At 43.9% G+C, this 121,896-nt stretch overlaps 1 protein-coding gene across 1 annotated transcript; it reads right to left on the minus strand.

Moving 5' to 3' along the window:
• Positions 1-23,639: 23,639 nt before the first annotated feature.
• On the minus strand, positions 23,640-120,187 carry LOC116743185 (protein transport protein Sec16B-like). The gene is made up of 26 exons (XM_032611505.1): positions 120,078-120,187; positions 60,899-61,252; positions 59,486-59,598; positions 58,317-58,437; positions 57,449-57,557; positions 56,090-56,234; positions 55,283-55,434; positions 54,797-54,858; positions 53,253-53,388; positions 52,533-52,763; positions 47,170-47,267; positions 44,979-45,060; positions 40,882-40,999; positions 39,538-39,649; positions 37,815-37,920; positions 35,761-35,901; positions 34,450-34,572; positions 33,596-33,668; positions 31,748-32,047; positions 30,839-30,906; positions 28,200-28,355; positions 27,929-28,027; positions 27,461-27,572; positions 27,248-27,327; positions 25,589-25,687; positions 23,640-24,940 (listed from the first exon to the last, which is right to left on the minus strand). The coding sequence occupies exons 2-26, from the start codon at positions 61,192-61,194 to the stop codon at positions 24,872-24,874; spliced, it is 3,201 nt and encodes a 1,066-aa protein (XP_032467396.1). The 5' UTR covers positions 61,195-61,252; positions 120,078-120,187; the 3' UTR covers positions 23,640-24,871.
• Positions 120,188-121,896: the final 1,709 nt, after the last annotated feature.

Consider the following 121,896-nt stretch of genomic DNA (forward strand, 5'->3'; position numbering starts at 1 on the left):
CACAATGATCCATGCCCTTGTCATCACAATGATCCATGGCCCTTCTCATCACAATGCTCCATGACTCCTGTCATCACAATGACCCATGCCCCGTGTCATCACAATGTTCCATTCCCCTTGTCATCACAATGCTGCATGACACTTCTCATCTCAATGCTCCATGACCCCTGTCATTACAATGCTGCATGCTCCATGTCATCAAAATTCTCCATGTCACTTTTCATCACAATGCTCCATGACCCTTGTCATCACAATGCTCCATGCCCTTTTCATCACAATGCTCCATCACCCTTGTCATCACAATGATCCATGAACTATTTCATCACAATGATCCATGCCCTTCTCATCTCAATGCTCCATGACCCCTGTCATCACAATGATCCATGCCCCGTGTCATCACAATGTTCCATGACACTTGTCAGCACAAGCTCCATGCCCTTGTCATCACAATATTCCATGCCCCATGTCATCACAATGCTCCATGTCACTTGTCATCACAATATCCCATAACCCCTGTCATCACAATGCTCCATGCCCTTTTATCACAATTCTCCATGACACTTCTCATCACAAGGCTCCCTGCCCTTGGCATCACAATGCTCCATGACTTTTGTCATGAAAATGCTCCATGCCCTTGACATCACAATGCTCCATGGTGCTTATCATCAAAATGCTCCATGCCCTTGTCATCACCATGCTCCATAACCCTTGTCATCACCATGCTCAATGTCCTTGTCATCACAATGCTCCATGACCCTTGTCATAACAATGCTGGCTGCCCTTTGCATCACAATGCTCCTTGACTTTTGTTATGAGAATGCTCCATGCCCTTGTCATCACAATGCTCCATAACCCTTCTCATCTCAATGCTCCATGCCCCGTGACATCACAATGTTCCATGACGCTTGTCATTACAATGCTCCATGCCCTTGTAATCACAATGATCCAACCATTGTCATCACAAAGATCCATGCCCCTTGTCATCACAATGTTCCATGCCCTTGTAATCACAGTGCTCCATACCCTTGTCATCACAATGCTCCATGCCCCTTGTCATCACAATGCTACATGACACTTCTAAATTCAATGCTCCATGCCCAATGTCATCACAATACTCCATGTCACTTGTCATAACAATGCTCCATAACCCGTGTCATCACAATGCTCCATGACATTTTTCATTACAATGCTCCATGCCATTGTCATCACAGTGCTCCATGGCACTTATCACCACAATGCTCCATGCCCTTGTCATCACAAAGCTCTATGACCCTTGTCATCACCATGCTCGATGTCCTTGTCATCACAATGCTCCATGACACTTTTCATCACAAGGCTCCCTACCCTTGGCATCACAATGCTCCATGACTTTTGTCATGCCAATGCTCCATGCCCTTGGCATCACAATGCGCCATGATGCTTGTCATCACAAAGCTCCATGACCATTGTCACAACAATGTTACATGACCCTTGTCATCACAATGCTCCATGAGGCTTGTCATCACAATGCTCCATGACGCTTGTCATCACACTGCTCCATGCCCCATGTCATCACAATGCTCCATAACGCTTGTCATCACAAAGCTTCATTACCCTTGTCATCATAATGCTCCATTCCCCTTTTCATCACAATGTTCCATGCCCTTGTCATCACAATGCTCCATAACGCTTGTCATCACAAAGCTTCATTACCCTTGTCATCATAATGCTCCATTCCCCTTTTAATCACAATGCTCCATGCCCTTGTCATCACAATGCTCCATTCCCCTGGTCATTACAATTCTCCATTCTCCTTGTCATCACAATGCTCCATGACACTTGTCATCACAATGCTCCATGACCCTTCTCTCATAATGCTTCATGAACCTTGTCATCACAAGGCTACATGCCCTTGTCATCACAATGCTCCATGACGCTTGTCATCATAATGCTCCATGACCTCTGGCATCACAATGCTCCATGACCTTTTTCATCACAATAATCCATGCCCTTGTCATCACAATGCTCCATGGCCCTTCTCATCACAATGCTCCATGACCCTTCTCATCTCAATGCTCCATGACCCCTGTCATTACAATGCTGCATGCTCCATGTCATCAAAATGCTCCATGTCACTTTTCATCACAACACTCCAAAACCCCTGTCATCATAATGCCCCATGCCCTTTTCATCACAATGCTCCATCACCCTTGTCATCACAATGCTCCATGCCCTTTTCATCACAATGCTCCATCACCCTTGTCATCACAATGATCCATGAACTATTTCATCACAATGATCCATGCCCTTCTCATCACAATGCTCCATAACCCTTCTCATCTCAATGCTCCATGACCCCTGTCATCACAATGATCCATGCCCCGTGTCATCACAATGTTCCATGACACTTGTCAGCACAAGCTCCATGCCCTTGTCATCACAATATTCCATGCCCCATGTCATCACAATGCTCCATGTCACTTGTCATCACAATATCCCATAACCCCTGTCATCACAATGCTCCATGCCCTTTTATCACAATTCTCCATGACACTTCTCATCACAAGGCTCCCTGCCCTTGGCATCACAATGCTCCATGACTTTTGTCATGAAAATGCTCCATGCCCTTGACATCACAATGCTCCATGACCCTTCTCATCTCAATGCTCCATGCCCCGTGACATCACAATGCTCCATAACCCTTGTCATCACCATGCTCAATGTCCTTGTCATCACAATGCTCCATGACCCTTGTCATAACAATGCTGGCTGCCCTTTGCATCACAATGCTCCTTGAGTTTTGTCATGAGAATGCTCCATGCCCTTGTCATCACAATGCTCCATGACCCTTCTCATCTCAATGCTCCATGACCCTTGTCATCACAATGATCCATGCCCCATGTCATCACAATGTTCCATGATGCTTGTCATTACAATGCTCCATGCCCTTGTAATCACAATGATCCATACCCTTGTCATCACCATGATCCATGTCCTTGTCATCACAATGCTCCATTACCCTTGTCATTCCAAAGCTGCATGCCACTTCTCATCTCAATGCTCAATGACCCCTGTCCTCACAATGCTCCATGTCACTTGTCATCACAATGGTCCATAACGCTTGTCATCATAATGCTCCATGACCCCGTCATCACAATGCTCCATGAAGTTTTTCATAACAATGCTCGATGCCCTTATCATCACAATCCTCCATGGCCTTTATCATCACAATGCTCTATGCGCTTGTCATCACAATGCTTCATGCCCTTTTCATCACAATGATCCATGACCCTCATCATCGCAATGCTCCATGCCCTTTTCATCACAATGCTCCATCGCCCTTGTCATCACAATCGTCTATGACCCTTCTCATCATAATGTTCCATGAACATTGTCATCACAATGCTACATGCACTTGTCATCACAATGCTCCATGACACTTGTCATCATAATGCTCCATGACCCCTGGCATCACAATGCTCCATGACCTTTTTCATCACAATGATCCATGCCCTTGTCATCACAATGATCCATGGCCCTTCTCATCACAATGCTCCATGACTCCTGTCATCACAATGACCCATGCCCCATGTCATCACAATGTTCCATTCCCCTTGTCATCACAATGCTGCATGACACTTCTCATCTCAATGCTCCATGACCCCTGTCATTACAATGCTGCATGCTCCATGTCATCAAAATTCTCCATGTCACTTTTCATCACAACACTCCATAACCCCTGTCATCATAATGCCCCATGCCCTTTTCATCACAATGCTCCATCACCCTTGTCATCACAATGCTCCATGCCCTTTTCATCACAATGCTCCATCACCCTTGTCATCACAATGATCCATGAACTATTTCATCACAGTGATCCATGCCCTTCTCATCACAATGCTCCATAACCCTTCTCATCTCAATGCTCCATGACCCCTGTCATCACAATGATCCATGCCCCGTGTCATCACAATGTTCCATGACACTTGTCAGCACAAGCTCCATGCCCTTGTCATCACAATATTCCATGCCCCATGTCATCACAATGCTCCATGTCACTTGTCATCACAATATCCCATAACCCGTCATCACAATGCTCCATGCCCTTTTATCACAATTCTCCATGACACTTCTCATCACAAGGCTCCCTGCCCTTGGCATCACAATGCTCCATGACTTTTGTCATGAAAATGCTCCATGCCCTTGACATCACAATGCTCCATGGTGCTTATCATCAAAATGCTCCATGCCCTTGTCATCACCATGCTCCATAACCCTTGTCATCACCATGCTCAATGTCCTTGTCATCACAATGCTCCATGACCCTTGTCATAACAATGCTGGCTGCCCTTTGCATCACAATGCTCCTTGACTTTTGTCATGAGAATGCTCCATGCCCTTGTCATCACAATGCTCCATAACCCTTCTCATCTCAATGCTCCATGCCCCGTGACATCACAATGTTCCATGACGCTTGTCATTACAATGCTCCATGCCCTTGTAATCACAATGATCCAACCCTTGTCATCACAAAGATCCATGCCCCTTGTCATCACAATGCTACATGCCCTTGTCATCACAATGCTGCATGACACTTCTCATCTCAATGCTCCATGACCCTTGTCATCACAATGCTCCATGTCCTTGTCATCACAATGCTCCATGATGCTTTTCATCACAATGCTCCCTGCCCTTGGCATCACAATTCTCCTTGACTTTTGTCATGCCAATGCCCCATGCACTTGTCATCACAATGCTCCTTGATGCTTGTCATCACAAAGCTCCATTACCCTTTTCATGACAATACTCCATTCCCCTTGTCATCACAATGCTCCATGCACTTGTCACCACAATGCTCCATTCCCTTTGTCATCACAATGCTCCATTCCTCTTGTCATCACAATGCTCCATGCCCTTTTCATCACAAAGCTCCATGACCCTCATCATCACAATGCTCCATCCCCTTTTCATCACAATGCTCCATGCCCTTGTCATCACAATGCTCCATGACGTTTGTCATCATAATGCTCCATGATCCCTGTCATCACAATGGCTCCATGACCTTTTTTATCACAATAATCAATGCCCTTGTCACCACAATGCTCCATGGCCCTTCTCATCACAATGCTCCATGACCCGTCTCATCACAACGCTCCATGACCTCTGTCATCACAATGATCCATGCCCCATGTTATCACAATGTTCCATGACACTTGTCAGCACAAGCTCCATGCCCTTGTCATCACAATATTCCATGCCCCATGTCATCACAATGCTCCATGCACTTGTCACCACAATGCTCCATTCCCTTTGTCATCACAATGCTCCATTCCCCTTGTCATCACCATGCTCCTTGCCCCTTTGCATCACAATGCTACATGCCCCTTGGCATCACAATGCTGCATGACACTTCTCATCTCAATGCTCCCTGACCCCTGTCATCACAATACTCCATGCCCTATGTCATCACAATGATCCATGCCTTTGTCATCACAATGCTCCATGGCCCTTCTCATCACAATGCTCCATGACCCTTCTCATCTCAATGCTCCATGACCCCTGTCATCACGATGATCCATGCCCTGTATCACCAAAATGTCCCATAACACTTGGCATCACAATGATCTATGCCCTTGTCATCACAATGCTCCATTTCCCTTGTCATAACAATGCTACATGCCCCTTGTCATCACAATGCTGCATGACACTTCTCATCTCAATGCTCCATGACCCTTGTCATAATAATGCTACATGCCCCGTGTCATCACAATGCTCCATGTCACTTGTCATCACAATACTCCATAACCACTGTCATCACAATGCTCCATGCCCTTCTCATCACAATGCTCCATGGCCCTTATCATCACAATGCTCCATGTCCTTGTCATTACAATGCTCCATGACAGTTTTCATCACAATGCTCCCTAACCTTGGCAACACAATGCTCCATGACTTTTGTCATGCCAATGCTCCATGCCCTTGACATCACAATGCTCCATGACATTTCTCATCTCAATGCTCCAGGACCCCTTTCGTCACACTGCTCCATGCCCCATATCATCACAATGCTCCATGTCCCCTGTCATCACAATGCTCCATGAGGCTTGTCATCCCAAAGCTCCATTACCCTTGTCATCACAATGCTCCATTCCCCTTATCATCACAGTGCTCCATGCCCTTGTCATCACAATGCCCCATGACACTACTCATCTCAATGCTCCATGAGCCCTGTCATCACACTGCTCCATGCCCCATGTCATCACAATGCTCCATGCCCCCTGTCATCACAATGCAACATGACACTTCTCATTTCAATGCTCCATGCCCCCTGTCATCACACTGCTCCATGCTCTTGTCATCACAATACTCCATGACACTTGTCATCACAAAGCTCCATTACCCTTGTCATCACAATGCTCCATAACCCCTGTCATCACCATGCTCCATGACCTTTTTCACAACAATGTTCCATGCCCTTGTCATCAAAATGCTCCATGACCTTTGTCATCAGCAAGCTACATGTCCTTGTCAACACAATGCTCCATGACCCTTGTCATCACAATGCTCCCTGCCCTTGGCATCACAATGCTCCATAACCCGTGTCATCACAATGCTCCATGACCTTTTTCATTACAATGCTCCATGCCCTTGTCATCACAATGCTCTATGACCCTTGTCATCACCATGCTCGATGTCCTCGTCATCACAATGCTCCATGATGCTTTTCATCACAATGCTCCCTGACCTTGGCATCACAATACCCCTTGACTTTTGTCATGCCAATACTCCATGCCCTTGGCATCACAATGCTCCATGGCCCTTATCATCACAATACCCCATGCCCTTGTCATCACCATGCTCGATGTCCTTGTTATCACAATGCTCCATGACACTTTTCATCACAAGGCTCCCTACGCTTGGCATCACAATGCTCCATGACTTTTGTCATGCCAATGTTCCATGCCCTTGACATCACAATGCGCCATGATGCTTGTCATCACAAAGCTCCATGACCCTTGTCACAACAATGCTACATGACCCTTGTCATCACAATGCTCCATGAGGCTTGTCATCACAATGCTCCATGACGCTTGTCATCACAATGCTCCATGCCCCTTGTCATCACAATGCTACATTCCACTTGTCATCACAATGCTCCATGACATATCTCATCTCAATGCTCCATGACCCCCGTCATCACACTGCTCCATGCCCCATGTCATCACAATGCTCCATGCCCCCTGTCAAAACAATGCTCCATGAAACTTCTCTTCTCAATGCTCCATGACCCCTGTCATCACACTGCTCCATGCCCTTGTCATCTCAATGCTCCATAACGCTTGTCATCAAAAAGCTTCATTACCCTTGTCATCAAAATGCTCCATTCCCCTTGTCATCACAATGCTCCATTCCCTTGCCATCACAATGCTCCATTCCTCTGGTCATCACAATTCTCCATTCTCTTTGTCATCACAATGCTCCATGACCCTCCTCATCATAATGCTTCATGAACCTTGTCATCACAATGCTACATGCCCTTGTTATCATAATGCTCCATGAACCCTGGTGTCACAATGCTCCATGACTTTTGTCATCACAATAATTCATGCCCTTGTCATCACAATGCTCCGTGGCTCTTCTCATCACAATGCTCCATGTAACTTTTCATCACAATACTCCATAACCCCTGTCATCAAAATGCGCCATAGCCTTTTCATCAAAATGCTCCTTGACCCTCGTCATCACAATGTTCCATGCCCTTTTCATCACAATGCTCCATGAACTATTTCATCAAATTGATCCATGCCCTTGTCATCACAATGCTCCATGGCCCTTCTCATCACAATGCTCCATGACCCTTCTCATCTCAATGCTCCATGACTTCTGTCATCACAATGATCCATGCCCCATGTCGTCATAATGCTCCATGTCACTTGTCATCACAATGGTCCATGTCACTTGTCATCACAATACTCCATAAACCCTGTCATCACAATGCTCCATGACCTTGTCATCACAATGCTCCATGACCTTTTTCATGACAATGCTCCATGTACTTTTCATCACAATGCTCCATGACCCTTGTCATCACAATGCTCCATGACCCTTGTCATCACAATGCTCCATAAACCATGTCAACACAATACTCCATGCCTTTTGCATCACAATACTCCATGACCCTTGTCATCACAATGTTCCATGACCTTTGACATCACAATGCTCCATGACGCTTTTCATCACAAAGCTCGATGACACTTGTCATCACAATGCTCCATGAACTTTTTCATAACAACGCTCCAGGACACTTGTGATCACAATGCTTCATAACCCTTGTCATCACAATGCTCCATGACCCTTCTCATCACAATGCTACACGCCCCTTGTCATCACAATGCTCCATGACACTTCTCATCTCAATGCTCCATGACCCCTGTCATCACACTGCTCCATGCCCCATGTCATCACAATGCTCCATGCCTCATGTCATCACAATGCTCCATGACACTTGTCATCACAATGCTACATAACCCCTGTCATCACAGTACTCCATGACCTTTTTCATAATAATGCTCCATGCCCTTATCATCACAATGCTCCATGCCCTTATCATCACAATGCTCCATGACGCTTGTCATCACAATGCTACATGCCCCTTGTCATCACAATGCTACATGCCCCTTGTCATCACAATGCTCCATGACATATCTCATCTCAATGCTCCATGACCCCCGTCATCACACTACTCCATGCCCCATGTCATCACAATGCTCCATGAACCTTCTCTTTTCAATGCTCCATGACCCCTGTCATCACAATGCTCCATGCCCCCTGTCAACACAATGCTCCATGAACCTTCTCTTCTCAATGCTCCATGACCCCTGTCAGCACAATGATCCATGCCCCATGTCATCACAATGTTCCATGATGCTTGTCATTACTATGCTCCATGCCCTTGTAATCAAAATGATCCATACTCTTGTCATCACAATGATCCATGCCCTTGTCATCACAATGCTCCATTCCCCTTGTCGTCACAAAGCTGCATGACATTTCTCATCTCAATGCTCCGTGACCCCTGTCATCACAATGCTCCATGCCCGATGTCATCACAATGCTCCATGCCTCATGTCCTCACAATGCTCCATGTCACTTGTCATCACAATGCTCCATAACCCCTGTCATCACAGTGCTCCATGGCACTTATCATCACAATGCTCCATGCCCTTGTCATCACAATGGTCCATAACGCTTGTCATCATAATGCTCCATGACCCCTGTCATCACAATGCTCCATGAAGTTTTTCATAACAATGCTCGATGCCCTTATCATCACAATCCTCCATGGCCCTTATCATCACAATGCTCCATGCGCTTGTCATCACAATGCTTCATGCCCTTTTCATCACAATGATCCACGACCCTCATCATCACAATGCTCCATGCCCTTTTCATCACAATGCTCCATCGCCCTTGTCATCACAATCCTCCACGACCCTTCTCATCATAATGCTCCATGAACATTGTCATCACAATGCTACATGCACTTGTCATCACAATGCTCCATGACACTTGTCATCATAATGCTCCATGACCCCTGGCATCACAATGCTCCATGACCTTTTTCATCACAATGATCCATGCCCTTGTCATCACAATGATCCATGGCCCTTCTCATCACAATGCTCCATGACTCCTGTCATCACAATGACCCATGCCCCGTGTCATCACAATGTTCCATTCCCCTTGTCATCACAATGCTGCATGACACTTCTCATCTCAATGCTCCATGACCCCTGTCATTACAATGCTGCATGCTCCATGTCATCAAAATTCTCCATGTCACTTTTCATCACAATGCTCCATGACCCTTGTCATCACAATGCTCCATGCCCTTTTCATCACAATGCTCCATCACCCTTGTCATCACAATGATCCATGAACTATTTCATCACAATGATCCATGCCCTTCTCATCACAATGCTCCATAACCCTTCTCATCTCAATGCTCCATGACCCCTGTCATCACAATGATCCATGCCCCGTGTCATCACAATGTTCCATGACACTTGTCAGCACAAGCTCCATGCCCTTGTCATCACAATACTCCATGCCCCATGTCATCACAATGCTCCATGTCACTTGTCATCACAATATCCCATAACCCCTGTCATCACAATGCTCCATGCCCTTTTATCACAATTCTCCATGACACTTCTCATCACAAGGCTCCCTGCCCTTGGCATCACAATGCTCCATGACTTTTGTCATGAAAATGCTCCATGCCCTTGACATCACAATGCTCCATGGTGCTTATCATCAAAATGCTCCATGCCCTTGTCATCACCATGCTCCATAACCCTTGTCATCACCATGCTCAATGTCCTTGTCATCACAATGCTCCATGACCCTTGTCATAACAATGCTGGCTGCCCTTTGCATCACAATGCTCCTTGACTTTTGTTATGAGAATGCTCCATGCCCTTGTCATCACAATGCTCCATAACCCTTCTCATCTCAATGCTCCATGCCCCGTGACATCACAATGTTCCATGACGCTTGTCATTACAATGCTCCATGCCCTTGTAATCACAATGATCCAACCCTTGTCATCACAAAGATCCATGCCCCTTGTCATCACAATGTTCCATGCCCTTGTAATCACAGTGCTCCATACCCTTGTCATCACAATGCTCCATGCCCCTTGTCATCACAATGCTACATGACACTTCTAAATTCAATGCTCCATGCCCAATGTCATCACAATACTCCATGTCACTTGTCATAACAATGCTCCATAACCCGTGTCATCACAATGCTCCATGACATTTTTCATTACAATGCTCCATGCCATTGTCATCACCATGCTCGATGCCCTTGTCATCACAATGCTCCATGACACTTTTCATCACAAGGCTCCCTACCCTTGGCATCACAATGCTCCATGACTTTTGTCATGCCAATGCTCCATGCCCCATGTCATCACAATGCTCCATAACGCTTGTCATCACAAAGCTTCATTACCCTTGTCATCATAATGCTCCATTCCCCTTTTCATCACAATGCTCCATGCCCTTGTCATCACAATGCTCCATAACGCTTGTCATCACAAAGCTTCATTACCCTTGTCATCATAATGCTCCATTCCCCTTTTCATCACAATGCTCCATGCCCTTGTCATCACAATGCTCCATTCCCCTGGTCATTACAATTCTCCATTCTCCTTGTCATCACAATGCTCCATGACACTTGTCATCACAATGCTCCATGACCCTTCTCTCAAAATGCTTCATGAACCTTGTCATCACAAGGCTACATGCCCTTGTCATCACAATGCTCCATGACGCTTGTCATCATAATGCTCCATGACCTCTGGCATCACAATGCTCCATGACCTTTTTCATCACAATAATCCATGCCCTTGTCATCACAATGCTCCATGGCCCTTCTCATCACAATGCTCCATGACCCTTCTCATCTCAATGCTCCATGACCCCTGTCATTACAATGCTGCATGCTCCATGTCATCAAAATGCTCCATGTCACTTTTCATCACAACACTCCAAAACCCCTGTCATCATAATGCCCCATGCCCTTTTCATCACAATGCTCCATCACCCTTGTCATCACAATGCTCCATGCCCTTTTCATCACAATGCTCCATCACCCTTGTCATCACAATGATCCATGAACTATTTCATCACAATGATCCATGCCCTTCTCATCACAATGCTCCATAACCCTTCTCATCTCAATGCTCCATGACCCCTGTCATCACAATGATCCATGCCCCGTGTCATCACAATGTTCCATGACACTTGTCAGCACAAGCTCCATGCCCTTGTCATCACAATATTCCATGCCCCATGTCATCACAATGCTCCATGTCACTTGTCATCACAATATCCCATAACCCCTGTCATCACAATGCTCCATGCCCTTTTATCACAATTCTCCATGACACTTCTCATCACAAGGCTCCCTGCCCTTGGCATCACAATGCTCCATGACTTTTGTCATGAAAATGCTCCATGCCCTTGACATCACAATGCTCCATGACCCTTCTCATCTCAATGCTCCATGCCCCGTGACATCACAATGCTCCATAACCCTTGTCATCACCATGCTCAATGTCCTTGTCATCACAATGCTCCATGACCCTTGTCATAACAATGCTGGCTGCCCTTTGCATCACAATGCTCCTTGAGTTTTGTCATGAGAATGCTCCATGCCCTTGTCATCACAATGCTCCATGACCCTTCTCATCTCAATGCTCCATGACCCCTGTCATCACAATGATCCATGCCCCATGTCATCACAATGTTCCATGATGCTTGTCATTACAATGCTCCATGCCCTTGTAATCACAATGATCCATACCCTTGTCATCACCATGATCCATGTCCTTGTCATCACAATGCTCCATTACCCTTGTCATTCCAAAGCTGCATGCCACTTCTCATCTCAATGCTCAATGACCCCTGTCCTCACAATGCTCCATGTCACTTGTCATCACAATGGTCCATAACGCTTGTCATCATAATGCTCCATGACCCCGTCATCACAATGCTCCATGAAGTTTTTCATAACAATGCTCAATGCCCTTATCATCACAATCCTCCATGGCCTTTATCATCACAATGCTCTATGCGCTTGTCATCACAATGCTTCATGCCCTTTTCATCACAATGATCCATGACCCTCATCATCGCAATGCTCCATGCCCTTTTCATCACAATGCTCCATCGCCATTGTCATCACAATCGTCCATGACCCTTCTCATCATAATGTTCCATGAACATTGTCATCACAATGCTACATGCACTTGTCATCACAATGCTCCATGACACTTGTCATCATAATGCTCCATGACCCCTGGCATCACAATGCTCCATGACCTTTTTCATCACAATGATCCATGCCCTTGTCATCACAATGATCCATGGCCCTTCTCATCACAATGCTCCATGACTCCTGTCATCACAATGACCCATGCCCCATGTCATCACAATGTCCCATTCCCCTTGTCATCACAATGCTGCATGACACTTCTCATCTCAATGCTCCATGACCCCTGTCATTACAATGCTGCATGCTCCATGTCATCAAAATGCTCCATGTCACTTTTCATCACAACACTCCATAACCCCTGTCATCATAATGCCCCATGCCCTTTTCATCACAATGCTCCATCACCCTTGTCATCACAATGCTCCATGCCCTTTTCATCACAATGCTCCATCACCCTTGTCATCACAATGATCCGTGAACTATTTCATCACAGTGATCCATGCCCTTCTCATCACAATGCTCCATAACCCTTCTCATCTCAATGCTCCATGACCCCTGTCATCACAATGATCCATGCCCCGTGTCATCACAATGTTCCATGACACTTGTCAGCACAAGCTCCATGCCCTTGTCATCACAATATTCCATGCCCCATGTCATCACAATGCTCCATGTCACTTGTCATCACAATATCCCATAACCCGTCATCACAATGCTCCATGCCCTTTTATCACAATTCTCCATGACACTTCTCATCACAAGGCTCCCTGCCCTTGGCATCACAATGCTCCATGACTTTTGTCATGAAAATGCTCCATGCCCTTGACATCACAATGCTCCATGGTGCTTATCATCAAAATGCTCCATGCCCTTGTCATCACCATGCTCCATAACCCTTGTCATCACCATGCTCAATGTCCTTGTCATCACAATGCTCCATGACCCTTGTCATAACAATGCTGGCTGCCCTTTGCATCACAATGCTCCTTGACTTTTGTCATGAGAATGCTCCATGCCCTTGTCATCACAATGCTCCATAACCCTTCTCATCTCAATGCTCCATGCCCCGTGACATCACAATGTTCCATGACGCTTGTCATTACAATGCTCCATGCCCTTGTAATCACAATGATCCAACCCTTGTCATCACAAAGATCCATGCCCCTTGTCATCACAATGCTACATGCCCTTATCACAATGCTGCATGACACTTCTCATCTCAATGCTCCATGACCCTTGTCATCACAATGCTCCATGTCCTTGTCATCACAATGCTCCATGATGCTTTTCATCACAATGCTCCCTGCCCTTGGCATCACAATTCTCCTTGACTTTTGTCATGCCAATGCCCCATGCACTTGTCATCACAATGCTCCTTGATGCTTGTCATCACAAAGCTCCATTACCCTTTTCATGACAATACTCCATTCCCCTTGTCATCACAATGCTCCATGCACTTGTCACCACAATGCTCCATTCCCTTTGTCATCACAATGCTCCATTCCTCTTGTCATCACAATGCTCCATGCCCTTTTCATCACAAAGCTCCATGACCCTCATCATCACAATGCTCCATCCCCTTTTCATCACAATGCTCCATGCCCTTGTCATCACAATGCTCCATGACGTTTGTCATCATAATGCTCCATGATCCCTGTCATCACAATGGCTCCATGACCTTTTTTATCACAATAATCAATGCCCTTGTCACCACAATGCTCCATGGCCCTTCTCATCACAATGCTCCATGACCCGTCTCATCACAACGCTCCATGACCTCTGTCATCACAATGATCCATGCCCCATGTTATCACAATGTTCCATGACACTTGTCAGCACAAGCTCCATGCCCTTGTCATCACAATATTCCATGCCCCATGTCATCACAATGCTCCATGCACTTGTCACCACAATGCTCCATTCCCTTTGTCATCACAATGCTCCATTCCCCTTGTCATCACCATGCTCCTTGCCCCTTTGCATCACAATGCTACATGCCCCTTGGCATCACAATGCTGCATGACACTTCTCATCTCAATGCTCCCTGACCCCTGTCATCACAATACTCCATGCCCTATGTCATCACAATGATCCATGCCTTTGTCATCACAATGCTCCATGGCCCTTCTCATCACAATGCTCCATGACCCTTCTCATCTCAATGCTCCATGACCCCTGTCATCACGATGATCCATGCCCTGTATCACCAAAATGTTCCATAACACTTGGCATCACAATGATCTATGCCCTTGTCATCACAATGCTCCATTTCCCTTGTCATAACAATGCTACATGCCCCTTGTCATCACAATGCTGCATGACACTTCTCATCTCAATGCTCCATGACCCTTGTCATAATAATGCTACATGCCCCGTGTCATCACAATGCTCCATGTCACTTGTCATCACAATACTCCATAACCACTGTCATCACAATGCTCCATGCCCTTCTCATCACAATGCTCCATGGCCCTTATCATCACAATGCTCCATGTCCTTGTCATTACAATGCTCCATGACAGTTTTCATCACAATGCTCCCTAACCTTGGCAACACAATGCTCCATGACTTTTGTCATGCCAATGCTCCATGCCCTTGACATCACAATGCTCCATGACATTTCTCATCTCAATGCTCCAGGACCCCTTTCGTCACACTGCTCCATGCCCCATATCATCACAATGCTCCATGTCCCCTGTCATCACAATGCTCCATGAGGCTTGTCATCCCAAAGCTCCATTACCCTTGTCATCACAATGCTCCATTCCCCTTATCATCACAGTGCTCCATGCCCTTGTCATCACAATGCTCCATGACACTACTCATCTCAATGCTCCATGAGCCCTGTCATCACACTGCTCCATGCCCCATGTCATCACAATGCTCCATGCCCCCTGTCATCACAATGCAACATGACACTTCTCATTTCAATGCTCCATGCCCCCTGTCATCACACTGCTCCATGCTCTTGTCATCACAATACTCCATGACACTTGTCATCACAAAGCTCCATTACCCTTGTCATCACAATGCTCCATAACCCCTGTCATCACCATGCTCCATGACCTTTTTCACAACAATGTTCCATGCCCTTGTCATCAAAATGCTCCATGACCTTTGTCATCAGCAAGCTACATGTCCTTGTCAACACAATGCTCCATGACCCTTGTCGTCACAATGCTCCCTGCCCTTGGCATCACAAGGCTCCATAACCCGTGTCATCACAATGCTGCATGATCCTTGTCATCACAATGAGCCATGACCCTTTTCATCACAGTTCTCCATGATCCTTGTCATCACAATGCTCCGTGACCTTTTTCATCACAATGCTCCATGCCCTTATCATCACAATGCTCCATGGCCCTTGGCACCACAGTGCTCCATGACCCTTGTCGTCACAATGCTCCATGACCATTGTCATCACAATGCTCCATGACCATTGTTACCACAATGCTCCATGCCCTTTTCATCACAATGCTGCATGACACTTGTCATCACAATGCTGCATGACACTTGTCATCACAATGCTCCTTGACCCTTGTCATCACAGTGCTCCATGACACCTGTCATCACAACACTCCATGACCTTTTTCATCACAATGCTCCATGACCCTTGTCATCACAATGTTCCATGACCCTTTTCATCACAATGCTCCATGGCCCTTGTCATCACAATGCTCCATGGCCCTTGTTATCACAATGTTCCATGACACCTGTCATCATAATGCTCCAAGACCCTTGTCATCACAAGCCTCCATGACCCTTGTCATCACAATGTTCCATGACCCTTTTCATCACAATGCTCCATGGCCCTTGTCATCACAATGCTCCATGGCCCTTGTCATCACAATGTTCCATGACACCTGTCATCATAATGCTCCAAGACCCTTGTCATCACAAGGCTCCATGACCCTTGTCATCACAATGTTCCATGACCCTTTTCATCACAATGCTCCATGGCCCTTGTCATCACAATGCTCCATGGCCCTTGTCATCACAATGTTCCATGACACCTGTCATCACAGTGCTCCAAGACCCTTGTCATCACAAGGCTCCATGGCCCTTGTCATCACAATGTTCCATGACACCTGTCATCATAATGCTCCAAGACCCTTGTCATCACAAGGCTCCATGACCCTTGTCATCACAATGTTCCATGACCCTTTTCATCACAATGCTCCATGGCCCTTGTTATCACAATGCTCCATGGCCCTTGTCATCACAATGTTCCATGACACCTGTCATCATAATGCTCCAAGACCCTTGTCATCACAAGGCTCCATGACCCTTGTCATCACAATGTTCCATGACCCTTTTCATCACAATGCTCCATGACGCTTTTCGTCACAATGCTCCATGGCCCTTGTCCTCACAATGCTCCATGACCCTTGTCGTCACAATGCTCCATGACCCTTGTCGTCAAAATGCTCCATGCCCCTTGGCATCACAATGCTCTATTACCCTTGTCGTCACAATGCTCCATGACCCTTGTCGTCACAATGCTCTATGACCCTTGTCATCACAATGCTCCATGACCCCTGTCATCACAATGGTCCATTCCCTTGTCATCACAATGCTCCATGACCCTTGTCATCACAGTGCTCCATGACCCTTTTTCCTTCAGGCTTCATGCTCACCCTCCACAGCTTAATGCCTCTTTAAACTTTGGTTCGAATGTTTAAATTTGCTTTCCTACCCACTAGCAACAAACTTCACCTTGATTGTAACCAGCAGTATGTGGTATAATTTGAACATATTATATATTAGCCCGCAAATTATATAAATATATGACATCCCTGCACTATGAAGGATATCATGGTAACTAAGTTCTTTGAATATGTTTTTAAGTACAACAGCTCTCACATTAGGCAGTAATTTCTGTGTTTATTTGTCTGTCTCCCTTACTAGACTTTGAGTGTTTTAAGTGTGAAGACCACCTTGTTGAGAAAGTTGTGCAATGCCTGACACATCATTCAATTAATATTTGATGAATTAGTGAATAAATAAATGTACATACGTCCAGGGACAATGTAGGTGAAAGCGGAGATTCTGAGACCAGACTACCTGGATTCTAATCCCAGCTCCATCCTTACGAGCTGTGTGACCTTGCACAAATTGTTTAATCTATCTCTTGAATTTTCAGATTCCTCATCTATAAACATTGCAAGACGACTATATACTTCATAGAATGTATATCACAGCACCTGACACAAAGTAAGTGTTATCAAACGCAAGTCCATGTGCCGGACGCACAGTGAGGCCAAACAATACCAAAACGTCAGAGTTTGGAGCAGAGAAAGGTTTATTGCAGGGCCATGCAAGGAGACAGGTGACTCATGCATTAAAAACCCTGAACTCCCCAAAAGCTTTCAGCAAGCCCTTTATAGGAAAGGTGAGAGTGGCATGATTAGTTGTTGCAGACTTCTTGGTGTCAGATTCTTTGTTCTTGAGGTCAGGTCATGGTCAGGTCACCATGTTCCTGTAAACCTCCACCAAAATAAACATTATTCTTTTTTCTGACAAGAAAGGACAAGGTCCCAAGGCTCAACTCTCCCCCGTCCGAGGTCCAGGCCTGGCTAAGAGGAGGGGTCCCTGCACAGGCCGATTACCCTCCTGGGGAGCATTCATCCAGCACCCAGTCTGGGTCCTCCTGTCAGTGCCCAGCCCCAGCTGAGGAGGCAGATCTCAGCTGGTGGCACCCTCAGGGCCAGACCCTGCCCAGCCATCATCACTGAGGAAGCCAGGCTCCCAGGACCCAGCTGGCCCTCAGGCTTTTCTTTCTTTTTTTTAAAAAAAATATTTATGTATTTATTTAGGCTGCGCTTGGTCTTAGTTGCGGCACGCAGGATCCTCGTTGTGGCACGCGGACTCAGCTGCGGCATGCATGAGGGATCTAGTTCCCCGATCAGGGATCGAACCCAGGCCCCCTGCACTGGGAGCACAGAGTCTTACCCACTGGACCACCAGGGAAGTCCCTCAGGCTTTTCATTTAAACTGGAAAGAATCATTTGTTTAGGATCAATAGGAATACGTGTAGCAAATACCAGTCAGGTTAACTCCCAGCTCACAATTTCCCCTCTTTGGGAATAGCGCCAACCAGAGAGGTGGACCCAAAGTAATAATGTGCAATGTCCTTGCAACTTAGCCCTGACCTCTAGCCACCTCCTAGGGGTAGACAAGTGATCTCAGCTGGACCAATTTTTGAAACTTGAACAGAGAGACTGAAGCTGGTTGAAGCTGTTACCTTAGTGGCAGTGTCCATATATTCCAGTTGCTGAAGCCTCCACGGACTGTGACCCATGGAGATGCCACCATTAGGTCACAGAGGTGGGGATGTGGGAGAGGTTCGCTGTTGCTTCCAGGCCTGGGCCTGGCCAGTGCGCGGCCGTGGAGAGGGCTGTAGAGCTCTGCGGGACACAGCCCTCAGCCTGTCCCCGGGCCTCCCATTTCACCCGCCAGGCCCGAAGCCAGAGGTCCTGGAGGGCCCGAGGGAGAATGACGCGATCCGCCTCTCACCGCACCCTCTGCCTGGAGGACCACTGCGAGGCTGACTGCCGGCTGCGCTCAGGGTCTCGCGATAACTGTCTGGCTCTAACATCCGCGCTCGCACGGCCCCTATCACTTAAGTACTCAATAAATATATTTCTATTGTTACTGCAATTCACAATGTCTGGTCACCATAGCTACCAAAAGATTCCAAGCATTTAGCTGGTTTAATCCCCAACTTTAGTCAAGAAAACCCCATTTTGTAAGCCTTCATTTCACAACCTGAGACATGATTTAATGGGCTTACAGAACGTTGGAAGAGTTCCAGGCACAGGTGGTGGGGAGCTGCTGTTTTCTGTCTCTGCTGAGGACCAGCTGAGAGTCGTAAAGAGCCACTTGAGTAATTTGGGTGGAAAGTACTAGGAATAGCTTCCTAATAATGTGTGAGAGTGTGAAACCCTAGCCTGAAACCTCAGGGGAATCCATGGAATCCTTCTCTCTTGAGATTCTTTAAAAATGGGATGCTTAATCGGCTCTAAGTTGGATAAACACCAGGAAAGCATCTCACATTAAAATAACAACACTTGCATGGGTCAGTCAAGTCTGAGTTGCACTGCTGTTGACCTAGTTCCTGCAAAGTACCATTACCTGGAGATACATATAAAAAGGAAGAGAGTATGGGAAGCAGATTCCTCTACTTAGTGAGATTGCAATGAAAACAGTTTAATATGCTCTAAATCCTTATTCAAAATAACTTTAAATCTCATTAAGAAACCATTTCTGAAGGATCTGAATGAATGGTGCCTGGTATAAGTACTTCATTGAGAGCAGGCAGTGTTGAAGGCCATGTTTGAGGCAAACCCAGGTAAGTACCTAATACCCTATTACGTGCAGATCATGCCATATGCAATTTCCAGTTTAAGATGACAAAAACAAGAGGGGAAAAGGCACTTCCATGCCACTCTCTTGGTGGGGGAAGTGTCAGAGAAACCTCTGTGAGTGGAGAGACCCAAATTACACACCTATTATTCTTTTCACGTGCGAGAGTGCTTTGCATATTTCCTGTGGGAAGAAAATATTCTGATTTTAGTGAAGAGGTGGATGCAGTCTCCTGCCCTTCTTGGTTGCTCAGAGGAAGAAACCAAAGAGAAAGGAGATTTCTAGGGTAAAGAGAAAAGCTAGCAGAGACTTTGATCCTGAGCAACCTGAAGCTTGAGTTAGGGCTGAAAGAGGAGTATGTATAGGTGACTGAGGAAGCAGGCTTGTTTGCAGTTTTATAGCCATATAAGGGGATTAGACAGAAGGCAGGAATGGTGATATGTGATAAAGACACTTACATGGAATTTAACGGTTTATTCTCTTCCAAATTACTGAACATTAGGTTTAAGTGTTTCCATATAAATATTAAATTATATGTATATAGCAGGAGCGCAAATTTGCACATTACCACTCAGTTTTTTAAGAAAAATGTAGCTTCTTTATTTCCTATAACTATTCTTCCTCCAAACTCATACCCCATTGAGGAGTAGGGGCAAAAACAAACTTGCCAATTAACTATATATCAGTTTCTTCCCTTTTAAGCAGTGTCTTTGGGTAATTCCTTTTTTAAAAGAGAGAGAATTCTGTTTATCGCCTCTCCCTAAAATGGCCTATGGTGATGGGAAAGAAGGCCTATGGCTGACATGGTCAGCCTTACGCCTTGCAGGTAGCTGCTCTGGCCCGGCGCTGACCTGGCATCTGCAGGGGACAACTGGTCCCTTGTGGCCTTTTGGGACACTGTGCAATCATTGCCTGCAAGAGTCCACGTACACCAGACTGCAGGGAGCTGGAGGCTCTGCCTCAGACCATGGTCAAACCCAAGGCCAAGATGCTATGGCTCCCAAGCCAAAGCCAGCTTCTCCTTGGCCTGCAAAGGCTTGCAGCCTCTCGGGAGCTATAGATGAGGAAAGGCCCCAGTGCTCTCAGGCTCCCTGTTCCCAGCAGCATATTTCTAGCACAACCTGTTCTACTCCCCAAGCTTCCACCTTGTAAAGGAGGAACAAAGTATTTTCTTCTTACAGCTGCATTTGCTTTGTTTCACCACAACTGGTTGTAACCCCTAAAGCTCTAAAACAGTCATGACCTTTAGCAAACTCACCACCATCACGACCACTAAAAAAAGCTGATAAACAACTAAGAACTCTGAGAGACCCCAGTTCATCATACCCTTACTAGGCCCAACTGAGGGCTCTTTCCTGAGCCCTCAGGAAATGAACGACATGACTTGTTTTAACCAACCATGCTCCATGTTAATGGATGCATTCTGACTTTGCCAGAGTACAAGCTTCCAATCATGAATTAGCATAAGTACCATGGCCTCCTCCCTTTCAAGTGCATAAAACCCCCTGATTTTCCCCTCATAAAATGTGTCCACTGCTGCACATATTACTTCCGGTGCCTGGGAAGTAACTAATCTCAGTACCTGCTTTGTTGACACTGTAGTCACTCGTTTTCCATGAATAATCCCAACAGGAGGCAGAAGTGAGGACACAGGCATCCGATGTCTTTACCTTCCTCTTTGGTCCTCACTCTCCTCCTCTAAAGTGCTTCTTTTTATGGGGTAGGACTTCCCCTATGTCATTGTTCCTGGGGGCACTAAGCCACACGACCTAACATTGGTGGCAGGTGGGATTCAGGGAGAGAAACTGGCTTAGTCATAAGAACACCTATTGAGAAGTAATTTTAAATTATTCTTCCCATTACACACCTGTATCAAGAAAGAAAAAATCTCATACAGATGGCCAACAGGCACATGAAAAGATGCTCAACATCGCTAATTATTAGAGAAATGCAAATCAAAACTACAATGAGGTACCACCTCACACTGGTCAGAATGCTCAACATTAAAATGTCTACAAATAACAAATGCTGGAGAGGGTGTGGAGAAAAAGGAACCCTGCTACACTGTTGGTGAGACTGTAAATTGGTACAGCCGCTATGGAGAACAGCACGGAGGTTCCTCAAAAAACTAAAAATAGAGTTGTGATTCCTGCAATCCTACTCCTGGGCATATATCCAGAGAAAACCATAATTTGAAAAGATAAATGCACCCCAATATTCAGAGCAGCACTATTTACAATAGTCAAGACATAGAAGCAACCTACATGTCCATCAACAGATGAACGGATAAAGAAGATGTGGTACATATATACAATGGAATACTACTCACCCATAAAAAAGAATGAAATAATGCCATTTGCAGCAACATGGATGGGCCTAGAGGTTACCATACTATGTGAAATAATTCAGAAAGAGAAAGACAAATACCATATATCACGTATACGTGGAATCTAAAATATGACGCAAATGAACTTATTTACAAAACAGAAACAGACTCACAGACACAGAAAACAGACTTGTGGTTGCCAAGGCAGAGGGGGAGTGGGGGAGGCATGGGTTGGGAATTTGGGATTAGCAGATGCAAACTATTATATACAGAATGGATAAACAACAAGGTCCTACTGTATAGCACAGGGAACTATATTCAATAGCCTGTGATAAACCATAATGGAAGAGAATATTAAAAAAGAATGTATATATGTATAACTGAATCACTTTGCTGTGCAATAGGAATTAATCAACTAACTATACTTCAAAAATATAATTTAAAAAAAAAGAATGAAAAATCCACAGTTTAATATCACAGGCAACAAGATAAGGCAATTTTACTTATTAGATTATATACTAATAATTTTTTTAAAACACACACATAAAATGCTTAGCATGTACTAAGTACTTTTTTAAGAGCTTGACTCCTTTAATTCTTGCACTGTCCCTATATGGTAGGTACTATTGTAATTATCATCCTCATTTTATAGATAAGGGAACTGAAGCACAGGACAGTTAGATAACCCTGTCCAAGACTACAAGATGAACTGTGGATGAGCCAGGATTCAAGTCTAAACAATTTGGTGCCTATGAAACTCACAAACTACTGACATGGTACCGCCACTGGGTGTCAGCGTATCAAACTGAAGGGGCTGCAGTCTTTTTTAGGGAAAAAGGGAACAGCACTTACTGAGGGCCTTCTAGATGCAAAACACTGGTGCACACATTTCCCAATTTAATCTGAGAGATGAATAAACTTTTTAGAGAACAGAATATGCAATATTTAGTTAACAGAGTAACCAATTTGCATCAGAGGAGCTTTTGTCCATATTTTTTTAACTGAAAAAATAGCGGTAGACTTAGAAGTTAAGAGGATTATTCCCTAGATTCTTCATTAACAAAGGGCTTTTACCAGCTGTTCGCACCTATCACACAATGAAACCATTATTAGAAAGACTTCAGGGAAGAGACCACTGAGTGTGCTCTCTCCCTCTGCAAAAGCCAGCCGGAGACAAGCATCTGCTATAAAATTATCTGGTTTAATCGCTATCAACATCAGAACCATATTACGTTAAAGTACAAAACCTGTATGTACAATTACACATACAAAGAATGTTCTTTGTGAGGAACAATTTTCAACAAATCTGACAAACAGCAAGAGTTACTCCTATTGTGGGTTTGAAAGGAGAAATGGAAATTTCCAAGATGTCCCCCTCCTCCCTCCGGCTCCTCTGACCCTCCGAACATCCATTTGCAAAGGCCCAAGGGAGGAAGGGAGGTATTAACAAACTCAGGCACTCATTCCTCCTCTCTTATGGAAGGAGTGAATTTTTAGGGAACATTTTCCATCCTTTATTACACTGATGTTCCATCCATCTGCATCATTAGGTTCAGTAGTTACCATGACAATATGATGCCTACAGCAATCTAACTTGATAGCCAGATGCCAGAATGTGGAAAAATAGGACCAGCTAAGAAAGTGAGAGAAATATAATTAATCTGAACCACATAAAAAATGTGCACAAAACTAAAACCAAGAGGGAAACTGCCAAAATGTCACCCAAGAGGGAATGATGACGGGAAACAATGATAAGTTTCCGAGATTCAAAACCCTTTTGCTAACTACAGCCATGAATTGGTCTGTAACTAAGGCTGAGGAAGAAGTCAAAGTTAGTCTAGGGCTCCCCTGGTGGCGCAGCGGTTGAGAGTCCGCCTGCCGATGCAGGGGATACGGGTTCGTGCCCCGGTCTGGGAAGATCCCACATGCTGCAGAGCGGCTGGGCCCGTGAGCCATGGCCGCTGAGCCTGTGTGTCCGGAGTCTGTGCAAGTTAGTCTAGAATACTGCCCTGAGTGCCTCTCCCCCAGTCATTTCCTGCTGCTGAGCCCAGTGGTGTCACCACTGATTCCAGCAGTGGGATTCTTAGGCCCTGAATCTCCCGAGGATCTCAAGCCACATTCTAAGTGCTGCTGCCACAGCATTCTGCTCACCTCCAGTCTGCTGTTATGCCCAGTTTTTCCATCCGATGAAGCCATCTGCACCATCATTCTGAAGCTAATCTTAAAACACTGAACTGAGCTATGTCCTGGGAGACCCTGTCCCCTTGCGTTCTCTATGCCCCATGGAGGCAACAGGCTAGCACAACCCTCTTGGGGGTCCTGATGTGGCAGAGGGGCTGGGGGATTAAGAAACGAGAACAACATAAAAGCTGTGCTTCAGGGAGACCAGCCTGGGATGAGTGGTCCTTCTCGTCACTGCTGGGTTGGATAGCGGCGCTGAGCTAGGCGATTTGGCCGGTTCAGGCTGGTAGCCATGGAGAGCTGGAAAAGAACAAGTGTGGTACTAGATTATAGCCCCAAGCATGACTCTGACCAGGGCTGACTGGCTGGATTGAGCTTGGGCATCCTGAGGGTCTAGAAACCCTTCTGCTGTATTTGGCTTCCCATGGTGGTGTTCTCAGTATTTGCTTTCACCCAACACCTTCACCTCTTAAATAAGGAGAAAGAAATTCAACTTTATATAGAAGGGAGGCCAGTAATGCATCAGACCAAGCAGTCTGCCTCAGATCATACAGAAGCAGGGAGTTTAGCTTCAATCAAACTTTGCAATGATCCCCTCGCCCCCAGGACACAGCCCTGGTGCAACCACACCATTGACACCAACACCAATTGTCTCTCCTGAGTCTCAAGACTTACGAAAGGTCAAGTGCAATATTAATAATAGTGACATTGACTGAGCATTTTCTGAGTGCCAGGCCCTTCACATACATGCTCCAGTTTAATCCTCACAACTACCCGCTGAGGTAGCTACTACTAACCCCATTTTACAGATGTAGAAACTGAGGCTTAGAGAGGTTAGTCATTGCTCAAGAACTCAGGCACAGTAATTTGTTATAAGTAAGATATAAACCTGGGTCTCCTTAATCCAGAACCCATGCTCCTAACCCCTCTCCCTCAGGGCCTCCTTACCTGGGGGACCTGGGATGGATTGTAGAGAGGGACAGCCCCTTTCAAGGTGGGTGGGGGAAGCAGAACACCAGGGTTGAAGTAGAGCCCAGAGGAAACACCCTGTGATGGAAAATAATGGAAAATTCTCTTAGTCACCACTCCCCAGATTCCAGAACATCAAGGGCTTCCCTGAGCATCAACTTTGGTCAAGAGATGCAGATGTGATAGAGCTCAGGGAATCTTGAACAAACAAACATGGTTCAAGTGGGCACAGCCAACCCCTGGGTCAAGGGTGGCATTGCAGAGCCTTGGTGCTGTTGCATGAGAAGAAAAGGCCATAATAAATGTATTAATAGCATCATAATAAGTAACCTCATATTCTTTGAAAGACCTGGAATACTACAAGAGTGCTGTAACCAGGCCACAAGAAATAAACACGTTTTCCTAGCAGTTGGCATGAAATCCATACTGGTGTGGACAATTCATCAAGAGTTTATCACAGCCCTTGCCAAGGATACTGGTGAACTCTGGCTCCTACTGGGACAGGGAAAGAGGCTGTTCTCTTTTTTTTTGGCCATGCCACGCAGGATCTTAGTTTCCCAACCAGGGATTGAACCCACGACCCCTGCAGTGGAAGCGCATAGTCTTAACCACTGGACCGCCAGGGAAGTCCCAAGGCTGTTCTCTAGACATCACCTAAGGAAGCAGTTATGGGCTAACTCCTGTTCCCCCCAAACTTCATATGTTGAAGTCCTAACCCCAGCACCTCAGAATGTATTTGGAGACAGGGTCTTTACAGAGGTGATTAAGGGCTTCCCTGGTGGCGCAGTGTTTGAGAGTCCACCTGCTGATGCAGGGGACACGGGTTCGTGCCCCAGTCCGGGAAGATCCCACACGCTGCCGAGCGGCTGGGCCCGTGAGCCATGGCCGCTGAGCCTGCGCGTCCGGAGCCTGTGTGCCGCAGCGGGAGAGGCCACAGCGGTGAGAAGCCCACGTACCGCAAAAAAATAAATAATAATAAATAAATAAATTTTTTAAATAAATAAATAAATTTTTAAAAAGAGGTGATTAAGGGGGCTTCCCTGGTGGCACAGTGGTTTAGAGTCTGCCTGCCTATGCAGGGGACACGGGTTCGTGCCCTGGTCCGGGAAGATCCCACATGCCGCGGAGCGGCTGGGCCCGTGAGCCATGGCCGCTGAGCCTGCGCGTCTGGAGCCTGTGCTCCGCAACGGGAGAGGCCACGGCGGTGAGAGGCCCGCGTACCGCAAAAAAAAAAAAAAAGTTAAAGAGGTGATTAAGGTAACATGAAGCCATTAGAGAGGCCCTAACCCATTATGATTGGTGTTCTTATAAGAAGAGAAAATTTGGACATAGACACACACTGAGGTAAGACCATGTAAAGACTCAGGGAGAAGATGGCCAGCTGCAAGCCAAGGAGAGAAGCTGCGGGGGAAACCCAAACGGCCGGCACCTTCATCTCAGATCTCCAGCCTCCAGAACCGGGAGGAAGTAAGTTTCTGGTGTTTAAATGGCACAGTCTCTGATACCTCGTTCTGGCAGCCCTAGCAAACTAATACAGAAGCTTTCTCCATATCCTCCACGAGTCAGGCCCTCACAGGGCGGCACCTGCAGCCCACGTGAAAGTTCAGCCCGCACAGTGGCGGCTGGTGGGCTGCTCACCTGAGGTCCCAACAAGCCTCCATTCCCCGTGCCCTCGGCTCTCCCTGCCCCGGACGCTGATCCTCGGGCTTCACTGCCACCTAGGAAGCAATGAGTCAGGGGTGCTCCCGCTGCTCGGGACAGAGGAGTCCCCACTCCCAGAAGGCACCCCCACGCCCCCGGGGAGTGCAGAGAGGACCACAGACAGCCCAGAGGACATGAGGTTGGCGGTACCTGTGTCCCTGGAGAAGGCGCCGGCGTCCGGCAGAGACTGGGGAGCTGGGGGCGGCGTCGGGGAGAGGCCCGGGCTGGGCCCGGGAGGAGCAGATGCTCCGGGGGCTTCCTGCTTAGTGCAGAAAGGAAGGTGTCGCTGACAGTAAATAAACCGGTGCTGCCTGTTTGTACTCCTGCAGGGCCCACACGGCGGCCAGATGCTGGCCTTCTCTCCCCCAAGTTCCATTTTCTTTATGCCGGTCCTCTGCTCAATGATCCAAGTTAACTCCTGGCCCTCGAAAGTTAAAATTCTTCATCCTGACTTCTAAGGCCTTTCGTCATCTGCCTTTCCCCTCACTGGACGAATTTGTTTCCCACAATCTTCCATCACTAAACCTGTTTCACCTGGCCCAGGGTAGCGATGCCAGCTCCAGACCCTCCTAGGGCCCCTGGAAGGGGGAACTTCCGCGCCCTCCCTGCCCAGGTTACCTCAGAGTCAGGACTGTCAGGTGCGTCCTCATCTCCAGAGGGGGGCGCGTCGCCGGCGGGCTTCGGGCGAAACCAGCTGAGCCAGCCAAACCCCGAGCCCTGGAGGGAGGAGGGCGAGTTCTGTGGCCTGCAGGGTTGCTTCTCCCTCTGAATATGAGATTAGCCAGCCTCCCCCACCTGTGATGCTGGTGAGACAGGAGGGGCAGGGGCACCACCAAAGCCCAGATTCCCAGCTCTGCTCCGCCATCTGGGAACAGAAGAATCCCTCCACCTTTGTATTCTCCTTCGCGTCTCCGAGCTTTCCTCTCTGGGCGGTGTTTTCGGAAGACTTTTTCTTCTCTGCCTCATCGGAGGACTCCCCGTCATCCTCCTTGACTGATACAGTGGAACTCTCAGAAATATTTCGTGCTCTGGGAATCAGTGGCACCTGGGATTAAAGAAAACAGAAGTAGCTTTTTTTTTTTTTTTTTTGCGGTACACCGGCCTCTCACTGTTGTGGCCTCTCCCATTGCAGAGCACAGGCTCCGGACATGCAGGCTCAGCGGCCATGGCTCACGGGCACAGCTGCTCTGCGGCATGTGGGATCTTCCCGGACCGGGGCACGAACCCATGTCCCCTGCATCGGCAGGCGGACTCTCAACCACTGCGCCACCAGGGAAGCCCAGAAGTAGCATTTTTATAGCCCTTGACAGGTTGCAAAGGCACATTTACACGTACCCCCTCACCTGACCTGCTCAGTAAAGCAGTGGGGAGAGCCCGTGCTCCGCAACAAGAGAAGCCACCGCTCGAAGCAACCAGAGAAAGCCCAAGTGCAGCAACGAAGACCCAACGCAGCCAAAAATAAATAAATTTATAAAAAAAAGAAAGGTTAAGCAACCTAAGGTCACATAACTAGTAAACGGCAGAGCAAGGATTTAAACTTAAGCAGTCTGACTCTCCTTCTAGGAATTTCTCCTATTTGAATAAATTTGAGGAATAGACAAGGGCTTATATACTAGAATGTCCATCATTGTGTTTTACATATGAGGGCAAGAGAAGGGAGGAGTAGCGAGAAAGAGTAGGAAAGAAAAGAGACACACTTGAAGTGTTTTAACGATGGGGGAAAGATGAATTAAAATCTGAGCTCCTTCCAGGGCCTACCAGGCCCTCCATGACCCAGTCTCTCTCTGCCTCTCTGGTCGGTCTTGCTTCTTAGCCCTCTCCCCTGTTGCTCCCCACTTTCTAGATACAGTGACTCCATGCTCTTCCTCGATTGCACCAAGTCAGTCCCATTATAGGCCCTTTGCTCTCCCTATTCCCTCTGCCTGGAACACTTGTTCCCTGAATACTCACCTGGCTTCCGTCCACCCTCCATGCTGACCTCAGAGATGCCTTCCCTTCCACTCCGTGTAAAGTAACATCCCTCATGCACACAGTGGTTTATTTGCAGTCACCTCCACGGAACAGAAGCCCCATGAGGGCAGGCTTTGTCTGCTTCCCTGTGTACCCCCAGCCCCTGTAACAGTGCCAGGTATGTTGTAGGAGCTCAGTATTTGTGAATGGATAAATGCATGAGTGATGCTATTTCCATACAATGGATTTTATCACACCAATATTAAAAATCCTATTTAGGAATGACATGGAAAATCTCAATTTTATAGTATTAAATAAATAGAAAATAAAGTTTCACCTACATATGTTCTTAACCATTTAAAAACACATGTGTGTATATATACACATTTATATACACACATATATACACAGACAGGTCTCCCCCACTTTTTGAAAGTTTGCATTATGCCACTTTGCTTTCACCAAAGACCTACATTAGTACCTGTTTTCCCTAACCAAAAAAAAGTCCAAAGAGGATTTTCGCTTTTACAAAAAAAAGGCAGAAAGTGAAAAAACCGTTCAGCGTTTGTTTTGTAGGAGCCGTTATAGAGGCAGAGCGTACCCCAAGCAGTGAGAGTGGCCTGCCGAGCTCCTTCCCAGAAACTACGCTCAGTATCTCCGCATCAAGATGCCATAGCTTTGAACTGTATCTGTGAGCACCTGTACTTCCTTTTGATTTATTTTGTGCATTGTTGGCAAGATGTGTACTGAGGTAACTGCTTCTTCCCTTCATGCCATTTAGACTTACGAAAGGTTTAATGGAAAGGCTCTACATTCGGATAGCAGGAGAAACCCGTACATAGAAAAAATTTTAGAAGGAAATAACGAAAATATTTGACTATGGGCTTCTGAGTGATGTCTGTTTGACTCTTTATATGACACTTTTTCTTCATTTTTCAAGTTTTCTATAACAATAACGTACTAATTTTTCAGTTAGGAAAAAAAAAAAAAGTAAAGCATAAAAGTGTTTTAAGCCTTGCAGCCCGGTTACAACTTGAGGAAGTTCGCCTCCAGCCAGGCAGGTTTGGGACCAGCAATGCCTGCTGTTGGAGGGAAGGGATTCATTCATTCAACAGCTAGCTGGATGATTACTTAGACGTGGTTCCCTCCAAGACTTGACGGCACACCTGGGCAGAAGAGATACAACTGCGGTAGGTCCTTCTTGGGAATAAAGCAAGGTAAAAATTAAAAGGAAGAAAGAAATATCAAGAGGCTTCCATGGTGGGGCAGAGCACAGCAAGTGTTCGGTGCAACAGTAAGAAGAGGGCAACAGAGGGAGCAGATGTGTGAGTTCAAAGCTACACCCAGCCCTGCCGGCCCTGCCCCCGTGGATACAGGTTGGCAGGACTGAACATGAACCGGAACAAGCCTCCTCTCCACCTCGCAGGATCTGGTGTAGAAAGAAACAAGGTGAAACATGGAAGAGAGGGCTGGTGCAAGGCACAGGAAGGCATCTGTGAGTGGCAGAGAAACCGTGGCAACTGAAGGAAGCCCACAGCTCAGAGTGGGCACCGCATCTGCCGGGCTCTGTCCTCTCACCTGCGGTTTGGAAACAACCTTCTGCCTGTCAGGTTGCTGGAAGGTTTCTGGAGACACTGTGTTCTCTCCTATGGCACAAAACACAACAGAAATCATGATGCGAAGTGGGGCCTTTCCCATCTATCCTGAAGAAGGGTAACGGGGACACATTAGGAAAGTTGGCTTTCCTAATTGCAAAGCAGCTGGAGCTCTAAGCCCATAGCTCCAAGTGCATCACAGTAAATGCAAAGTCCATTTGCACAAGCCTCTGAATTCCAGCCACCCCAGGATATGCTGCTCACCCAACCTTCACCCTGAACCAAGGTCATTCCTCAGGAACCCCGGAAATCAGGGCCACATCAAGCTGGATCGCAGGGATCCTCCCTGACCTTCCCCTCCACGTGAGTCTCCCATCTTGGACGGGACCTTGTCTTAGAAGCTCTAAGATCTGATCCTTCTGCGTGGTTTCCCACACTTCCCTGGCATCACTCAGCAATGCTCACCCATACTCGGCCCCTGTTGTCCAAGGCCTGATGGGAGAAGACAGAAGCACGAGCCTCTGCCCGCGGTCCCTAACACTGACGACTTCAGAAAGAGGACTTGGCCTAAACTACAGCTCCAGGCACAGGTGGCATTTCCTTGCCTTCTCCAGCCGAGATCCTAGAAACTACAGAATCCAAGGGGATGGCAAGAGTGGCTGCGGTTGGCTGGGCTATGCTTGTCCCAGTAGACACGTGGGCTGGAATGGGAGAGAGCCGTCTCCCTCAGAAGAACGTGAAGTACCAGGCCCTCAGTCATGTGCACACCCACCACTCAGGGCTTTACCAGCTCCCACCCCACACCCTGCACTGGTCCCTGCACCTCCCTCTTCTGCTTGCTCCCCTAGACACCTCGTCACCCAAGGTTCGCTGCCTCGCTGGCAGGTCTTACCGGGGGGCGGGTGCATCTGCTGGGCTTCCTCCCAGGCCCTTCCTCCAGGAGTCCCTGTCACTGCCACACTGCCACCGGTCCCTGGCAGATGGGCCTCAGGAACTGAGTAAAGAGGCACCGGGACCCCCGTCTGCCCGGAACCTCCTCCTGCTGGGTAGGAGCTGGGCTGGAGGGGAAAGGGCTGCTGTGGGCTGGGCTGGGCCGGGCCCATCGGCTCCAGTGTTGGCCACAGGGCTGAGCAGTCCCCAAGGGCTTCTGAGTTGCCTTGATGTCCAGAAAGATCCTGGTAGAAAGTGTCGTCTAAGGACATAGGGCAAAGAGGAGGAAGTGAGACCTGTAATGTGGCACTTGTGTGGACTAATCACACCAGGAACAATCCTACCCTTTGGAAAGCAGTGACAAGGGCAGGCCACTTAGTGTGGCTGCCATCGATGTGATGACAAGTACAACACAGCAGTAATTGTAACACCTCTCACCGCTGATGACTCAGAGTTTACAAAACCATTTCCCTCAGTACCTTGTATGATCTCTGAGCCTTAAGCCAGCAGGTTGGGAGGGCAGAAATTACCATCTCATTTAACTCCACAATTTTTTGCATTTGGATAAACATTCTCTTTTAAGGATCTCCTAAGGGACTTGGGTACTTGAAACTTAGAACGTTGCCAGTTAAAACCCAAATCAGACTACAGAAATGATGGCTTTGCGTTTAAAGAACCAGAACCTTGGCCCAGGAAGGGACCTTGGTGGTATTCATTCTGGCTCCGCCATGTTGCTGAAGAGACAGACCAAGGTGTGGACGGGGACAATGGCTGCCCCAAGGTTATGGAACTGGTGTGGTCATCTGACCCACCTGCTCCATTGGGTGACAGGAGACACAGCTGCTTCCCAGCGGAAGTGGCCACTCAGAAACACCCAGCCTGCTCTCTTGCAGCCCTTCACCCTCCCAGATTCTGGGATTGCAGCAGCAAAGCTGGGAAACAGAAACCAAGGCCTGCCCTTCCTTGCTGCCCCCTTGCTTATCCCTGAAGGAAGCGAAAAAGGCTGGGAAACAGCCAGAAGTAAAAAGATGAGGCCCCGTCCTGACCCCACCAGGGAGTGCTGTTTGGGGAAAGGGCACAGAATTAACTGGGGTAACAACGTCTGCCCAACCCAACACTCAGAGGCATCCTGAAGGGAAAGGAGGGGTCTGTTGAAAACACTTTGAAACCTATTTCACGCCTGCAGCAACTGATGCTCAAACACCATAGGCGCTTCCTATGTCCCCACCGCTAACGTGAAATACAGATAACCCACCACCTCTGGCCTCAAGGAATGTATTCAGCTAGGGAGACAGTACTGACACAAGTGAAGCAATTAGATAACAACACAACATAACAAGATTAAAACCTGAATGTGAAGCAAAAACTCTAATAATGCAGAAACAGAAGTGTCAGGGACGGGGGCTTCCCTGGAGGCACAGTGGTTGAGAATCTGCCTGCCAACGCAGGGGACACGGGTTCGAGCCCTGGTCTGGGAAGATCCCACGTGCTGCGGAGCAACTAAGCCCGTGCGCCACAACTACGGAGCCCACGTGCCACAACTACTGAAGCCCGCGTGCAACAACAAAGACCCAACGCAGTCAAAAATAAATCAATTAATTAATTTAAAAAAGGAAAAAAAAAAGTGTCAGGGATGCCTGTGGTCAGCAGAGCTGTGTGGAGAGGGGGGGCCCAGACCACTGAGTCAGATTGACACAGGCAAGGAAGGCACTCCAGGAAGGGAAGGGGGAGAGTCTTTTAGGTTGCGTTATCTCGTCTAATCAGATCCTGAGAGTCAGCTATTACACATTCAGTTCATTGGTTTGGGTACCTGTTGTTTTTCTGGCTCCCAAAATATCCGAGTGAGCAGAGCAAGGATCCCCAATGTCTCCTGCTACCTTTTGCTATTAAGATAAAGTAAACACCTCTTAAGCAACACAAAGAAAAACAGAAACACTGAACCACGGTTTAAAATTAAGTCAGAAAAGAAACTTCAGGAGTGATAAGGTAAGGGAGTCGCAGGTGAATGCAGGGGCTGGAGGGGGAGGGGGAGGGGCAGCCTCAGCCCTTCCTACCTCCCAGCTCTGCCCAGAGCAGGCAGGGACCAGGGCAGCATCCTCTCCCAGAGGAAGGGGCAAGAGGAGGGAATGAAACCGTGGGCCCCAGAGCCCACAGCACATGCAGGAAGCAAGGGCCGTGTGTGCCTAAAAAAATCCCCCTGCCCTTTCTCAGCGACAGAGGGAGAAACAACATGGAGGAGGCCCTGTTCCAATTACTGTATAACAGTTACTACCAGCCGCTTTTGCAATTGTCAGAACAAAAAAAGGAAAGGCCCGGAAGTCTTTTAAGCAATTGCCCTACATTACATGAAAGTGACAAGGGCCACTGTGAGCCATTGTTCCTCACAGAGAGATGGAAGCTTTGATGGTCAGAAAATGTATTTTCTGGGACCACAGAGAAGGGTGGCTGGGTGCTTTGGAAGAGGGCCCCACTGTCTCACACCAAACACAGGAAAATGTTTCCACATGGGCGCAGCAGGGAAGCTGAGTGCCACCCCTTTCCCGATCAGGCTGTGCCTCATGGGTGACAGGAGACCCCCCAGAGCCCTCCATGCCTACCTACTCTGGGTCTAGGGCAGACAAGAGGGAAACAGAGGCCCACCCCGCTGACCTGTCCCCCACTTACCTGCAGCTCCTTGTGATGCCCCCGAAGGTGTACCAGCCAGTCCGGCTCCAGGTCCCTGTCTCCTCGGTGACGGCGGTGGCGTTCTAAAACCAGAGGATCTGACAGCTTCAGTCTCTCTGCAAGCTGTGCCAGGTTTCCAGACGGTAAGAGAGGGAAAAGGAGAGAGAGAAGTAAGTGAAATGGACAGACCACGGGGAGAGGCAGTAAGAAAAAAGAAGGGAGCCTTGACTCATAAACCAGATTACAAAGAATTGCCAAACAGAAAATTCAGCAGATATCTTCCCCGAATTGCAACATAAACAAACAGTTAACCCATCCTGTTGCTAGACACTAAATAAACTAGCAACAGGGGAGGAGGAGAGCAGCAGAGAAGAAACTGTTACTCTGCTTTGTGTCTCTGCAAGGCTGCCCTCAGGAGCAGCGCTTCTCAAGCTTCAAGCCCGGTAGGAACCACCCGGGACTTTTGCTAAAATGCTGGTTCTGATCCCAGAAATCTGTGGGACCTGAGATTCCGCATTTCTAACAAGCTCCCTACAAGGAGACGCCTGTGCTGCTGGTCGAGGGACTGCCTGTATCGTAAGGCTATTCCATCATTAAGTTCCCAGACTTCCCTACTCCTCCATTCTGGGTCCTGAGCTGCCTACAACCATCATCCTGTTGGCAGAAATTTGCCATCAAGGGGGCTCAGTCCCGCAGATTTTATTGATTACAGAATCTAACACTGGGCCTCCTCTAAAGCGAAAAAAAATTGACGGTGGGCTGCCTTTTTACTCTCAGCTAATGGATTTTTCTTCAATTAATTGGAACAATTATTTGCCTGATTGTTTTCTTTCTCAGGAACTAAAAGTTGATATGTTTTTGTTTTCTCTTTTCGAATGTATCTCACACGTGATAAAATATTCCATGCATTTAAAAGCATTTTAATAAGGATCATTTCCTGTTTTAACCCCTAAAATATATTTTCTAAGCCCAGCTTTTATCATTAGAACAGTTCACCGTAACAGGCAGTTTTACTGTGCCAAAAAAGCAGATGCAAGAATGAATTTCCTGCATAGCACATGCCTGGTTTTCAGTCCCCCAGTTTCACTGCGTCCCTCCCCGCCGCCATCCCTGCCCATAGCATCCTTCTTTGTGCAGTGTCAGGCCTCTGCTTATCACATCTGGACATGCGTACGTGGTCAAAGACAGCCACGGGCTCCAACTTTACAGCATGTGCAAAGAAGATGAAATGGGGTGTCTGAGCCGCTTTACAATAGCTTCCTCTGAACGCTGAAGATAACACACCTGCAGAGAACCCTCTGAGAAGCTCACCTTGATGAGTTCCACTAGTAGCACAGGGTGACTGTTCTCTCCCTGGCTCAAGAGGGCTGTGCCAATGGCTTCGCAGTAATGCAAGGCCTGGGACGCAAGGCCGTAATCTGCCAGACGGGAAGCATAAAGGAGCTTATACACCTGTGAAGAGGAGCAGGGCCAGCGATGAGCCCATCCAGGCAGGGACAGAAGGAGAGAAGTGGAGATAAGACTTCTTGGAAGTCAGCTGACTGCCAACTTCCTCTAGCTCTGGATCCAAATATTAAAGAGGGCCTTGTGCCATTTGGGGCGTTCTATCTGTGTATGGGCACAATTCCAAATCCAGCCTGCAGTTCCGTCCTCATAGAGGAAGGGCTGGAAGGCACATCAGCTGAATCTCCCTAGGCTCTGGTCAACATGGAAATGCACTGGACTCTTACCAGGCAGCCCACATCTCTGGGAAGCCTGGTGTGTGTGGGGCACAGGACCAGGCACCAGGAGGACGGATAAAAGAAGAAAAAATGACTGAGGTGCAAGGGACTTCAAGCCCAAGGGAGTGTACAGACAGAGACAGGTAAGGGTTCAGAGAAGCATGAGTGACAGAACTAAATGGAGCTTGAGGGCTGGAAATCAGATAGACCCAAGTTCAAATCCCAACTCCATGCTGGGTGTGGCACATTGAGCTAGTTACCCCACCTCGTCTCTGTGCCTTGGTTTCCTCACTATAATATGGGGATGATAATACGATCTACCCCTTGGCTGTTGTAAAGATTCAGTGAGATAATCCATGTAAAGTCCTTAGAACAAATGGTACCCAAGAGATGTGACCCAATAGCATGTAACTCCTTGGAACCTGTTTTGTAAAAGGGGGGTAATCATGCCCGGATTACCACAGGATTAGAAATCATACAGTCAAAGCACCATAACACAGTTCCAGGCGTGTAGAACTCAATCCCTAAAAACAGCTCTAATCTCACTGCTATCAGCCCAAAGACAGCTGAGAGGTGGGATGACTACAGAACAGAAAGAAAGAGACTGAAGACCTGCATGGACCCAAAGGAGCTGTTCAGGCAGGGCTCTGCTGGAGAAGGTGGGTCTTTGGTAAAACTCTTAAAAAAGATACTAACTGGGTCATTGCCCTCTAGGCAGTAATTCATTCATTTCCAAGCCTTTGTTTTGTGTTTGGTGGTGGTGGTGTGCATGTGTGTGTGTGTTGCTGCCACCGAGAGCACTCTCAATACAGGCACAGAAGGAGTCATTATGGATTTAAGGGGACAACAGGGCATCCAGTAGAGAGGTTGAGAAGAGAGGTTAGAACCTGCGTGGACACCACCTGCACAGCTGCAGCCCTAGGGGGAAGAAAGGAGGATGGGGGCCAAGGACAGAGCAGGGAGGAATTTCCAGAGTTAAAAACAGAGTCATCCAGGGCTTCCCTGGTGGCGCAGTGGTTGAGAGTCCACCTGCCGATGCAGGGGACATGGGTTCGTGCCCCGGTCCGGGAAGATCCCACATACCGCGGAGCGGCTGGGCCCGTGAGCCATGGCCACTGAGCCTGCGTGTCCGGAGCCTGTGCTCCACAATGGGAGAGGCCACAACAGTGAGAGGCCCGCGTACCGCAAAAAACAAAACAAAACAGAGTCATCCAAAAGAGATGGGAGCGGCAGGTCAGAGGAGAGGAGGAAGGGTGAAGAGCCCCCAGTCGGGTCTTCTTGCTCCCGCTCCCAGCAGGATGACCGTGGGGCTGAGGAGAAGTGGAGCCATCTGGAGACAGAAGAACAGAAGGAGCTACAGACAGCGGGGGAGCCCCAGGGCTGCTGGCACGATTCTCATTGTCAGCAGTGAGGCAGGAGCCCCCAGCACAGAGGCTGCTGCAGCGTTTTGCTTTCCTATCTTAAAATGCAAACCTTTAGGGGACCTAGAAAGACATCCTAACCCTTCCCACATTCCAGCTAATGAGGAAAAGTCCAGTGGATGACTTAGCCCAGCCACTACGTGCCAGATAGCAAGGCAGAAAACCCGGTGGCCCACAGCCACGTGACACAGCTAAGGTGGTGGCCTCGTGAGGGTTCAGTTACCTGGAAAGAAGGGATGAAGGATTTGGGGCGGCCCAGCATCTGACAGTACTCGAAGATTTCCGTCCTCTGGATAGCCTCAGTTGTTGCAAATTTCAAAAACTCTTGACTAAAAACCAGGGAATAAGAATAAAACAGATTGAGGTGGGGACAGATTTAAATCCTAGTAGATGGCCAAACACCAGCTGCATCCATTCATGGTAGAGTCTCTGTCCTGGGCTGATCCTTGGGGCAGCTCCAAGAATGGAAAGAGAATCTGCACCTCCAGAGGCTCTGGGGGAAGGCGAGGGGGAGAGACTGGGGCGAGGGGGAGATCGCTGCCATCTTTACTGGAGGGTCACGTAAGGCAAGCTGCTCTCACACCCAGCTCAGCGGGGCACTGGGTCCTCCCCGTAAGCACGCTGAGAGCCAGCCTTAGTGCCCTGAGAACCCAGAGCGGGCGTCTGTGAGAGGCCGCCATAGCCTGAGCCGAAGAGCAGAAAAGAGGGAGTGATGTGATGTTCGGGAGCACTGAAGAAAGAAGGCCCGGCAGAGAGAGGGTAGCACTGTGGAGCCCCAAATCAGAAGACGGTCCCTGTGCTGGAGGTGCATTCCAGTGAGGAAGCAGGCTGGGTGAACGTGATCTGAGGGGCCCTCAGAGTCCTCACGGGTCCCAAAACAGCTGCTGTGAGGTTTGAAATCATAATCTGAGGGGCTATGCCTGGGGTCAGGACTGTATCTCCAGAAACATCCTCGTACAATATAAACATAGGAGGGGGGACACATTAAACCGTTTCACTTACTGTCCCATTTGGCCCAGACAGGCCTCTTTGACAAGCCAACTAGGTGCTATCAGAGACCGTGACCTTGACAGACAGGCTATGAGAGGATGCGTTTCTACAAAGAAAAGCCTGACAGTCTGGATTCCAAGTCCAACCTGACCCCACACTAGCTGTACCATCTTAGACAAGTTACTTAACCTCTCTGTGCCTTGGTTTCCCTCCTCTATAAAGTGAAGATTAAAAGCGTACCTTCTTCACAGGGTAAATATGTAATGATTAAAGGAAATAGTGCAAATAAAACGGCTGGCACAATGTAAGAGCTTAGGAAATCTTAACTATTACAGGGAAAGAGAAAGAGAGATCTAGAAGGTGGAGGGCAGCTAGAGAGCAAGCCGGTCTTTTTGTCCGTTTATTCATTGTCTAGGGGATTATTAAGGTCCTTCTGTGTGAAAAGCCTAATACTACGGCCAGCAGGGAATAAGTGACAGGCGGGACTCTGAGTAGCTTGTGCCCCAAGTCAGTGTAGGGTGTGGTGGCTAGACAAACGTCTTCCACTTTCGGGTTTTGCCCAAGGCGGGCTCTGAGAATTGGTCCAGAGCTGCCTGACGCAGAGGCTCAAGCCGCCGCGCTCCCGCTAAGCATTTTCTAAAGAGTCACTCTCTGATCACGGAGCCAGGGCGCCACCGAGTGGCCATAGGGGTACAAATGCAACCCACAGGCACCAGTTCACAGCTTCCCCGGAGCAGGGCCTGGACCTGAGGCCCCCTGGCGGTGTGATGCGGCACCCACCCGGCATCTCCTCCGCCAGAGCCTACCTGTGCGGAAAACCATCCCAGAGGAGGGGACCAGCAGTGGCCGAAATTCACACAAGACTATGGAAAATGGAGCCATGTAGCCCAGCAAGGGCTAAACCAATCACCTGGAAGATGTCCTTCCCACTCCCTTTCCCCCAGAAGATCGCATACCTGTGGCTACTGCCCAGCAAGGCCAGGTGGTCTGTCTTCACGGTATAGGAGCCGAAGGGCACGTGAGCCATGAGGTAGCAGAAGTGAGCTGCTTCCACCAGCCCCTTCCCAGCTGCAGGAGGAGAACAAGCCCCGGTCACGGAACACGCCCACGTGAGGACCCACCATCTGGGGGGGATGGGAGAGGGCTGGAGGGAGGGCTGGAGAGGAGCTTGGGGGTCGGAGCGGAGAGCCTCATGGGGATAAAGGAACGAGCTTTTCACACTACGAGTCACAGACCCCAAACCCCACTTCCTCTCCTACCGCATTTTTGGCCTCCGACATTATTTCACTTCTCTTCAGCCAGAATAAGGCACTATTTCACGTTCCCCCTAATGGATTTTCAATGAGGACGTTTCTAAGCATTTTAGTCCTTCTGGAGAGGGAGAAATGGGTAGAAATGCCTACCTCTGAGCAGAGAAGCTGGCCGTTGGGAGTAGCAGTTTTTAAACTAGGCTTCTTGGGGCACTAATGCCTCCCCTGCTAAAGTCAAACAACAGAAGACCTTTCCCAGTGATCATAAAAATTACATTCATTACCAAATTGTTCCCAGTTTTAAAATGTTCTCCCATGCATTTTCCATTACCTCAACATTGAATTAATTCAAATAGGTAAGGTAACTAGCACGGGGCCCGGCACCCAAGAAGGTTCGGCAAAAGTTAGTTCTCTTTCTACCCAGGTGCTGAACAACCTGCCATTTGACTGGGCACAATCTGACGCGTAGCTATTTTAAGTTTAGCAGAGCAGTATTTCACGAAGTGCCACAAAGCTATGATTTCTAGACGTTCTGGCCCTTGACCAAATCTGAGAACCACTGATCTGGAACATTTAACAGCCCCTAAGTGTTTATGAGGCCACATTCACAGAGAGGTGATAGAAATAAAGATTATACGATTACCCAGGGTAGTTCAGGCAAAAATAGAATTTCCTATCTGGTTGAGCTGGGTCACCACGGGACTAACAACAACAGTAGGCGAGATGCCCCCGTGTGTTAACTCCATCTGCACGGGAATCTGACCCAGGCATAGGAATCACCTACTCAGGGGAGCCTCCTACAGTGGCAGACCCCAGAGTCTCAGGGGCCTGGCCTGCACTGGCTCGCAGCGGAAAACTGGGAAACAGAAAGGCAAGAAGGACACCCCTCTCCCTGGAGTTTCTGTCCCCAAAACACTGAGGCTCCTGGGTCAAAGCAAAGCCTGAGGCATAGACTCGGGCCCAACACAGAACCTAAGAATCTAAGCACAGAGTGGTTAAAGCTGGCCTGGAAATAGAGGAGAGGAGGGGATGGAACTGGTGTCTGCTTACCCAGGGTGTCCCCCATGGTGACAATCGTGCGCTGATACAGCTCCGGGTCCCCACCTTGATTCGACAGAATCACAGCCAAGTGCGGTCTCCAGTCTCCCCACTGCTCGTCCCCACAACACTGAAAAGCAGCAGAAAAATTGAAAATTGACTGAGTAATGTAGCCCCGACCAGAATATAGGTAAGTAAGGAAGGTTGTTGTCTATTTCCTGGTTTTCCGGGAACTCCCATTATGCTGCCGGCAATGTGGCCACTCATTGATTTTGCGTCTCTTTTTAAAAAAGCAAAACTCTTAGAAGGATGAATAGGCAGGCAGACAGACACATATACATACATACATACATACATACACACACACAGAGGGATGTTGGGAGATGGATAAATGGAATGACACTCTTGGTCAATAATTTTCAGATTTCCTCCTGGTGCCCCTAACCCCAATAGCTAGGGACAAAATCAAAAAAAAAACAACTGATGTTTCAGTGGGAGGCAGAGGATCAAATACCCTTGGTTCATGGGAAGAGTTAGAAGCCAGTTAGAAGACAGGGGAACACTGGGCTCCTTGATACCTATTACCAAATGGCTAATGTTTTCTGGTTTTACAAAGCCAAAGCCCTCTCTCACACATCACCTTCTTTAATCTTCACAACAACCCTGTGAACTCTAATTCCTATCGCCTCTTGAGGAGTGAGGAAACCAGGCCAAGTGGCCCAGCCAGCACTGTGTCCCCTTCCTCTGGTGACCATGCAGAGGCAGCAGAGCTCCACGAGGGGACGGTAGAGTATAATCAGAGAAGTGGGAGCAGGCAGAAGTCCCTCACGAATGATGGGCCGCCCTTCTCCTGAATGAAGGGGAATTTCAGGACAGGGAATATCAATAAGGAAACAACACAATGTCAGAGAAACGACACAGGCCCTGGATTCACCTGGGGTCCTGCCTCTTGGGCAAGTTTCTTTATGTCTTTGAACCTTTGTTTCTTTATCTCTTAAACGGAGATCATGATGTCTACCTGCCAGGATTTTTTTTTTTTTTACATCTTTAATGGAGTGTAATTGCTTTACAATGTTGTGTTACTTTCTGCTGTATAACAAAGTGAGTCAGCTATATGTATACATATATCCCCATATCCCCTCCCTCTTGCGTCTCCCTCCCACCCTCCCTATCCCATCCCTCTAGGTGGTCACAAAGCACCGAGCTGATCTCCCTGTGCTATGCAGCTGCTTCCCACTAGCCATCCATTTTACATTTGGTAGTGTATATATGTCAATGCTACTCTCTCACTTCACCCCAGGATAACTGTTGATAATAATATAGTTAGATGAAGCCCATAGCATAGTGCCTTACACTTGGTTTGCACATTATAAATTACATATATAAATACACACACACACACACACACACACACACACACACACAGAAGCACAGCAAAGGAAAGAGGTGATTTGCAGACCAGTCTCTCCTCCAATTTGTTATACTGAAAAGATAGAGCAGGAGATTGACAGTAATACCTAAGATCTGGAGGTCAAAACAATTCACAGTTATTTGGTATTGTATTTGTAATTATCCCATAGAACAAAAGATGCTTTACCCAACTCCATTTTATAGTGACTCTGTTTATCTGGGCAATGCAGTGTGAATGAGGAGGATGATGACAATAAATCACAATAATAACAGCAGTTCTCACTTACTGCACCCTGACCCTGGGCCACAGCCTATGCTAATAAGCATTTCTCCTAAGAACAATCACGTGCGTTAGGTACTATTATTATCCCCATTTTAACATGTGAGCCAGGCTCTTTCTTGCTGAAACTTTTCTTTCTAGCAAAAGAAAAGCCCTTGCTAAAAGAACAAAAACTTAGAAGTAATTCTTCTGTCACCTCCCCCAGGCGATTTGGAAAAAAAAAATCACTGTAAAGCAGGTCTATGGAGGGAGAAGAGAGAGAGATAACGCTTATTAACTAACTTCAGTGGGCCAAGCATGGTGGTTGATATGTTCAGATATTCTCTCCCCTTTAATTTTTACAGTAGCTCTGCTAGGCATCAAAATGCCCACAAAGAAGAAAAACTGAGGCTCTGAGATTAAGTAGCAGGGCCCAGTTCCCACAACAGTGAGGAGTAGAGTCTAGGTTAAGCCTGTGACAGAAGCCCACGTCTGTGTTTTCCAGCTGCCATGCTTTTTCCACTACTCCTCTTATTATAAGTACCAAAGTCTAGCCTTTTACAGGATGCTACGATGCTAGGAAACTCTCAAAACACTAGGGTCAAATACTGCAAATATCACCTCTGGCTCCTCGGTTTTCTCACCCAAGAGTAGGGAACATTTAGCAAACTCTACCAGTGCAATGAGACCCAATGGACTGTATGCTGATTACATATTTTCCTGCGTTTAGTGCTTTGTGACATGGTGCAATTTCATTGCAGAGCACAGGCCCTCAGCAGAATTGTGAGGTGCACCCCATGTTCCAGTATAGCCAGCTGGTTTGACGAGGGGGCATGAAAGTCATCATTTCTCTTTTCTTTTCTTGAAATTGTCCACAGCAATAAGAGAGACAAAAAAGCAAAAGCGTGAAGTACATTTTCATTGAAACTAGGTGTCAGCAAAAATCCAAGCCTCTAAACACAAGAAAAGGCTTCCAAAAGTAATGGAGATTGAACAGAGGTGGGTTTAAGAGGCAGAGAGAGAGAATACCAGAGGGAGGGGATCCCACAGCCATCTCCACTGGCTGGGGAGAAGCAAAGATGCTCACAGAAAACACCAGGTCATGCGGAAATGCCAGCTTTCCTGGAATATGGCCCTGGCACCTCCCCAGCTCAAACCTCCCATAAATAACCCATCCAGGGAAGACCTGAAGCCTATGAAGGAACAAGTACAGAATCGCTACAAATATACCATCAAGATAAAAGGAGGGGGGAAGGCAGAGAGAACATTCACCAGAAAAATGTTTCCACAAAACAAAGAATTGTCACCAAACATTTCATCATGAATTTAAGTAAAATAATGAAACAATTTGTTCTAGGAAGCAAGGGTCTAAAGCTAAGTTACAGGAGCAGAGGAAAGAGATGGTGGAGAACAGGAGGAGGTAAATGTGACCTGCAGAGCTCAGGAGAGAAGTGGGAGAAAAATCAAAGAAATAAAGACAAAAATGGAAAAAGCACAGAAGCCAAGAGACACTGATGAAAACACAGTAAGGGACACACAGGATGGACACACAGCAACAAAGAAGAAAGAAAGAATTGAAACAAAAAAAAAATTTTTTTAATTAAAGAGAAAATTATATATATAATTCACATGTATATATGTATACAGTTCATATATATATATATATATATATGAACTATATATATTTTGTGTATAGAGGGTGTTCCTGAAAAGAAAACCAAAATAAGAGAACAAAATAAAAACTGAAGGATATAGTTCAAGAAATTTCTCTGGAACTGTAAGATATGGATGCACATATTAAAAGAGCGTGCTGTATCCCCGAATAACTGACACAGACAGTCAACAACAAGATATATCTCAGTAGTTATTGGACTTCGAGGATAGGGAAGGAATACCTTGGGACAAAAAGATCAACGCTCTTATAATGGGAAAACTATCAAGCTGGCTTCAGGGTTCTCCTGAGCCACATCCCACACTGATGACGTAGAATCTAACATGTCCAGCTTTGAAGGTTCACGTGCAGTGGTGGGGAAGAAAGAAAGCCTGGTTGTGGGAAGCGTGGAGAGCAGCCTCGGGTTCTCTTGCTATTTGCCACACAGCGGGTAGCTGTGGATTGTGGAAAGGGCACAGTCTTTGGAATCAGACAGACCTGGGCCCATCCTGACTCCACTACTCCTAGCTCTGTGATCTTGGTCATTTTACACCTTTGCGACTCAGTCCTCACGTCTGCAAAACAGGGATAATCATTCCTACCTCCGTGCGTTAAACGAAATAACATGCATCACAGCGCTTAGCACAGGGCCAGGCACATGGGAGGTGATTAACCAACAGTAATTACTTATTTTTCATCTCTAAAGCCATCACCTCATTCCCGAGCAGTCCCTACCCCCTAAACCCTTAGGGTGCTGGGGTGTTGAGGGGGTCCTGTCACAGAGGGTACCGTGGCTGCCTGTGGGATCCTTCCGGACATGAGCTGGAAGAGGGTCTGCAGTGGGTCGTTGAGCGCCAGCGTGCTGGTGAAGCTGCAGAGAGAGGAGACTGCCCGTCAGTGGGAATCCAGCCAAGAGAGCCTCTAACCCATTGCCTGTGAGGCACAAGGCCTCATCTACTTGTATTTGATTGAGCAGCTTCTTTTGGAACTTGAGTCTCTCTTTTCAGTTGTGCCTCTGCTCCATCCCACCACACACGCCAAATAGACCTCATTACTGGGGAAGATCTTCGGCATTTTAGCACTGACTCCCTAACTCTTGAGTAACTATTTTATAGGCCTCCGTCCATCACGGAGGTGAGCCACAAATACTTCAAAGACCCCTGAGAGCCCAACGGTGGGCACCTCCTCCCCAGGCACCCTCCACGCCCACCGCCCCACAGCAGCCCTCCTCCCCAAGCCCACAGCTCTCAGTGCTGTTTTCCGGGCTCATCGCTAGCCTGGGTCTCTACTGCTTTTGCTCACAAGCACTACATAGTCATTTTCAGTAACCAAAGAGGCGTAGAGCAGGGACCAGAAATGATCATGCTGATGACAAACCATGGGATCTGCTTAACAAGGATATAATAAGCTCTATGGCTGATTTGAGATTTAAGCATACTCAGTAAGAGAGATTTTGCATGATTCACTGGGCCCCATCAGATAGCAATGGCCCAAGGCAAAAATCTGTAGCCGAGATATATGCTACAGTGTGGAGTTGTGGGATGTTCGTTTCCAAAACCCAAAGGAAACTCATCCCTCGGAACACCATCTTTTTTTTTTTTTTTTTTTTTTTGCGGTACACGGGCCTCTCACCCCTGTGGCCTCTCCCGCTGCGGAGCACAGGCTCCGGACACGCAGGCTCAGCGGCCATGGCTCACGGGCCCAGCCGCTCCGCGGCATGTGGGATCTTCCCGGACCGGGGCACGAACGCGTGTCCCCCACATCGGCAGGTGGACTCCCAACCACTGCGCCACCAGGGAAGTCCAACACCATCTTTTTTTTAACAGCACCTTTCCCCCGGAGCTCAGAGTGCTTCTCCTAACAGAAGTTCAGAGCTTCTCACCATTCCGGTCTCTGAACATAACGAAGTACGTGGTGGTGTCACTAGTCCCCGGGAAAACCGAGGGTCAGAGTAATAAAGAGATTTCATGGAAGCCATGGTGAAGAATGGGCTCCCAGGTAGTGACAGACGTTAGCCCCACAGACTGAACTTAAAGTGTGGGTGTCCATCTTCTCATCCAACTCTCTGCCCAACGGAATGTACGGGGGATTGAAATATAAGATAAGCAGAGACGGTAGCTTCACGGCTTTAACCAACGTGAGAAGACAAATTTTGAGGTACCATCCTTTTCTCTGTCTAACCCAAGGCTGCTCCTTATAGGAGGGCTCCCACCCCTGCCACACATCTGTCCCCAACAATCCATGGATACTAACTGCAGCTTGAAGGGCTGACCCCTTACAGCACCCCATATACCTCCACCTCCATTTGGTTCTGAGTCTCTTCAGCTGTTTCATTGCCCTTGTTCTAAATTCCTGGCTAGGTACTCACACCTCCATTCCTATTCCGTCCTGGTTTGGGTATTATTTCCGGTACCCCCGGCACCCGGGTCCTGGTGGCCCAGTGTAACCTGAAGGGATGCCTTCAGTCTTGACATCTCCCAGTAGATGAAGACTGCTGGATCTAATCCCCAGTCCTATAAACCCCTTTCTACCACAGCTTGCAGTCCTGCTACCCTATATCCCTTCCTACTTCCCAGCACCCACACCCGTGCTGCAGGACGAAGCAGTAAGTTACTCTCAGGCTTCAGGCTCTGTCAGTTTCCCTTAAGTGATCTACCCCCTCACTGATGGAAGTCTCCAGAGCAGACCCTCCCAAAGAGAGAAGGCTACTGCAATGTAGAAACCGACTTAATTTTTGGAAACTTTGACCCTGGGAAACATTAGTAAAATGTTTTTTTCAATTTACCAGCTAGAAAGAATGTGTCTGTGTCTAGTTTATTAGGATCTGGAGAAGAGAAATGCTACGTCCAACTCAGAACTGGAAAGATGCTTGGAGGGTGGGGCCTTTCAGTGCATCTTGCATTTCTCCCCACCCTCACCTCCACCTTTGGAGGGGATGCCGCTCTGCTCCATTGGTCTTCTTGGCACATCCCCAACTCACCCACTCATGACCCAGCTGTAGGTCCTTGGGTCCATCTTGCTGGCAAGGAACAAAGCATGACCCCACAAATGGTTCTTCATGGCCCACTCCAAGGCTTCCTGAAAACACACACATCACCTTCAGTACCACCTTGCTCACCTGCCTCTAAGAGTGACAGCAAATGACTGTGCTTGGGGACTGCCCCACCTCCACCCCCTCTGCAGCAGAGGCCGGGCTTCCAAGAAGGCTCTCAGAGCCTCCCCTGGGAACGTGAGAAAGGAACGGTAGAGAAATGGCTTTAACTGGCAGGTACTTCTCTCTAAGCTGCCCCTTTCTCCAGGCTTCACCTTATCAAACCCCTTATGTGATTGCATTAGCTCCCCCTCAGACATAGTTTCCAGTTAGCTTTATCTCTTTAGCCAAAGTCACACAACACTTTTATGAACCTAAGCACCAAAAAATGAGAGAAGCATCTCACCCCCAGCACTGGGTCTCAAAAGAGGAGTTGCAAGATGGTGTTCGTGGGGGCGTGGTAGAGGAACCATTTCTTTCTTTCTTTCTTTTAATTAGTTTTTATTGGAGTATGGTTGCTTTACAATGTTGTGTTAGCCTCCACTGCACAACCAAATGAATAAGCCATACACATACAGATACCCCCTCTTGAGGAACCATTTCTTTTTTTTTTTTTTTTTTTTTGCGGTACGCGGGCCTCTCACTGTTGTGGCCTCTCCCGTTGCGGAGCACAGGCTCCGGACACGCAGGCTCAGCGGCCATGGCTCACGGGCCCAGCCGCTCCGCAGCATGTAGGATCTTCCCGGACCAGGGCACGAACCCGTGTCCCCTGCATCGGCAGGTGGACTCTTAACCACTGCGCCACCAGGGAAGCCCCAAGGAACCATTTCTTTATTAACAACTGTGGCAGAGACTGCTAGCTCCTCACCCAAATCCAAGTTCCCCTTCCTAGGCCAAGAGCCGGACTGCATTTCCCACCTCCCTGGCACTGAGGTGTGGCACTGAGATGGGAAGGGAAGCGATGTGTGAAGCTTCCAGGTCTGGCCCATAGAACCCCTCCCCGTGCTCAACCCTCCATGGCCTCTTCCCCATCGGGCTGGAATGAAGATGACTCCCAGAAACTTTAGAGACTCTGTGTTGAAGATGGTGGAGCCTCGTACAGCTGAGTCCCTGGGTGAGTACATGGAGGAGGCCTGCCCCATCTTCTGTTCACCTGCCCAGTACTCTCGCATGAAAAGAAAGAGGCTGCTATTATGGTTTGGTGGGGTGGAGGGTTGTTGGTTTGTTCGTTTGGTTTTGGCTGCACCATGCGGCATGCAGGATCTTAGTTTCCTGACCAGGGATCAAACCCATGCCCCCTGCTTTGGAAGCGTGGAGTCCTAAGGACCACTGGACCGCCAGGGAAATCCCGAGGCTGCTGTTATGTTTAAGCCAGTATACATAGTAGTTAACCTACCCCCAGCTAACACTATAACTAACTGCTTACTATCAAGTGCTTGTTAACTATCAACTTCATACATCAAATTAATGACACTGTTAACTTGGTGACATGGGTTTGAAGCTGCAAATTTTAAAACATACACACACACATATTTACCTCTTCATTTAATTTTCAAAACTATTTAGTAAGAGCTTAGTTTATATGTGAGGTTGACCTGGTATTAATAATTTCCTTAGTGCCCCCCAAATAATGTGATTTTTGGACAGGAGGTCACTAATGAGGTATTTCTACCTCCAAATGAAAATTTATTTGATTATCCCAACATCTCCCATGTTATCTTCTTTGAAGAGGGAATAAATTTAAACAATCACAGTTAAGAAATTCAGCCTCATATCCAGTGGAAGTAAAAATGACATTAAGATTGCTCTTTTTGAAACAACAAGGTCCTACTGTATAACACAGAGGACTATATTCAATATTCTGTGATAAACCATAATGGAAAAGAATATTTAGAAAAAGAACGCATATATATGTATAACTGAATCACTTCGCTGTACAGCAGAAATTAATGTAACATTGTAAATCAACTATACTTAAATTTTTAAAAAAAGAAAAACAGGTGAAATCTTTTAAAAAATGCTCTTTTTGTATGTTAAACTATTTCATAATAGTATTTTTCAAAGGAGTTACTAATGATTGGTTGAGAATTACTAGTTTACTCAAAAATCTACATCTCCAAAAATATAATTTAAGAATAAGTGAAGAAATTGAGAACTTATATCAAGGATGTCAATCTCACACAATGCCAGAAATAAGACCCCAGTCAAGTGTTAAAGGTTTTAGATATTGTGGTGTCCAGCTCCTCATAGATCACCGTGAACTCCCATAGTGCTCTACCTACCCACCGCTTACCTATGGGTCAGTGTATGACAGGAGATGTGGTTGTTGATTACAAGCCCAAGCTCAGGCACCAGGCTGCCTAAATCTAAACCCTGGCTTTATTATTTACTAACTTTCCTCCTTGGTAAATACATAAAACAAGAATAGGACCTACTACGAAGATAAATGAGATAATGCATGTAAGGTGTTAAGTGAGTATCTGGCACATAGAAAGTATTTTTCAAATATTCACTTTATTGCTGTTGTTATAGTCATTATTTATCATTCTTAAGGAAAGAGATTATCACTGATTTATTTCTGTATCCCCCGACTGGGTTCAATGTCTTAGAAGTAGTGGCTGCTTAATAAATGTTTATTGAATAAATGAATCACTGGTGAAATAGCAAGTCCCTACTATATAATGAATACACACACACACACACACAAACACACACACACACACACACACATACATACATATATATACATACATATAGATCCTATAAGTTGATCCCATTAATTTTCACTGAGTATATCTTGCACTCATTTAAAAGATAACATCACATACAAATACATACAATTAAAGATTTAAATGTAAAGGTGAAGTCACAAAAGTACTTCAACTTTATTTTCATAAATCAATTTTGAAGCAGGAAAAACCTTTCTAAATATGACCCCAAAAAAGTGATTTTGGACAGAAAATCCTTAAAAAGTAAAGTGCTCCTACAAATCAATAAGTGGGGATCAAAATTCCAACAGGAAAATGTGGAAAATCCATGTCAAAAAATAATCACAGATTAAAGGATATTCAACTTCATTTATAATGAGAAATGCAAATAACTACTATACTTTTTTTCACCTCTCAGATTGGCACATATCCGAAAGTTTGGAAACACACTGGGCTGGTGACAGTGTGGGGAGACAGACACTCTCATACATTGCTGATAGAGTAATCGGTACCTCTAAAACAGCAATTTGTCGATATCTATCAAAATTACAAACCATATACCCTTTGACCCAAAGCTTCCACTTCCACAAACTTTCATTACATATATTCTCTCCACATGGCAAAATGACAATGTTATTCATTGCAGCATTATTTGTAGCAGCAAAAGACTAGAAATAATCTAAATGTCAATCTATAGAGGTTTAGTTGAATCAATTATAATTTATCTATAGAAACCTATGCAGCCGTAAGAAATAATGAGGAAGGTATTTATATACTATAAGGAACAGGAGACAGCAAAACGTGGCCTGAAGACCAAATTCAGCCCACTGCCTGTTTTGGTACAGCCCACAAGCTAAGAATAGTTTTTACATTTTTAAATTACTGGAAAAAATCAAAAGAAGAATAATATTTCATCACATGAAAGTGATATATATTTCAAATTTCTATGTCGATAAATGAAGTTTTATTGAAACACAGCCACACCTATTTATTTACAGATTGTCTGTGGCTGCTTTCAGGGGACAACAGCACAGTTGAGTAGAGACCCCATGGCCTGCAAAGCCTAAAATATTTACTGTCTGTCCCTTTACAGAAAAAAAATGCCAACCCCAACATAGAGTGTTTCCTAAAGTAGTTTGCTAAATGACAAAAGGAAGGTAAAGAAATGGTACATAGTATGCTATAAGGGAACAAAGGAGAAAATAATTATATATGCAGAAAATATCTTTGGATATTTCAATGAGAGAAATTGCATGGCGAGGAGGTGGGGGACAGCATCATTTCTCCCATTATATCCCTTTCATCTTTTGATTTTTTAAATTAGATTGATTCAAATTGATTCCAGTCATATATTCAAATATTTAAGACTTTTGTAAAATGTAAGTTCAACTTCAAAATTAAACAAGGCATAAAATAATAGGGAAACACGTGAGGTGATGGATGTGTTAATTATCTAAATGGGAGGAATCCTTTCACAATGTATATGTATATCAAACCATCACACTGTACACTTTAAATATCTTACAATTTTGTCAAATATACCTCAATTTTAAAATTTTAATTAATAAATTCTAATTTACATATCAAAAAAAACAAGGCATCACTTCATCAGTGGAATTAAATTATTTAGTATTGATAGGTATATTTTAGATATAACTGATGGGGTTATCATTTGTAAACAAACTTTCTGGAAACTGATTTAGTGTATATGTGAAGAACCTTTTAAAAGTGCATAGCCTTGGGACTTCTCTGGTGGCACAGTGGTTAAGAACCCACCTGCCAATGCAGGGGACATGAGTTCGAGCCCTGGCCTGGGAAGATCCCACATGCCGCGGAGCAACTAAGCCCGTGCGCCACAACTACTGAGCCCACGCTCTAGAGCCTGCAAGCCACAACTACTGAAGCCTGTATGCCTAGAGCCACAACTACTGAAGCCCATGAGCCTAGAGCCCGTGCTCCACAACAAGAGAAGCCACCGCAATGAGAAGCCCGCGCACCACAACAAAGAGTAGCCCCCGTTCGCCACAACTAGAGAAAGCCCGCACGCAGCAACGAAGACCCAACGCAGCCAGAAGTAAATAAAATTAAAAAAAAAAAAAAAGGTGCATAGCCTTTAACTCAGTAATTCTTCTAGGAATGTATCTTAAAAAATCAGCCAAAGGTTTATACAACAAGATGTTCGAATGGTATAATTTATAATGGGTGACAAATCTGTACATAGCCTATATATTCAACAACAGTGAACTGGTTAAATAAAATGTGATACATTCATATAATAGAATATAGTCCAGTTTTAAAATGGTACATTTTAATGCTATGAGAGTATTTCACCATATACTCTTAAGGGGAAAAGAAAGAAGTAATTGTATATGTAATTTAATTTGATTTTTAATATATACGCATTGAAAATGCTAGAAATAAATATATTAAAATGTTAACAGGCATTATCTTTTAGTGAAAGGATTATGGGTATTCTTCTTTTTCTTTGTACCTTTCTGAACTTAAGTGCTATAAAATGAGTATATGTCACTCATACAATTGGGAGGGGTGAGTGGTTTGGGGATGCCGGTTACTTTTTTAAGCAGAAGCGGGCACAGCACTTGCCTTTTTCCTTCCGTAGTAGAGCAACTTAGTGAATTTCTCCACGATCTGCGCAGGCGTCTCCACGCTGGGGGGAACCTCCCCAGTGAGCAGGTTCCGGGTCCCTAAGCTCAGTACTGGCCAGTCCTCATCCGTCAGGTTGATGAGGTTGGCCACAGGCGGCTGCCGCTTGTACTTCTCCAGCTTCTTGCAGTCCTGCACCAGCAGCTCCGCGATGTCAGACCCCACCACGGACTGCAAGGGAAAGAGGGCCATCCTGGGAGAGAATCCTATTCATCCTCATGCCGGCAGCCCAGGCTGAAGAAGGAAGGCACCAGAGCACCTGCCCTCTTCAGGAGAAGGCTGACATGCAAACACAAGACAGCCCCTTCTTAGATTGTTGTAATTCAAACTCCAGCTTCACTCTCATGCTTGCTTTCTGCCTGTCAGGAGCCACAACGATGACCAGAAATATGCACACTCTCCCAGGTGTATCATCTGCTTAGCGCAGTAACCCAAGAGCTGGGCGATAACCCCAGGTTAGTGGAGAAGGGCAGGGGAAAGGTTAGCATTAGCAAACTGGCATTGACATCTGAGCAGTTTTTCCCCTTGAGGCCATTTGTTGCTTCTTTAATGTTACCTTTTATAATCAATCATGCCACAAGCCAAATCTTCTCTCTCCCAGGAAGACTTCAATTCCAACCCAGCCTGCACCTGCCCACCTCCCAGAGCGGTGATACTGACCCCGTTCTGCCGACAAAGGAGAACCAACAGTTGCCACAGTAGAGCCGAGTCTCTGCTCCCTGGTGTCTCAGATTTGCGACTCTGCGCTGCTTTCTGCTGGCAAAACGTCACGATGTCCACCTTGTGTACATCTTCCCTATGGAGAGATTTCAGGGAGCAAAGAGTGAGGGACAGATTCCTCCCCTGGGTAGGACCACAGTCCCCTCTTACAGTGTGAGGGTGTTGCTGGGGCTGGAGATGGGATAGAAGCCTGACAATCCAGGATGGGGGTAGTGAGTCTATAGCTACAGAATAGTTGTTTCCTTATAGAACAGGAAGGGACCTCAGAGATTCTCTCGTCCACCCTCTCCATTTTACAGAGGAGGAAACTGAGGCCCAGAGACCTGAAATGACTGTTTGGTATCAAGGAAGAGCACAGACTTTGGGCTCAGACAACCCTGCGTTTAAATCTAGCGAGCCACTTCTCAGCTTACACAAGTTTCTTATCTCCTCTGAGCCTCTGCTCTTTTCGCTAAAATAGGAATAGTTAAAAAGTCTACCTCCAACTCAGTATCTTGTAATAACCTATAACGGAAAAGAATTGGAAAAAGAATATATATATATACCTATGTATATATATCTATATGAATTACTCTGCTGTACACCTGAAACTAACACAACATTGTAAATCAACTATATTTCAAACTAAAAATTTTTTTAAAGTCTACCTCCGTACAAAAAGGAATTAGCCAATTGTGTAGTGTATGTAAGTGCTCAATAAACAGGAATTATTATTTGCTTGAGATCATTCAATGAAATCAATCAAACTTGGACCAGTACCCTAGTGTCCAAATACCCAGCTCGGTGCTCTACCCCACACCTGTACACCCGTGTGTAAGAAATGGAGACAACACTCATTTTTACTTGAAGGAACTGTCAAAATACTATGGGGATTTTCTTGGAGGGGGAAGCTTCAGGATAAGAACACATTTACACAGTAGTGATGATATTTTAAGGGCTTTGGGGTGCATTATCTCACTTCTGACACCAGCCAGGACTCCTCTCTCCACGACAAAGAGCATCCTGAATATTTATCAGTAACATGACTAGCAATGTAAAAGCAGTTCTAGCTCAATCCTGCAGAGGGCAGACTTGCACACTGTCCAATAACTCAAATGCTGGCCATGTTACTTATCTCTCCAGAAAAAATTTTTCCATATGATCCACTTGCCTATGATTTCCCAGGCTGTGTTCCACTCTTCTACCAGTTTAAGTACTATTAAGTACACAGAACGCTAAAACCCCTTACCATGTAGGCTTTGTAAAAATAGAACTGATTTCAGATTTTTAAACTTTTAAGTTAATTTTTCTTTCAACACTCAAATTGCTTGTCAAAATGGCTCAGGCCACATTTGGCTCCAACTTGTAGCACGGAGATTCCACTCCAACGGGGAGAGACATTTTCTTTCAAGAAAGTCAAGAACAAATCCCCAAAATGCTGATCTGGGCAGGAAGATTTTATAGGTTTCAAAAGCCCTTATTTTGCAGCTCTCATGGTAATTTACCTAATCAGGGGTCCTGAGAAAGTCCTCATCTTTTCTTGTTCCTCAGAATCATTAAGAATAACCTGGAACAAAAAATCAAGTTTGGTCTTTAAGACTATGTCCCCCCAGTGCCCCATTGCTCAGTTAAGTCCAGCATCAGAACCCAGAGCCATGATCCTAGGATGTGGCTCAGTGCCTCATGGAGAAAGCAGAGGACAGAAATGAGCTCTCTAGTTGCTGGATATGACCCAATAGCATCTCATGAAAAACAGAAGTCTAGCATTACTTCTCTCACAGAAGAGCCCCAGCCATTCCTTCATACACACACACGTGCATGTGCACGCACACACACACACACACACACACACACACACACACACACCAATCCATAGGGTGCCTGGCCCAGTCTCCTCCAAGAGCACCCTATTCCTGGAGATGCCCAGGGCTCAGGCAAAGGGAATCAGGGAGCAGGGTGCTGACATTCCGAGGACACAGAATCTTGTCTACCTCCATGCTGTGCAGTTCAACAAGGGCCGTCTGTCCATCACTGAGAGATCTGGGACCCACACACACCAGCTGACCTCCTGGCCCAAAACTCACAGGCACGTGAGGGATGTAGAACTTCATGGGTGTCTTGGGACCAGCTGCCGAGATGTCCTCTGACCAACAGACACAGATGGACACTGTTAGCATTACTGCCACTGCTTTGCTTTACTTTAGAAATACTCCACAGACACACTTCTTTCCAAATTCCACCTGGGACCAAGATAAGATTCTGGATGGGCTACATAACTAGAAGAAGCCCATGCTCCAATAAGAGCTGAACCTCTGAGAATATGTCAGAATATAATGCAAGGAGTTGATGGTTTGGTGCAAATGATAATGTACCAGGGCCAGACTCCCAGCAATGGTGACACGCTGGGAACTCTGGTTCTCATAGCCCCAGTACTCAGGGCAAGTCTCCTACATCCAGACCTTTCTGACCTGCCTTCACTTTCCCAAACTGACTCTGGTCTTTACTTTCTTCACCTATTACCTAACAGTACCTCTGAGTGCCTCCTCTCCCAGCCTGATGATGGCTAGGGGCAGTGTTCCCTTCCAAGAAGCAGCTATGATGCAATCTCCAGTACCAGAGAAAAGGGGGGAAATGGAACCAAAGTTGGCCACTCTGCTCAGGAGACCTACTTACAAAAATGAGGCAGACAAATGGTCTGCTCTTGGAAATACAGGGCAAAGGTGACTTTCCAAGACATGTGCCACCCAGCCCTCTTCTCAACAGACTCAGCCAACTCCTTTGATCACTTCAGTACCCACCAGCCTGAACTGGACTCCAACCCGCTGCAGCCATGGGGTCGTACAGCTCAGAGGCGTCTGTCATGTACTGACTGAGCTCATAGCTGCTGGAGGTGAGACCAGACTCGTGCTGCCGGAGAAGGTTGGATTCCTCGGTCAGTGATGGCTGGAAATTAAAAACAGCAAAACACATGGGAAGAATCAGAAGCACTTTCAGAGAGACGGTCCTCCCAAGTGTTTCTTCAAAGCAACAAAATTCAAACTTTCAAATAAATATAATGAATGTGGACGTGCTGAAAGGAAAAGAAGGGATCATTCAATTGACAGGTGTTTACTAAAGGATTCACTGTGGCCTAGTGGGAAGCATGCAGGTCCTGGGGTCAGGGAGGCTGAATTCAATCCCAGCTTTGTCAATACCAAGTACTGTGAACTTGAACAAGTGACTTAGACTCGCTGAGCTCAGGACCTTTATCTGCAAAGTAGATAATCATACCTACCCTATAGTTCAGGTACTTACTCTTGCATTCATTCACCAACTGTTTAATGAGCACTTACTATGCTCCAGGTGCTATGCTTTCCCTAAGGATACAGGTGTACAAGAAATTCACAGAACTTACATCCCGAGGACTGTAAAACAATGGATGCACACAATGGATACAAAAGCTCTTTGTCCACATTGTAAAGTGCTGTACGTGTGTATGGCTGCTGTTACTGTGTTGTTGTTAGTGTTAGTCATAACAGGTGCCCCGCCCTGTGAAGCATCAGGTGTACAGAAGAAACTGTCCCCACAAATCATACAAATCTCATCAGGGATACAAAATTAATACATGACTCAAAAATGAAGAGCTTGTCTCTGTAGTCTGTTTGTAACTTTTCCATAAATCTAAAATTATTCCAAAATTTAAAGTTTATTGTAAAAAAAATTCAAGAGCTCCATTTTGTAACCCAGCTGGTACACACAATAAGATTTTAGAAAAGAGAGATGGAAGAGTCAAGAAAAGTTCTGCTTTTCAGACCTGAATTAAAAGATTTTAACAACTTCCCACTTCCTGGGTAAACCGAATTGCTAATCCACTGGGATACCGGTGACAGCCTCTTCTCTTTCCTACCTTGGAGTGACTTGGGTGACATTTCCTGATCCAGCCAACTTGGCAAAAAAAATGCAAAAAGGCCAGATCAGGGCCCCAGATCCAGAAGACTGAAACAGGGAGCAGGGAAAGGAAGAGGTGGGTAGAGGCTCTGCCAATTGGGGAGGAATGGGACCCCTCAGACTGCTGGCCACTGGGGACCCCGCCCCACGGGGCCCTGCTCCGCCCCTGCTGACGAGGGCAGGTGTGATGCACTGTCACAGACCACCAGCCCCATGTCACTTCAGGTTACCTTGTTTTTCTGGGCCCCAGTTAGCGGACTCTCCACAAATAAGTCCCCAGGCCTCTCCTGTCCAGAGTTAGAAGCGGGACTGTCTTTATAAGGGTTCCAACGCTTAGATCTGCGGCAAAATGACAGGAGCAGGTGAGAGAGGGTCCAGGGCAGGCCAGCAAGGCTGAGCTGCTCTCTGCTGGAGGCTGTTCTGCTGCAAAGCGTGGGCAGGTGTCGGGTTGGCCCGTGTGTCGCAGGGAAAAGCCTTGTCCTCCATTTCTCCACCTCAGTCTATTGGACCAGAAAAACAGGAGCTCCTGGGGTTCATAGTACAGTTACTAGAAGTGGCCCCAAACCCTGCAGAGGAGGCTCAGTCTCTGTCGCCTGACGTCCTGGAATAAGTTAAATCAGAGCAGCTGGGCTGGTGAGTTCCAGGCAGGGTTAAGGCACCAGGTCTAAGGACACCAGACAGGTGCTTGAACAAAATGCTGTTCCCTGCTCACCTTATCCCACGGGAGAGCCTATTCTCAGGGCACAGGAGGGGGCAGAGGAGAAGCACCCCAGCCCCAGGCAGGACCCAATCAGGAGGACTTCTGCAAGGCCACATCTGTTCCGAGGCCAACATAGAATTAAGGCCCTCCTCTAAGACGGACCTCAAGTAATCTCACAGGTTTTGGGAACCACCTCTCAGAATTAAGAATCCCTCCTCCTAGTGTCCATGGGAACAGCTGGTCCCAGCCAACCCAGGCTACTCTCACACCCCTGTGGCCAGAACAAAAGCAGACGGGCTTCTGAAGATGAGGGACCAGCACCAGATGACATAAGGTTTGCCTAACATAGCCTGCGTTTGGCTGAATCGTGTTGAACCGGCCTCTCCTTTCACACTTACTGGAACTGGGTCTCACTATTTGTTCCAAACGGACTATTCTGGTTTTCATGTTGGTGTTCATTCAGGTACTTTTGATCTCGATAATCTTCATGCCAGGTATAAGGACTCCCTTGCCTTGGCACTGCACCCTCAGAAAAAAACAAAATAAAGACAGGTCACTTTCTATTCCTAAAAGTTCAGAAAGACACTAGCAAGCCATGAAGCTGAGTTACTGGAGCACAGCAGGTATAAAAACATACAATCATCCCTCCGTATCCATGGGGGGCATTGGTTTCAGGACCTGGGGAAGTTCAAGTCCCTTATATAAAATGGTGTAGTGTTTGCATATAGCCTATGCACATCCCCCATATACTTTAAATCATCTCTAGATGAATTATAATGCCTAATACAATGTAAATGCTATGTAAATAGTTGCAAATACAATGTAGGTGCTCATGCAAATTCAAGTTTTGCTTTTTGGAATTTTCTTTTCTTCTAATATTTTCAATCATCCGTTGGTGGCAGACCCGCAGATTTGGAGGGCTGACCGTATCTGCCAAATTGAGTAAAGTACAGTTGATAAGTAAAAGCCAACAGTGAAAGTCCGTAAGACGCATCTCTCTGAACCAATGAGCACGGCTCTATACAATGGGGATCCAATGTGTGTGCACAGATGTTTGTGTTTTCAACGTTGAAACAGGTTTCTCTTTGCTAGCAGGTCAGAAGATGCCTTTAGTACCTACCTAAAGCCTTACTATTGGTGTAAGGTTTAAATCCTTTTTTGTACATATCTGCCTCCCTCAGGGTAAATGATGGTCAGACTCATTACAGCCCAGCCACATACTTGATGACTTCACTGTTAAGAACTGGCTTCACTGTTACTTGTTACTTAGAAGAAAAATATGGATGAAGTACAAACTATCCACAATACTAGTAATGTAGTAACAGTGTCAGTGCCATCATCTACACGTACAAAGAAAAGTGACTCTTTTCTATCTCTTCTTCTCAAGACATTTAGCAGTAGTGTCATTGCTGCGGCCTCATCTGGCCAAGCAAGAAGCAGGTGAGGCTGGGGCTCTACCTCAGCCCAGCAGGAGGCCCAGGGTGAGGCTCCGAGCACGGCCCCTTTGCCCTCTGCCCTATCCGACCAGCTGCACCATCCCAAAGGCTTCTTGGAGATTATTCCGTACCTCCTTCTTCCCGCAGCTGCTGCGGGTGTCCATGGTAGTAATAACTTCCATAAGCATATTCTTCCCTTAGGGCTGGAGAGTGATAGCTTTGATAGAGATCCTCAATGCCCGGCCTAAAGAATCACAAAGACAACCAGTCATTCAAGGATGAGCATGGTAAAGAGAAAAACCAGCGGAGGACTTGACAAACGAAACAACTTCAGAGGACAGAATTGTGACCCCCGTCTAGAATCTGCTCTAAAGCCACGGTTCATTCTGGATCCCATAACCAAAAAATCCAGAATCAGAGCAGGAGTAGGACCGTTGTGTCAGAACAAGGCTGCAATTTTTATAGCAAAACCATAGCCAAGGGTCTCATTCTCCCTCCCCATGGTCCCTCTTACTCCTCCAATACACACACAGCCAACAACACAAAATATTATCTGAGAAAACCCTGCTCTGACATCACCTTAGGAAACCCCTTCCCAAGAAGACTGTGTAAGTGCCTCATATACCACTGCAATTCCCATGCATATTATGGATGGCAATGAGATGAAAAAGTCAAGTTGGACCATCTTAAATCTGATTGCTTTTATTGCCTCTGTCCTTAACATACCTTCCTTCGAGAATTCAACAAAGGAATGTCATGTTGTTAGTATCTTTATCAATTAATAATTCTTTACTATTTCATAGGGGCAGAATTCTTTACAGTAATTGTCATAATTTCAACCCTAAATCTGGAGGCAGGAAAACATCACCCCACCTGAGAAAGTGAAAGTAGAAAATAGATGGCTTGCAACATTCCATAAAATATGAAGTCCAGGAGGAGGAACTCCAGATTCTCCTAGAATTACCTCACTGAGACCTCTTCAGTCTGAATTTGGAGCCTACAAGCTTGTATCTGCTTTCTCTGATTTTTTTTTAAGTTCCCATTCATTCACTCAATACATAGTTTTTTTCTGTACCCATCACACTCCAGGTGATGTTCTAGGCACTAGGGCTCTTCTTGGTCTAGTGGGTCAGTGCTAACCCTGGGTCAGAGTCTTCCAAAGAGGATAAGGAACTTTTTATAGAGCTCCATAGGAAAAGCTTTTCCAGAGTCTACAAACATTGCCTTTTGTGATCCCAGAGTAAGACGGTCTCATCTGCTGTCTTGAATTTCATCATTCTTTCTACCCTCTCCCCCCATCACCCAATCACATTGTGATGGCTTCTTTAAGAAGCTCCCCTAGGGGATAAAGAAAGGAAAATATTATATTTTCAGTCACCAAAATCCAATTTGGGAGAGGAAAGGGTATAGCTAAGTCAGTATAGTAGGGTGGAGAAGGAAAAAAAAGAAAAAGAGGAGAAATAAAAGGAAAAAGAACAAGGAAAAGAGCAATCTGTTTGTAAGCATTTAGGAGAGCTGGGTCAATTCCAGCTCTAAACCCATACCTTGAATACAACTGACTGGGATAACCACCTTTATAATAGTCAACCCTGGACACAGGCGGATGCCATTCCCCAGGCCTGGACGCGTAGTGAGGCTGCTGGTGGTCTTCCCCAGGGTCCTGCTGTGGTTGGGGGCTCCTGCCCATGTCTTGTTCTTGTTGGACCCTCTCTCCATTGTGCCAAGAGTGACGAATAGGCCGATAGTATCTATCTCTCTGAAGCCCTCGGTCTGGATCCCTTGATGTTGATGGGGGCCTCCCCGCTGGCTGAGGCGGCCACTGGGGAACCCAAGGCTTCATCCCTGACCTTCTGAATTTCTCTCGTGTTTTGAGTCAGTTGTGTAGTTATTTTATCTTCCTACAGACAAAACAGAAAGAAAAAAATTATCATCATTTTAGGCCTATATCCAAACATGAAGGTTAATTAGGTTTTGTGAAAGAAGTACCTATGGTCCTCAAAATCTTCTATCTAAAACAAACCACACAGGCACTGATACAGAGATATCTGAAAAGAATCTTAAGGAGATATTTGAAATAAATAACAGGCTAGACAACTATACTGATGTTGCTATAAAAATTAAAAAGTATATTTGGAGCAACAATAGATGTGGGAGGCATGGGAGAGAGAACAGTAATAGATGAAGCTCCAAAACACTATCAAAATATCCCAATTAAATACATGTGTGCTGGACTTCCCTGGTGGCACAGTGGTTAAGAATCTGTCTGCCAAGGCAGGGGACATGTGTTCGATCCCTGGTCCGGGAAGATCCCACATGCCATGGAGCAACTAAGCCCGTGCACCACAACTGCTGAGCCCGCATGCTGCAACTACTGAAGCCCGTGCACCTAAAGACGGTACTCTGCAACAAGAGAAGCCACCGTAATGAGAAGCCCACACACCACAACGAAGAGTAGCCCCTGATCGCCACAACTAGAGAAAGCCCGCGCGCAGCAACGAAGACCCAACACAGCCAAAAATAAAATAAAAATAAAATAAAAATTTAAAAATACATGTGTGTTCACATATTCCACCAGTAAATGTTTATTCAACATTTACTATGGAGGCCCTATGCTGTCATAGAAATAGAATGGGCCTTAGACAGAGCTAGACCACAGCTCAAATCCTAACTCTGCCACTTATTAGCTAGTTAAATTTTTCAAGCCTTAATTTCCTTACCCATAAAATGAGGACCATAATGAGCTGACAGGGTCACCTGTCAGAGTCAGAGATCCTTACACTCTGGCTGGTATACAGTAATTGTTCAATAAATAACAGCGTTATCAGAGATAAAGATTAGGGTAGTGTGAGCAGCTGAAGACATTTCCTAAATAAAAAGGAGTTTAAAGTGACCTCAAGAGACATCTTTTCTGAATCCTTGAAGTCTTAGAAGAACTAGGCCCTATAATCTGGCCATTCCTGCCCCTGCTCCAGGGGAGGCGATGAGACGCAAGTTTGGGATTGCTTCCCTGACAAACTAGAGAGCCGTGTCTGGAGATTTTAAAACCTGGAAGTCTCCCCAGCATCAAACTGATTTTCCCCATTTATGCTTCAAAATGGGAAATAGCTCCAGAGGACAAGATACCTTCCAAGCTTCTCTGCTTGTATCACAGAGCAGCACCCACGTCCAGCTGCCCCCAAAGAAAAAGCACACATCACACCTTACTGCTGCTCAGGAGTCTCTCGTGTCAGAATACACAGCTCAGTCACACCCCATGTTTCTTCTCCCTTGGGAACTATTTTACGTTGAAAAGTTCTGATCGGATCCAGTCAACTTGCTCCCACTCCTGAAACTCCCAGCCCAATATAAAAATGAATATCAGAACAAAAGTTCAAAGGGTGTGTGTTGAAATCAAGACGTCACACTGCTCGAATGCGGTGGAGCCAGGGTCCACAGCTATGAGCCGAGAGCTGTAAGCAGAACATACCAGAAAAACAAAGCACAGAAGTGCCTTCCACCTCGAGAGCAATCCAGCTCAGGAAAACCTGCACCTTCCTTCCCGTGTCAGCCCACTTACTTGAAAAAGTCAGGTGCGATGAGAGCCTTTTCCAGCAAATCCCAGCAGAGGCCAAATGCCCCGGACACAGTGAAAGGCTAAATGGGTTTTTCCTGAAGGCCCACGGAACTTGATAGCATTTGGACACAAGGAATTTCAACAAGAAGAAAGCTTCTTCCACCTTGTTCCCAGATATTTTCACTAGACAGCCCTCCTCCGACTGCAAAGGCGCAATACCCAGTCCCTTTGCCAAAGTCAACTACAATTGATTTTCGTTGCCAAGATATCAACTCCAGCAGGTTAGACCTCAGGTTACAATTAAGGACCCCAAATGAAAAGCACCTAAGAGTCTCCAAATGAAGGCATTACACCTACAGTGACAAGTCATCCTCACACATCACGTAAATGACCTTCCCTGGTCCCACTAAGGTCAGTATTGCCTTTCCTAATTTGACAGCACAGCAAGTACAGCCAAGACAAAGCAAGCAAGGGCGCTAGCATTCCCACACACCTGCTCTGACGGCTCTCCACCACCTTCCCTCAGCGCAGCTCCAGGAGTGTCTGCTCTCCTCCTGGACACTGTCAAAGTCCAGGTGCCACATCTACCAAGACTTACCTGGCCCTCAGATCTACAGCCTGTCAGCTACCTTTGCCACGGCCTCCATGGAGCCGATTCATGAGGGCAAAGTACAGCGCAGCTCCCCTAGTCGGCCAGACCCGGCTTGGAGTATTTGCTCACAACCCTGTCAGAGGCTGCTGCTTCTGTTTGCCTGGTCGCGGGCTGAGCCAGGTTCACTCACATGTGACATGTGACAAAGCATCCAGACCCCCACAGCAAACAAGGAGCAGAGACCTGAGGGAGAGGAAGTGCAGAAAGCCTTGAGGCAGCCTGACCCGGGGAGAAGAGCGTGGCTTATGGGCTGTGAACTCCCGGCTCGGCCACGAGTGGCTTTATCGCTCAGCCTCTCAGCTTCTTCTCTAAAAGGGGAATAACAGTAGTTAGCTTATGAGGGTCATCGTGAGGAGTACAGGCAGACCTCAGAGATATTGCCAGTTCAGTTCCGGACCACAGCAACAAAGCGAGTCACACGAATGTGCTGGTTTCCCGGGGCGTATAAAAGTTACGTCTACACTGTACTGTAGTCTATTAAGTGTGCAACAGCATTATGTCTAAAAAACAATGTACCTTAACGTTAAAACATTTTGTTGCCAAAAAAAATGCCAAAACAATTACAATAATAACATCAAAGATCACTGATCACAGATCACCAAAACAAATGTAATAATAATGAAAACGTTTTAACTATTGTAATAAATACCAAAATGTGACACAGAGACACAAAGCAAGCGTTATTGGAAAAACGGCACCGACAGACTTGTTTGACGCAGGGTTGCCACAAACCTTCAGTTTGTAAAAAACACAGTAAAGCGAAGCGATATAAAACGAGGTATGCCTGTAAATGTTGGCAAGGTGGCACATGATATATAATTATGTATGCTCTTTAAATAAGTATTATCTGTTCCTTTCTAAAGAGATGAGCTAATTCTACTGGTTGAGGCAGGCAGAGGACTCACTGGTGGGTAGTAAATGCCCGGTTTGGGTTTCTCTCATTCATGTTTCTCCTCATTGGATTCTGGTTGTGCATCAGTTGTGTTATCTAGATGGAAGGCAAATTTAAATTCCCAATATTGAACTGAAGGCACTGAGAAGTTTTCTATTACAAGAAAGTAATTTCTTTGTTTGAAAAATACATTTCTTTAGGTAAGTACAGAGTAGCTCATGTCCACTTTTGAATTAATATTTTAAAAGTCAGCAAATCATCATGCTGTATACCTTAAACTTATATGTTATATGTCAATTATATCTAAATAATGCTGGGGGTAAATATAAATAAAACTCAGAATTTGCTCTAAAAAGGCTCAAATCGTTTATTCTTTCTTTCAACAAACACTAAGTCCTTGTTATGTATCAGGATTTGACACACATAGACATGAAGGACACAGCCCTTGGTTCTGAAAAGCTTCGAGCAAATTAACTTCTCATGTTGTTATTAGTCCAGGGAAGACCGCCACGGTTGGTCTCATGGTCAGATAGGGTAAGGTACCGAAGCTATAAGACTTTGTCACGGCCCTACAACTGACTCCTAGGACCTGACAACTGAGTGTAGAATTCTCTGACTCTGGGTCATGGTTTCTTACCCCACTGGTGAGGTGTGACTCACTAATGGCTGCACTGCCATTTTTAATCCTCCTGGGAAGAGGTACTGGAGAAGGACACACACATTGACAGCAGGAGTCAGAACATGGTTGATTATGACACAGACTCAGATATCAAATTATCTGTCCCAATAACTCACAATAACATTCAGAAAAATCTGATGTAACTCTTTTGGCTTATATCATGACGTTAGTCCTGCCCTATAACACCAGCTACATTACTGAAATGTTGACTTTGGAAGATACCTTACAGGTTATTTTAGCAACTTCACTTCGTTGGTAATAAAACTAAGATCCAGAGAGATTAAGTGATTTACCCAAGGTCACAAAGCTAACTAGAAACTCAGTTAAGATTATATTGATGTACTGGACCTGTCTTGCATTGGGCTTACAAGAGCTGATTATTAAATATTCAGGAATTGTGTGAGCCAGTAGTTAGACCATTGATCATTTGAAATCCACCACAGTGAGAGTATTTACACCACAGAAATTGGCAAGTGCTACAAAGCCAGGTTGTTGTTGTTTTTCAATAATCAGCTTATCGGCATGATTACAACTCCAAACTCCTAACTCCTATTCCAGTGTTCTTTCAACCACAGAATTGTCATTCTTTTACAAGCCTTCATTGCACATCTCTGGTTTAAACATCTAGCTCAGTTATTCCAAATGCTCCTTTTGTGACATCCCAAAGCGTCCCTAATTATCTCAAGTGTTATTATGAAACTCTTCAAACACTCACCAACCAAAATTAATTTTAATTGGTTTTAATTATTTTATATAGACATATGGCATACAACAGTTATATGGGTCATGGAATGAAATAGATCGCGTGGGATCTCACCACTCCAAAAGTTTGGGATTTATCAGTCCCTGCCTTCCCCAGCCCCATATATCAACAGTTACTAAGTCTTTCAACCTGGCAACTCAAGTCTTCCTGATTCCTAACAAAATTCACTCAGTTTGAGAATACATTAGCAGCTCATCCCCAACAGGAGTTGGGCTAAAATTGGTCTTGTCACCTCAAGTCCTGGCTGCAGTGCCCTGGCATGATCCCACAGGCTCCCACATGCTAGAACAGTTATAGTCTTCACATTATCTCTTCCCCAAGTGTCCTGTCCTCTTGCCTGATTCCTGCTCTGCATTCCAACTATCCACTGGAATTGGAGCCCTGGCCAGTTGCTAATTGTTGTGAATTTCCTTTCCCAGTCCCTGCCACCCTTTCCAAATGTCAGACCACTAAGAGGATCTTGCTTCAACCAGGAATAACTACCCTAGTTTGACATCTATCTAACGAAGGCATCATCACTGCTAATGATGCTGCTAATCTCTTCCCACCAGAATAGTGCTGATAGATGTGAACACCCACCTAGATCTAGGTCAGGTTTGCCATGAAACCGTGAGCACTATGATTTAATGACTGTTGACTCTTGCAAGGGACAGCTCAGCAGCTGAGACATGCCCCAGGCTTGACCCCATTTCTTTACTAAAAGTAAAAATTTAGGAAACAAACTGAGAGGCCCTATGTCAACAGATGAACAGTAATTATCTGTCTGGGTAATGGGATTGCAGGTGATTTTATTTTTCTCTTCTTGTTTGTCCATATTTTCTAACTTTTCTACAATAAACTTACATTATTTTAAAAGACAAAATCAACTAGCATTATTTTTGATTAATACTATATCGAAGGCAAGATTCCTAGGTCAGAGGTTATATTTTTGTTAATTTTTATAAATTTCTTTCTAAGACTATTATAGCAATTTACACCCACACCAGCAACACATGAGAATACCTTTCTTTTTTTTAAGTTATTTTTTTTAACATCTTTATTGGAGTCGAATTGTTTTACAATGCTGTGTTAGTTTCTGCTGTATAACAAAGTGAATCAGCTATATGTATCCATAAATCCCCATATCCCCTCCCTCTTGAGTCTCCCTCCCGCCCTCCTTTTCCCACTCCTCTAGGTGGTCACAAAGCACCAAGCTGATCTCCCTGTGCTATGTGGCTGCTTCCCACTAGCTATCTATTTTACATTTGGTAGAGTATATATGTCAATGCTACTCTCTCACTTCATCCCAGCTTACCCTTCCCCCTCCCCATGTCGTCAACTCTATTCTCTACGTGAGAAGAATTTTCTGAACATTCTTATCCACACTGGATATTCTTTTTAATATTTCCCAATTAAAGGATGAAAAATAGCAACAACAAAAAATACTATATCCAGGGCTTCCCTGGTGGCACAGTGGTTGAGAGTCCGCCTGCCGATGCAGGGGACGCGGGTTCGTGCCCCGGTCCAGGAAGATCCCACATGCCGCGGAGCGGCTGGGCGTCCGGAGCCTGTGCTCCGCAATGGGAAAGGCCACAACAGTGAGAGGCCCGCGTACCGCAAAAAAAAAAAAAAAATACTATATCCAAATGTGGTGCTGTCATATCAGTAACTAATTATGCACTCATGTTGCTAAAATGGAGCAGTGACTCCCCAAAGCATCCAAGATTGATCGATTGTGCTCAGTCTGCTCTTCTGGAAAGACGACTCTGGAAGTCATTTATTCACTAAGCAAATGTTTTTTGAACACCCATTATATGCCCAGCATTGTCACTTGCACTGGGGATACTGAGATAAATGGCATATAATCCTTGCCCTAGCTTTCAGTCTGGTGGAGCAGTAGAAATTCAAATATGCAATCAATATGCAACGCAATCATTATGCTAATGGGTATAATCACTACTTTTTCAAATAGGAGGAAGCACGGGGGCATGTGCAAAACTAGAAACAGGGAGATGTGCTGTTCAAGGTTACCCCACAAACAGGCAAGACCAATGAATACCTCAACTAGAGCAACTGCAAAGAGGTTGGAAGAGAAGGAACAGATATATGAATATAAAGTAGAATCAACATGAATTGACACTCTGTGGAATGTAGAAAATGAAGGAGAAGGAAAAGTCAAGGACAATCTCAAGTTTTCAGGCTATAAAGACAGGACCACACTGCCCCTTTTTGGGATAATAATCTTGGAAGAGGAGCCAGTTTGGTGGGAGAAGATGACAACTTCAGCTCTGAACATGCTAATTGTGAGGGGCCTGTGGACAGAGGTAAGTGTGGTCAGTGAGAAGTCAGTTGTAAGAGTGTAGAGCTTAAGAAAGGGGTCTAAGGAGAGAGACGTGGTGATTGAAGCCACAGGTATGGGTAGTATTGCCTAGGAAAAGCTTGAAGTTAGAAGAGAAGTCCTAGGGAGAAGTTCTGAGGAAGAGCAACATTGAAGAGCTGGACACAGAAAGAGGAGCCTGTGAAAGACAACAGTGAAGTGCCAGAAGGTGGGCAGAAAGCCAGGAGAGGATGGTATCCTAGAAGGCAGGGGAGGTGATGGCTTCAGAAATGGGAGCGTGGTCAACAATACTGACAATAGGAGAAATACTGAGAGAGGCAACAGTGAAAGTGTTCACACACTGGGTTAACCACCGAGGAGGTTTGATGATCATAACATGAACAATCTCAGTAGAACTATGATCAAGGGAGTGAGGAATTAGACACAGAAATCACTTATACACCGAATGGAAAGTAAGGAAAAGGAGAAAGCGAGTAGAATTACTTTTTTTGAGAAGCCTGGATGTGATGAAAAGGGGACGATAGCCGGTACTACTATGAGGCACTTGGGATTGAAGAATTGGTTTAGGGTGGACAAGATGAAAGGGAGTTACATGCTGATTCATAAGGCGATTGGAGATACAGAAAGCAAATACAATTACTGGAGGAATAAATCTCAAAAGAGGCTGATCACATTGGATCCAGAGCACAGGAGCAAAAGTTAAGCCTAGCTAAGAGGAAGGGCATCTCTTCCTCTGAGAAAAAGATAAAGGGGGTGAAGACGGGCATGGATGGAGGCAAGTTTGTACAAAAAGGGACTGGATACTGAGACCTCTCTGTGGAGTAGACTGCTAGAGATCAGGGTGAGCATTTAGAGAGAGACCTGAGAAACGTGATGAATGCTTGGATTGGCCCGTGTGGAAACTGGGAGTGGGCTTTAACCAGGAACACGTCCTCAGAGGAACAAGTAGGCAGGAAGTGCAGCTGTTATTGGACCCTTAGACAGATTTGAAACTCCATGGGGACATCGAGTATCTGTGTTTGGTCCAGGCTATGACCACAGTGCCTAGACGGTGCCCAGTGTGTGATAAGAGCGCAATAAAGATTTTATTTATAAATGAATGGACATCTGAAATTTATAGCAGCAACAGCCTTACTGCAGATCGTATCCAGTAGTTTTTACAGCCTGAGTATAGAATTAAACTCTAACAGGGAGTTCCTAGAGAAAGTAAAAGGGAATGTTGAGGCAGTGAGTTAAGAGGACTGACCAGAGAGTGGTTAAAGGTATGCCATGTGGGTCATAAATGAGACAGAAACACAAATTCTCTGCACACCTTGTGAAACTGAGGTCCCTAGAAATACTTAAGAGGCCCTCTCTAATAGGACAGTGAAAGAAAAACATTCCATCACAATTCAAACTAAAAAACCTTAGTTGAAGTGAGACTGACAGGATAATGCCTATACCCGCCTTTCCAAAAATATCTGATACACTGAGATGCTTTTTAGTCAGCCAGCATCTCATAGCTGTGACTCCAGGAAGGAGACCTGGGGAAGGTTTAGTGTCGAGCAGCCTCTTGACTCCAGCAAAGCCAGACCCTGAAGCCAGCCTTGGAGATCTGGAGCTCATGGCCTTGGCCAGGGATTGGCCACCAAGGCTTCAACCCCTTCCTTCCGGTAAGCTGGGTGGCAGGCGAAAGGCAGAGCAGCATGTGCCTGTCAGCAGTTCCATTATCAGGAAGGACGAGTGCCAGGAAAACATGGTCTAAGGGCCAGAGACAATTAGCCTGGCACAGGCATCACGAGCTACTCATGCCAATCCTGGGACTGTTGCTCTCACCACAGTCCTAGAAGTGAAGGTTTGGTTACTTTATTGGTTTCCTACAGGACCAAGGAACTCTGTTATGTGAGCCCTGACAAAAGGGGTCCTTTAAATGCCACCCCTGTGGCTGCCTGCACACCTGACCCCCCCGATTCCGCCTCTGCTGCCAGGTACTAGAGAAGGAGGGTACCACTCATGAAGACAAAGGCCTCCATTCTTCCTTATCAGCCCTGGGCTGGCAGAAGGGGCCTCACTTTCTCCGCTCTTTGCCCCTCCCATTTAATTGATGCCCCCTGAACCAGGATGAGTGGGGTGGCACTTGGATGCTGCTGTGACTTTTAACCCCACATCAAGCTCCATCAGGCAAAGGTGACTCATGCACCTGCTAAATGAAATAAAAGGCTATAAATGCTGGGAGTGTCCTCCGAGCCCCCAAAGCCAATAGGAAGTAAGCAGAATAAGGCTACCTGAGTGTGAATCTCAGCCCCACTATCTGCTGGCTGCAAGAAGTTGACCAAGTTATTCTGTATCTCCTTTTCTTCCTCTATAAAATGGGGATGACAATAATAGAACTTTTCTCAGAGAGTTATTGTTTAAGAGTAAAATTAGGTTAAAAAACTACAAACTACCTGACATATAGTAAATGCTCAATAAATGTTAACTGTTACCATTTCCCTGAAAATGCTATAAAGTGCTTGGGAAGCGTTCTGTACAAGTCATCAGTCAGGAATTAATTGATTATCCATTACTGCTCTGAAATCCCCAACTCCTCCTTCACATTTAACCCAGTGTCCCCACTGAACCATGAGATCAAGGGAAAATTGAGAAACTATGTCTCATAACTACATATGACAAAAAAGAATGGGTTAACGTAAAAACATCAGAATTAGAAACTTCACGAAAATGCAGTCCTATGCTTCTCACTCTGGACTACTTGTAGCCCCAGGGACAGTGCAGGATGCCACAGGATCAGCACTAATTTTATTTTTTAAGCTATTTAAAATATTATTTTAATTTTTAACAAACACAAATATTGTACTATTGAATATTATGGAATAAAATTCAAATTTGTATTAATTTTTACAACGATGAGAAACTTCAAAAAATTTTTGTACTTGCAACAGACAGGTACACACCACGCACACACACACACACACACACACACATTCACATATACATCCCCTGCACCCCCAGGAATCACTCCCTGCCATTTGATGGAAATGTTTGAGAGACACATTCCGAACAAGAGCAGACATTCAGACATGTAACTGATGACCTGGAAAAAAATCTCTGGAAGGAATCCATCCCTGCAGGTGAAGCAGTGTCTAAGCCAGGGAAACTCAGGCCAAGGCATACAGCTCTTTGATTTACAGACCTGTAAGCTCTCCACTGCTGGATAAAAATCCTCTATTATATAAGATTCTACAGGGTACCCAGGAGGCCAGTGACTCTCCCAGTTTAGCTGGGACAGGAAGCGTTTGGTCTCCAGTTAAGGTACATTATCAGACTCCTAATAGAAACACACCCCAATATTTTAGAGTCAAGATACTCTTCCTTGATGGTAACACACATGCATGACTCAGACCCATTTAAACTCTTTGAATAGGGGAAAACGTCATGCCACTCAGCCTCCTTCTCCTCTCCAGGTTACATAGTCCCAATTCCGTTTATGTTTCCTTGTACAACTTCCTTTCCTCAATCATTTTGAAGAGTAGCAAAGGCCCAGGGGAAAGGAAACAGGAACTGAAACCTGGATTTAGTTTTAACACCACCATTTCCCAGCCATGTGCCTTTGTAAAACCATCATTCAGTCTCTATGAGCCCCAGCCTCCTCCTCTTTAAGATGCAGTCTAAAAAGTACGCCACAGGGCTGTGATGTGGATGAAATGAAATGTTACATGGCAAAACACCAAAGTGCCTGTTAAATAGAGGTTTGCAATAAATCTCTTTGCCTCTTCCTCTTCTGGGTTCCTTACCTGCTGTTAAAGGGGTAACAATCTAAACTGTATGTAAAGCTCATGAGTGTGGTACAGTATAAGGGTTAGGAGCTCAGGCTTTGCAGTCCAAATTGGATGAGTCCCAGAGCCTCCCCTGACTAGCTGTGAGACTTCAAGCAGGTTACTTAACCTCTCAGGCTAAGTGTTCTTATTTGTTAAGTGATTGTATAATAATGGATATCTTCAGAAGGTTGTTGTGGGATAAATGAGACAAAGCACTGTTCACGGCATGTAGGAGGCGTGCAATGAATATTTGATTCTAGATGAATGCACGAGCTAGGAAAAGCACGTGGCACAGCGCCTGCACATAGGAAGTGTTCACCAAGCGCTTGTCGCCAGTGTTGTTGTGTAAAAGAACATAGCAGGAGAGCTCCCTTCTGGGCTGTTCAGGGTATATGTTCTTATGTTCTTTTATCATAGCTGTTCATATTTAATTTTTATCTTAGCTATTCTGTATTACTGACTTAGAATCTAATCTTAGGTTATTGTTTTCAATTTTTCTCCTGGCTTCTCTCTCATCATCATAACCCACTGCATTCATAGCTTGTCTTCCCCAGTGGTGGGCATCCTTGGCGCTTTATTTCCATTACCCAGTGGTATCAACAGAGTTTGTCCATTTAGAGGGCAATGAAAGTGAGACCAGAAAGGGTAAGGGCTTTCACTAAACTCACGCAGTGTCAGTATCAGTCATCAGTTGGAGGAAAATCAATTACAGGACTTCTAGTCAAAGCTTTGTTCAGAAAAACCTACTGGTTAGTAATAGCCATGTGATATATTTAATACAAAAATGCAATTATTTAAAAATCTATTCCAAAATCTTCAAAGCTATCAGTCACTGTAAATAGGTTCATTCAATTTGACATATAAATAGGAATATATATATTCATAAAAACAGAAACTCAAAGCTTAATTTCTGTATTTCCTCCTTGTCCCATCTGTCAGTCAGTAAAGGCGCATATCACTTAGCTGGTTCTACTCCTCTGCCTGATATTCCACGTACAGAAATAGCCCGTGTGTGCACAGCGTGAGTGCATACACGTATTTTAGTGGCACTCACATTCTTGTTCTCTCAGCCTGGAATAAGTGGCTGCAGATATAGCCAAGATCCCCAGGAGTGCTGCTCTATTGCTGAATTTAGCACATCAGGGCAATTTCCATAGGAGCCACTTACGATGCCAAAAAACAAAGCTCAAACTTCAGTTTCTGGAGGACACTGAAGGGCACGACAAGCTGATGGAGAAGTTTCTTTTCTAAGCATAAATGTCTGCAGTCATCACAAGGGAGATGGCCAAAGTTCATTATTTTCTGGGAGCAGCCCACAAATGAATATTATAGAGTCTCTCAATGCTGAGTAAATACTTACTGCCTTTCCCAACATTGTCTCTGTGACATTTCTGTACAAGCTTCCTAAGAATACTTCCTTTTTCACTAAAGATGCGATACTTTCTATGCTCCACGACATCGTGACACTGTGACACCATGTCTTAGTGCTGGTCCAAACGTCGTTCATTGGATGGATGAGGTCACTGAATGAATTTGACTGGGGTATATAGCCTTGCCCCTGGGAGAATTTTTCAAATTATTTCCTTCATTCAATAAATAATATTTTGGACAAATATTAATTTATTATTTATTGTAATAAGAATATTTTCTCCTGTATGAGCTGGCTCTCCACAGTCTCCCTAAAAAAGCTGCTAAGGGAACTTCCCTGGTGGTGCAGTGGTTAAGACTCCATGCTCTCAATGCAGGGGGACCAGGTTTGATCCCTGGTCAGGGAACTAGATCCCACATGCATGCCACAACTAAGGAGCCGGCAAGCCGCAACTGAGGAGCCCTCCTGAAACAACTAAGACCCAGCACAACCAAATAGAGATTAATTAATTAATTAATTAATTATTTTTTTAAAAAAAGAAATACTACAAGACTCACTCTTCTTTGAAGAAAAAAAAAAAAAAAAAAGCTGCTAAGCCCCAGGACTATGTAGAAGGAAACCAAAAGAATCCTGGTTCCTATTTAATAACCAAGAAATGGGTGAGAAACTGAGTACTTCACTCATCATGTATTTATTGAGTGCCTACTATGTGCCAAGCATTGTCTTAGGTGTTAAGTGCAGGCCACAGGAAGTGACCAAGGTGAGATTGTTCCTTATCCTCTTGGAGTTAGTTTACTGTAGACAAAGTAACAGGCAACACCAATGATCAGTGCTAAGAGGATGGCAGTAAGAAACAGATGAAACACACAGCAGAGTTGCCAAACCTAGTCAGAGAAGGCTTTCCAGCAAGGAAAGATGTCTCAAAGGAGACCTGAAGGATATGAGTTCATTAGCCTGGAAGGAGGGAAGGGAGAGCAAGAGAGAAGGTGATCCCAGCAAGAGGATGGATATGATAAGGGCTCAGAGGTGAAGGAGGGCCTGTGCACTCAGCACATCATCAGTGAGTTTTATATTCAGTGTAGTTGGAGCCTAGAATGCAAAAAAAAATTACTATAGACTGAATATTTGTGTCCTCCCAAAATTTGTATGCTGAAACCTAATCCCCAATCTGATGGCATTTGTGGAGACTTTGGGGGGTGATTAGGTCATGAGGGCAGAATCCTCATGAATGGGATTAGTGCCCTTATAAAAGAGACCCCAGAGAAATCCCGTGCCCTTCCTTCCATGTGAGGACACAGTGAGAAGATGGTCGTCTATGAACCAGGAAGCAGGCCCTCACCAGACACCCAGTCTGCCAGCACCTTGATCTTAGACTTGCCAGTCTCCAAAACTGTGAGAAACAAATTTCTGTTGTTTATAAGCCAGCCAGTCTATGGTACCACGTCACAGCAGCTTGAATGGATAAAGACAGACGTGATGAGGGCTGAGACTGAAGAGACTGTCCTAGCTGCCTCCGCCAGCAAGTAGAGCAGAGTGTAGCCCCAGCTGTCCCCAGTACCCAGACTGTTTGCACACAGTGTGGCAAACATGCGCTATTTCTGCCTGCCCTGCATCCTATCCTCCAGCTTCTGGTAATAAATCATTAGTTTTCCTTTGATGAGCTTCCCTGCCCCCTCTCAGTTTATACAGCATGTATGCGACTGACCCCATCCCTTGTTCTATGAATGGACACAAAATTCATACCTGACAGTAAGAGTCCTGCAGCTCCCTGGCCAAAGTGATTAATTTGGCAGTTAGCAAGTGTCCAGGGACATGTCCAAGAAGCATGCTCCCAGAACTTATACTTGAACTACTGGGAAAGAAGTGTGCTTCCCATTGGGTTGACTGAGGTGATACAATATCAACCTGGAGCTGCAGGCAGCCATCTGTCCCCCATTCATTCACCCAGTAATAGTTTCTTGAATAAATACTATGTGCCTCATGCTGTTGTAGACATTAGGAACACAGAAATAAAGGACATAATTCTGTTGTTTAGGTTTTCACCATCAACTGGAAAGGCAAATAAATTATCACTAAAAGTGATAAATGTTACATAGAGTATTATATGATCACAGAAGGGCAGCCAACTCAAGCAAATCCTCCTAGGGGGGAAAACGCTCATTAAACCTTGTTAGATAATTAGGACTTAGTCAAGTGAACTGAGGCATGGGGGTAGTTCCAGAAGAGCAATCAGTAAGTTAAAAGGCATGGAGGGGAGGCCCAGCTGGACAAGCTCCGATGACCCACCATATTCAACCAGTCTGGAAGATAATGCCCTTTCAGGGGAGCGGGAGAAAGGAGGCCAGATGGCCAAACTGGCACTGAATGGTGAAGGCCTTGGATTTTTGCTGAAGACTTCAAGGGGCTTCTAAAAGACCCAAAGCAGAAGTGACATCATCAAGTTGGTATTTTAGAAAACCAGACAAGTCACAATGTAGAGAACAACTTGGGGAGTGCCAGACTGCAGGCAGGGTGAGCCTTAAGAGGCAGTCACCACCATCCTCCGTTTTAAAGTCAATGCAAAGCAAACTAAAGCACTGGTGGAAGGGGAAAAGTGAGCAGGAGGTAGGTGTCAGATTCAAGAGAAAACAAGGAAGCAGAATAAATGGGATCTAGAGGATCACTGTATTTACGCAGCTCTGGCCTTGTGATGGTAGATGGCGATGTCCCTGATCAAGATTGAAGTGCATTTTACTGGAAGAAGCAGATATTCTGAGGAAAGGTAAGTTCTGGTTGGACCATAGCAAGTTGAACTGCTGTCCGCAGGACAATATACTTAAGGGTGTCTCAGGCAGTGAATATGAGTCAGGAGCTCCTGACAAAAGTCTGCAGGGACATTCAATGTGGTGGGTGGTGTTCATTTGTTTATACGTTGCTTCTTTCCTGAAGATTTGTATGTGCTTTGATTTACATGTTATCAGCACACAAGTCATAATTAAAATCATGGATATGAATGAGATTGGTAAGGGATAGCACAGGCTTCAAAATTTTTAAAAACTAATAATAATTAAGGCTAAAATGCAGAGAATGAGAAGTTCATGAAGACTAAGAAGGCAGAGTCATAACAGCATCAAGGAAGCCAAGGGGTCAAGACAGAGGAAGAGTAAAGAGAACAAAAACAGTAAGAGATCAAGTTACATAAGAACTTGACAGTAGGGAGGGACCATGAGTGGTTGTTCACTGGCTGGTTGGTTGGTTGGTTGGTATAAAATGGGAGACACTCGAACATGTTTTTACCTATGGTGGAAAGACAGTGTAGAGGAGAAACTAAAGAGAGACAGTGTAGAGGAGAAACTAAAGAGATGGGAGAATAAGAGAAATGAGTAATGGATGTGGTGGGCGGGGACTTCCCTTGTGGTCCAGTGGTTAAGACTCCACGCTTCCACTGCAAGGGGCACAAGTTTGATACCTGGTCAGGGGAACTAAGATCCCACATGCCATGCCCTGTGATGTGGCCAAAAAAATAAACAAATTTAAAAAACAATTTTTTTAATGCACACACACACGAAACAGAGAGAAGGCCAAGGGGGATGGAGCTCATAGCCCAAGAGAAGAGATTACTCAGGGGTCAAAAAGTACACTTCTGCCATTGAGAAGGGAGGGAGGCAGCAAGGAATGTATGAATGCCCATGTGGATAATTTTGTGAGCTAGGCTAGGCAAGGCTGATAGAAAAAATATACATACTAATTATGCTAAAGAAATTGACTTTTCCTTCATTCTATTAAAACATGTTAATGAGACACCCACAGTTTCCAAAGCTAAAATTGACTGAGCTGATTTTGCTGGGTTTCAGGAAGCTGAGGATGTATCACACAGTCCCCAGTGGTGGGTATTTTCTATTATTTTTCTTTTCTTTTTTTTTTTGTATTTTCTATTCTATTGGAAACCACAGTCTGGCTTATTTTTGACTCAGTTTAATTCCTCTGAAGCTGTAGCCTGTGGGTCACACTTATTTTAAGAAATTTCATTTTCCTTAGTGTCGGGCTCTTGTGTCTTTGCTCCTCAAAAATCAGCAGCAGTTGGAAAAGTACCTGATCCGATCCATAACCATTTGAAAATAGATATTTAAGGTGAGTCTGTGTGAAATCACTACCTTTAAGACATCTTTCTCAGATACAATCTTTCCTCCTTTTAATATCATATCATATGTGGGCCCATCCAGGAAGGATCCTTCAAGTTTCTGTTATAGAAAAATCACCATTTGATAGAGCCTGGTGGGTGACATGTGAGATCTATTTTATAAATAAAACACCCGTTCCCAAATTGGATGTGGAGCAAATTCAGTGCTATGTAAAAAGCTGTTCAGCAAGGGAAAAACTCACACTAGATGAGGAATCAATTACTGATGGGGTTATCCTTCCCACCCATTCATTTTATAGCACATCAACTGAAGCCCAGAGTGCCATATGGTTAATGGGATCAATGCCAGGACCCAAATCCAGGTCTCCTGACTCCCCATCCACTGTTCATCCCTCCTCTCATAATATCTGTTTTTCTTGTTGGGCAGCAAATTCCACTGGGCCAGGGACCCCTTCCATCTTGTTCACTTAGGTGTCCCCAGCATAGAGGTAACAATCAAAAATATCTGTTAGTAAGTTAACCACACTTAGGGTGGACCACTGTTGGTCTTTGTGAGGTTTTATGAAGAGCTGAGCATCAGAGTAAAAGGTCTCAACAGAAAGAAGAAAAAAAAAATCACCAACCCCTAAACACATGGTTTAGAAACTCTGAAAATACCAGACACTGAAGACATGATTTCCAGGGTGGGAGCCTTGGGAACAGCAGCTCAACCTAAGGATCCGTGCCAGGACTTCATTTGTCATTGGGTTGGCAGGCACCATGCCCCTAGTCATCTATATACCTCGAGAACAGAAGTTTCCACCATTGCCTCTAAGTCAGCTTTAACCAGCTTGAATCCACCTTAAAATATTTAACAGGCTCTCTCCTCTCCCCCAAACCCTGTAACTGCTAAGCCTCCCTTCATCTTCCTATAACCAAACCTGCCTAAAATGTTTATATAAGTTGAAATCACATGTCCTTTTGCACATTAGCAATGCACTCTATCCCACAGGGGACAGCCCCTGCCAGAGTATGCAGGTACTTCAAGGACTTAGGACTTGAAAGTGGCATTAGCCACAGTTGAAGTTTGTTTGTTTTTTCAAGCAAGACCCTGTGAGTTTCTTCCTTTTGCCGAAAACCATGTGCTGGCTTGAAACTTTCTACTCTGGTTAAGACGAAATGTTTCTCAAATGAATCTGGTAGAAGGGTCTCTAGTGGGAATTGTATTCCCTCAGCATTCTTCAGTTTGAGTTTGGTTTAGGTTAATTGGTTAATGGTGAAAATAAGTACTTACATCTTTTGCCCCTAAATCAGGAGTTGCTGCTGCTGCTTCGGCTATATCCCAACATGACAGCCTGCTGTTACTCACAACTGGCAGACACTGTAAAGCATGATGCCACGTCAGCTGCCCAGAAGCTTTCTGCTTCAGCAACAGTTTCCCAACGGAATGATTTGTGTGTAGATCCTGAGGCTGGAAACATGATCTGACCACCATATTGAGAAGGTCTCAGTAAAAGAGCTCACTTTTACAGAATTACAGAAAGAAGGCACATAGCCCTTCATGTACCTAATGAGAATTCCAAAAGGAGCCTAAATATCATGTTGACTTTCTAAACAATCATGACAGCAAGTTGATAACTGACCAAAATAAAATCAGGATTAGAAAGTGAAAAAGTAAAATTTAGAGACTTGTAGTCAGCATTACAGATTTTAGTTCATTAAAAAATTATGAGCTTGAGCTGAAACAAAATTATGAGCTTGGAGTGGCAGAAAACTGAAAGTGAATTCTCATGAACAGGAATATTTTTTAATAGATTATGAGACATTTATGTTGTGGAATATTCAGATATCTAATGACAAATAATGAATTAGAGCTATATCAGTTAACTTGAAGGGGTTTCTATGGAACATTAATGAGCCAAAAAAGGTATAATATTATTCTGTTTGTGGTTTCTATGACATATTATTGAGTGAAAAAGTATAATATTGTCCCACATGCTATTATATATGCATAGATATATATGATTATATGTGGTTATATATGACTATGTATCTATATAGATAAAAGTATACAAAAGATATGTACCTGGCAGTTAATAATACTTCCTTTATTTGAGGGGGAGGATGTATAAGGGCAATGACTAGGGATGGAAGTAACTTTTTTAAAGCCTTCACAATAAACAGCATTTATTACAGCCCATTCCTATAAAATTATCTGCATGTGAATGGCATGTATAAAGAGAAGTATGTGTAAGTTTACAAAAGTGTTAATTAGATATCTTGTGGTGGGCTTCCACATGATTTTTATTTTATTCTCTGTAATTTTATGTGTTTCAATCTTTTTCAAAGAAAAAGTTTTATTTATATAATCAGAACAAACAATAAAGCTGTTTCTATTATGTAAAAAGTATTGACAAGTGGTAACTTGCCTGAGCTCTTATGCTTCTGAGGCCCTCTGCTGAATCTTAAACAGATTTGGGTTTTTTCCTTTGTGTTCCAAATACACTCCAGAATTCTGAAGATGTTCTTGTGCTTATCTGGAACAGACAAGCCATGCCAAAGCAAAATGTGAAACACTCTTCTAGCCCAGACCTCACACGGCTCTCCTCTCCTTTGAGATCGATGGCAGAGGTGCGTCACATCTTCACACCTTCCCGTGATGTGTGGTGCAGAGGGAGGGCCCCATGGCACCTGCACACACAGAGAAGTTGTGATGGGGCTGTAATCCATACTGCCTCAGATTATGCCTCTAGAGGTGACTCAGGAATCATTTGGGAAAATGCCAATTGAGGAAAAGGGAGCTGGAATTGACCAGTCAATCCTGCTTTCGGCAACAGAGCCAGAAATTGGGAAATAAGCTCTTATTGATCAATGACCAAATAACCAACACATCTTACATAATTAAAATATGGGCAAGGTCACTATGTATTCACTGGCCACATTTTCTGAATTAAAATGAAGTGAGGTATATGAATGTACTTGGATGTAAAATTATTTATATGGAAACACCACAGAGTTTTTTTAAATTGGGGCAATCATAGAAAATTCAAGATGTCCCATCACCATAAAGACTGTGAATTAAGTAGATATTTGTATAAACCAGAAGGCATATATCATATGTATATATTCATTACCCAGGAATGGGTGAAGGTCTCAATTTTAAACTTAAATGAGAAGAAGACCTGATTTAGATAAAATTTCTAAATTATAGAACTGTTTTAGAAATAACCTTTTAAAAATAAATGTTGTTCTTTTACTTTAAACTACAAAAATAATTCAAAGTAAAGGCAAAAATTTTTTATCCTAAAAGGATCTTGAATTCAACCCATCATTTTAGATAGAAATAATTAGAGATTCAGAGAGGTTAAATAACTTGCCCAAGGTCACACAGTAGAACTTAGGGCTCTGGCTCTCAGAGATCATCTCACAACATTGTGCTGTAAGTATTAAGAATAGATCCTACCTAACCTGACTTATCATAACTAGAGAAGGCACTTATAATTATCATATTCTTGCTTTATATGCAAAAAGCACCTCCTTAGCTTTATGCAAAGAATATTTAAATATGACCTGCATTTACCATCTTGTCTTATGATTAGTCTAGTCTCCATTACCTTGTTAATAATCACTCAACTAGATGAAATGAAGAATACAAATAGAAATCCATAAAAAGCAGAATGTAAATAAATGCCAAGTGTGTGATGTCAGCTACGAGAAATCAGGAGAGGAAGATAAACTTAAGGTAATTTCAAGGGTGGTGAGAAAAGGAATCAATGCAAAAAAAGATAGGAAAGAATATTCAAAATACAACGTTTCTTCTTCGAGAACACTTCTACTGCTCAGGCTATTATTGACCATACTGGGCCTTAGTTTACATGAGACTTATGACCCTGATCCAAAGACCATCTAGCGGTCTCATTTTCCACACATTTCCCTCACTTAAAAAGAGACACATTAGGAAAATGTGTCTCTTTCTGCAATTTCCTTGGCTCAGACATCTCAGGTAAATTGAGAAAGTTATAGACCTGTCTGTATGTAACTAAACAATTAAATAAAAAGCAGAAAATGCAATGACTGCTATGCTCCCAAGTACATACCTTTTGGGTCACATAGGCACATACTTTGCAGTATCATCAGCAGATTCAAGAAATTAGCTCAGACTTTGCTAAACCAAAACCACAGCAGGAAACAACAAGCACAAATGTTGCTTCTTGAAAGAATTTTAAGCTCCAACCCTTAAACTAAATTACTTATAATAACAAACCAAAAATCTCATGTTTACCCACCACAAGACTAAGTCAAAAGACAGGAAGACATCTTGAACTCTCCAGGAGAGATTACACAAAAGGTTTTTGAGCAGAGGAAGTATACAACAATGGTTATGTGTGTGGGCTCTGAAGCCACACGGTCAGGCTGAGGTCCTGGCTCATCTGCCACTCTCTAGCCCCATTGATGTCAGTTAAGTAATTGAATCTCTCTGGGCCTCAGTTTTCTTATCTGTAAAATGAGGTTAAAGAAGAGAAATTGAATTGTTACAGAAAAAAGCGCTTATATTAATTTTATGTAATCCACACAGCAGCCTTATGGAGTAGCTCCTATTACCGCTCTTCTTTTTTCCTTTTTTTGCCCATGTTAAGCTTTATTTTTCTTTTTATTATGATTTGTAGGAGTTCTAATTCTGGATACGAGTCCTTTGAAAGAGATATATATTGGGAATATTTTCTCCCAGTCTGTGGCTTGCCTTTTCAATTCTTAACTGTCTTTTTTTTTTAACGATTTTTTTTTATTATTGAACTATAGTTGATTTCCAATGTTGTGTTAGTTTCTGATGTTCAGCAAAGTGATTCAGATATATATATATATATATATATATAAAATTCCAAACTCCTAATTTATCCCTCCCCACTTTTAACTGCCTTTTAATAAGCAGAAATTTTTAATTTTGATAAAGTCCAATTTATCAATTCTTTTTTCTTTTAAAGTTAATGCTTTGGGGATCTCATGAAAGAAATCTTTGCCTGCCCCAAGGTTATGAATATATGCTCCAATCTTTCTTCTAGAAGCTTTATAGTTTCAGCTTTCACATTTAGGTCCGTGATCTATCTTGAATTATTTTGGGGTGTGAATTCAGGAACAGCCAGATGGGAGAGTCGCACAGAACAAGGTATGTGGGAAGGCGCCAGGAGCTTCCAAATCCTCTCCCAGCATGCTACTCTCCCCATATCTTTGTGTGTTCATCAACCCAGAAGATTCTCCCCTTTCTTTATAAATGAGAAAACTGAAACTTGCAGATAATGAGTAATTTGCTCAAAGTCCCACAGCTAGCAAGGATAACCCAGATTTTGAATCCAGGGCTATGAATCTTTCATCACTGTTTATATTGCCTCTCAAGATAGCAGTTCAAAAACACACAGATGTAGAAAAAAAACTTATGGCTGCCAGGGGATAAGGGGGGAGGGAGGGATAAATTGGGAGATTGGGATTAATATATTCACACTGGCTTGGGTTCGGGGGAAGATGGCAGAAGAGTAAGACACAGAGATCACCTTCCTCCCCACAGATACATCAGAAATACATCTACACGTGGAACAACTCCTACAGAACACCTACTGAATGCTGGCAGAAGACCTCAGACCTCCCAAAAGGCAAGAAACTCCCCCACGTACCTGGGTAAGGCAAAAGAAAAAAGAATAAACAGAAACAAAAGAATAGGGACGGGACCTGCACCAGTGGGAGGGAGCTGTGAAGGAGGAAAGGTTTCCACACACTAGGAAGCCCCTTCGCGGGTGGAGACTGCGGGTGGCGGAGGGGGGAAGCTTCGGAGCCGCGGAGGAAAGCACAGCAACAGGGGTGCAGAGGGCAAAGTGGAGAGATTCCCGCACAGAGAATTGGTGCAGACCAGCACTACCAGCCCGAGAGGCTTGTCTGCTCACCCGCCGGGGCAGGCGGGGCTGGGAGCTGAGGCTTGGGCTTCGGTCGGAGCGCAGGGAGAGGACTGAGGTTGGCGCCGTGAACACAGCCTGAAGGGTCTAGTGTGCCACAGCTAGCCGGGAGGGAGTCCGGGGAAAAGTCTGGACCTGCGGAAGAGGCAAGAGACTTTTTCTTCCTTCTTTGTTTCCTGGTGCGCGAGGAGAGGGGATTAAGAGCACTGCTTAAACGAGCTCCAGAGACAGGCGCGAGCCGCGGCTAAAAGCGCGGACCCCAGAGACAGGCATGAGACGCTAAGGCTGCTGCTGCCACCACCAAGAAGCCTGTGTGCGAGCACAGGTCACTATCCACACCTCCCCTCCCAGGACCTGTGCAGGCGCCACTGCCAGGGTCCCGGGATCCAGGGACAACTTCCCCGGGAGAACGCACGGCGCGCCTCAGCCTGGTGCAACGTCACGCGGCCTGTGCCGCCGCAGGCTCGCCCCGCACTCCGTGCCCCGCCCTCCCCCCCGGCCTGAGTGAGTCAGAGCCCCTGAATCAGCGGCTCCTTTAACCCCGTCCTGTCTGAGCGAAGAACAGATGCCCTTCTATAACCTACATGCAGAGGCGGGGCCAAATCCAAAGCTGAGCCCCTGGGAGCTGTGAGAACAAAGAAGAGAAAGGGAAATCTCTCCTAGCAGCCTCCGAAGCAGCGAATTAAATCTCCACAAGAAACTTGATGCACCCTGCATCTGTGGAATACCTGAATAAACAATGAATCATCCCAAATTGAGGAGGTGGACTTTGAGAGCAAGATTTATGATTTATTCCCCTTTTACTCTTTTTGTGAGTGTGTATGTGTATGCTTCTGTGTGAGATTTTGTCTGTATAGCTTTGCTTTCACCATTTGTCCTAGGGTTCTATCCAACCATCTGTTTTTTCTTTTTTACATTAAAAACTCTTTTTTCTTAATAATTATTTTTTATTTTAATAACTTTATTTTATTTTTCCTTACTTGATTTTATTTTCTTTTATCCTCTTTATTTCTTTCTTCCTACTTTTTCTCCCTTTTATTCTGAGCCATGTGGATGAAAGGCTCTTGGTGCTCCAGCCAGGTCGCAGTGCTGTGCCTCTGAGGTGGGAGAGCCAACTTCAGGACACTGGTCCACAAGAGAGCTCCCAGCTCCACGTAATATCAAATGGCGAAAATCTCCCAGAGATATCCATCTCAACACCAACACCCAGCTTCACTCAACGACCAGCAACCTACAGTGATGGACAACCTATGCCAAACAACTAGCAAAACAGGAACACAACCCCACCCATTAGCAGAGAGGCTGCCTAAAATCATAATAAGTCCACAGACACCCCAAAACACACCACCAGATGTGGACCTGCCAACCAGAAAGACAAGATCCAACCTCATCCACCAGAACACAGGCACTAGTCCCCTCCACCAGGAAGTCTACACAACCCACTAAACCAACTTTAGCCACTGGGGACAGAACCAAAAACAACCGGAACTACAAACCTGCTGCCTGCAAAAAGGAGACCCCAAACACAGTAAGATAAGCAAAATGAGAAGACAGAAAAACACAGCAGATGAAGGAGCAAGATAAAAACCCACCAGACCTAACAAATGAAGAGGAAATAGGCAGTCTACCTGAAAAAGAATTCAGAATAATGATAGTAAAGATGATCCAAAATCTTGGAAATAGAATAGAGAAAATACAAGAAACATTTAACAAGGACCTAGAAGAACTAAAGAGGAAACAAGCAACGATGAACAGCACAATAAATGAAATTAAACATACTCTAGCAGGGATCAATAGCAGAATAACTGAGGCAGAAGAACGGATACATGACCTGGAAGATAAAATAGAGGAAGTAACTACTGCAGAGCAGAATAAAGAAAAAAGAATCAAAAGAACTGAGGACAGTCTTAGAGACCTCTGGGACAACATTAAACGTACCAACATTCAAATTATACGGGTTCCAGAAGAAGAAGAGAAAAAGAAAGGGACTGCGAAAATATTTGAAGAGATTATAGTTGAAAACTTCCCTAATATGGGAAAGGAAATAGTTAATCAAGTACAGGAAGCACAGAGAGTCCCATACAGGATAAATCCAAGGAGAAATACGCCAATACACATATTAATCAAACTGTCAAAAATTAAATACAAAGAAAGCATATTAAAAGCAGCAAGGGAAAAACAACAAATAACACACAAGAGAATCCCCGTAAGCTTAACAGCTGATGTTTCAGCAGAAACTCTGCAAGCCAGAAGGGACTGGCAGGACATATTTAAAGTGATGAAGGAGAAAAACATGCAACCAAGATTACCCTACCCAGCAAGGATCTCATTCAGATTTGATGGAGAAATTAAAACCTTTACAGACAAGCAAAAGCTGAGAGTTCAGCACCACCAAACCACATTTACAACAAATGCTAAAGGAACTTCTCTAGGCAAGAAACACAAGAGAAGGAAAAGACCCACAATAACAAACCCAAAACAATTAAGAACACGGGAATAGGAACATACATATTGATAATTACCTTAAATGTAAATGGATTAAATGCTCCCACCAAAAGACACAAACTGGCTGAATGGATACAAAAACAAGACCCATATATATGCTGTCTACAAGAGGCCCACTTCAGACCTAGAGACATATACAGACTGAAAGTAAGGGGATGGAAAAAGATATTCCATGCAAATGGAAACTAAAAGAAAGCTGCAGTAGCAATTCTCATATCAGACAAAATAGACTTTAAAATAAAGACTATTAGAAGAGACAAAGAAGGACACTACATAATGATCAAGAGATTGATCCAAGAAGAAGATATAACAATTGTAAATATTTATGCACCCAACATAGGAGCACCTCAATACATAAGGCACATACTAACAGCCATAAAAGGGGAAATCGACAGTAACACATTCATAGTAGGGGACTTTAACACCCCACTTTCACCAATGGACAGATCATCCGAAATGAAAGTAAATAAGGAAACACAAGCTTTCAATGATACATTAAACAAGATGGACTTAATTAATATTTATAGGACATTTCATCCAAAAACAACAGAATACACATTTTTCTCAAGTGCTTATGGAACATTCCCCAGGATAGATCATATCTTGGGTCACAAATGAAGCCTTGGTAAATTTAAGAAAATTGAAATTGTATCAGGTATCTTTTCCGACCACAACTCTATGAGACTAGATATCAATTACAGGAAAAGATCTGTAAAAAAATACAAACACATGGAGGCTAAACAATACACTACTTAATAACGGAGTGATCACTGAAGAAATCAAAGAGGAAGTAAAAAAATACCTAGAAACAAATGACAGTGGAGACACGATGACCCAAAACCTATGGGATGCAGCAAAACCAGTTCTAAGAGGGAAGTTTATGGCAATACAGTCCTACCTTAAGAAACAGGAAACATGTCGAATAAACAACCTAACCTTGCACCTAAAGCAATTAGAGAAAGAAGAACAAAAAAACCCCAAAGTTAGCAGTAGGAAAGAAATCATAAAGATCAGATCAGAAATAAATGAAAAAGAAATGAAGGAAATGAAAGCAAAGATCAATAAAACTAAAAGCTGGTTCTTCGAGAAGATAAACAAAATTGATAAACCATTAGCCAGACTCATCAAGAAAAAAGGGAGAAGACTCAATAGAATTAGAAATGAAAAAGGAGAAGTAACAACTGACACTGCAGAAATACAAAAGATCATGAGAGATTACTACAAGCAACTCTATGCCAATAAAATGGACAACCTGGAAGAAACGGACAAATTCTTCAAAATGCACAACCTGCCAAGACTGAATCAGGAAGAAATAGAAAATATGAACAGACCAATCACAAGCACAGAAATTGAAACTGTGATTAAAAATCTTCCAACAAACAAAAGCCCGGGACCAGATGGCTTCACAGGCGAATTCTTTCAAGCATTCAGAGAAGAGCTAACACCTATCCTTCTCAAACTCTTCCAAAATATAGCAGAGGGAGGAACACTCCAAAACTCATTCTACGAGGCCACCATCACCCTGATACCAAAACCAGACAAGGATGTCACAAAGAAAGAAAACTACAGGCCAATATCACTGATGAACATAGATGCAAAAATCCATATACCACGTTCTTGGATTGGAAGAATCAACATTGTGAAAATGACTGTACTACCCAAATCAATCTATAGATTCAATGCAATCCCTATCAAACTACCACTGGCATTTTTCACAGAACTAGAACAAAAAATTTCGCAATTTGTATGGAAACACAAAAGACCCCGAAGAGCCAAAGCAATCTTGAGAACGATAAAAGGAGCTGGAGGAATCAGGCTCCCTGACTTCAGACTATACTACAAAGCTACAGTAATCAAGACAGTATGGTACTGGCACAAAAACAGAAAGATAGATCAGTGGAACAGGATAGAAAGCCCAGAGATAAACCCACGCACATATGGACACCTTATCTTTGATAAAGGAGGCAGGAATGTACAGTGGAGAAAGGACAGCCTCTTCAATAAATGGTGCTGGGAAAACTGGACAGGTACATGTAAAAGTATGAGATTAGATCACTCCCTAACACCATACACAAAAATAAGCTCAAAATGGATTAAAGACCTAAATGTAAGGCCAGAAACTATCAAACTCTTAGAAGAAAACATAGGAAGAACACTCTATGACATAAATCACAGCAAGATCCTTTCTGACCCACCTCCTAGAGTAATGGAAATAAAAACAAAAATAAACAAATGGGACCTAATGAAACTTCAAAGCTTTTGCACAGCAAAGGAAACCATAACCAAGACCAAAAGACAACCCTCAGAATGGGAGAAAACATTTGCAAATGAAGCAACTGACAAAGGATTAATCTCCAAAATTTACAAGCAGCTCATGCAGCTCAATAACAAAAAAACAAACAACCCCATCCAAAAATGGGCAGAAGACCTAAATAGACATTTCTCCAAAGAAGATATACAGAATGCCAACAAACACATGAAAGAATGCTCAACATCATTAATCATTAGAGAAATGCAAATCAAAACTACAATGAGATATCATCTCACACCAGTCAGAATGGCCATCATCAAAAAATCTAGAAACAATAAATGCTGGAGAGGGTGTGGAGAAAAGGGGACACTCTTGCACTGCTGGTGGGAGTGTGGATTGGTTCAGCCACTGTGGAGAACAGTATGGAGGTTCCTTAAAAAACTACAAATAGAATTACCATATGACCCAGCAATCCCACTACTTGGCATATACCCTGAGAAAACCAAAATTCAAAAAGAGTCATGTACCAAAATGTTCATTGCAGCTCTATTTACAATAGCCAGGACATGGAAACAACCTAAGCGCCCATCATCGGATGAATGGATAAAGAAGATGTGGCACATATACACAATGGAATATTACTCAGCCTTAAAAAGAAATGAAATTGAGCTATTTGTAATGAGATGGATAGACCTAGAGTCTGTCATACAGAGTGAAGTAAGTCAGAAAGAAAAAGACAAATACCGTATGCTAACACATATATATGGAATTTAAGGGAAAAAAATGTCATGAAGAACCTAGGGGTAAGATAGGAATAAAGACGCAGACCTACTGGAGAATGGACTTGAGGGTATGGGGAGGGGGAGGGGTGAGTTTTGACAGGGCGAGAGAGAGTCATGGACATATACACACTAACAAACGTAGTAAGGTAGATAGCTGGGGGGAAGCAGCCACAAGGCACAGGGATATTAGCTCGGTGCTTTGTGACAGCCTGGAAGGGTGGGATGGGGAGAGTGGGAGGGAGGGAGACGCAAGAGGGAAGACATATGGGAACATATGTATATGTATAGCTGATTCACTTTGTTATAAAGCAGAAACTAACACACCATTGTAAAGCAATTATACCCCAATAAAGATGTTTAAAAAAAAAAAAAAAAAAGAAAAAAGGGAGAAGACTCAATAGAATTAGAAATGAAAAAGGAGAAGTAACAACTGACACTGCAGAAATACAAAAGATCATGAGAGATTACTACAAGCAACTCTATGCCAATAAAATGGACAACCTGGAAGAAACGGACAAATTCTTCAAAATGCACAACCTGCCAAGACTGAATCAGGAAGAAATAGAAAATATGAACAGACCAATCACAAGCACAGAAATTGAAACTGTGATTAAAAATCTTCCAACAAACAAAAGCCCGGGACCAGATGGCTTCACAGGCGAATTCTTTCAAGCATTCAGAGAAGAGCTAACACCTATCCTTCTCAAAGTCTTCCAAAATATAGCAGAGGGAGGAACACTCCAAAACTCATTCTACGAGGCCACCATCACCCTGATACCAAAACCAGACAAGGATGTCACAAAGAAAGAAAACTACAGGCCAATATCACTGATGAACATAGATGCAAAAATCCATATACCACGTTCTTGGATTGGAAGAATCAACATTGTGAAAATGACTGTACTACCCAAATCAATCTATAGATTCAATGCAATCCCTATCAAACTACCACTGGCATTTTCCACAGAACTAGAACAAAAAATTTCGCAATTTGTATGGAAACACAAAAGACCCCGAAGAGCCAAAGCAATCTTGAGAATGATAAAAGGAGCTGGAGGAATCAGGCTCCCTGACTTCAGACTATACTACAAAGCTACAGTAATCAAGACAGTATGGTACTGGCACAAAAACAGAAAGATAGATCAATGGAACAGGATAGAAAGCCCAGAGATAAACCCACGCACATATGGCCACCTTATCTTTGATAAAGGTGGCAGGAAGGTACAGTGGAGAAAGGACAGTCTCTTCAATAAGTGGTGCTGGGAAAACTGGACAGGTACATGTAAAAGTATGAGATTAGATCACTCCCTAACACCATACACAAAAATAAGCTCAAAATGGATTAAAGACCTAAATGTAAGGCCAGAAACTATCAAACTCTTAGAGGAAAACATAGGCAGAACACTCTATGACATAAATCACAGCAAGATCCTTTTTGACCCACCGCCTAGAGAAATGGAAAGAAAAACAAAAATAAACAAATGGGACCTAATGAAACTTCAAAGCTTTTGCACAGCAAAGGAAACCATAAACAATACTAAAAGACAACCCTCAGAATGGGAGAAAATATTTGCAAATGAAGCAACTGACAAAGGATTAATCTCCAAAATTTACAAGCAGCTCATGCAGCTCAATAACAAAAAACAAACGACCCAATCCAAAAATGGGCAGAAGACCTAAATAGACATTTCTCCAAAGAAGATATACAGAGTGCCAACAAACACATGAAAGAATGCTCAACATCATTAATCATTAGAGAAATGCAAATCAAAACTACAATGAGATATCATCTCACACCAGTCAGAATGGCCATCATCAAAAAATCTAGAAACAATAAATGCTGGAGAGGGTATGGAGAAAAGGGAACACTCTTGCAGTGCTGGTGGGAATGTGAATTGGTACAGCCACTATGGAGAACAGTATGGAGGTTCCTTAAAAAACTACAAATAGAACTACCATATGACCCAGCAATCCCATTACTGGGCATATACCCTGAGAAAACCATAATTCAAAAAGAGTCATGTACCAAAATGTTAATTACAGCTCTATTTACAATAGCCCAGAGATGGAAACAACCTAAGTGTCCATCATCGGATGAATGGATAAAGAAGATGTGGCACATATATACAATGGAATATTACTCATCCATAAAAAGAAATGAAATTGAGTTATTTGTAGTGAGGTGGATGGACCTAGAGTCTGTCATACAGAGTGAAGTAAGTCAGAAAGAGAAAGACAAATACCATATGCTAACACATATATATGGAATTTAAGAAAAAAAACTGTCATGAAGAACCTAGGGGTAAGACAGGAAGAAAGACACAGACCTACTAGAGAATGGACTTGAGGATATGGGGAGGGGAAAGGGTAAGCTGTGACAAAGTGAGAGAGTGTCATGGACATATATACACTACCAAACGTAAAATAGATAGCTAGTGCGAAGCAGCCGCATAGCACAGGGAGATCAGCTCGGTGCTTTGTGACCGCCTGGAGGGGTGGGATAGGGAGGGTGGGAGGGAGGGAGACGCAAGAGGGAAGAGATACGGGAATATGTGTATATGTATAACTGATTCACTGTGTTATAAAGCAGAAACTAACACACCATTGTAAAGCAATTGTACTCCAATAAAGATGAAAAAAAACCATATACACACTACTATATATGGGAAAGGATCTAAGAAAAGAGTGGATATATGTATAACTGATTCACTTTGCCATACACCTAAAACTGACATAACATTGTAAATCAACTATACTCAATAAAAATTTTTAAAAATTAAAAAACAACAAAACGACAGCATAGATCCCTTTTTTTTCATTCATTCATTTGTTCATTTATTCATTCACTGACAGCTTATTGTGTGCCAGGCTCTGTACCTGGTGTTGGGGATCTAGTCGTGAACTAGCAGACCAGAAAGGAATGGCCAACATGAAGCCTACATGCTGGGAAGGGAGATAGACAAGCAAGCAAAAATCAATCCATCATGTAATAAACAGATGGCAGTCAGTGCCCTAAAGAAAATAAGAAACAGTCGGAGGATAGAGAGTGTCAGGGCTGAGATGGGAGGCTACTTTAGGTAGAGGAGTCAGGAAATATACTTCCCTGAGAAGGTGAGATGAATTCAGTGAGGCATGCTCTAGGTATCATCTGGAGAAAGAGTGGAATCAAAGTGAACTGTAATGGCACGTCTTGAAGCAGGAACAAGAGTGACCTATTGGAGGTGTGAAAAGGCCAGAGATACTGGAGGGAGCTCGTCTGGAGAGAGAAGGTGTAAAAGAGCCTCTCAAAGAATAAGAAAGTGAATTAACTAGGGAAATGAAGCAGCACTGTCGAATCCACTTGAGCCCTGTTTCCATAAAATGAAGACCAGTCAGCCAGCTGTGTGTTTTCATCCAGTCACATTCTGAGATCTGGTGCTTGGATGCAGACGTGAACAGGTGAGTAGAGTGTTATCAGGTCCGGAGGTCCACCAGGTGCAGGCAGGAGAGGGGGAGAGAGCTGGGGAGTTGAGCAGGGTCATGGACTCAGGTTGATGAGGTGGAAGGCAAGGTCCAGGGGCCATGACAGACAGTGGAAAGGTGTAGGGATGATGGCCTGGTGGACCTGGTGAAGTTGAAGGATGGTTGGAGTTGGGGTTCAAGATGGAGTGAGCTGGAAGTGGGGAGGTGGTGGTCACAGTGAGATGTCAGAAACCAAAGTTTTTGAGTTGGGGCAGGTACTAGTAATGACACACCAGAGTGTTACTGTAAGAGTGGGTGGCTGAATGGGGAGAAAAGATGTTAAAAGTAAGGAAGTTAAGGATCCAAGAAGGCAAAATATTACTTGGACCACCTACACCAATGGTCTCAAACCTGGTCACATACTAGAATGACCTGGGGAGCTCTTAAGTACACAGGCCTCCAGCCCTCAAAAATTCCAGCTCAATTGTTTGGGAGGGAAGTGGTACCTCGGCTTTTTAAAAAAAGCTTCTTGAATAATTTTAGAGTGAAGCCAGGGTTGGGACTGACTGATCTAAGTGGGCCAACCACCAAGTGAGGACAGAAGTGGCGTGAAGATGGGGGAAGTGAGCCGGCAGAGCTTCACTGGATGAGGAGTGACTGCAGGTTGGTGAAGACTACAGCATGGAGGTTTATGGAGATTTGAGGGTTTGTCCTTCAAATTGGTGGGGAAAGGTCAGGGAGGAACCATGGTCTTGGAGTGGCCATGAGGAGCAAAGCAGACACCTATCCCATCATTAGGCCCTGGGACACTTGAGGGGTGTCCCCATGTCCCCAGAAGTGAGCCAGATACTCGAGCAAAAAGATGAGGGGGACATTCAGAGAAGAGGTTGAGGACATAGGGGAGATTTGGGAGTCAGGAGGGTGGGAGATAAAGTCAAATAAGGAGATGTACGAAGCTGTGTGGGAAAGGGGACCCGGGAGTCTTGCATTGAAATAATGACAAGGGGAGGCATGACGGATTAGTACCAAGGCCTTTCAGGGGAAGTTGGGTATTTGATTCTAATTAGAGCCTCTCTTTTGCATTTTATATAGACTCTTAGGCAGTGTATTCATTTCCTAGGGCTGCTGTAACAAATTACCACAAACTTGGTGGCTTAATACAACAAGAATTTATTTTCTCATAGATCTGGAAGCTGGAAGTCTGCAATCAAGGTGTCGGCAGGACCATGCTCCCTATGAAACCTGTAGGGGAAAATCCTTTCTGCCTCTTCCTAGCTTCTGACAATGCCCAGCTATCCGTGGCATTCCTTGGCTTATAGCTGCCTCACTCCAATTTCTGACTCCATCTTTTTATTTCTAGTTAATTAATTTGTTTAGTTGTTTGTTTGTTTGTTTATTTGGCTGCATTGGGTCTTTGTTGCTGCGCTCCAGCTTTCTCTAGTTGCGGCAAGCGGAGGCTACTCTTGGTTGCAGTGCACAGGCTTCTCATTATGGTGACTTCTCTTGTTGTGGAGAACAGGCTCTAGGAGCACAGGCTTCAGTAGTTGTGGAACACGGGCTTAGTTGCTCTGTGGCATGTGGGATCTTCCAGGACCAGGCTTGAACCCATGTCCCCTGCATTAACAGGCAGACTCTTTAACCACTGCACCACCAGAGAAGCCCCTGACTCCATCTTTATACGGCTGTCTTCCCTCTGTGTGTGTCCAAGTCTCTCTCTACTTATAAGGCTACCAGTCATTGGATTAGGGCCCACCCTAATCCAGTATGACCAATCTTAACTTGATTACATCTACAAAGACTCTATTTCCAAATAAGGTCACATTCACAGCTACTGAGGTCTAGGATTTCAACACATCGTTTTTGGGAAGGAGAGGGACACGATTCAACCCACAACAGGCAATTTAAGGAGTTGATGTGACAGCCAGGAAGAGTGTTCTTATCCAAAGAACACAGGCTCTTTGGGTCTCTATTAAATCCGCTGCTCACCTATCATTGCATAAGAGGGCCAGCAGTAGACCTACTTTATAGACCTCAGTGTCCAGGCAGGGGAAAGGGCAACCTCACCAAGCACATATGCTCAGTGGACTGTCCTCAACCCTGCCTGAGTGAGAAAACAAAGCTGATTCAGGGCAAACCCATCCTCATAGCGGATAAACAGTTCAAATAAACTTTGTGTTCATGGCAGGTCAGCAGTATCTTTGAATATACATAGAACATATATTTGATGAGAAGCTACAAAGTGACAAGATAATGAAAAGATTTCCTGCTACCTCACCATTAGCAGCAAGCAGTGAAGGAGACATAAAGCCAAAGAAAATAACCTGTGTTGTGTGAAGAACTCAAATTTAGTTGAAAAAGTAAGGTACTCCATCAATCAATTATCAAGGATTAAGTGCCTATTATTGTAGCATTGACACAAGAAAAATAAAATGAACAGCACTGCCCTGAAACGAACTTATCGGTTGGGGATGTGAAGAAACTAGAGCCACATATTAAAGACAATGTATAGTTAATTGCTAAATTGTATGGTGTAGATACATTCAATCATACAGAAATCCAAAAATAGAAGAGTAATGATTCCAGGATTAATCAAATGGGGCTTTCTGCAGTTCGATAAGTATTTCTTTGGAGTCTGTTCTGTGTACCCCAGTCACCAGGATGGACCCTAAACCCCCAACCCTCACTCCACGAGATTATCAGTATCTCTGTTTCACAGGCGAAGAAACCAAGGTTCACTGACATAAAGTGACTCACCTAAGGTCAGACAGCTTGTAAGTTTCCAAGTCAGGAGTTGAACCCAAGTCTTTTATCCTCAACTCCATAGCATTTTCTACAATGCATTGAAGGATGAATAGGGTTTGGATAGATAAGGCAAAACAAGGAGAGGGTTTTATGCGTGGGAAATTGGATTATTGGATAATCCAATAAAATAAATTTTATTTGAAATAAAAAATAGGGTTTTATGTGTGGGAAATTGGATAAATGGATTAATATTTTATTATTACATTGAGATAGTTGGCTCCTGAGACCCAGCCTGTATCCCCAGATGAGATGCTGCTGTCAGTCCTCCAGCTCTTAAAATATCTGGGTCAGTGAGAAGAGGATCACAAGGTCTCCCTGTGCTTATTTTTAACTTAAAAATATAACCTTTAAAGAAAAGGAGAGGATAAAAATGAAAAACATTTAAGAAATGTTACAAGCTCAAGTCAAAAGGGAACTATTCAATAGGAACAGCTAGGTTATTGACCCTGACTTGGAAGCTGCAGGGAGGGTCCCTGGTGGGTGAAAGCACTTCCTGGCTCTATCAGAACTGAGAAGGGTGGCCTGGAATCTACATCAGAACGTGGACCTAAGACTGGAGCAGAAACTGATGGAAGGAGACATGCAGGTGTGGGTGCATGTGCACTTCCCCACACCTTCCTTCCCTTTAAAAACACTGCCCTTGATCCATTCTTCAGAGAAGAAAGAGAGAAAGAAATTCAGTGGGTTTGTTCCCAGCATCTACCACTGGCTTTTGCAATTTCAGAACAAGATGAAAAGAAGGGGAGTCTTTTAAGCCATTGCCCTAAGTAATATGAAAGTGGGACCAATTGACATATGAATGCTGTTCTTATAAGAAAGGTATTCTGAGTGCTGCTTTGTGTTTTTTTTGAGAAAAAAACAGCAATAATATAACCACCTGTGCACAGCTGTCCCATCAGCTCAAAGATACCAGGAATGAGGAAGCTCTAAGTGCCACAAACTATTTCTCCCAGGACCTCAGAGTGAGATGTTTCTGCAAAGCATCCCACCATGTCATGTGTCAAAAGCAGCACCTAAGAACAGACGGTTTCCCTCAGGACTGTGACAAGATGGGCACTTTCCAGCCTTGGGGTCCCGTGCAGGGGAAAAAGTATCAGAGGTAGGTCCTGAGTCTAAGGAATTTACTCCCTGGTTGGGTCACTAACCCAGGACCCCAGTCAGAGCAAACGTTCCCTAAATGTTAGAAGCAGGAAGAACTACAATCCTACAGCCTGTGGAATGAAAACAACATTCACAGAAAGATAGACAAAATGAAAAGGCAGAGGACTATGTACCAGACAAAGGAACAAGATAAAACCCTGGAAAAACAACTAAATGAAGTGGAGATAGGCAACGTTCCAGAAAAAGAATTCAGAATAATGATAGTGAAGATGATCCAGACTCCAGAAAAGCAATGAAAGCAAAGATCGAGAAGATGCAAAAAATGTTTAACAAAGACCTAGAAGAATTAAAAGAACAAACACCTAGAAGAATTAAAGAACAAACAAACAGAGATGAACAATAAAATAATGGAAATGAAAAATACACTAGAAGGAATCAATAGCAGAATTACTGAGGCAGAAGAACGGATAAGTGACCTTGAAGACAGATTGGTGGAATTCACTGCCACAGAACAGAATAAAGAAAAAATAATGAAAAGAAATGAAGACAGCCTAAGAGACCTCTGGGACAACATTAAATGCAACAACATTCTCATTATAGGGATCCCAGAAGGAGAAGAGAGAGAGAAAGGACCCAAAAAAATATTTGAAGAGATTATAGTCAAAAATTTCCCTAACATGGGAAAGGAAATAACCACCCAAGTCCAAGGAAGTGCAGAGAGTCCCAGGCAGGATAAACCCAAGGAAAAACATGCTGAGATACACAGTAATCAAATTGACAAAAATTAAAGAAAAAGAAAAATTATTAAAAGCAACAAGGGAAAAACGACAAATAACAGACAAAGGAATGCCCATAAGGTTAACAGCTGATGTCTCAGCAGAAACGCTACAAGCCAGAAGGGAGTGGAACAATATATTAAAGTGATGGAAGGAAAGAACGGACAACCAAGATTACTCTACCCGGCAAGGATCTCATTCAGATTTGACAGAGAAATCAAAAGCTTTACAGACAAGCAAAAGCTAAGAGAATTCAGCACCACCAAAACAGTTCTACAACAAATGCTAAAGGAACTTCTCTAAGTGGGAAACACAAGAGAAGAAAATGATTTACAAAAACAAGCCCAAAACACTTAAGAAAATGGTAACAGGAACATACATATGGATAATTATCTTAAAGGTAAATGGATTAAATGCTGCAACCAAAAGAAACAGGCTTGCTGAATGGATACAAAAGCGAGACCCACTTCAGACCTAGGGACACATACAGACTGAAAGTGAGGGGATTGAAAAAGATATTCCATGCAAATGGAAATCAAAAGAAAGCTGGAGGGCTTCCCTGGTGGCGCAGTTGTTGAGAGTCCTCCTGCCGATGCAGGGGACACGGGTTTGTGCCCCGGTCTGGGAAGATCCCACATGTCACGGAGCAGCTGGGCCCATGAGCCATGGCCTCTGAGCCTGTGTGTCCAGAGCCTGTGCTCTGCAACGGGAGAGACCACAGCAGTGAAAGGCCTTCATACTGCAAAAAAAAAAAAAAAAAAAAAAAAAAAAAAAGCTGGAGTAGCAATACTCATATCAGACAAAATAGACTTTAAAATAAAGAATGTTACCAGAGACAAGGAAGGACACTGCATAATGATCAAGGGATCAATCCAAGAAGAAGATATAATAATTATAAGTATATATGCAGCCAACATAGGAGCACCTCAATACATAAGGCAAATGCTAACAGCTATAAAAGAGGGAATCGACAGTAACACAGTAATAGTGGGGGATTTTAAGACCTCACTTACACCAATGGACAGATCATCCAAACAGAAATTAATAAGGAAACACAAGTTTTAAATGACACAATAGACCAGATAGATTTAATTGATATTTATAGGACATTCTATCCAAAACCAGCAGATTACACTTTCTTCTCAAGTGCACATGGAACATTCTCCAGGATACATCACATCTTGGGTCACAAATCAAGCCTCGGTAAATTTAAGAAAATTGAAATCATATCAAGCATCTTTTCCAAACACAACGCTATGAGATTTGAAATCAATTACAGGGAAAAAAACGTAAAAAACACAAACACATGGAGGATAAACAATACGTTACTAAATAACCAAGAGATCACTGAAGAAATCAAAGAGGAAATAAAAAAGTACCTAGAGAAAAATGACAATGAAAAATAGATGATCCAAAACCTATGGGATGCAGCAAAAGCAGTTCTAAGAGGGAATTTTATAGCCATACAGCCCTACGTCAAGAAACATCTCAAATAAATAATCTGACCTTACACCTAAAGCAACTACAGGAAGAAGAAAAAAAAAAAACCCTAGGTGAGTAGAAGGAAAGAACTCATAAGATCAGAGCAGAAATAAATGAAATAGAAACAAAGAAAACAGTAGCAAATATCAATAAAACTAAAAGCTGGTTCTTTGAGAAGATAAACAAAATTGATAAACCTTTAGCCAGACTCATCAAGAAAAAGAGGGACAGGACTCAAATCAATAAAATTAGAAATGAAAAAGGAGAAGTTACAACAGACACTGCAGAAATACAAAGCATCATAAGAGACTACTACAAGCCACTCTATGCCAATAAAATGGACAACCTGGAAGAAATGGACAAGTTCTTAGAAAGGTATAACCTTCCAAGACTGAACCCGGAAGAAAGAGAAAATATGAACAGACCAATCACAAGTAATGAAATTGAAACTGTGATTAAAAATCTTCCAACAGGGGCTTCCCTGGTGGTGCAGTGGTTGAGAGTCCTCCTGCCGATGCAGGGGACACGGGTTCGTGCCCCGGTCCGGGAAGATCCCACATGCCACGGAGCAGCTAGGTCCGTGAGCCATGGCTGCTGAGCCTGTGCATCCAGTGAGAGGCCCATGTACTGCAAAAAAAAAAAAAAAAAGAAAGAAAGAAAACAAAATCTTCCAACAAACAAAAGTCCAGGACCAGATGGCGTCACAGGTGAATTCTATCAAACATTTAGAGAAAAGCTAACACCCATCTTTCTCAAACTCTTCCAAAAAACTGCAGAGGAAGGAACACTCCCAAATTCATTTTACGAGGCCACCATCACCCTGATACCAAAACCAGACAAAGATACTACAAAAAAAGAAAATTACAGACCAATATCACTGATGAATATAGATGCAAAAATCCTCAACAAAATACTAGCAAACAGAATCTAAGAACACATTAAAAGGATCATACACCATGATCAAGTGGGATTTATCCCAGGGATGCAAGGATTCTTCAATATGTGCAAATCAATCAATGTGATTCACCATATTAACAAATTGAAGAATAAAAATCATATGATCATCTCAATAGATGCAAAAAAAGCTTTTGACAAAATTCAACACCCATTTATGATAAAAACTCTCCAGAAAGTGGGCATAAAGGGAACCTACCTCAACATAATAAAGGCCATATACGACAAACCCACAGCAAACAAAATTCTCAATGGTGAGAAACTGAAAGCATTTCCTCTAAGATCAGGAACAAGACAAGGATGTCCACTCTCACCACTATTATTCAACATAGTTTTGGAAGTCCTAGCCACAGCAATCAGAGAAGAAAAAGGAATAAAAGGAATACAAATTGGAAAAGAAGAAGTAAAACTGTCACTGTTTGCAGATGACATGATACTATACATAGAGAATCCGAAAGATGCCACCAGAAAACTACTAGAGCTAATCAATGAATTTGGTAAAGTTGCAGGATACAAAATTAATGCACAGAAATCTCTTGCATTCCTATACATGAACAACGAAAGATCAGAAAGAGAAATAAAGGAAGAAATCCCATTCACCACTGCAACAAACAGAATAAAATACCTAGGAATAAACCTATCTAAGGAGGTAAAAGACCTATACTCAAAAACTATAAGACACTGATGAAAGAAATCAAAGATGCCAGAAACAGATGGAGAGATATACCATGTTCTTGGATTGGAAGAATCAATATTGTGAAAATGACTATACTACCCAAAGCAATCTACAGATTCAATGCAATCCCTATCAGATTACCAATGGCATTTTTTACAGAACTAGATCAAAAACATCTTAAAATTTGTATGGAGACACAAAAGACCCCGAATAGCCAAAACAGTCTTGAGGGAAAAAAACAGACCTGGAGGAATCAGACTCCCTGACTTCTGACTATACTACAAAGCTACAGTAATCAAGAGAATAATATACTGGCAAAAAAACCCCCAGAAATATGGATCAATGGAACAGAATAGACAGCCCAGAGATAAACCCATGCACCTATGGTCAACTAATCTATGACAAAGGAGGCAAGGATATACAATGGAGAAAAGACAGTCTCTTCAATAAGTGGTGCTGAGAAAACTGGACAGCTCCATGTAAAAGAATGAAATTAGAACACTCCCTAACACCGTACACAAAAATAAACTCAAAATGGATTAAAGACCTAAATGTAAGACCAGACACTATAAAACTCTTAGAGGAAGACATAGGAAGAACACTCTTTGACATAAATCACAGCAAGATCTTTTTAAACTCACCTCCTAGAGTAATGGAAATAAAAACAAAAATAAACAAATGGGACTTAATGAAACTTAAAAGCTTTTGCAGCAAAGGAAACTATAAACAAGACAAAAGGACAACCCTCAGAATGGGAGAAAATATTTGCAAATGAATCAATGGACCAAGGGGTAATCTCCAAAATATGTAAACAGCTCATGCAGCTCAATATTAAAAAAAAAGAACAACCCAATCAAAAAATGGGCAGAAGACTAAATAGACATTTCTCCAAAGAAGACATATAGATGGACAAGAGGCACATGAAAAGCTGTCAACATCACTAATCATTAGAGAAATGCAAATCAAAACTACAGTGAGGTATCACCTCACACCAGTTAGAATGGCCATCATCAAAATATCTACAAACAAAAAATGCTGGAGAGGGTGTGGAGAAAAGGGAACTCTCTTGCACTGTTGGTGGAAATGTAAATTGATACAGCCAGTATGGAGGTTCCTTAAAAAACTAAAAATAGAGTTACCATATAACCCAGCAATCCCGCTACTGGCCATATACCCAGAGAAAACCATAATTCAAAAAGACACATGTACCTCAATGTTCATTGCAGCACTATTTACAATAGCCAGGTCATGGAAGCAACCTAAATGCCCATCGACAGATGAATGGATAAAGAAGATGTTGTACATATATACAATGGAATATTTGTCATCCATGAAAAGGAATGAAACAGGGTCCTTTGTAGAGATGTGGATGGACCTAGAGACTGTCATACAGAGTGAAGTAAGTCAGAAAGAGAAAAACGAATATCGTATATTAACGCATGTATGTGGAATCTAGAAAAATGGTACAGACGAACTTGGTTTGCAAGGCAGAAATAGAGACACAGATGTAGAGAACAAATGTATGGCCACCAAGGGGGGAAAGGGGAGGGTGGGATAAATTGGGAGATTGGGATTGACATGTATACACTAATATGTATAAAATAGATAACTAATAAGAACATGCTCTATAAAAAATAAATAAATAAAATGAATTTCAAAAAAAAGAAAATGTTCCCTGAATGTTGAACATCACTGAAGGATAAGACTACCATACACAATGCAACAACACAACTGTGCAAATCCCTGGCAACCTGAGGGCTGAATTGTGTGCCAGGAGAGTTCCAAGGAGGGCAAGATCAATACAAGCTGGTTTCACTGAACAAACGAGACTTCAGCCAAGCTCAGAATGGACATAACTTGCACTGAAAGGGAATGACAGGTTCTTGGGGTGAAGAGATTTATTTCTTCAGGCACTGTGTGTGCGCCACAAATGCAATGGTGAGCAAAGTGCATCCTGGTCCCTGCTTTCACAGAGCTGTTGTCCAGAGATCAGTTTCCTTAGAGTCCAGGGTACTGGTGGGTCGTGACAAAAGTTGACATTTATTTAGGGCCTATAATGTGCCAGGCACTATGGTAAGTGCTTCACAAATATAATCTCACTTGCTCCTCACTGCAACTCAAAGATAAGGGGGGTTTCTATTATCACCATTTTATGGATTGGAGACTGAGCCCACTGAGCTAATTAGTGGTGAAGCCAAAATTCAAATCCAGGGCTGCCTAGCTCATGGGCCATTCCCTTTCCACAATACCCCATGGGAAATGATGTCGGGGAGGGTGGATGGTGGAGTGCTTGGAAGGCCAGTGAAGCAGTCCATGTTTGCTGTGGAGGAAATAAGGTATTGGTTATCGGTTGTGTCTTCCTGCTGTTGCCTTAGCTGCTTTGCCTAAATCAGATTCCCAAGGTTCACACAGAGAATTCAGAGGACCCTTCAGGCAAGACACACTCTCTCCCTCCAGATCTCCATCAGCTTTCCTGCCATAGTGAACTGCAATGGCCATCTTGAAAGGAAATTTCAGTCCTATTTTTTTCTCTCCCTTAAATCCTAAACCTATGAGAAACCGTAGGAAACCATTCCCCATGGTTTTTCTCATCCGGCCCTATATTGGCCTTTTTTAGTTTTCCCAAGATCCACAAGAACCTTCACAGTTACCCAGAGACTAGCACACTAGTTATTTAGGTGACATCTTACCACCCAAAACATATGAAGGAGAAGAGATATACTGCAAATTTCTCCTTAGCTTTTATTTCTCCATCTTCCCAGGGAGGAAAAGGGCATGAGAGAAGAGGTATCTACACTCTCTCCACCTCCCGAGAGGATGAGGGATTGTTCCCTGCCCTCAGTCCTTTCCTTCACTCTGAGTTGGGAAATACTGCTCCCAAGGAGGCCAGCCAGGATCATGAAGGTCAACCCACCTAGAGGACATAGAACTGGAGATGTTACAGTAAATGTGGAAATTCTTAAGTTCATATAGATAATATCTGCTTATCAATTATAAAGCACTTCCAGAACAGGCCTTCATTTGAATCTCTCACAATAGTTAGGTGGGTTTTAATGCTGATATGACTTTTTTTTTTTTTTTTACAGTTGAGGAAACTGAGGTACATAAAAAAGAAGTGGGTCCCTAAGGTCAGAGAGGTAGAACTTGCAGCCAGGCCCTCTGAGCTCAATTCTGTCCTCTGTCATCTCTTGCATATCCACTCAACAACGCTGATTTGGATAAAGATGCCAGATAGGGATAGGAAAGCTTAATGGGCAGTCTCTATGATGTCATCCTCCAAGATTAGGGAGATTTGCCCAAATAGTTTTAATTTCATTTTGTACTTTCCTATGATTCTACCCTCCAACAACATGCCTTTCTCTTATAATAGTTGGCTTGGTGCTAACCAAATTTTAGAGTAGTAAGTTCCATATACTCACTATTTCTGTGGAAAGAAGTGCTATTTTTACTTTGCCCTAAAACTATTTCTTTAAAATGATAAAGTTGCCCCTAGTTCTTGCGCTCTGGGATTTCATAAATTCATATTTTTATCTTACGATTTTCATTATTTTATAAATTTCAATTATACTCCCCTCTCAGCATGGGTCTTTCCAGAATGAAAAGCCCTAATTCTTTCATCATCCCCCACAAAGGCCTCTCCTGACCCTCTGGCCCAATTTAGGCGTCCTTCTCTAGGCCTTGGTTGGCTCTGTATGTCTTTGAGGTGTATCAGATCATCAGGCCCTCATCACTTTGTCCATCATTCTTTATAAAAGAGCACAAATGGCTTCAGCTAAAATCAAATGCAGAAATATTTGAGAGACACTTTTAAAAATCAAGCAATTCTTTTGCTCCAAGTCAGCCCAGCATAGGCTGAATGAAAAAAAATATACATTTTTGCTTCAAGTCTGAAATAAATTTGAACACACCACTACTAGTCAACCTTGTAATCTATTATGAAAATGACAATTTGCAAAGCACTTTCACATAGATTATGATCTCACTTGACCCTCACATGAACCATGCATAGTAGAAAAAATGTATTATTGTCCTCATTTTTCACATGAGAAAAGTAAAAAGATGAGTCTAACCCACAGTCAAACAGCTGGAATTAGAGCCCCAGTCACTGCCTTCCATCGAGAGAATGGTCTTTTATCCACTGGGCAATATAGCCTTCCTTATAAACACTTGTGATTTACATTGAAGCACCAAACTACCTCTCTCTGAGTCTCTTTCAGTGGCCACAGCACAGTCACAAAGTATTCTATAGTTCTATTGAAAGGAAAGATGTTTAAGGTTAATCTAAACCCTCTTCCCTTTTCTCTCTACCTGCTCTCCAGCGGCAATCTCAGCCACAACACAGTCATCATTGTCACCTCCACGCAAATGACTCCCAAATCTGTTATCTCTAGGTCACACCTCCACTCTGGCACCAGAAAGGTATAAAACTGCATACTTGACATCTCTTGGATGTCTCAGTATGTTCTCTTTTGATGTTCCTCCTCTCAGATACCTATCCAGGAACCTATGAGTCTTGACTTTTCTCTCTCCCTCCCCTTACCCCCACTGCTATATCCAATCGAACACCAAGTCCTTTCACTTTTACCTCCCACACAGCTCCCGTGCTGTCCATTTCTCTCCTTCCCCATAATCACCACCTTAATCCAAGACCATTATCTCCCATTTGGACTTTCATGGACTCCTACCTGGTCTCCCTCTCCAGTCCTTCCTCCTCACTATAGACTATGCCATTCTGGTCATGCCATCCCTACCCCACCCCTGCTTAGAACACTTCAATGGCATCCCATTGCTCATAGGGTAAAGGCAAAACACCCAGAATGGGCCCACCAGTCCTGCCTAACCTGGTCCCACCTCCAGCCTCATCTCACAACACTCGCCTTCATTTCTTAAGCTCCAGCCCCACTAGCCTTCGTTCAGGCCTCTTTACTCACCATGCTTTCATTTGCCACAGGGTCCTAGCATATTCTTCCTTGTCTTCCCTGATTATTTAAATTCCTAGAATTAGATTCCTAGAAGGCTCCAACTTCATATAGAGGTTCAAGGGTCTTTGCTCAGGAAATCCAATCTTGACCTCCCTGAGTTAAATTCTTCCACTATGCTTTTCACGGCACTGCTTGGGCATGGTTTTAATTTATGTCTGTCTCCCCCACCAGATTTGTAAACTTTTGCTCACCATCATATTCCCCGTGCTGTGCTGAGCTTGGAACACAGAAGCACGTCAATAAATGTTTGTTAGATAGATGAATAAACTCACTAATGAGGAAACGGTTGTATGGATTATACATCCCCATTATGGAATACTAGGCAGCTGTTAAAAAGAATAAGTCTATATGTTCTAATACAGAATGATGTCCATGATATATTATTAATTTAAAATAGTACATTACAGAACAGTATGAATACTATGATCAGTTATTTTTTAAACCTATGTATGTCTTTATTTTTAAAAAATCTCTGTGTGTATGTATACATGTGTATGTGTTTATGCATGTGTGTCCATGTTTTAAATGGCCTGCAATACACCTGAAACTAACATATTATTATAAGTCAACTAAATATCAATAAAAAATAAACAAATACAAATAAAAAGGTCTGCAAGACTAACACCAAACTGCTTACAGTGGTTGCCCTGGAGAAAGGGACTGAGACAGGATACAGAAAAATAGAATAGAAACTTCTACTTAAAAACTCCTTGCTGGTTTGACTTTTTTCAATGACCCTGTGGTATTGTAATTATTTTAACAATATCATTTTTAAAGATAATGATAGAACTCAACAAAGTTCAGGAAACTGGCCATTTCTATGTACAGCTAAAATAACCACTTTGTGTATGATTCCTCAACAATGATAAAGTTTCAGAAATCAGCATATTTCCAGCTCAGATCTCCAGTCTAGCTGTGATGAAGAGGCAGCATGGTGTCTGGAGAGGAGCACTGACATATATACACTACCGAATATAAAATAGTTGGCTGGTGGGAAGCAGCAGCGTAGCACAGGGAGATCGGCTCAGTGCTTTGTGATGACCTAGAGGGGTGGGATAGGGAGGATGGGAGGGAGGCTCAAGAGGGAGGGGATATGGGGACGTATGTATGCACATGGCTGATTCACTTTGGTGTACAACAGAAACTAACACAGTACTGTGAAGCAATTATACTCCAATAAAGATCTATTAAAAAAAAAAAAGAGGCAGCACGGAAGAGAACAAGGAGACATGCCAACATGTGTTTGTCTCATTCTTTTTAATAACTGCTTAGTATTTCATAATGAGGATGTACATCACATACAACCCTTTCCTTCCCTCACATGACCCATATAAACAATAAACATTTTGAAAAAAATCACTGCTCTTTATTTAGTTATACAATCTTGGAAGGAAAATAAGAGAAACAATACTGTGAATTTTTCTTAGTTTACTTAGCTTTTTTTTTGTTGTTAAATAAAAGTGATTATGTGCAGATACTTTTATTTTCCTTTACTTGCCGAAGAACAAATCTTTCGTTGTCTTTACCATAGTTCCAATAGAAAAGATAGCGTTCTACAGCCACACAGGCTGCAGAGGAAGGAGCAGGGACAAATACACGGGTGATGTGCAGACAGGATTATTCCACAGCTAATAGCACAAAACCTCACTTCAGTTGTCAAGAGAAGTGTGTGCAGGTGGATAGACCCACAGAGGAAAATAAGAGGTAGCTGTGTGGGAGTGATTTCTCCAGCAGCCAGCCTACAAGAGAGAGCTGGGAAAAGTCTGTGAATATAGAATAAATGCTGTCACTTGGAGCTGCATTGATTATTTTTTCAGACTAATGGCTTAGACGGTAGAACAACCAAACGATGACTAAAATGTGAGTCAAATGCTTTCAAATAAAATCAGTCTAATGAAGCAGGAACACAGGCAAGCAGAGAGCAGGTCATTAGGGGTTCTAACCAATACTTGTTAAACCTGAAGAAACTCACTCTCCTTAATGACTGCCTCTTTCAATCTAAGTCATTTTGACATTAGTGAGCTGGGGACAATCGATCTTTATTACTAGTGATATCTACTGATCAGCTCTGAACGGTGGGAAAGGTAGCTCCCAGTGGGGCTTGTGTACTTTTCTCAATCCTGATTTGTCTTCCTTCTCTCCTGGGGTCTCTCCAGCATGTCTTCTACTACCCCAAAAGGTGTCAGGAAATTCTAAAATTAGCTTCAAAGTTGGTATCTTGATATTTTTGAAAACTAACTTTCATTTCAATGGAAAAATAGCTCACATTAAGAAGTAAGTTTGGAGACTTCCCTGGTGACGCAGTGGTTGAGTCCGACTGTCATTGCAGGGGACATGGGTTCAATCCCTGGCCCGGGAAAATCCCACATGCCTCAGAGCAACTAAGCCTATGCGCCACAACTACTGAGCCTGCGCACTTAGAACCTGTGCTCTGCAACAAGAGGTCACCACAATGAGAAGCACATGTGCCACAATGAAGAGTAGTCCCCACTCACCACAACTAGAGAAAGCCTGCATGCAACAATGAAGACCCAACGCAGCCAAAACTAAACAAAATTTTAAAAATAAATAGATAAATGTGTGCCTTTATGTATTTATTTAAAAAAAAGAAATGGTGCTGGAACAACTGAATATCCAATGCAAAAAAATGAATGAAGACACTGTCCTTATATCTTTCACCAAATTAACTCAAAATGGATCTTATACATGAGTGTAAAAGGCAAAACTAAAAAACTTCCAGAAGAAGACAAGATAAAAACTAAGGCACCTTAGGTTTAGGAATGAGTTTTTTAGATATAACACCGAAGCACAATCCATGAAAAAAAATTGGTAAATTGGACATATTAAAATTAAAAACTTCTGCTCTGCAAAAGACACTCAAAAGAATAAAAATATAAACCACAGCTTGGAACAAAAATATTTGCAAAATGCATATCTGATAAAGAACTTGTACCTAAAATACACAAAGAATTCTTAAAACGCAACAATAAGAAAACAAACAACCCCATTTACGAATGTGCAAAAGCTCTAAGCAGACACTTTACTAAAGAAGATATACAGGGCTTCCCTGGTGGTGCAGTGGTTGAGAGTCTGCCTGCCGATGCAGGGGACACGGGTTCGTGACCCGGTCCGGGAAGATCCCACGTGCCGGGGAGCGGCTGGGCCCGTGAGCCGTGGCCGCTGAGCCTACGCGTCCGGAGCCTGTGCTCCACAACGGGAAGGGCCACAACAGTGAGAGGCCCACGTACCGGTAAAAAAAAAAAAAAAAAAAAAAAAAAAAAAGATATATAGATGGTAAATAAGCATATGAAAAGATGCTCATCATATTGTCATTAGAGAATTGTAAATTAAAACAACAGTGAGATACCTCTACTACACACCTATTGGAATGTCTAAAATCCAAAAACTAACACCACCAAATGCTGACGAGGATGTGGAGCAATGGCAACTCTCATTCTTTATTGGTGGGAATGCAAAATGATACAACTACTTTGGAAGACAGTATAGCAGTTTCTTATAAAACTAAACATAGGGCTTCCCTGGTGGCGCAGTGGTTGAGAGTCCTCCTGCCAATGCAGGGGACATGGGTTCGTGCCCCGGTCCGGGAAGATCCCACATGCCGCGGAGCGGCTGGGCCCGTGAGCCATGGCCGCTAGCCTGCGCATCTGGAGCCTGTTGCTCCGCAACGGGAGAGGCCACAACATTGAGAGGCCCGCGTACTGCAAAAAAAAAAAAAAAACTAAACATAATCTTATATGATCCAGCCATCGCATTCCTAAGTATTTACCCAAATGAGTTGAAAATTTACATCTACCCAAAAACCTACACAAGAATGTTTATAGCAGCTTTGTTCATATTTGCCAAAACTTGGGAGCAAACAAGATGTCCTTCTGTAGGTGAATGGGTAAACAAGCTGTAGTATATCCATACAGTGTAATATTATTCAGTGATAAAAAGAAATGAACTATCAAGCCATGAAAAGACATGGAGGAAACTTACAAGATACAAGATCAGCTTACAAAAATTACTGGTATTTCTCTATATCAGAAATAATCAACTGGGAAATATAACAGAAATAAAATATTGTTCTCAAGGGCAACAAAACCAGTAAGGTACTTGTAATTAACATAACTCAGAACAATCCACACAACTTTAAGGAGAACAACTTTAAATTCTATTTAAAAACATGAAAGATCTGAATAAATAGCAATATATCCCTGTTCATAAAAGAGACAACTTAAAATTGTAAAAATATCAGTACTGCTCCAAATTAATCTCTAACGTCAACACAATTCCATTCAAAATTTCAGCCAGATTTTTTGACAAACTAAAGAAATTTATTCCAAAATTTATCTAAAAGGATAAAGATTCACTAAGAGCTAAGTCATATTTGAAAAAGAAGAACACAGGTGGAAGAGTTACTCTTCCAGATATTAAAACATGCTTCAAAGCTAAAAACATAAAACAGTGTGATACTATTATAGGAACAGATACATGAACCAAGGGAATAGAATAGAAAGCAGAGAGCAGATACATACATGTATACCTGGAAACATGAAAAAAATATTATCCAGGCTTTCAATGTTCAATGAAATTAATTATAATTTCATTTAATCATCTTAATTTTAAAAGAACAAAATATATAAATTCTGGTACTGCTTAGGAAAATTCAAGATTCCTGGTCATTTTAACGGTGAGATAGTTCATTCACATAGATGATTCCATGATAGATGGATAAACTTCATACACTAGAATAAGGTTTCTAAGAAGCAATTTCCTGGCTTGTTTGAAGAGAGAGTTTGACACAGCCATGAGGAGCTCCAATTCTGGAGTCAGAAACACACCTGGACTGGATTTCGGGTCTGTCATTACTACATACAATACAGCAGGTTTCTTAGATCTACAAGTCTTGATTTCTTCATCTGCAACATGTGATAAAAATGGTTCATACCTCAAAGGGTTGTTGCAAAGATTAGGTGAGAAGATGCCTGTAAAGTGCTTAGCACAGTTCTTGACCCATAATAAGCACCTAACATCTGTGAGCTGCCGTTATTACTATTATTCTAAATGGCTTGCATATTGAAAGAAGCAGAAAGGGAAGAAATAGTAAATGGATGGTGTGTAAATGAGATGCTTGAAATATGTTAGGGAGCGTGGCCTCGGGGAACAGTTGATAACGGGAAGGTCAGCAGAGTGGGAAGAACTAGAAAAATCCTATGTGCCCTCCTCAGTGAAAAGGAGGGCAAATGGAAGCTGACAGCAGGTTAGTAATTTGTGTTTAAGAGAAGAGAGGATATCATTGTGGATGATTAAAATCGTAATCTACCTCTGGCTTCTTCTCTTACCAGATGCACCTAGAACACACCAAAGCAGAGAAGAAACAGCACAGACTAGCACGCAGTTCCACGCCGGTACTGCCTAACTGTGCTTATCCTCCATCAACAGGTGTGTGTGAGCCACAGGTACAGCAAACCTCAGTTTATGAGTCACATAATAAAAGCCACAAGATGCAAAGGGATCCAGAAATTCTCTAAACTGGTGGTTTTCAAGTTTTTAAGCCACAAAACCTTTTCTTAAGAAAAGCATGAATAAAAAAATAAAAACGTGCAGCTACTCAGGCCTCAGCAGCAGAAATGGAGTCCCAGAGCCCAAGAGGCTCAAGTCTACACCAGCAACCCCCCATCCCGAATGTGGCTCAGAAGTATAATCTGAAAGCCACTGATACCGTCCTACCCCTCAACTTTTTTTTTTTTTTTTTTGGCCATGCCACACGTCTTATGGGATATTAGTACCCCGACCAGGGATTGAACCCAGCCTTGGCAGTGAAAGTGCCACGGCAGGAATTCCTGCCCCTCAACTTCAGAGATGTGGAAAGTGAAGGTCAGAAAGGTGAGAGGACTTCCACAAAGTTGTAACCAGATGGGGACAGAGCTAAAACAGAATCGAATCCAACAGTTATCTGACGGCCAGTCAGGTTCCCTTTTTACCACTGAACATTACCTTCTTGACTGACATACCAAAAAGATGAGGAGGAAAGTAAAACATGTTTGAGAAGAATGTGCCTCATCATAGGAAAAACAGAAAAATGGAAGGCTGGAGAGCAATGAAGCCTGGCAGCTTGGGCTCCACTAGTCTGCATATGAATGGAACACCACCTCCATCAGTGGCTGACTAGAGTTACCAAAACAGTTTTTTGAACATTAAAACAAATTAAGCCAAAAAAAAAAAAACCCTTCAGCAATTCCCTGAAGGTCCAGTGGTTAGGACTCAGTACTTTCACTGCCAGGGTCCGGGTTTCGATCCTTGGTTGGGAAACTAAGGTCCCATAAGCCACAAGGTGCAACCAAAAGAAAACAAACCCTTCACAGTGAATGCATAACAGAATCACATTTACAACTATACTGCATATGAATGCACACAATTATACTTCGGAGGAAGTTTAGGCCACATTAATGGGACTGTGAGGGAATGAAAAAGGGCTTGAACAGCCAATGAAATTAACTACAGTGACTAATGGATGAATTATAGTCATATGATACTGAGCATGATTTTGGTGTTCTGTTCACAGAACTCCAGCTTAAATCATCTGGTTGTACTTTAAAGGAGTCTGTATTCTAAAATCAAAGGTCAAGTTAAGTGCTTCCTTTTTAGACTTGTATGTTGTGAAGTTCAGAGTTCATATCAACACGGGTAAATTATTTTCTAAGTACTATCACATCCCTCTATTTAAGACACCAGTGATGTAGACAGAGCCCTCAAAATCCAGCTCCTTCAAGGCCTTCACAGTTTCAGTTTCCCACTGGCTTACCAGGCCTGAGTATACAGCCATACAACCCAACAGGGAGAAATCCTATGACTCTGCAGCCTGTGAGACCTCATTATTCTGCATTGTGTTTACTCTTTAATTCTATAAAAGGAGGATTTATAGTACCTAGAGAGAAACTATCCAGTAGTTTGGCACAGATTATTTCCTGGCCTTATCTACATCACATCCCTTAAGAGCGTCTCACTTCCTCCAGCTTAAAAACCGCTCCAATGTATGGCTGGATGCACCCTTCCTGGCAGTACTGAATTGCTGAGGACAGGCCTCTGAAGAAGAGGGGAAAGTTCTGGTCCTGGTATCGGCCCCAGTACAGCCCCATGGCAGAGATATTCTTCAGGAGCAGAAGACTGGCCGGCACAGAAGCAATGGTTCCTCCAGCAAAACCCACCACCACAATCCTGCCCTCCCATGCCAGGCTGAGGGGAAAAGGAGAAGAAAAAAAAGATTATAAAAGGCAATGTACATTCACAGCCATTAGGATGGCTACTATTTAAAAAAAGAAAAAAAAAACAGAAAATAAGTGTTGGCAAGGATTTAGAGAAATGGAACCCTCATGGACTGTTGGTGGGATTGTAAAATGGTGCAAATGCTATGGAAAACAGTATGGAGGTTCCTCAAAAAATTAAAAATAGAACTACCATATGATCCAGCAATCTCACTTCTGAATCTATATCCAAGAGAAGTGAAAGCAGGGTCTTGAAGAGATATTTGTACACCCATGTTTACAGCAGTACTATCTATAATAGCCAAGAGGTGGAAACAATCCAAATGTCCATCAACTGATGGATGTTTAAACAAAATGTGTTATATACATACAGTAGAATATTATTCAGCCTCAAAAAGGAAGGAAATCCTGTCACATGTTAAAACATGCATGAACCTTGAGGCCATTATGGTAAGTGAAATAAGCCATTTACAAAAAGACAACTACTGTATTATTCTACTTATATGGGGTATCTAAAGTAGTCGAATTCATAGAAGCAAAGTAGAATGGTGGTTACCAAGGGCTGGGGAGAAGCGGGGAAAGAGGAGCTGTTGTTTAATGGATATAGAATTCAGCTTTGCAAGAAGAAAAACTTATGGAGATCTGTTTCACAACAATGTAAATATACTTAACACTACTGAACTTACACTTTACAATGGTAAATGTAGCAAGTCTTTTGTTATGTATTTTTTACCACAATTAAAAAAACACAGAATGAGGGGAGAGAAAGCAATGTACATTAATTCAGAGAGACAAAGTAGGTTTTGGGGGTGGGGGGCAGGTGTGTAATGGGTACAGAGTTTTTGTTGGGGATGTTGACACAACATTGTCAACATGTTTAATTGTATACTTACAAATGGTTAAAATGCTAAATATTAGGTTACTGTATATTTTACCACAATTAACAAAAAAAGCAACATGCATTAAACACCCAGCTAGGAATTCCTATTGACCTTACAAACTGGCAGGGGTGACCCATTCTACACCAATTTGTATTCCTCTGTAGGAAAATAGAAAAATAAGCCATAAGCAAGATAGTAGGGGGTCAGAGAAACTAGCCAGTCTTGTAAGGGAACCCACTTTAGAATCAAAGCTGTCTATTTAACTACTCAACTACTTTGTGGAAGGGAATCAGGTATAAACAGATATCATTCCAATGCTGAACAACTCAGTTTGAAAATTTTGAACTTAGGAAGCAAGAATAAGAATTCAGACACTCTCATGAAGCATCATTTGCTTTACACTAATGCTTACTTTAGGACTCATTTAATTTATATACTTTTCTAGGGAATTTTGAATAATTGACAAAATACTATTACCTGGAAGGCAAGAGAAGGGTATGTATTAGCAGTCCTCTGTCCTGGCTCCCCATTTAGTCAACACACTCCTCCCTTTGCCTCCTGTCTAAGCACAGTAGTGGACACAGTGCAGTGATGCACAGGGGCTATAGAACCACATGGATCCCTTCTGTGGGCAAGCTGCTCTCTCTGCTTCTGTCTCTTCTACTTTAAACTAAGATAAACCACAAAACTGTGCTTACCAGGATGACACAAGAAATGAAGCTAACATTATCAGAGCCCTCCAGGGTCCCTGGTTGAAACAGAATGAGAATTGGTGTGGTTACAGCAGTCCCATGAAATCTCCAGTGATTTTTTTTTTTTTAATAAAACAAGTCAAGGAGACACCTATACTGGTTGCTGCTTCAGAAACCAGTAAGATCAAAAGAGTCTGTACCTTGCTGCTCAGTGAATGGGAGACTGCCACCCCAGTAATTCTAACATCTGAACAATGATCTCAAGAATTACCGACACCATGTATATAAAGTAGTTAGTGGGGGCAGGCATAGCTGAATTTAACACATGTATAATTTCTAAAATATTTGATATTTCCAACTAGAGAGTCCGCAGTCGTTTTTTGGATATTTTCCAGTTGGCTATTTTGTTTTTGCTATATTTAAGCATTTCCTGATTTTCCCTCTGCTTCTATTCCTTTTCACCCGGCCACTCAGCTGTTCTCGTTGATGCCGGTGGCTATGGGAAAAGTGAGCAGCAAAGACAAAAAAGAAGCAAGGCCAGAAGGAAGACAGAGGTCTGGAAAGGTTTCTGCAGAGCCCCAGGTCTAGCCCACTCGGGAGGACCACTGCATGTACCTGCGGAGAGCCTCCAGGAAGATATCTCCTTCCACGGTATCAATGACCACGTTCACCCCACCACTGCCCATCAGCTTCCCCACTGCTTCCTTCAGGCTGCCCTGACTGTAGCTCACGATGGACTGTGCACCCCTCTGCATCGCCAGCTTGCACGGCTGCAGCTATTACCTACATAAAGAACACAATGCTTCTGATGGTCCAGAATACGTACCAAGAAGGCTCACCCCACCCACCCAGCCTCCAACTAAAGAAGGAAACCAGCGTGACCTCACTGTCCTAGCATCAGCCTCAACCCAACACATAAGGCCCATCACACAGCACCATCACACTGGCCCCTGCATACCCACTGGCAACGTGATCCACATTTCCAGGAATCCGGGAACCCCAGTGGGTCTAGCTAGGCGACAGTTCAGGAGACACTCACAAGTTCTTCTCCAAATGCAAATTAAAACCACCATTTATTGAGTACCCACTATGAGTCAAGTAGTAAGGACACAAGCTAAATAACCAGCTTAGAGTCAAAAAAGCAAGATCCAGCAGTATGATGGCAGAAGTACTGCCATCATACTGGGTCCAGTATGTGCAAGCTAGAGGTATCTAACCTCGATCTACAAGATCAGGAAAAACTTCTCAGAGGGTAAAACATGATTCAATGGAAAGATCTTGAAGTCAGACAGACCTGAGTTCAAATCCTGGCTCTGCTACTAACTAGCTGTATTACCTAAGGCAAATTACTTAGTAAGAACTAACACTTACATGGTGCTTACTATGTGCCCAACACTATTCTAAATGCTTTACATATATTAATAACTCATTTAATCTTAATATCCCAATAATATGCATACTATTATTATCCCCATGTTAAAGATGAAGAAACTGAGGCAAAAGAGGTTAAGTATCTTGCCCAAGGTCACACAGCTCATGGGAGGCAGAACTGGGATCCAAACCCAGGCAATTCGTCTCTAGAGTTCATGCTTTTAACCTCTATTTTGCCTGCCAACTCCTCTAAGCTTCAGTTACCCCATCCATAAAATAAGATAAATTTTTAAAATTAAATGGAATAGTGTATATAAAGCACTTAGAAAACAAAGTGTTGGATAAACTGAATCTATTGTTACACATATGCAATCGTTTATTCTATTTAAACCTCATAAGAACATTATGGGGGAGGTACAGTTACTCCCATTCTGTAGATGGAAACAAAGACCCAGAGAGGTTAAGTATTGGGTCGGCCAAAAAGTTTGTTCTGTTTTAAGTAAAAATAAAAGACACATTTTTCATTTTCATGAAGAACTTTACTGAACAATGTATTCACTAACCAAACAAACTTCTTGTCCAACCCAATAATTAAGCCAGGATCATCCAGGTAGTAGGTGATAGAACAACTGTTCAAATCCAATGCTGCTGATTCCAAAGCCCATGCTTTTCCACTCCATCACCCTGGGAGAAAGCCATGCCTAAGACCTGCCAAAGATGGCATAGATGGCTGTGGGTGATATTGTGAGGAGGTCTGGGGTTTGGAAGTCTCCAGAAAATCTTCAGACACTCAAGAATTGCCTAGAGGTGCCTTAGCCCTGAGCAGCATCCACCAGCCCAAGCACTTTGGCCCCAAGGTGACATTCAGAATGTGCAAACACCCAAGAACATCTGTGTCCTTCAAAAATTCCAAACTCACCCATAACTATTTGAAACTGAAAGTTACCCTCATATACTCTCCCGTGGAACCCTCAAACATCTGCATTTCACTGACTGCTATCAGCACACAGTGCCATAGAGGGAAGACACCAGTCAAGGGTCAGGCACCTGATTCCAACCCCAGGATTCTCTGTAGGTCCCAGTGAGGCCTGCTGTGAATCATTTTCTCTCTTCGTGCCTCACCTTCTTTGTCTGTGAAATAGGGATAATAAACACTTGCTTTCCCCATCTCCCAAGGGGTCTGTGAGGACCAAGGGTAAGATAATTGCTGTGGAGGCAATGTGAAAGCAATATGAAATACTGTGAATGAAAGATGTTATCAAAATGACCTGTTCCAAGTAGGTGGCATGATGACATTATTTTTTTGTTTGTTTTTGCTTAAAACCATTATTGCTGCTAAAGAAAATATAGCTTAGATTAATTTTAATATCTGAATTAAAACAAATTTTTCTCTCTACTTAACTTCCTATAACTATTTAAAACAAATGGTAGGGACTTCCCTGGTGGTGCAGTGGATAAGACTCCACGCTCCCAATGCAGGGGTCCCGGGTTTGATCCCTGGTCAGGGAACTAGATCCCACATGTATGCCACAACTAAGGAGCCCACCTGCCACAATAAGGAGCCCAACTGCTGCAACTAAGACCCAGTGCAACCAAAAAAAAAAAAAGTAGCAGAATCTCCTTTTAAAATAAATTAAAAATAGGGCTTCCCTGGTGGCACAGTGGTTGAGAATCTGCCTGCCAATTCAGGGGACACAGGTTCGAGCCCTTGTCTGGGAAGATTCCACATGCTGCGGAGCTACTAGGCCCGTGAGCCACAACTACTGAGCCTGCGCATCTGGAGCCTGTGCTCCGCAACAAGAGAGGCCGCGATAATGAGAGGCCCGCGCACCGCGATGAAGAGTGGCCCCACTTGCCACAACTAGAGAAAGCCCTCTCACAGAAACGAAAACCCAACACAGCCAAAAATAAGTAAATAAATATTTTTTTTTAATTAAAAATAAATAAATAAAACAAATGGTACAGTTTTATCTTCCCAGAAATGTTAAATAGTCAGTGGTTCTAGACAATGAGACTAACTGTGTTCTCCCCGTTAAGAGAGGTGCTAAAAGCCCTCACTTTTGAGTTGAAATGTGTTAATACTCCATGAAGAGCCTCCTGGTATCTAAGACTGCTTTCAGAACTCATATGTCCTTCCCAAAAGAAAGTCAATGTGAGAAAAGAGAGCTGCCACCTGGAGAAATTCCACACCAGTCCAATTATCACCAAACCTGTATAGCATCTTGGCGCCTCTGGATATCCCAACCGCAGGCTACGCAGGAACCTCACACTCAGCACATCCAAAACTGAACTCACCATGTCCTCCTGGGTTCTCAGTCCCAACAAATGGCAAATCCCCAAGTGCACCTAGTTTGCGCCTTCCCACTCAATATCTAATAATAACAGGATCCCTTTTTAAGGGATCCTCCATGACACACCATGCCCTCAAACAGGCACATGGCACGAGTGACCTCAATATTCCCACAAGCACCCAATGAGAAAGCATTATTGTACAAATGAGGAAACTGAAGCTATTAAGCCAGAGACAGAGCTACAGTTTGCCCCTAGGTCGGGCTAATGTCAAAGTCTTTGTTCCTTCAACTATATCAGGATGCTCCCCAGTCACCAAATTCTCTATTTTCTTCTACTTTGGTATCTCTTTGATCATCGCCTCCAGTGCCTTGTTTCAAGTATCATCACTTCTGGCTTGGATTGCTCCAGGAATCTGTCCTATTGCCTCTGACCTTGCCCCTATCCCTCATCCCCACTGCTACCAAAGTGAACTTTGCAAAATGCAAAGATGATCATGTCACTTCTCTACAAAATCCTCAATAGCTCCTGCAGCTTCCAAGAAATGTTCAAATTCCTCAGTGTCTCATGATTTTATCTCTGCCCCCCTCCCTAGAGTCATCTCCCACTGTTCCCCACACACATCCTTCGCCCCACAGATGCTATTTGCAATTCCCTGAATGCATCACATTAGTACCTATGTCTCTGTCTTCTAATATGTCCTCCCACCACTAAAATGGCCTTCCCTTCCCTTCTTCCTCTATTCAACTGCTATCAGTCCTGCAAAAGTCAGCTTAAATGTCCACCTCCTCCAAGAAATCCTTCTTCTCTAACACCCGCAGCCTCCTAGAAAAGCCCCTGTAGAGAGGTGGGTCTTGCTTTCATGTATTTATTCATTCATTCAAGAAATAATTATTGAGTGCCTACTAAGGTCTCGGCACCATGCTAGGTGCTGGGACTGCAATAATGAATCAAACAGACACTACTCCTGCCTTGATGGGGATTACAGTCCAGTGGGAGGGACACATTGATCTAGTAATGACACAAGTAAAGGATTAACCACATGCTATGAAAGAGAAGTACAGGATGCTATGAGACCACATACAAATAGTCCAGGGGAGGGGACAAACATCTCCTGAGGGACAAAGAATACTTCTCCAAAAAAGCGGCATCTGAGTTTAAATTTGAAGTTCGGGGGGGACAGTTTAGAGCATTATAGGTAGAAGGAATAGAATCTTCAGAGGTTGTGAAGCGAATTGAACCTTGCCAGGTTCTAGTAACTCAGAAGGATGCGTGGTTTACTCCTAAGTCCCCTCACTAGTCTGCAAGCAAACAGATGGCAAGACCCTACTCTAGGTTACTTTACATCCCCAGTAACTTGCACATGATTTTTAATAAATAAATGAATATATTCCATGTTTGAAAATAAGAGGTATGATATTTTTTAATGGAGAATCAAACATGCAAATGCCTTGGCCTGAAGAACATTTGCTGCCACTTCAATCACGGCACGGCCTGTGGCTCCAGCTGCTGCTGTCACTAAAACAACTTCTCTGTGCCAGAGAAAGATGAGTGTTACTCAAGAAATCAAAACTCCTCCAACGGTATGATTTCACAAACATTTTGAAGCTAGGACATTTTCAAGCAAGAAGAGAACTGAGAGGCCATTTAATTCGACCCTTCATGTACATGTACACATATATGTATGCTCTCCAGCTTCTCAGGCTCGGTTATGTATGTAGATCAGTGCTAATTTAGTCCCGTCTTGAAGACTTCCCAGGTAAGGGTCCTTAATCTCTCTAGGTAGTCCCTTCCTCATTCCAGTGGCAGCCTTCCTTTGCACTACCACTCCAATTTCTGCTTCATAAATTCTGTCCTAAAATCATTCTCCTACTAAACACTGCCAAATTTTAGAAGGTAACAGCCACTGCTCAACTAAGCCCATCTCCCTGGATCAATTCTGAGGCTCTCTGAAAAGAGAAAGAAGCTGTAGTTATGCTCCAGGTAAAGTGGGAAATTCAGCACCTCTGAGTTTGAAATATCCCAGTTAGGTACACCCAACCAAGCCTCACAGAAACAAATACCACAGGCCTCCATTAAAACCAGAGTGAAGCGAGTTTAAATAAACCAGCTGGCTAAAATGTAAAGTTTTCTAGGAGGTGATATCCAGAGGGGTCAGACTTGAGGGACAGATTTCTCCAAATACATATTGGCCAAGTTCTCAGTCTACCATTCCCTCTCAGACAAAAAGATATCCCCACTGTCACCAGACTCCAATCTTGGGTTACTCGCTACCTTCCTTCTGCCTTTCCTCAGATAGACATGAGGTAAGGGTCAGGGAAAGGAAAGGAAGGGGCAAGGTCTTGGTGGACACTTCTGGTATCAGAGAAGGTACCATCTAGCCCTCTATTGTCTACACAGTTCTCACCCGGGCTGGGTATGGGCCTGATGCTCCAAGGCCAAAGTAGCAGTGCCATAAGATACCGGCAGGGCAGCAGCTTCTCGGAGGGGGACCCTTTCTGGAATCTGCCACAGTGCCTATAAAAGAGATAACAGTGACTTAGAGATTAAGCACCTGTACCTTTTCATAAAGGCTGCTCAATATATATATTATGATTTGATTTGCAAAGGGCAACACATGTCAGGAACCAAGTCCAGTGGAAGTCAAGACCAAGCAAGCAGTGGCCAAGTTCAAGACTTGGGTGCATCACTCTTCGAAAATCCTAAGGCTGGCATCTGGATCAGGAGGGAACCAGCTTACAGAGGAGGTAACACAGGCCACTGTAGTATAATGAGTGAACTGGATGGTATAAAAATTTTACCTCACATAAAGCTGTTTTTTAAAAAAGTGTACCGTTCACCACTAGGGGGCATCATTCACATCCTGCACAAACATAGCCCACCCCACGCCCACCCCACGCCCACCCTGACTGGCAACGTTCCCAGGACTCTCTCTTTCACAAGCTCAACGTGGGGAAGAAACCCATTACATCCAGCTCAATGCCCCAAACCAGTTTTTCTACCAAAACCACCTAACTATGGTCCAGTTGGAAAGCCAGTCAGTTGCTCCGGGGCTCAGAAAACAAAATGCCCTTCTTCATTAAACCACTCTACACAAACAAACCTCTGTGCAAGTGTTGTCACACCGATATAAAAAAGGGGTTTAGGGCTTCCCTGGTGGCGCAGTGGTTGAGAGTCCACCTGCCGATGCAGGGGACACGGGTTCGTGCCCCGGTCCGGGAAGATCCCACATGCCGTGGAGCGGCTGGGCCCGTGAGCCATGGCCGCTGAGCCTGCTCGTCCGGAGCCTGTGCTCCGCAACGGGAGAGAGAGGCCACAACAGTGAGAGGCCCGCGTCCCCAAAAAAAAAAAAAAAAGGGGGGGGGTTAGCATTTGAAAGAAAGAAGTGCTTGGTTGAGAAACAAGATATAACCAAAAGAATACAAAGAAAGAGAGGGAAAGGAGAAGAAGGAATGATGGATAGATGAAAAGTAAAGAAAAGAAAGCAGAAAAAATATCTCCAAGGATTAGTATTGAGAGGTAGGGCTACCTTGTGGTCAGTGATGCATTCTTCAGCCATACCATTAAAGCCACTCACGCCAATAACTCCATCTCCCTGAAGGGAAAATACCATTAAGGGTATGTTCAAATGCATGCCCTTGCTATTTATCCCTTCCCGAATTAATCCAAAAAAGAAAGAAAATCTTTCTTTCTGACCCACTAAGACACAGGTTCCCTTAATTATCTGTTCAGTGTTACTGTTCAGTAAATAATTCAGCCATTTTCTCACTACCCCCATCAGGTGGCCAAGCCAATCTGAGCACATTTTGGACAATGATAGGACTGAGCAAGAAAAAGACTAATATGGGGCTTCCCTGGTGGCACAGTGGTTGAGAGTCCACCTGCCGATGAAGGGGACACGGGTTCGTGTCCCGGTCTGGGAAGATCCCACATGCCGTGGAGCCGCTAGGCCCATGGCCGCTGAGCCTGTGCATCCGGAGCCTTTGCTCTGCAACGGGGGAGGCCACAACATGAGAGGCCCGCGTACCGCAAAAAAAAGAAAAAAAGAAAAAAAAAGAAAAAGACTAATATGAATTAGAATCCCAGTGTTCATTTCTTTCACATGAGACTGAAACTTGAGAATTCTCTATCCTCTCAGTAACTAAAAATCCAGGTGCTGCCTTTTATTAGTAATAAAATATTTAACGAAGCCAGGAACTTCCACAGACTTCCTTCCCTCAATTCAG

Source organism: Phocoena sinus, chromosome 1 (genome assembly GCF_008692025.1).
Source record: "Phocoena sinus isolate mPhoSin1 chromosome 1, mPhoSin1.pri, whole genome shotgun sequence".
Taxonomy (NCBI): domain Eukaryota; kingdom Metazoa; phylum Chordata; class Mammalia; order Artiodactyla; family Phocoenidae; genus Phocoena; species Phocoena sinus.

Bases quoted from the DNA above. Each gene is read 5' to 3' on its own strand.
- LOC116743185 (XM_032611505.1), bottom strand. From the start codon at position 61,194: ATGAAGCCTTGGGTTCCCCAGTGGCCGCCTCAGCCAGCGGGGAGGCCC. The intron at 25,688-27,247 runs GTGAGCAGCCCA...TTTCCATCACAG, and splicing joins GAGGCTTGTTGGGACCTCAG to GGTGTTTCCTCTGGGCTCTA. The intron at 24,941-25,588 runs GTAAGGAGGCCC...GTTCTTTTCCAG, and splicing joins ATCCATCCCAGGTCCCCCAG to CTCTCCATGGCTACCAGCCT.